At 35.2% G+C, this 144,179-nt stretch overlaps 6 protein-coding genes across 20 annotated transcripts in view; 3 read left to right on the forward strand and 3 right to left on the reverse strand.

The window, feature by feature from the left end:
- Nucleotides 1–2,392: 2,392 nt before the first annotated feature.
- On the reverse strand, nucleotides 2,393–60,330 carry LOC132046179 (lysine-specific demethylase JMJ26-like). 14 transcript variants are annotated; one of them, XM_059436850.1, is made up of 17 exons: nucleotides 60,187–60,330; nucleotides 56,215–57,002; nucleotides 55,954–56,068; nucleotides 45,147–45,246; nucleotides 44,913–45,054; nucleotides 44,487–44,550; nucleotides 43,698–44,409; nucleotides 38,226–38,555; nucleotides 37,680–38,066; nucleotides 36,716–36,788; nucleotides 36,527–36,612; nucleotides 36,126–36,245; nucleotides 35,609–35,670; nucleotides 34,807–34,873; nucleotides 34,548–34,724; nucleotides 34,282–34,446; nucleotides 33,362–34,197 (listed from the first exon to the last, which is right to left on the reverse strand). In XM_059436850.1, coding segments are annotated over exons 3-17 (3,195 nt in total). In that variant the 5' UTR covers nucleotides 55,956–56,068; nucleotides 56,215–57,002; nucleotides 60,187–60,330; the 3' UTR covers nucleotides 33,362–33,489. The 14 variants fall into 14 exon arrangements, 13 of the variants coding, with proteins under 13 accessions (XP_059292833.1, XP_059292840.1, XP_059292868.1 ...); XM_059436857.1 differs by having other exon boundaries at nucleotides 56,215–56,287; nucleotides 60,183–60,330; XR_009412669.1 differs by lacking the exons at nucleotides 55,954–56,068; nucleotides 56,215–57,002; nucleotides 60,187–60,330 and adding exons at nucleotides 2,393–2,510; nucleotides 50,228–50,781 and having other exon boundaries at nucleotides 33,396–34,197.
- Nucleotides 3,090–11,854, reverse strand: LOC132061688 (lysine-specific demethylase JMJ29-like). The gene is made up of 15 exons (XM_059454426.1): nucleotides 11,379–11,854; nucleotides 10,119–10,218; nucleotides 9,886–10,027; nucleotides 9,595–9,658; nucleotides 8,806–9,517; nucleotides 7,348–7,677; nucleotides 7,082–7,201; nucleotides 6,819–7,031; nucleotides 6,015–6,087; nucleotides 5,825–5,910; nucleotides 5,437–5,556; nucleotides 4,905–4,966; nucleotides 3,944–4,007; nucleotides 3,686–3,862; nucleotides 3,090–3,296 (listed from the first exon to the last, which is right to left on the reverse strand). The coding sequence occupies exons 1-15, from the start codon at nucleotides 11,681–11,683 to the stop codon at nucleotides 3,090–3,092; spliced, it is 2,775 nt and encodes a 924-aa protein (XP_059310409.1). The 5' UTR covers nucleotides 11,684–11,854.
- LOC132061704 (uncharacterized) lies at nucleotides 26,261–27,013 on the reverse strand. The gene has a single exon (XM_059454427.1). It carries the CDS (start codon nucleotides 27,011–27,013, stop codon nucleotides 26,261–26,263), a length of 753 nt encoding a protein of 250 aa, XP_059310410.1.
- An 18,490-nt stretch (nucleotides 60,331–78,820) lies between the features above and the next one.
- On the forward strand, nucleotides 78,821–81,633 carry LOC132046307 (chalcone synthase 1B). Its single transcript, XM_059436896.1, has 2 exons — nucleotides 78,821–79,127; nucleotides 80,473–81,633. Exons 1-2 carry the CDS (start codon nucleotides 78,950–78,952, stop codon nucleotides 81,462–81,464), a joined length of 1,170 nt encoding a protein of 389 aa, XP_059292879.1. The 5' UTR covers nucleotides 78,821–78,949; the 3' UTR covers nucleotides 81,465–81,633.
- Nucleotides 81,634–96,252: 14,619 nt separating this feature from the next.
- The window catches only part of LOC132046324 (large ribosomal subunit protein uL10-like), a 69,412-nt gene continuing 21,485 nt past the window's right edge, over nucleotides 96,253–144,179 (forward strand). The window contains exons 1-5 of one of the 2 annotated variants that reach the window (XM_059436929.1): nucleotides 96,253–96,552; nucleotides 97,239–97,307; nucleotides 97,911–98,009; nucleotides 98,355–98,746; nucleotides 99,560–99,876. In XM_059436929.1, coding sequence (XP_059292912.1) covers nucleotides 96,295–96,552; nucleotides 97,239–97,307; nucleotides 97,911–98,009; nucleotides 98,355–98,746; nucleotides 99,560–99,710 — 969 coding nt within the window. In that variant the 5' untranslated portion in view covers nucleotides 96,253–96,294 and the 3' untranslated portion in view covers nucleotides 99,711–99,876. Of the gene's footprint in view, nucleotides 96,553–97,238; nucleotides 97,308–97,910; nucleotides 98,010–98,354; nucleotides 98,748–99,559; nucleotides 99,877–144,179 lie in introns of those variants that run through there. The other variant, XM_059436921.1, reaches the window with a different exon arrangement.
- LOC132046314 (S-adenosyl-L-methionine:benzoic acid/salicylic acid carboxyl methyltransferase 2) overlaps nucleotides 105,169–144,179 on the forward strand; it is an 82,324-nt gene continuing 43,313 nt past the window's right edge. The window contains exons 1-2 of the mRNA XM_059436909.1: nucleotides 105,169–105,328; nucleotides 106,114–106,518. Of these exons, the coding sequence (XP_059292892.1) occupies nucleotides 105,254–105,328; nucleotides 106,114–106,518 (480 nt within the window). The 5' untranslated portion in view covers nucleotides 105,169–105,253. The remainder of the gene's footprint in view (nucleotides 105,329–106,113; nucleotides 106,519–144,179) is intronic.

A 144,179-nucleotide genomic window follows, 5' to 3' on the forward strand; every position in this document is an offset into this window, starting at 1 on the left:
ATTAAAAAGATATAAATAACTTTAGAATATGCGATACATTACGCGAAATTTAAATGCAAAGTTGCAAGTTCAAACTAATGAACGGTGACTCCACCCAACCGATATTTATTGACACTTAATTTATAGAAAAATTAATAGGTTCATTTGAATTACAATATGCATCCATGAAACGTGTGGCAAGATCATTATCTGATTGGACGGGATATGTTAATCGCCCCTGCTCTTTTGATTATTAAGATAACCAATTGTATATGAATATCTAAACCCTGCATAATTCTAACCAGCAAACAAATTAGGAAACACATTATTTTTGTATTAAAACCTACATAATTAGTACTACGATTCGATAGTAGTATATTTTAGTTGCTATGTATAAAATCCATCATACCAAGTACGATATTTGGTAACCAGTTTACAATCTCTCATCATCATCATATATTATATAAAAAGTGGGAACAATCAAAACAAAAAGTTGAATTACTAAAATGTCCATATAAAATTTTATGACATAATTGCCCTTACAATTAAACACTATTCAAATAACATTTGTCTACAGAAAGGTAAATATACATTCAAATGAAAATAACAAAAAAATAAAAAATAAAAAAATAGAAAAATACAAATTGGGGGACCCATTAAGATAATTAGCTTTCCGTGAGGCCTTTTTGGTTTCCAGAAAAGATTTATCTGAACTTGAGCATTCATTTCTTTTACATTTAAGTTTAAATTTTAATGACAATTATAACCTTTTGGTACACATAATGGCAATTATAACTGAAAACCCATTACTACCATAATGAATATCTTAATGAATTCTCTAACCTGCAAAGAAAATCAAAAGACGCACAATTAAATTCCTGATGAATCAATTCATTTGTTGAAGAAGACCATCAGCCACTCAATCAAATTTTGATATCAGATATCAACTTATACAAGTAGACTTTAAAATAAATGAATATCCTATTTTCGTACAAATCTTGTGATTTTAATTAGGCCTCTATCTAGGTTCATCTCTGGCAAAACACAATTTTACTTTGTAAGTATCAATTCAAGTAAGTTCGTTTTCTTTTATGTGACTTTTGATGAGCATTCATGAAATCGTAGTTCCAGTTTATGCAAATTTTATCTAAACAATCATAGTTGGTGCCAAAGAGAAATTTGTTTAAATATCTAGAAACGCAATTACGAATAGAGATCATTTTTTTTTTTAAATCGGGATTGTTTTCTAAGTTTGTACTACATATTTTTCTTTTTGCATCATAGATAAGGTAACGCGCGTGCTCTCTTGTGTTTATCTTACTTTAGCATTCTAGCTACACTTTTACCTAAGTTTGCATGCTTATAATTCGACTTTATCTTCTTTTAGTTCTTGCATTATTTTTTTTATATTAATCTTAACCATAACCAACTGAAATTTGATAATCGCATAGTCATAAAAAGCAAAATCTCTTCCAACTAAAGTTTTTGAATGATTTTATAACATTAAAGCATTTTAATTCTTGTTTTTGCCAAATCTTGAACTTGTATTTTTTTTTTCCCAATTCCATATTAATCGTTACATACACTTCTAAAAAAATTTATAACTTAAAAGAATTATTCTGATTGACATGGGATACACGTACAATGCACGTGCGCAGAAACTAGTAACTATAATATGTATAAGTTATGAGTCAATTTATGTACTATTTTATGTAGGGTACAAGATAAAATAACTAAATGAACAACACTCTGCATGACGAAAACACTACATTAATCTGCATCATTAATATCTACATATAACTCTAATCAACAATCCAACGATCTCTAAATGATATCGATAATTCTAGCAATCAGATTCAAATGATAAATTTTTATTAAGACAATTAAACCTCTTTTTTATTTGACTTTTATCATGGTCTTAGTAAGGAGATATTTCCTTATAAATTTGTGCAACGATTTCACATATTTAGGTGATATTTTCATTTGACTGAAAAAGTACAAGCCAAATAATTATTAAAAAGGGGGAGTTTATGCGCTATTCTAAAGTGAAATTCAATGATATGTACATGAAACAAGGCTTCGAAGGACTTCTGTGAAGTAAAATTGAGTTTGCTAAATAACATCTACATTTCATTATTTTTAGCGAGTTGAATTACCTCTATTTTTTATTTTAAACTCAAAAATATATTTGAAAATATTATTATGTAATTTTGAGGAAAAAAAAAAAAATGTAACCACTGAAAGGCGCATAATCCATTCTACTAAAGGCTTTGGTGCTCCAGTAAAACGAAATGATGAAGCCAAACTTTGGCCTCACGTACTAGATTTGGGGTCAATTAAATCTATATTCGCGCCGGGAAGTCCCACATTGAGGGGTAAAGCGTTCCCTAACAAAGACGACTTCATAACCAACAAGGCTCGAACCCGGGACCTGTGGTTAAGGATGAACGAATACTTACCATTCCACCACAATCCTTGTTAGTTGGCAGCAAGATCTACAATTTATATGTACACATGGACTAAAGCTCCACCTTCCAAAATGCAGCCAGTCCTAGGAACCATAAAGTCAAGTAAGTTAAACAATGGTGATTTGTGACAATACAAAGGACAGACCTGAAAGTAACACCTAGCGGAATTTAGACTGAAAGTTGGACCAATTTTTTCTCAAGCCATCCATCTGCATCTTTGTTGTTACCAATTCAGTTTTAGTGCTTTCTATCTTTCCAGCTTTTTCTTGAGCTAACAGCATGATTTTTTGAGCTGCTTGAGACGCTTCTTGTCTTTCGTCCATGATTTCCTGCTGCTGGACCTTTATAATTTGAAGGGCTGCTTCCAATTTTCTAGCTTGTTCTTCCTTCTTATCATGCTCCGACTTCAACCTTGCTTCTGATCTACTCAAATCATCCAATTTTTTCTTATCCTCTTCGAAACTGGTCAAAAATTCCTGGTAACTTGATTCAGCTTGTGCCAAGTCCCTCCATTTCTTAACCATGACTGGGAATTCATACTTAAGTTTTACCAATTGCTTGGCTTGTTCGTTGCTAAAGAATAATGAGGGATTTTCATCTAAAGCAGCGATTGCACCACTCATTTCTTTTTCATGCATTGGATCATGAGCCAATGCCTCCAAAGACTGTCTGATTGAGTAATTCAAATATTACCTTCGCAGTGTTGCTATGGAGGCCTGATTGTTTGTTGGAGAACTGCTCCGGTAAGGACTTCAAGAATGATCGAACCGTGTGGAAAGTTGATTCCACATCTTCTACATTGATGGACTGCTTCAACTTTTCACTAGGAATTGATGTGCTTTCTTGAGCCTGCCAATAAAAAGCGTATTAATTTCTACATAAAAGATTCATACGGCCGTAACAAGGAAAAGCTAAACCAGAAAAGATGTAAGCCTTGTTTGCTGAAAGAACTGGAAGCGGAGAATATAGATTAACTTCAGCAGTTAGAACTGGAAGTGGAGAATATAGATTAACTTCAGCAGTTCTTGGTTTCTCATTCTCACTTGGAGCAACATATTCTTCTCTTTTGGCAGTCTTGCTACTGGATAGATCTTTCGAAGCGGAGGATGATTTTGGCATATCTGGTCCTGGCATATCCTAGAAAAGAGGAAATGAAAAAAACAAGCCAAGCAATGAAGTTTGGCTTAGAAATGAAAGCTGTTGGGACTGTAGAGATATCACTAACCAATTGAGTAAACCTTGTTTGCTGACGACAAATGATCAGGAACAGGAAGCGGAGAATGTAGATTAGCTTCAGCAATTCTTGGTTTCTCATCCTCACTTGGAGTAACATATTCTTCTCTTTTAGCTATCTTGCTACTGGATAGATCTTCAGAAATTGAGGGAGATTTTGGCAAACTTGGTCCTGGCACAGCCTATAAAAGATGATATGAAAAAAATCAAGCCAAATAATGAAGTTTGACATAGAAATGAAATTTGTTGAGTCTGTGGCTCACATTTATACTTTTCCTGATCGCACTTGATGAGGATAATCCTGTAGTGATGCTTGCTTCAGAGTTCCTACATGCATCCAGAGAAGGAAAAGAGAAAAAGAAAAAAATGTGAAGTGTGCGTAAACAAGGGTACTTAGCATTCTGAAGAGCACTAAAAGCAATGGCATCACAACTGGGGTTTCCTTGGATCAACAAATAATACTCCCTCCGTCCCATTTTATATGGCCTTTTTTGACTGGACACGGAGTTTAATAAAGAAGAAGACTTTTGAAACTCGCGGTGTCAAATAAGTCATTAAGAGTAAAATAGAAATATTAAAGTTAAATTATCTGTAACCATAGAAAGGTGTCATTCTTTTCGGGACAGACTAAAAAGGAAAGTGTGGAACATAAATTGGGACAGAGGTTCTAGGTGTTTATCTTTTGAAATCAGAGGAGAGTTCCCAATTGTTTTTCCCCTCAAATGCGTATTGCTGCAATGACGCAATTAGCATCTTTTACCTTGTCTTTAAATGGTTATGTCTTATGTGTTTCGACATAAGATAGAAGCATGTCCAGAATGAGAACACCATATGATAAAAGCTCCATGGCTGACAATAGTATAAATGAAATTATGCTTTAAGCATATCCAGAATAAGACCTAAACTTAAAAGATTTACGCAGGGCACAGAGAGATGGCAGGAAAACTTTATGAGACAAATAAGGGCATAGCTTTGTGAAAACAAGGAGCAACAATCTTACAACAACAACAACATACCCAGTGTAATCCCACAAGTGGGTCTGGGGAGGGTAGAGTGTCTTGCAAGCCTTACCTCTACCTTGGGAGGTAGAGAGGCTGTTTCCGAAAGACCCTCGGCTCAAGAGAAAACATGATAAAAAAGGTCAGATAAGAGTTGATGAAAGTAAAAAAGTCATGACAGAATACTATAGATAAGCATTGTGAAGAAAAGGAACAGCAATCTTACAATAGTGTCTTCTCTAATTGATCCACTACTTGGCTCATCGCATGAACAATTATTTTCTTTACCTGAAGTGGCACAGGCAGATTCAAGTAATCTTTACACATGCAAATACTGTTTTCGGCTAGATTACTGTTATATTTCAATGACGAAACATAAACAAAATAATAAAAATCATAAATAAACCAATGAATAAACACAAGGTCCGGAAAAAACGTCATCAACAATGAAACAAGAACATGTGACACAAGACGATTATACTTCCAGGCTCTACAATTTTACTTTTCCATAAACTTTTTAATTAGGTGGTGCTCTTTAGATGCTTGTGGTTAAAATCCGCATTTATTGAATTCTCTTGATCATGTGTTTGAGGAAAATAACACAATATCCAAAAGCAAGAACCAGTGACAGATGCTTAAGAGGAGCAGAAGATGTCAAGAGCACTTCTTAACCACACCCCCCACCCCCCACCCCCACCCCAAAACTCAAAAAAAGAAACAAAGGTGAAAAAAGAAGGAAGATATAAGGATCCATATACCTCCAACTTATCTACCCTAGCATCATGATTTCTGGGAAGCTTGCGAAACTCCTCGGTCAGACGGATGCACTCATTCACATTTTCAGGAGATACAAAATCAACAGCAACGTTGATACAGGACTGTAAAAGATGAACACGTCAGAAGTCATCGATCTGAGCTTATAAAAGTACCAGACTTATGGTTCACTAAGCTAAGATCCTACCATTGTAAATCATATCAGCTAAAGCAATATTAAAGACTATGACAGGGATTTAAAAGCAGACGTTTCTGGAAAAGAAAAGAAAATGATGGTTCTATGTGCTACTGGACTTCCCTAATACTACACAAATATGCTATACAAAAGGATGATAGGATGACATGGGATAGAGAGATGAACTAACTGCATACCTTTAAATTTCTGACTTGATGAGGGCATCCAGCAGGAACAAAAACAGCTTCACCTAATTTTTGAACAAAAGTCCATGGTTCAATGCCTGCACAAGGAATTGAAAGCATAGTGAATACAATTGCAGTCTCAGAAACTACCTTTTGCATGAGACATGCAACGAAATGTCAATGAATAAGAGAATAAGATGACCATATTCTTCCTTTAGCCTCCTTTTATGCTCAGTGCTCAAGTAGAAAATTTCATCAAGAATGGGATGAACAACCTGCAATGGAAAAAAATAAATGGGAGTTTAATGAATATGTTTTCGGATCAATCAATGAGGATATTAGGTGAAATATATTGGAGTTTACTGCAGTATCAAATATCCATTGCAACTTTGGCCAGCTAAGAGATGTAATTTCTGAACCATAAACGATAAGAAACCACAGCATAGCTAACATCTATTCAACAAAGCCGGATTACTATAACGTACATTACATGTCTTTACACTAAGCATCAAAGTGACTATTATGAGAATTACCAATATCTAACATCATACCATTATAGCAATTACAATAAAAATCACAAACACGAAAAATATCAGGCCATCACTGCATAGCAAAATATCAGACACTCAGTTAATGGTTCACTATACTAATAAATGGTTAGTTGCTAATTAAACCCGAGTCATGAATTAGCATTTTCATGAGAAAGCTAAGCGAAAAGGTCTCAAAAATCTTTAGTGATGAGTCTAGAGGTCGAGCTTTAACTTTAACTGCCTTTTTCAAGTAAAAGATGATTATAATAAATAGACACTCAAAAGTAAACTCGTCCTATGGAGCTGTGACAAGCCGAGAGACAGCAACATCAAATGACAACATGCACTAATATTCATGGGGGAGGCAACACATGGATAAATATAAAATTACTCTAGAAATTTCAAAATGGAGAAGAAAATGAAAGATTTCCACTCCTTATCAAAAACAAAAATGAAAGTTGCCCAGTTATATTTACCTGCGGCAATGGTGAGCCATATGTGTGCCTAAATTCCCTAAAGTGCTTCCTGAGATATTCCTCCAATTTAGGAACATCTTGCCTCCTAAAGACATCCCATAGAGCACCACCATCTGCTTCTTCAAATCCTTCAGACATATCCTGCCCAAAAAAGAGAAATAATATCTTCTCTGTATTGGTATTCTTCTCCCACTTTATTTGTTTCACACTCAACTTTTACACTTTGCTGGCTATACTTCTTATTCTCAGCTTTACTCTCATGCATCGTGTTCAGCTCCAAATTCCCTTTGATCCTGTGCTTTGTGAATCTGTTTCAAGTTCTCTATGGCTGAGAGTTGTTCAACTGGTGGGACCACTGCTTGAGTGTGCATCAACACACTGACCTAAAACATACATAATTTAAAAGAAAAATAAGACCTTGAGCAGGAACTTGGATATGGCTGTTCTGTAAGTTTCTCTTTTGTAACTTCATCCGAAATGCATCCAAAAGATCAGAGTGCATGTTAATATTTGAAGGAGCCAAACATACCGTATCAGTCACAGCATAGTGTAGTTTGGTGACTGAGTCTCCACGTCCAAGCTCCTCAGGAAAATCATAAGCAATGTATGCCTTAGGCCCCAAATCTGGCTTCGAACAGTTATCAGGAAGTCTTAGAGCGAGATTGAGATAGCCATATTGAGGATGTGTATATTCCATAAAAGGTAAACAACTAGAAAATTCGGCACCATGACGCGGCAGCCGCTCATCAAATAGACCTGATGGCGGCCAGTCATTCAATTTTAAGAGTTGAGGCCACCCATAACTGTCAAAGCGACCCTCCATGTATCCTTTGAAAAACTGGTGTATGTTCATTTCCAACTGCATGGTAGCCAGAATAAATAAAGTAAACTAAGAACATGGAAAATATAATGTACCATACACCTCAATTATTCTAATTTTGACAAAGCATATTTACTAAAACATCCATAAATGAATCTAGATCTTCCATGTGACCAAAAAATATAACAACACCAAACAATTCATTTTCAGCTTCTGAATAGAGTTGTAGTTGTCCTAAGAAAATCTCTGATTCCTATCTTTTCACTGCATACATAGTGTACGTAGTGATCATCAAGATTAGATATAGCATGTAGTTGTAAATTGTGATGTTATCTTTTGACAATATTCTTCCATTACGTATTACTACAAAAATAGGCTGCAGATAACGGTATTGTTAAGTGCAAGCCAAGTCAGACTTTTTGGGTGCTAATTCTGTGGGTTTGTCAACCCGCAAGGGTGGCTCAGTTGGTTGAGCATGGGGCTTCCATAATGGAGGCTCGAAATGCTATGATGGATTCTTTGAGCACCAGGCTGCCCTTATTTTTTCATGTTTACACAATGCAGATAGTCAATTTCATTAAAAAAAATAATGTACATACAATTATTTCTGATTTTGATAGCATGTTTACACAATTCAAATAGTCATTTTTTAATTACATATCATTTAGAATTTGTAAAAACAAACATAATGGAAAGCAACATGTCAAGAAGCAGGAGTTACCCACCATGCAAAGTAATGTAAAATAACATTAATCTGCGGAATAAGTAATCCTGCTTGTTGACATGCTTCTTTTAAACCACAAAGTCATCCAGAAAGTAACCAGAACGTATCTAGTTTGAGTTTTGGAAATAAACATTTGTCCTCTTGGGAATAAAATATTCTCAATCCAGTTTCTAATAATTAGTTGATTTGGGAACTTCACTCCCACATGATGTAATGAACATGTCATCAAGCTGACAGATATAACAATGAGATCAAGTTCTGAACTAGATCAAATAATAGTTACCAAAGAACAAAAAGAGACCATAAATAGCACAATAGATCCCAATCATGACATCTAATAGGCTTGCCTAGTCATGTGGGGCATTAGGATATACAGGCATAGCATAAGATGTAACAACATTAGTTTTATGTTTCACAGTTTAAGAATAGAAGACTGGACAAACCTTACACCAATTTAAGCAATTTAAGACATCAGAAGCCTTCTTGGTTTGTCGACAAGCACGCCACATTACCATAGGTTCCCAGCTCAATCCCAATGCATTATCAAGAACTTTAGTTACAACAACTGGTTCACCCTTAAACAAATGGACCCGAAAATGCCTGTAATTTGCACGCCGAGTATCCACAGCTGCTGGACAGAATACATGGTTATCATCAGAATTTTCTCTAGCAGCTGCTTTATGTAGCTTGCCACCATTTGCACCCTTAGATTTTGAACAGGAGAAGTGCAGTTCTGAATCATTATGCATTTCCTTCAATTTACATTTTTCTGCTATTTCTTTAGCTTTCTGTAACAGCTGTGATATCCAATTCTCAGAAAATATACATCTCAACTTTAAGGTTCCTTTACTGCAACCTCCCATATCTTTGGGTGGGCAAGGAATGGTACCATCTTCCTTGGCTTTCCAGTTAGATGCCATTGCCCCTTTGGTCTTATCCCTTATTTTAACTTCAGTAGTTCCAGCTGAAAAAATTATACTACAACCTTTACCATGCAAATAACCTGGTCCATTGTCAATATATTGCATCTTCACTTCAGATGCATCTGCTTGGAGATTGCCATTCCTTAATTCTTTGCAACAAGTAAGGCAAAGTTCATAGGAACAGCTAGAACAACTCCGGTGAAAATCAACAATAAAAGCACTGCAATAGTTGCTGCAAATAACGGGTGACATTCATTATTCTGTGAATTTATCAACTAATTGCAGTCTAAGGTAAATGTGAATGCTCACCAATAAATGCGCTCATCCTTCTCGTATTTTGCTTTTTGTATATTAACCTTTGAATCTGGAAATGTTGCCCAAAGAAAGAAAATGGTACTCAATGAAACAATCTTTTTGCTCAAAGAATAACAGCCGCAAAACTCAGTCTTCTTAATTGGATATCATTCCATTTAATAAGAATTAATGATATAATCTGTTACCAATAATCTGTGTTACCAACAGTATATGACAACCTATTAAATGACACAACCTGTTTATAAATCTATAACCTTCTTACCATCAAATAGAGAGATTTAATACCTTGACTCTGATACTCAAACTGCTTTTCAATCATTTGCTCTGTATTAAATTGTTCCAAAGCAGGCAAAAGTGCTCGTACGATGTGGTTAGAGTACTCGAGTTTTTCTTCATCACTGAACTTCACTTCTACATTCGTCAAATGCTGTATTGCAAATAAGATTACCACTCAATTTGCAACAATAACGAAATGATTTTAGAGCATTAGACAAAGAGAAGAATTAAAAGAATCCTACTTTAGCTAACCCATCCAACCGCAAGCAAGCTATGCAGTTGCAAAGGTTACGACATACAGGGCAAGCTTTTAAAAAGGCCTCCTCTGGCATCCCAGGGTACCTACATAGACGAGAAATAGAAAACTTGATGATTACCAGTGCTTAAAAACTGTTTTATATTCAAATTTGCTAAAACAATAAAATTAGACAGCTCAATTCATATTAGCTTACAACGTATATCAGCATGGTACCACATTGCTTCAGGTGAAAGTTTTTTCCAAGTGCTACTTCCACGTAATGTTGCTTAATGTCTAATTTGATGAGTAAAAGTTTCTCGAAATCAACTTTGATGGAGTACTAAAGTTATCAAGGTTGTTAGAATAGGTCTTTCAAAACCACCAGAAAAACTATAGTGTCAATATTGATATTTCTCTAAAACATCCACCAAGGTGAGCTCAACTCTAGGAACTTGTTCAATGGGATATATATCACCAAAGAGTTCCCAGGGATATATATCACCAAAGAGTTCCCAGAAACACTATCATATCATATCATTGTCAAAGATCCAAATCTTCAAGAATTGGCAATTATGCTCACAACTTCAAAAAAAAAAGAAGGACAGCTCGGTGCACTAAGTCCCGCCATGCGCGGGGTTTGGGAAAGGACCGGACCATAAGGGTCTATTGTACGCAGCCTTATCTTGCATTTCTACAAGAGGTTGTTTCCACGGCTCAAACCTGTGACCTCCTGATCCCCTGGCAGCAACTTTACCAGTTATGCTTACAACTTCAATGACCAAAAAATTAATACTGCCAAAACACAATCAATACTACCATGATCAATACCACCCGGGGTGGGACCGGGAAGGGCGTGCCTTAAACTTTCTAAAGTTTTAGCCCGCCCTGCCCCAACAACAACATAGCCAGTGTAGTCCCACAAGTGGCGTCTTGGAAGAATAGGACGTACGCAGACCTTACCTCTACCTTTGTGGGGTAGAGAGGCTGTTTCCGTTAGACATACCCTGCTCCATTTAGCTTTTCTCCACAATTTTGCCCTGCCCTGCCCCATTTATGTTTTAACCGTCTCGTATCTACTGTTTGCTCCTGAGACATCTTCCCCAAACCCATTCTCTCTGCCCCTGCCCATCCCCGTTGCCTTTATGCAAATTATATTCTTTCCAAAATCGGCTACATCATCAAAAGTGTCTATCTTTGGCTAAAAAAAATCTCAATCAAGTCTCCTCGTGATGAGGAAGATAAATAAAGAAAAGACTTCACTTACCATCGAGTGATGCAAGGAAGGCAAAATCTTTTAACTTTACATTTAGAACAACACACCATTCTGTCTTTATCACTCATCTTACACTGATGACACCACATTTTGGACTCCCTTTTCCTACCATTCTCTCCACCTGTAGTTTGGTTAGCTCTACATGAAAACCCCATTTTCTTCCTCTTCTTGGAAAAACCACAACTATCTTTATCACCTTCACCATCGTAATCAACATCATCTTCTTCTTCACTGCTGCTGTTTTCTATTATCACAACTGGGATCATATCATCTCCTCTCTTTCGCTTGTTTTGCATTTTTTTTTTTTCCAAGAAACTGCTTAGCTACAGTTAGCTTCTTTTCACTTCTATTACTATAAGGCTCCCAAATGCCAATACAAAGTACAGTAAAAGAGTCAGATACATATATTTTCAAAATAGAGACTGTTCAAGAAATGGACTTTATTCTGCGCGGGCTTTCCCAATTACGAGGTAGTCTATTGTATATTAAAGGGAAAAGGGTCAAAAATATCCCTCTACTTTGGAAAAAGCGCTAAAAATATTTCCAAACTTATTTTGGGGTCAAAAATACCCTCCCATTTAAAGTTTTCAAATATACCCCTGTCTTGACGGAAATTATCCCCCAAAATAACCCGAAATCATTTTTGAAACTTTTCCATCATTTAAACTCGACCCAAGTAAATAATAACCCATAAAATTCTCTTATTCTCCCAATACGTAGGTTTGAAGTTTGAGGGAATTGGGGGAATAAAGGGATCTTATGGGTTATTATTTAGTTGGGTCGTTTAAATGATGGAACAATGCTTAAATAATGATTTCGCTATTTTTGGGGGATAATTTCACAAGACATGAGTATATTTGAAAACTTTAAGGATGAGAGGGGTATTTTTGACCCAAAATAAGTTCGGAGGATATTTTTAGCCATTTTTCCAAAGTAGAGGGGTATTTTTGACCCTTTCCCCTATATTAAAAGTACAAAGATTGATTGAATTTTTATCCTTCTATAATAAATAAAATTATAATTTACTATTTTTTTCAAATTGTTATTTAATTAGAAGTGCTTTATTATTTTCTTCAAATTATTATTTAATTATATATGTATTACTTTAAAATCCTTTTAGGTTTAGGAGTCTTTTTGTTTATATATATTAGGACGAGCACCAAGGGACTCCTGCGCCCAGGAGCATTTTTCTTGGTTATAAAATCTTTACCTCATATCCACTGCAATTCATCATGTAGCAAAGCTAATAATATATTTTGATTGACTTTACGGAGAATCTAACATAATCTATTCTTGAATTTTTTTTTTTTTTTTTTTTGAGGTCCAACATTATTCCGAAAATTCATTTTCTTGAGTATAAAGTAGCACCCCTTGCTAATAGTAAGTATTTAATTTCTTTTTATGTTTTTTTATTTGGAATTTAGATTATTTATTGTTGTATGTTTCTGGCATAATTGTAAAAATTTGTTGTACTACATATTATTATCTTAATATTCAATAGATCATAAAGGTTCCGCACAAATTTTCTCTCACAAATTGATTATATGTAGTTCGAGAATGAATCAAGTTTGTAATTATTTGTAACCTTTCATGCATGAATCCTCCGCACAATTGCAGGGGCGGACACACCTATACCCAAGGGGTGTCATCCGACATCGCTTGGTCGGTAAAAAAATTTACTTATATGTATGTATATGCAGAACAAATCAGTGTGTAAATAAAATTAAATGAAATGGCAGTACGTCTTCATTAGCTCATTGGTGCAGCGCTCACATTAATCCCACTGCAGTCGCGGGATTGAACTTCGAAACCTAGCTTTTTTAATCTAATCCTTTTTTAGTGTCATTAAATTACCGCTGCCAACAAAGTTGTTGAACTCTTGACTCCTTTAAAATAAGAAAATAAGATCTACATTCTACTACTCTTAACTAGTATCTAAATCAAATTGGAATCTGCGGACGTTAAAAAAAAATTAAGTATTTTTTTTCCTATAAGTTGCATTTTTTAGGAGATCATATGTACTACGTGTTACTCTTTCGGTTTTAAGTTGTCTTAATATTTTTTTCATTCTTCTTTTTCTAGTTGAAATTTCTAAAAAAAAAAAAAAAAAAAAAAAAATTGGGCATTTTAACCGTTGTATGGTGTCTAATATAAGGAAAAAAATTATTAATTTTTCTAATTAGTGAATCCATTATCGTCTATCGTACGTTTTAAAAAATGATAATTCATTGACAAGAGGTTTTAAAAAATGATAATTCATTGACAAGAGTTGTAGTAGTGTACTTGAATTTTTTTTTCCTGAAATATGATATCATCATAGTGATTTATTCATTTGTTCACTTCTTTAAATTTCGACACTACTTACAAAAAATCCTGCGTACGCCACTGCACAATTGGTTTCATATTTTTATGTATTTCAAGAATGGATCAAGTTTGTAATTTTATACTTCACAATATATTTTTTGTTATTTGACTGTGTTTCTTTTTCTTTTCTTTTTTTTTAGAGATTGAAGCTGCTATTCGTTTTTTTCATATTGAGTTCAATTCGTCTAAGATATTTCTGGTAAGTCTAAGGTTATTCGTTTATTTGTAGAAGTATTAGTGATGTTGTTTTTCATTCTTTGAATACTAATGATTTTTTCATGTCATGTTATGACTATTTTCCTCAAATTATTATTTAGGACTATTCAATATTTAAGATTTTAAAGTTCAATTAATAACAAAAGAAGTATTTAAGTTAGCAAATCAATTTTACTTGCACGAGGATTCAGGTAATAGCTATTGTTCTGATTTACATAATTGAAGGATTATCCAAATTATCAACTACAAAGGTAAAAAAAAATTAAATGAACCTTATGTGGAAAACTACCATACATCATTTCAATGTTTTAGGATATGTGCCACATTAATGGCGTTACTAAAAGGGTTCAATATGAGGCTCATGGTTGATATACAAAAAGTTAAGTCGCATAATTTTGGAAGTCTTTAATTCTTTCCGAAGTTTTTGCTTATTTCAACATTTCTTTTCCTTCGTAAACCAAAATATACGAAGACCCTACGTTTACCTTTTCATAAATGCATTCTACATTGAATAAAATTATAAATTCGGATTTTTTTTTTAATGAAACTGTTGTATGATAAAAAGAAATGGAAAAGAAGAAGAGAATATGTGAGGAATTCCTTTAGTTAATATCTCTCACAGAGAATGATTATTGTCGGTTAAAAAGAAACAAGAATTAATTGAAGAATAAGTTTGTTTGGCCAATTTTTTGGGAAATTAAAATTTTTTTTTTTTTTTTTAGAAAGAGTGCATATTTTAGAGAGTTAATGTGTTTGATCAAGCTTTTAGTACTAAAATAAGTGTTTTTGAGTGGTAGCAAAAGCTGGAAAAAGTGTAACTTTCCAGAGAAACATGTTAGTACAAAAATAATGGAAAAGAAAAAGAGAATATGTGAGGAATTCCTTTAGTTAATATCTCTTACAAAGAGTGATTATTGTAGGTTAAAAAGAAACAAGAATTAATAGAAGAATAAGTTTGTTTGGCCAAATTTTTTGGAAATTAAAAGTGTCCTTTTTACAGAAAGAGTGCATATTTTGAAGAGTTAACGACCAAGCTTTTAGTACTAAACTAAGTGTTTTTGAGTGATAGCAAAAGTTGAAAAAAGAATTACTTTCCCGAGAAACACTTTAGTACCTTGGTCAAGCATAAATTGTTGCTCTAATATTGAAAAAAATATTTCCGAAATTAATTAGCCAAATACAAACTAAAACTCTCCAAAAAAAATAAAATGAAAAGCATTCATAACACAAAATACTTTTTAAAAATAAGCAGATTTTGAAAATTTCACTAAATAAACTATAAGTAAGAAACTTATTATTTAATATCTCAATTAAGGAGAAGTCAAACCCATTTCATATCTATCGTACCATGCCCACCCTAATTAATTGTGTCAACTCTTGTGAGAGGATATAAGTGAATTTTATAGTCTCATTGTCACCTTCAACATCGAAACAATTGATGGTGTATTCCTTATTAGAATCAGCAAATAAACCTCAAATTTGTTAAAACATGAAAGTTTAGAAGAGGTATCATGAAAATAATTTACGAGCCCCTAAGCGAAAAGTAGTTAGCAAAAAAAATTAGGTGAATAATTTTTTTTCTTATTAAAAGTATGTAATATAGTAGATTTATAAAGAAAAGCAATAATAATATAACTGACGTTGGCAAACTTGCTGAGCACTTTGAGCTCCTTTAGGTTTAGGTTTCTTTTGGGTTTATCATTAAAATTTAACCAATTAATTATTTATAATTATTTTTATTTTAGGTAAAACTTTCAACTACAAGTTGTCACATTAGTTCTAGGATTCAAGACTCAAGAATTAATGTATGCCATTGAATAAAGTAAAAAGGAATATCACGTCCCGAACTATGGTCTGGGCGTAAAACGGCACTCGGTGCCTTACTGCATGTGACCGAGCAAACCACATGGCTTGCTGAATCATCATGAGGCATAACATGAGCGGAATAAGACATAAAACATGATGAGCCTTAATAAACATGAGATTTAAAATATCAAATAAAAATACTTGTTTAAAACATAAATGCGGATTGTCATAAATGCTGAGCCAAAGATAGCTAAACGACTCTGATTTTCTGACATTACATGACTGACGACTGACTAGTCTATGAAACCTCTAACATGAGTCTGAACTGCTAAACATAACTGCTGGGACAAGGCCCCCAGCATACCTTAAATGGATAACTAACGTAAAGTAAATAATGACTAAACCCCAAAAAAGATGGGGCTCATCAACAAGCTGATACATGTAAAGTCCTACTAAGCAGATACGTTGTCCTCTAAATCCGTACCTGCATCATGAATTGTAGGCCCTCGGTTGTCCTTGGAACAAGGTTGTGCTTTGAGAACATTAGCTTATTGTCAGACTTATTGAATAGTAGTGTTATGATTACCATTAGTTGTTCTAAAAGCACTTTGGATAATGTGTATAATGGATGGGGACTCTAATAATAATAATCAAGTGTTAATACAGTGTTAAAATAGCATGAAGTATTTTTATTTATTTTATTTTATTTTATTTAATTATAGCCTTTTTAGGCAACTATTTGATGATTAAGGACCATTACTTGTTCTAAAGCTCTTTGGAATTAGTGTATAATGGATGGGACTCTCATATGATGTATTAAAGTGTTACTACATTGTGTAAATAGCATCAAGTCTTTTTATTTATTTTATTTTATTTAATTATAGCCTTTTTAGGCAAATAGTGGTCCTGGTTTATATATCACTACCAGTAGAGTATAGACCAATTATGTAATCTACAATATACTATACCCTTTGGCTATTGTAAACTGATGGTCTATGATAGACCTATCCACTCTCCCTTAGATTTACGCAGTTTGGGATTTCATTTTATTTTTTCTTTTTGAGTTTGGGGTTTGATATTTTTTTATTTTTAATTAATTTTACGAGCTTTACACTTGTTCCCATTCACCAGGCTTCTCATTCCAAAACAGTCCCCTTTATTTATGTGGTCTATAATCGATCATTAACATGGAGGTCTATAATAGACCATAAATCGTGGTTAATATAGATATGGTATTTGTTTGGTTATTACTCCACTCAACAAACAACATTAAATCAACAGAAAGCAGAAAATATAAAGAACACAAAAATCATAACAAACGCTGATTTCATTAATATAGGCGGATTTACAAAAAAAAAAAAAAATCACCTCCCAAACACCATCCAACAAAAACAAACTACTAAACTAGGGGGATGGTGGGAGGGGGGGGGGGTGATCAGAGCATCGGGGTCAACACCCTCGAGCTCCAGAAGCACACGCAACATGCGTATGATTCTACGGATGACAGCTTCCAACCGTTCACGATCCTCGCCGAGGCCCCTAAAGAGCCTTTGAAAATCGTTCCTCAGAAATAGCACCTCAGGATGTGGTTGTCACGACCCGACTAGGGCCATGACTGGTACCCGGGGCTGACCACCGAGCACCACTCATTCTATTACCCATCCTGCGTTCATTCATATTTCTTATGCTCATAATCATAAAAAACTATTTTTATTTGAAACATATTTACCTTTATATACATAAGCTCTTCGACTATTAAAATAATCATAAAAAACTATTTTCATTTGAAACATATTTACCTTTATATACATAAGCTCTTCGACTATTAAAATAATATATACATACGATGAGGAACTGTGAGACCATACTACCCACACATACGTATCTACGAGCCTCTACTGGAGTACTAGACATATGGATGGGACAGGACCCTGTCATGCCCAAAACATATATAAACACAAAAGAATAATTAATGGCACCTCCGGGACAATGGAGTGCTCTCAAGTCAGCTAATAGCTCCTACGAGTCTGGATCACCTCTCTGTCTACCTGTGGGTATGAACACAGTGTCCAAAGAAAACGGACGTCAGTACGAACATTGTACTGAGTATGTAAGGCATAAACAATAGTAATACGTCAATGAAATAAGGGAGCATCAAATAAGGAGCAACTCAGAATCGACCGTCAATTATAAAAGAAATAATGCACGCCGGCTTACTTCATAATCATCATCATATCATGTATGCATATATGTATAAGTCGCCTCGACCATATACGTACGGTGTGATAATCATTAACTCGCGTCCGAGCCCTCCCACGTTCGGTACCATCTCATGCCGCCCACTAGTGGTGTCCGCCCATGCCATCTAGACATGGTGTATACGCTGCCCGCCTTAGCGGTGTCTGCCCGGCCATATAGGCGCGGTGTAATATCATCATCATAGACTCATCATAATGCATGCATAGAAACTCAAAGACAACTACACTTTATAGGGGTGACATAAGGTCGTAAACCCCCGATTTCATTATGGAGCATTTATAAGCATTCTGCCTCACCTTGAAGGAATTAGCATATAAGGTGAGTGTATACAACAAACAACATCAATGGATCGTAATTAACATCATTAGCTTTGTAGGAACATCATATCATGAACTCTAGAATCTTTAGACTTAAGCTCATCATCATCATCATTATCGCTCATAATGTATCTCTTCTCTTTATCTCATATGGCTATTCATGAACATAGACTCTTAGCTTTCCGGAATATAGGAGATTCATGGAGAAGGAGGGAAAATCAAGCCATAAGATTCATGCCTTAGAAAGAAAGGACTAGCCTCACATACCTCTTTCGTTTAACTATTCTATCGCTTGCTCGTTCTCCTTCAATGCCCACGTTTCTATCTTCAAGAGAATTCGCATTAACATTAGCTAATCGATTACATGAACGTGCTTACTAAAGCTAGAGAAAATTGGGCAGCATTTCTTTTATTTATACAACTTTCCTCATATTACATATCAACTCCCAAACATTCATAACAACATTCACAATATTATAGGCAACAACTATTATTCATCTACATTACCCACATTTCTCAATTTCACTTCAACTTCTCCATAATCATAGTCATAGTTCACTATTGCGTTTTCTCACATATAATACTTATCCCATGTTCTAAATGTCATTCATAACATACTTACAATCACGACATATCAATAATCATGACTCAATCCAAACTACTTCTTTAAATGTCACTATTCTTACATTCATGACCCATTTTCTATATCCTTCTACAATCTAAGTGTTTCAACTTCTCAATACCTTAAACAACATGAAAATACCATAAAACGTACCTTAGATAATGTAGGAATAAGCCTTGAGTGGAAATACTTCTCTTGCACCAAAACCCTAGTTTACTTCCATAGGAATTTCTTGGTTTGGATGAACTTCAATGAGTTTCATACACTTAATTTTGTTGGTTTGATGAATTTGATCATCAATTTCTCTTGAGTTCTTGTGGATGAAGAGTGGAGAGAGTTCTAGAGAGTTCTTGAGTTGTGGAGAGGAAATAAGAAGATGGGAAATGAAATTAATGAACTTGGGTCCCCTTTTTAATAACTTAAAATCTGACTCGCTGGGAAAATATACGGACACCTATACGGTCCGTATAAACTTATACGGTCCGTATAAGTGACCGTGAAATCACCTCTTCATTATCTCGATTCTGTGACCATTATACGGTCCGTATAAGTGACCGTGAAATCACCTCTTCATTATCTCGATTCTGTGACCATTATACGGTCCGTATCATCCAATTATTATACCATAATACCTCCACATCTCGGAGTCTATAAGACCCCAACTCCACAGATTCAGTTTCGGAGGCATGAATAATCTTCAATGTCCTCAACATTTCATCAATAAAAGAGAATGCGCCTCCTCCAGTTTGGCAAGAATTCGTAGATGCCTTCATCCGCCACTATTTGCCACCCGAGGTTCGCCGAGCTAGAGCGGATAGGTTCTTAAATCTAAAGCAAGGAAATATGAGTGCCCGGGAGTATAGCCTTTAATTTAATTCATTGGCTAGATACGCTCCGACTATGGTGGCCGACATGGGAGATCGGGTGCATAGATTTGTGAGTGGTTTGGGACCACATTTGTTTAAGGATTGTTTGATGGCTTTGTTGCAAGATGGGATGGATATTTCCCGCATTCAAGCCCATACCCAGAATTCAGAAGGACAACCGCATCCACAAAGGGGTGATCATGATAACGATAGAGGGCAAAACAAGAGGGCCAGATCTATGGGGGCAGATAGTGATTATAGAGGGGGATCAATAAGGGTCACATTCTAGATAATTAGGCAGGTCGACTAGTGCACCTCCACGATTTACGGGTGGGAGATTTGATTGCTCCTTTCGTTCGGGACTGGGTCGCGAGGAGTTCGAGGGCCCGGTGTTCTCGGTTGGGGGGAGATTATGCCGACAGAGAGACCCCCGCACGCGATGCGGCCCGGTCTGCGGTAGATTACACCCGACGCTGTCGCCGTGTTCGGATGCTTGCTATGCTCGGTGGCCGAGGTCGGGGCACATGATGCGAGATGCCGTCGGTGAGCGGTAAGTTGGGGTCCACCCGCCTGGGATCGGGCCGGCTCGGTTCTTCTTCGAAAGGCGCCCGCAGACGTACTCCCCATATTCCGAAGCGGGCCGAGGTAGAGGCCGAGGGGAGCATCTATTTCAGGTGTCGCTCACCCCCCGCATGTATGCTTTAGCCGGGACGACAGATCTTCGAGTCCTCCCCGGACGTGGTTACGTGTATACTATCCGTACTTTCCCATGATGTATATGCGTACGATGGGTCCGGGTTCTACCCTATATTATATTACTCCATATGTTGTTGATCGTATTGGGTGAAACCCGAGCTAATTAAATCTTTTGAGGTATCTACTCCGGTTGGTGATCCCGTGATAGCTAGATAAGTGTACAAAAATTGTGTAATTGTGATATGCGGCCGCCAGACTAAAGCTGATTTGGTTGAGCTGGAAATGTTAGATTTTGATTTGATTATGGGTATGGATTGGTTGGCCTCATGTTATGCTAATGTTGATTGCCGAATAAAAGTAGTTCGATTTCAATTTCTGGGAGAGCCCGTGCTTGAATGGAAGGGTAATACAGCATCTCCAAGAAGTAGGTTTATTTCCTACCTTAATGCAAGAAAGATGATAGCTACGGGCTATATTTATCACTTAGTCCGAGTTCATGATACCGAAGCAAAGTTGCCAACTTTCCAATCCGTTCTAGTAGTGAATGAATTTCCGGATGTATTTTCGGATGAACTTCCAGGCCTTCCTCCGGAAAGAGAAATTGATTTTGCTATTGACGTGTTGCCGGATACCAAGCCTATTTCTATTCCTCCTTACCGAATGGCCCCTAAAATTCGAAAGAGCTAAAGGCACGCTTGAAAGATTTGCTCGAGAAGTGGGTTTATTAGACTCGCTCATCACCGCGGGGAGCACCCGTCCTATTTGTAAGAAGAAAGAAAGATGGCTCCTTACGAATGTGCATTGATTATAGTGCGCTGAACAAGGTGACAATAAAGAACAAATATCCTCTTCCAAGGATTGATGATTTGTTTGATCAATTACAAGGTGCCAAGTGATTTTTCAAAATAGACTTCGAGGTCAAGTTATCATCACGAGAGGTTAGAGAAAGAAGATATTCCCAAAAAATGCCTTTTAACGAGATATGGCCATTACAAATTCCCGGTGATGTCATTTGGGCTAACTAATGCTCCTACAGTTGTTCATGAATCTGATGAATAATGTATTCGAGGTGCCTCTCTTGGATTTATTCGTAATAGTATTCATTGACGATATTCCGGTATACTCGCAGGTAATCGAACGTGCAGACCATTTATGTATTGTTCTTGGAATTCTTTGAACTCGAGAATTGTATGCAAAATTTTCAAAGTGTGAGTTTTGGTTGAATTCTATGACATTTCTGGGTCATGTTATTTCAGATAGTGGCATTCGAGTTGATACTCAGAAAATCGAAGCTGTGAAGACTTGGCCAAGGCCTACGACGCCTATAGAAATTCATAGTTTTCTGGGGTTGGCAGGTTACTATAGAAGGTTCGTAAAAGGATTTTCCTCTATTTCAGCTCCATTGACGAAGCTAACCCAGAAGTCAGCTAAATTTCAGTGGAATGATGCATGTAAGCGCAGCTTCTAAGAGTTGAAGGATGCATTAACTTCACTCCGGGGCCTTAACACCGTGGTATGGCCGGACGGTTATGTGATATATTGTGATGCTTCCGGTGTTGGGTTAGGATGTGTGTTAATGCAAAGATGGTAAAGTCATCGCTATGCTTCAAGACAATTGCGGAAACATGAAAAGAATTACCCAACTCATGATCTTGAATTAGTCATTATTCATGCATTAAAGATGTGGAGACATTACTTGTATAGTATTCATGTTGATATCTATACATATCACAAGAGTCTTCAATACATTTTCAAACAGAAGGAGTTAAATCTGCGGCAGAGGCGGTGATTAGAATTATTGAAAGATTATGATGTGAGTATTTTATACCACCCCGGAAAGGCAAATATAGTAGTCGACGCGCTTAGCCGCCGATCAATGGGCATTTATGTGAAGTTCCTTCGAGAAGAAAGAATTAATTCATAAGCTCCACCAACTAGCTAGCCTTGGAGTACGTCTAATTGATTCCGGTAGTGCAGGAATTGGTAGTAATAATCCCACAGTTTCGTCTTTGAAGATGGAAGTGAAAGAGCGTCAATATGAAGATCCTCAATTGAGCTATTATAGAGACACATTTCATGAAAAAGAGAAGTCTCCATTTGAAACTTCTATGGATGGAATTCTTAGACACCGAGGCGGGCTATGTGTTCCGAATGTTGTAGAATTGCGTCGTCGAATTCCAAAAGAAACTCACTATCTCGGTATTCTATTCATCCAGGAACGACAAAGATGTATCATGATCTCAAGTTAATTTATTGGTGGGATGGAATGAAGAAAGACATAGCTGAATTTGTAGCTCAATGTCCAAATTGCGCAAGTGTGAAAATCGAACATCAAAAGCCAGGAGGATTATTGCAAGCAATGGAGATTCCTATTTGGAAATGGGAAGTGATCAACAGGGATTTTATTGTGGGGTTACCCCACTCCCGAGGTAAGTATGATTCCATATGGGTGATCGTGGACAGACTCACCATATTGGTAATCGTGGATAGACTCACGAAAGTGTGCGCCATTTTCTTCCAGTCATAACCACATACTCGGCAGAAGATTGTAAGGTTGTATCTCAAGGAGATCATGCGAGGCTTCATGGTGTTCCGATATCCATTATTATAGACTGCAGGAGCACAATTTACGGTAAGTTCGGAAATCCTTCCAAGAAGGTTTTGGTACTCAAGTAAAGCTTAGCACGATATTTCATCCGCAGACTGATGGACAAGCCGAACGTACCATCCAAACCTTGGAAGATATGCTACGAGCATGTGTTCTAGATTTCAGTGGTAATTGGGATGACCACTTACCCCTTATTGAGTTTGCATATAATAATAGCTACCATTCTAGTATCCAAATGGCTCCGTATGAAGCTTTATATGGAAGGAAGTGCAGGTCTCCAATCGGATGGTTTGAAATAGGAGAAGTACAGCTAATAAGCCCTGAGTTGATTCAACAAGCAGTAGAAAAAGTCAAGGTGATCCGAGATCGATTGTTGACAGCCCAAAGTCGCTAGAAATCTTATGCGGACAACCGCCGGCGAGACTTAGAATTTCAAGTTGATGATTGGGTATTTTTGAAGGTGTCGCCAATGAAAGGTGTGATGAGATTTGGCAAGAAAGGAAAATTGAGTCCTCGATATATCGGACCCTATAAGATTATCCGCAAGGTAGGTCAAATAGCGGCATGAATTGGACTTGCCTTTAGAACTTGAATCGGTCCATCCAGTTTTCCATGTCTCCATGCTCCGCAAGTGTGTTGGAGATCCTATGAAGATTGTTCCAATAGATGATGTTCAGGTGACAGAAAAGCTAGTTTATGAAGAAGTGCCTATTGCCATATTAGACAGGCAAGTACGGAGACTTCGAAATAAGGAAGTGGTCTCAGTTAAAGTCTTGTGGCGAAATAACAACAGAGAACAAATGACTTGGGAGGCGGAAGAGAAGATGAAATCCACATACCCGCACTTGTTTCAGCCCCCGGAAGAGATCCATGATGAGACATCGAGATTATGAGGTATGTATGTTTTCTTTTTGTGCATATGGGTCGTGTGTGGCTAACTTATATTGCTATTGTGTTGTCGCCTTGTGAGGCAATGTTATTGTGGACTATTGTGACATGATGGTAGTGCCATATTATAGGGAAAACTCTGGCAAAATTTTCGTAGAATTCCCGAGTGTTTAACATTCGAGGACGAATATTCCAAAAGGGGGGGAGAATGTTACACCTTGGAAATTTTTCGTTAACGTACAGTGAATAGACTAACGAAGGGAACGACGTATATGATGTTTTGATAAGTAAGAAATAGCATTTGATGGTCCTAATTGAGATTTCAAAGATACTCGAAGCGAGAGGAGAAAGTTTGCCAAAAGAAGGCAAGGCATACGATATGTATCGGAAAAGATTTACGAGTAACAAGTTAATGATGAGTTAATGATGCTTTGAAGAAGGGTTATAATGTCCTTTAGATTATTAACGACGTGCTAAACAAGTGTTAAGAAGATTCTATAAGGATCTGAGATCAAACGAAGTGACGAGAACAAGATCAGAGAAAAGATGGGTTATACGGACGATTATACGGTCCGTATAATTGGTCCGCAGAATCTTCACAGTGAAGGTCCCTCACTGTGGTGCTTGATACTAGGGGTGACAGTTTGCATCTCTGTTTCTTATCCTTCTCGGTATTTTTGATCAATTTTTGGGAGTGTTTTTGATGAAGAGTGATGAGATAAACTTTACAAATAGGCTCAGGCGATTTATAGACTCATCGCCTCGGTTTAGTGAACCGTCAGCCAATTGATGAGCGACACGTGTAAATAGGCATGGAGGTGGCGTTTAAATATGGGTTTGATTAGACATAACCGCAGGCTTTTCGAATTTTTATTCGTGACATTTTGCTTGGCGGGGCCGCTGGGCTTTTAAAGCGATTATAGATCATATACATGATCTATTAGAGACTAGCTTCTAAGTTAATTATGTACTATACCTAGTAGATATATAGAACTGATCGTTAGTGGTTTATTATATACTATTATACAGCTTGATTAATATTGAACCGGCATTAATTCTCGAAATACTTATTTGAAGAACCAAAAAGCGCAAAGTACAAGAAAAATACAATGAAATACATTGAAAAATACATCAAGTTCATCCCTCTCTATTTCCGCACGCTGTTCTCTTGTGGTGGCGTCCCTTGCAAAGTGAGAACTTGTTTCTCCTCCCTTTCACACGTCCTTTGGGCTTAAAAGATTCCGCGAGACCAGGGATACACTTTACTCCTTTTTTTCCAAGTTTGGGCTCATAAGGAGGTGGTGCAATGTACATCTTTACATACTCCTCGGGCACAACACATTCAGACTCTGGAGGGACTACATTGATAGTTTCAGCAAATGCAAGGATATAAGATTGAACTTTATACATCGGCGAAGAATACTTGTAGATGCTTGAACCATATCCATTTCCATACTGCAATCTCAAGGCTTCCATGGCGTGAGCGCACGGTAATTTCACCAAATCATACTCTCTACAAGAACATGTTTTGTTCAGTAGATTGACTTTGGCAGTTCTGCCACTGTCGATAATGGTAAACTCGTCGGTATCCCTATTTATATTACTGATAAACAAGGAATCACCCTGAGTCATCTTTTCCCTTAACGTTATTTCAGCCGAAGGCACAAATATATTATTTGAATCACCGATATCTGTACGTCTCTGCCTGAATATTTCAGCAAACCTCCTAGAAATGGAAGTCAATATGGCATACACGAGTTACTCTCTTTCATTCGTCAACATTGAGTTAAGCGACTCGACAATGTTTGGTGAGAACATCGTACCTGTTGGCTGGAAAATATACCCTGCTCCACTTTTCAAATGCAATATCAAACTCAAGGCATTGAGCTGCTTCAGGGATTTTATCCCTGAATTGTGAATTGTTGAAAATGTTCATCGAACTCCTCGTAACCATATGCCTTTGTTGCATTAAAGTATGCATAAAGAGAATCTCCATATTGGAAATTCTTTCGGAGGTTTTCAGAAAGATGCTTCATGCAAAGTCCATGGTGAGCATGCTCATATGTCCTGGAAATACCGTTGGCTATGCTCTTGTGTCAATCAGAGATGACGCACAAGTCTGGTTCAACGGCGATTATAATCTTGAGCTGCTGGAAGAAGTAGGTCCAAGAATCATCACACTCTTTGTCCACAACGCAAAATGCAATAGGATAGACATGGTTCTCAGTATCCTATGCGATGACAGACAACAAGACACCCTCATACTTGCCGTATAAATGTGTGCCATCAACGGCAATAACCTTTCTCGTGGTATATCCTCGAATGCAAGCTGCGTAAGACACGAAGTAATATAAAAACCTGTTGTCACCCGAAAGCCTGATACAAATTCTAGAACCCGGATTTAGACTCTCAACCATGTAAGAATAAACTGGTAAGCAACCATACTCGTGCTCCGCTGTCTCCCTAACCAGCTTCTTAGCAATTATACCAAATTTCTTCCAACACTTCCAAAGAGCTCGGTTTATAATGAAACTCCCGAAAACCGTCCGGATTTCCTTTGTCGATGGCCCTTTGTTTTCAATATAGTCATTCATTAAGACTGACGCAATGACATGTGATGAGGCATGCTTATGAAGGCTCCTAAGATGTTCAACACCAAAAGTGTGCTCCCCAATGTACCTGTAAATGCGAACCCTATCCGAGTTGTCATACTTACTACACCGCAACATCCAGCCACAATTAGGAGATGTGCATTCCACCTTAAAATATTTGATATTACTCTTGATCATTACAAAACCGAACAGTCTCTTTATTGCAGCTTTCTTCAACGAAATTTTTAAATGTTCCTTGCTATCGAATGTTTGCCTGATGTAATAATCAGTTCCATCATTGAAGCTATGGTTGGTTTGTAATCCACTAGGCTGCCCATCACACTCTTCGACATCAATATCATGATCATCCGTATCCATTGAATGATCACCCATGCTCTCATTTTGCATTGAATTTGCATCGACTGGCTGCTGTGAGGGTGGGGTGGGGGTGGTGCTGTTGATGTTGTCGCTGCTTGAGACCTCTCAACAACATTATTCTCAAAACAGGTGCACAACCATCAGCAGCAACATCAAGCATATAAAATACCACATGCCTATCATTCGTTATGAAAGAAGGGTGAGCTTTTCCCCTAGCAGGCAGACCATTAATCATATAACTAATGCGCAAGTCTCTAGGCTCACAATCTAACTCCCCGCTTTCCTTTACGTTCTCAACCAAATCGTTATACGTACTATTGCGACACACGGCGATCGGCACTGCCACCTTGCTCGCAGAATTCCAATTCAAACATTTTGGGGTCTCCACCTATTCATCTATGTAATCACCACCTACTATAACATATTCTCCAATCGACTCCATACTAAAGATATAATAGATTATTGCTATGGTCTATAATTGGTCGAAGACTAGACGAAGAACAATACCAGATCCAGACAACAAAAAAACAGCAGGGATACAGTTCTTTTAATGGAGAATTGACTCCACAAGAGGATTTAAAACACAAAACGAACTCCACTACCAATAGATGTGGACGAAATTTGCACCTGATAATTAAGCTTTGACAACAATGGTGAAAATAATTCGAGCTTCTTTTCAATGATTTCTAAGAGGTTTAAGTTACAGTGACTAAAGTAGGGAAGAAATCCATCGTTTGGGAGTGATTTTCAGATGAAAAACCGAAAATTTGGCTAGAAACGGGATTAGAATAAGTGCAAAACATGGGGAGCTTCGACTTTCGAGTTTTTGGGGGGAACAAAAAAAAATTCTGACTGCTCCAATTGGGGTAATTAAATGTTGGTGGTTGGAGGGCTATTTTGTATTTTTTTAAACTGTGGGTCTAGGGTTGACAACTTGGGAGACTTCATCTGATGATGTCATAAATAGTGACCTTTTAGCCAATTCTTTGAGACTTATGGCATTTTACCTAAATAAATGTTGAGAGGGGCCTTTTAGCAAAACACCCCGCGAAACAACAATAGGAAAAAAAAAGAGTGAAGAGAGATGGGAAAGCTTGGTAGAGATATCCAAAAATGGGAGAGTTAGCAAAAGTTTCAAAAAGAGGTGAAGGGGAGAGTTTTTTTCTTTTTTCTTTTTTTTGGGTAAAGAAGAGAATGGGGATCAGCCCCTTAGGAGGAAAAATGAGAAGGGGACAGAATTAAAAAGGAAGAGAAAAGTTGGAAAACGAAAGAAAGGGGTGAGCATTTTTTTAACCAAATCTGCTCAAGATATCAAAAGAAATCCCGTAAGGTTAGGCAAAAGAAGGAAAAAGTCAAAAAAGTAAAGAATATGTGGACCCCACAGGGAAGAAAAATGATGCCAAAATATTTCTTCCTTATTGGACTTCAATACGTGTGTGTATAAAGAGAAAAGCAATGAAAAATTATTTAGTCAAAAGTAGTTTAAAAAGGAAGCCAAAAAATTAGGAACATGCTTCTCCCATTCTGGGGAGTAAAAGAAAAAATGTGATTTACTCATGGTAATTTGCACAAGATGAATTAAAATACCTGTGGATCAGCTTTATTTGCGATAAACTCTTCCGACTTTTATGTATTGATTGACAATATTAGAATATAACTAATATACATATAAAAAATAATGTAGATATTAATATGTAATTAAAAATAATGTAAATAAAATGTGATTGATCTTTGAAAAATGTACTATGCTACAAAAAGAAAAAAAATTATTATTTATTGAAATAAAATCGTAGTGTTATGCTGTGTATATGCAGATAACAATGAAAAATAATGATTCTTGAAATTAATTCAAATGATAATGAATTGATAGAAAATTCTAATATTTGCAGAAATAAGGATAGTTCTCAATAAATTGCGTTAAATTTAGAAACATGTGTAAAAAGTTGTATTTTGTGCTATTTCATGATTAGGGATCCTCGAGACGTTAATTTCAAGCACGATGAGCCAAAATTGGGTGTCCACACATGCTACTCTCTCCATTTCATAATAAATGACTTTTTAGGCTTATGCACATCCTTTAAGAAAGTGCTCACTCCTAGAAAATTAAGAGTTTTTTTTACTAATTTTTCCCTAATTAAATGCCTAGAAAAAGAAAGCCTTAATGATTCTTGATTATGTAAATAAGAGTCATTTTGAAAGAAGAAGATCAATTTCTTATTGAAATCCTAGAACACCACTTATTTTGAAACAAAATAAAAAACCTAAAAAATCACTTATTATGGAATGGACGGAGTAATAAATAAACTTTTGGGGTGCAACTCACCCTTAAAAAAGTTAATTAATGACAGTAATTAAAAGGTAATTTGTCAATATTATCTTTTTACTTTTCCTAAACTTTTCTTAAAATTAGAGATAGTCAACGTTGAAAGTTGAAAAACCATTAGAGAGAAGGGTAATTTAGGAAAAAATTAATTAATACATCTTTGGACTTTGTAAAATTCATTCATTTGGATCATAGAAAAAATGCTAAAAATTCATTTATCTTGGAATGGAGTATTAAGACTAACCATAGGTCTTAAATCCTGAAGGAGCAGAAGATCTCAGTTTGTATTGCAAGTGATAAAGGCTCGACTAAATTACAAAGGCCTCAGTTTTGAGATTCAATATGGAAAAAGTGTAGAGAAATTGATAACTAATGTTTTGGCGCCTACAAGATTTCTCTAATAAGGATGGTGTCTGAACCAACTTGCACGCGCCTCAACTATTTTACCGAGTAATTGCTACGTAACCAGCACAAATACTGAATAGCTCTTCTGCCCAAGGCTTAGACAGATAAGAAAATATCACCCTAATATTTTTATCTCATAAAGTGCGCACACTATATTTTTCGGCTTTGAGAAGAAAACAAAGAAATCGAAGATCCAATTGATCTTACAATTCTTAAAAAAACTCCATACCGTAAAGCTAACAACTTAGCAACAACAGTGTCAAAGTACCATTTCAATATCACCATAATGTTTTCGAAATAATGCAACTAAAATTATAGTAGAGCCTAGCTGAACACCCTCATAATTTACTAAAACCTAGCCCATGCCGATTCAGTGTAAGCTTGTACAACGAAATAACTGAAAATACATATTGAAAACACCGCTTAACTTTTTGATTTCTCGCTGAGATCTTCAACAACTAGCCTCGGTAAACAGCACAAATTGCATTGCAATTATCACTCATCAGGTGGTAATACACCAGGAACCAGCTGCATAAGGGGAAAAGAAAAGAAAAGGTTTGTTACTGGATTAATTTAGGGGTGTCAAATATGGCCCAAAAGATGATGGCCTGCCCAACCCGCCCAAAATTTTATGGGTTGGGCTCAAGATAATTTTGTATTGGGCTAATTTTAGCCCAACCCAACATAACCCATTTTAAAGTAATCTCCAACTTAGCTCAATACTAGCCCAATTCTAGCTCATTTTTAAAATTTACTTAAATTTAGGTTTATAGCTTGATATTTACTTTATTTTTTTCTATGTATTCACTTTTGTTCTGTCTTGTATCTTATAAGTTTGTGTTGTGTTTGATATGAAGGGAAATATTTTTCACGAAAAATGTTTTTATCGAAAATATTTTTCACGGAAGTATTTTCCTCAAAAATATTTTCCACGAAAAATCCGCGAAGGAAAAATATTTTTTGCAAAAAATGTATTTCTAGAAAATATTTTTCAGGATTTTTTCTTCTTCTAGAAAATAGACCCTTCAAAAAAACTGAGTCAAGTTGCGCGGGTCATGACCCAACCCATTTCGGCCCAAATAACTTTTGGGCTAATGTTATCCCAACCCATTTATTACCTCAGCTCATTTTAATTAGGTCAATGTTAGCCCAACCCGCCCATTTGACACCCCTAGGATCAATATATTTCATGGTCGGACAGGAGAATAACAAAGAGGGCAAATAAGTAAAGAGGGGGACACGAACGAAGAAAGATCATATTCGGAAAGGTTAGATTATACTCACGATAGCAATATTGTTTCCATTAAGCAATATCTAATCGAGTTACGTTATTCGCCGCCCTTCAGAAGGGATCTCACTGCAACATAAATCAAAAATTTGTTGATCAGAGGATTGATTAAAAAGCTCTGATCATACACATGACTAGGAAAATTAAACCTTTCTGCATGCCATGGTGGGGGTGGAGATGATTTTTTTTAGAACATGAACTTCTCAAATTGCAGACAGACTGTGTCCCATTAAAACTTTAGGAGTTACTCAACTTTTATACAGAGCTAACATGGAAAATTGTAGCGGATAACTTTAACCTGATGGAGCTAAACGACTTAGAGAGGCGACATTTTGTACAACTCATCGAATACAGCAGATGAAAGCAGCCTAAAACCTCCATTATCAATTTCTAATTATATTCTTTTTGAGAAATAATGAAATTGGTGCTCCCTAAAAGAATATGTGAATGAACCTGCCTACATATAACGTTGCAAAACAAAAGCTGGAAGGAATGCAAAGATACTGCGCTCAGTAGCATGTTTTAGGTGTCAACTTCTGAAATTCTTACTGTATAATACAATAGTCTCCTTTAGATTCTGTAAGAGAGAATATGCAAATAACATGTAATCTGGTCATTCAATTTCCTTATCCTTCAAACAGGTACCATCATCCACAATTCCAAACCATGGGACAACTAGACAAAACAAGGCAGAACAAAAGTGAGAATTCAGCCCCCCGACCTCTACCCCCACCCAACCAAATCAATTTCTTCTATCCATGTGATTTCAGAGCACAGCTGCTTCCATTCCCTGTGGATAAGATGAGGTAAGAGGGCCTTTTGTGTAAACATTTTGGTTGCACTTGGGAAATATAAAATTAGGCTCCCAAATAATACTACTATTTACTATATCCAATTTCAAAGGTCTAAAAATTACTTCTTCTTTGACCATGAAAGATAACAACATTAAACATCTAATATAGACGGACTGCAAACTTTCGACTCTTGTCATCTTAGTTTGTGTTAAAATAAACTAAATCCTCACTCTAATAGAGATACCAAAGACAAACAGATCTGGCCTTAAATTGCCAAAATGTGATACATATATGGCGGTTAAATAAATATTGGAAAGTTGTTGAGCAGAGGAGTGATCAATAGTCCTTCCAACTAGCTCACAGCAGAGATATGAGAGTGGAGGCAGGACAGTACCTTTTCAAATGGCATAAACTATGTGCAATCAATATTTAGGAATTAACATTTATGCAGAGTTAACATGGTATACTAACTTTCACCTGCTTGACTAAACTACAATCTGGGACTAAATTTTCTACTAAACCGTCAATATACCTGGCAAAAGCATCCTAAACCTCCGATTTCAATAACTATCAATGCTCTCTAAAAGAATGTGAGAATAAACACGTGCAAAACTCGCTGATGAATGAAACAATCTGTGGAGAACTTAGTAGCTACTCCCAAACAAGTGGACGTGAAGAGTAGACGGCAAAATTAGACCCAAGTTCCAAGTAGGAGAAGCTGCATTTTTGGTGTACAGGACTTCATGCACATAACAGATAGATAAAAAGCCAACTATTTATTCAGCATGAAGGAGCCAAAGAATTAGGGAAGCCACAGAAAGATTACTTAGTTCATATAAACCAGTTATAGATCTGTACTATCAATATACTCGTGATATGTCAACTAGCTTGCAATAATGAAGACGTATTGCAACATCAGACTATTGCAGGTATTGACACAAATAACCAACTTATGCACACTTGAGTTCTATAGCAAGAGGAAAATGACCTTTTTTTTTTTTTTTTTTTTGGCTAACTGGAAGAAGATGCTTCAAGTAATGAAACTAAAGTCATAATCCCAATGGGTGATTTTAAGTGCAAAAATATGCCACCACATAATACTTTACTACATTAACATGGTGGTGCCAGTTCCCAGCTCCATGATAATATTCCAATGGTTAGTATGATGTACTAGGATAAGAGGCTAAGAGCATCGAAAAGAACATGCATTACTTACTTAACTCACTAGGAGGACATGGATTTGAGATCAACATTAAAAAAATTCCAATTCCACATTACAAACTGGTATATTTGGTCGAACTTCACCAAAAATTCACTTTATTCTTGAACAATTTTAACTACATAGGACGCTAAACCCCAATTCTCTTATTAGCACAAAGATTGCAATTCTAAACACGACAAATTTGAACAGGCGCCTAAGACTATACAAAACTGGCTTTACTTAACTAATCTCTGCTCCAATGCACACAATTGAAAACACGCTAAAATCCTTTAGCATTCTAAAACCCTAAAGTTAAAATCTTTGACAGAGCAATTTGTAGCAATCTAAAACCCACGTGTATATGTACACATGGACTAAAGCTCCACATTCCAAAATACATCTAGGCCTAGGAAACATAAAGCCAAGGAAGTTAAACAATCGTGATTTGTGACAATAGAAGGAGAGACCTGAAAGTAACATCTAGGGGAATTTAGACTGAAAGTTGGACCAATTTGTTTGCAAGCCATCCATCTGCATCTTTGTTGCTACCAATTCAGTTTTAGTGCTTTCTATCTTGCCAGCTTTTTCTTGAGCTGACAACATGATTTTCTGAGCTGCTAGAGACGCTTCTTGTCTTTCATCCATGATTTCGTTTTGCTGGTTCTTTATAGTTTGAAGGGCTGCTTCCAATTCTCTAGCTTGTTCCTCCTTTTTAACATACTCCGACTTCAACTTTGCTTCTGATCTAATCCAATCATCCAGTTTTTTCCTATCCTCTTCGAAGCTGGTCAAGAATTCCTGGCAACTTGATTCAGCTCGTGCCAAGTCCCTCCATTTCTTGACCATGACAGGGAATTCATATTTAAGTTTTACCAATTGCTTGGCTTGTTCGTCACTAAAGAGAGAGGAGGGATTTTCATTTAAAGCAGCAATTGCACCGTGCATTTCTTTTTCATGCACTGGGTCATGAGCCAATGCCTCCAATGACAATCTGATTGAGCATTCAAATATTACCCTTGCTAGAGTTTGGTATGAAGCAGTGTTGCTCTGGAGTCCTGATTGTTGGCTTGAATCCTGCTCTGGTAAAGACTTCAAGAATGATTTAACCGTGTGGAAAGTTGATTCCACATCTTCTATATTGATGGATTGCTTCAAATTTCCACTAGGAATTGATGTGCTTTCTTGAGCCTGCCAATGCAAAACATATTAATTTCAACATAAAAGATGCATACGGCAGTAACAAGGAAAAGCTAAACCAGAAAAGATGTAAACCTTGTTTGCTGAAAGAACTGGAAGCGGAGAATGTAGATTAACTTCAGCAGTTCTTGGTTTCTTATTCTCAGTTGGAGCAACATATTCTTCTCTTTTGGCAGTCTTGCTGCTGGACAGATCATCCAAAGCGGAGGATGATTTTGGCATACCTGGTCCTGGCATAGCCTAGAAAAGAGGAAATGAAACAAGCAAGCCAAGTAATGAAGTTTGAGTTAGAAATGAAAGCTGTTTCGACTGCAGAGATATCAGTAATCAATTGAGTAAACCTTGTTTGCGGAAGACAAATCAAGAACTGGAAGTGGATAATGTAGATTAACTTCAGTAGTTGTTGGTTTCTCATCCACACTTGGAGCAACATATTCTTCTCTTTTGGCAGTCTTGCTACTGGATATATCTTCCGAAATGGAAGAGGAAGATTTTGGCATACTTGGTCCTGGCATAGCCTAGAAAAGAGGATTTGAAAAAGAAACAAAAACAAGACAAATAATTACTAAGAAATGAAAGCTGTTGAGACTGTGGGCTCACATTTATACTTTTGCTTATCGGACTTGATGAGGATAATCCTGTAGCGATGCCTGCTTCAGAGTTCCTACTTGCATCCAAAGAAGGAAAAGAAATAAAGAAAAAAAATGTGCAGTTTGTATAAACAATGGTACTTAGCATTCTGAAGAGCATTAGAAACAATGGCATCACAACTGGCATTTCCTTGGAGCAACAAATAATACCCCGTCCGTCCCATTTTATATGGCCTTGTTGACTGGACACGGAGTTTAAGAAAGAAGATTTTGAAACTCGCAGCGTCAAATAAATCATTAAGAGTAAAATAGGAATTTTAAAGTTTAATTACTTTTAAATATAAAAAGTAATTACTTTTAAATATAAAAAGGTGTCATTCTTTCATGACAGACTAAAAAGGAAAGTGTGTCACATAAATTGGAACAGGTTCTAGTGTTTATCTTTTGAAATTCACAGAGAAGAGTTGCCAACTGTTATTCCCCTCAAATGCATTATGCTGCAATGACGCAACTAGCATCTTTTACCTTGTCTTTTAAATGGTTATGTCATATGTGTTTCAACATAAGAAAAAAGCATGTCCAGAATGAAAACACCATATCCAAAGGTATAAATGAAATTATTCTTTAAGCATATCCAGAATAAGACCTAAACTCAAAAGATTTACGCAGGGCACAGAGAGATGGCAGGAAAACTTTATGAGACAGGAGAAAAAGAGATAGCTTTATGAGACAGGAGAAAAAGAGGTTATATAAGTTTCGTGTTTAAACAAATAAGGGCATTACTTTGTGAAAACAAGGAGCAGCAATCTTACAATAGTGTCTTCTCTAATTGATCCACTGCTTGGCTCATCGCATGAACAATTATTTTCTTTACCTGAAGTGGTACAGGCAGATTTAAGTAATCTTTACTCATGCAAACACTGTTTTCAGCGAGATTACTGTAATATTTCCATGCCGAAACATAAACAAACTAATAAAATCATAAATAAACCAATAAATAAAACAAGGTCCGGAAAAAGGTGATCAACAATGAAACAAGAACATGTGACACAAGACGATTATACTTCCAAGTTCCAGGCACTAGAATTTTACGTTTCCATAAACTTTTTCGACTAAGTGGCGCTCTTTAGATGCTTATGGTTAAAATCCACATTTATTGATATTCTCTTGACCATCTTTCTGAGGAAAATAACACAATATCCAAAAGCAAGAATCTTTTCTAGTGACAGATGCTTAAGAGGAGCAGAAGCATGTCAAGAGCACTTCTTATCCACCCCAAACAAAAAAAAGTAATAAAGGAGAAAAAAGAAGATATAAGGATCCATATACCTCCAACTTATCTACCCTCGCATCATGATTTCTGGGAAGCTTGCGAAACTCCTCAGTTAAACGGATGCACTCATTCACATTTTCAGGAGATACAAAATCAACAGTGACGTTGACACAGGACTGTCGAAAAAGAACACGTCAGAAGTCATCGAGCTGAGCTTATAAAAGTACCAGACTTTTGGTTCACTAAGCTAAGATCCTACAATTGTAAATCATATCAGCTAAAGCAATATGAAAGATTATGACAGGGATTTAAAAGCAGACGTTACTGGAAAAGAAAAGAAAAGAAAAGAAAGAAAATGATGGTTCTACGTGCTACTGGACTTCCCTAATAGGACACAAATTTGCTATAAAAAAGGGCGATGGATGACATGGGAAAGAGAGATAAACTAACTGCATACCTTTAAATTTCTGACTTGATGAGGGCATCCAGCAGGAACAAAAACAGCTTCACCTAATTTTTGAACAAAAGTCCATGGTTCAATGCCTGCAAAAGGAAATGAAAGCATAGTAAATACAAATGAGTCTCCGAAACTGCTTTTTACACGAGACATGCAAAGAAATGGCAACGAATAAGAGAATAAGATGACCATATTCTTTCTTTAGCCTCCTTTTATGCTCAGTGCTCAAGTAGAAAGTTTGATCATGAATGGGATGAATAACCTGTAATGGAAAAAGTAAGATTAAGACTGGTACCCAAATTCAATAACTGAGACATGGTAGAAAAGAACAAATTGATTTATCTATTTATAGAGGGAGCACAGGGAAACCATAGCAGAACGTACTAAACAAGGATTTTTCAACAGTCATTTGTAGAATCGTAGTGCTGAGCATAATATTATTAAGCAATAATAAGTGTGTTCTTTCTAAAAACTTCAACGATAAATCATTACACTTTAACATGATATCAAAGCAGGCAAAGGTCTTAGGTTCAAATCTCACTGCCACCCTAAAGTGAAAAATGCTTCCACATGTTTGGTCCATGAATAAGAATCACAGTGAGGAGACATGTTTGAGACATAATATACTTCAGTATTAATAGTATGCTCGCTCTAAAAGATTAAATTTTTAGATGGGATTGTCACAAAATTCAACAGTAGGCAAACACTCATAGCAGAACTAGCGCAAGGCTAGGACGCTCAACATCATCTAGGGTGATATTGCCACTTATGGACAAAAAATTGGATTAATAAATGAGGATGTTAGGTGAAATACATAGGAGTTTAATGCAGTACCAAAATTCCATTGTAACTTTGGCTAGCTAGAGATGTAATTTCTGAACCACAAAAGATGAGAAACCACAACGCAGCTAACTTCTATCAACAGAGCCGAAGTACTATAACTTACATTACATGTTTTCACAGTAAGCATGAAAGTGATTATTATGAGCATTACCAATATCTAACATCACACCACTTATAGTAATTACAATGACAATCACCAAGATGAAAAATATCAGGTCGCCACTGCATAGCAAAATATCAGACACTCAGTTATTGGCTCACTATATTAACAACTGGTTGGAGTAAATGAAAGTTTCCCTCTTATATTTACCTGCGGCAACGGTGAGCCATATGTGTGCCTAAATTCCCTAAAGTGCTTCCTGAGATATTCCTCCAATTTAGGAACATCTTGCCTCCTAAAGACATCCCATAGAGCACCGCCATCTGCTTCTTCAAATCCTTCAGACCTATCCTGCCCAAAAAGAGAAATGCTATCTTCTCTGTATTGGTATTCTTCTCCCTCTTTATTGGTTTCACAATCAGCTTTTACACTTTGCTGGCTGTACTTCTTATTCTCAGCTTTACTTTCGTGCATCCTGCTAGCTTCAGCTACAAATTCCCTCTGATCCTGCGCTTTGTGAATTTGTTTCAACTTCTCTATGGCCGAGAGCTGTTCAATTGTTGGGACCACTGCTTGAGTGTGCATCAACACGTTGACCTAACACATACATAATTTAAAAGAAAAATAAGACCTTGACCAGGAACTTGGATATGACTTTTCTGTTTCTCAGTGTAACTTCATCCGAAATGACCCCAAAAGATTAGAGTGCACGTTAATATTTGCTTGTAACACTACATTTGAAGGAGCCAAGCATACCGTATCACTCACAGCATAGTGTAGTTTGGTGACTGAGTCTCCACGTCCAAGCTCCTTAGGAAAACCATAAGCAATGTTTGCCTTAGGCCCCAAATCAGGCTTCGAACAGTTATCAGGAAGTCTTAGAGCGAGATTGAGATAGCCATATTGAGGATGTGTATATTCCATAAAAGGCAAACAACTAGAAAATTCGGCACCATGACGCGGCAACCGCTCATCAAATAGACCTGATGGCGGCCAGTGATTCAACTTTAAGAGTTGAGGCCACCCATAACTGTCAAAGCGACCCTCCATGTATCCTTTGAAAAACTGGTGTATGTTCATTTCCAACTGCACGGTATCCAGGATAAAGTAAAATGAGGTAAGAACATGGAAAATATAATTTACCAGAACCAATGCCTCAATTATTTCTGGTTTTGATAAAGCTTGTTTACACAATTCAAATAAACTATTTCTTAATTACACATCATTTAGAATTTGTAAATGAGACACCGCATTGACCTAAAACAGACTTAATGGAAAGCAAAATGTCGAGAAGCAGGAGCCACCCACCATGCAAAGTAATGTAAAAGACTGAATAAGTAACCCTGCTTGTTAACGTGTCTTTCAAACCACAAATTCATCCAGAAAGTAACCAGAATGTATATTGAGGTTCTTGTAAATTCAGTCGCATCTAGTTCGAGTTTCCTCCTGGATTAAACTATTCTCAATCCAGCTTCTAATAATTCTTTGATTTGGGAACGTCACTCTCAAACGATGCAATGAACAAGTCATAAAGCTGATAAATATAACTGTTGATTTGGTATTAATGATTAAGATTGAGATGTTGATTTGATATTGATGATTAAGATTGATAGCTTAATTTTAGGAATATATTGTATTAATGTAAATGATTAGGGAATTGATTGTGCAATATTGTCTTTCCTTATTTAGTCTTAGAACTCATGTATAAGTACCCATTCTTATGGGTTGTATATTCATTCAGAAATAGAAGAAGCCTTTTCTTCTTGCTAAAAATCTTCATGGTATCGAGCCATTCTTTGCCTTTTTGAGGTGAGTTTTCTCCCTCGCAGCACTAGGGTTCCGTGTTTTATCAAAGAGGCCGAGTTTTTCTCTCTCTTTGTGGTTGTCTGCACAAAAAACTTCTCCCGTTCAGTTCGTTTCTAGATTGTTTTTCTCTGTTGGGGTCGCTGGAACATTCTAAGCCTATCCCTATCAGTTTTGATTTTTTCCGATCACCGGAATTAGGATTCGGACGTGGCAGCCAACTTTTCGGCGATTTTTTTTTGGAATTTTTTGTTCCAGTTCTCGGGTCGTAGGCCTATTCTAACCCTTCCCATCTAGATAATATGGGTGACACTACTTCTGGAGAGACTTTGTCTCAAGATGAAGTTCAACATCTTCGCCGTCTCTCGAACAAACTTCGACTCTTCTAGTGTTGCTAGCCCCAATTATGTGCGCAACATGTATTGCTTTTAATGCTCGCCTTAATTGTTGGATTATTGATTCCGTGCGAATAGACACACGAGGTGCCTCTTCTAAAGGCCTTCAAAATTACTCTCCTAGTCCCAAAGCGGATTATGTCGAATAGCCACGGCTCCCTAACCCCTGTCCCCTCTCGGGAACAGTTCAATCTTTTGTACTCCCGATATTACCTTATCATCCATTCTTCATGTGCCTCGATTTTCCTATTAACCTATTATCGTTAGCGCTATCACCAAAGAACTAACCGTAGTGTCGATTCTTTCCGATTATGTGTTTTTGAAGACCTTCATACAAGGAAGAAGATTGGCGTGGTAGATTACATGATGGCTTATATTTGATCGATGGAACTCGAGACTCGGTTAGGCCTTTTTGTAGGAAATAAGGATGTCAACGGAGAAATAATACGGCGTAGACGGTTGGGACACCCATCTTTTTTTGCTTTAAAAAAGTTATACCCTGGTTTATTTTCTAGAACTGAGTTTGAATCTTTGTCTTGTGATGCATGTTAATATGCCAAGCACACCAAAAACTCTTATCCTCTGAGTGACAATAAAAGCACAATTCCCTTTTCGACTATTCATTCTGATGTCTGGAGTCCTACTCAAACACCTTTTTTTCTTTATGACATGGGAACCCGCGGCCCGCCTGCTGGGTGCGCGCGGGGGTAAACCCGGCTGCAATAGCTCGCAAACCACACGGGGAGAGTAGGTAACCCGCACTAGGCAAGCCCCGCGCGACGAGCTTCGACCCTTAAGGCAAATCCCCTGTCGTCGTTGACAGAGGTTTCGAACTCCGAGACCTCCATTATGAAAGCCCCATGCTCAACCAACTGTCTGGTAGTCGATGGTTTGTTACTTTTATCGATTGTTGCACTAGAATAACATGGGTATATCTATTAAAAGCCAAAAGTGAAGTTTTCTCCTGTTTTAAGTCATTTCATAAGATGATTTGTACTCAGTTTGAGGCAAAGATAAAGATATTTCGAACTGACAATGGCACAGAATACATGAATAAAACTTTTGGATCTTACTTGGAGTCCTTTGGGATAATCCATCAAACTAGTTGTCCTTATACTAGTGCACAAAATAGGGTTGCTGAAAGAAAAAAATAGCCATTTGTTAGAAGTAGCAAGATCCTTTTTGTTTACCATGAATCTGCCGAAGCCTTACTGGAGGGATGCCATTCTAGTAGCTGCCTACCTCATCAATAGAATGCCACTTAAAACTCTTAATTTCTGGAGTCCTTTAGAAGCTTTAAAGGGTAAAAATGACTATACTGTTCCTCCAAAGATATTTGGGTGTGTTTGTTTTGTTCACACTAGGAACTCTGAGAAACTTGAACCTAGAGCTCTTAAATGTGTCTTTATTGGGTATTCTCCAACACGGAAAGGGTACAAATGTTATCACCCTCCCAGGAGATTCTTTGTCAAGTATGGATGTTACCTTTCGGGAATCGAGTTCTATTTCAGGTATTACACCATCACCTCTTCAGGGGGAGAATTATAAGGAAGAAGAGATGGTTTTTCCTAGTTCTATTGTTGAAACTACTGCCACAAGGGAAAGTGAAATTGGAGAAAGAATTCAGGGGGAGACTATTGAAACTACTACCATAAGAGAAAGTGAAATTGAAGAAAGAATTCAGGGGGAGACTGTTGGGCGTTTGGATAGGCCTGATTTGATAACTTACTCAAGGAGAAATAGAGCAGAAGAAGCCATCATGCAACCTGCCGAAGCTGAACCTTCTTCTTCTAGTGAGTTATCTATACTTCCTAACGAGTTAGATTTGCCTATTGCTCACAGGAAAGGAGTCAGATCTTGCACTAAACACCCTTTATCTAACTTTGTTTCCTATAATTCTTTATCGCCTTCCTATAGAGCCTTTGCATTGTTTATTTCTTCTGTGTCTATTCCCCAGAATTGGAGGAAAGCTTTTGCAGATTCTAAGTGGAAGCAAGCTATGATGGAAGAAATGAAGGCCTTATCAAAGAATGAGACTTGGGAACTTGTCGCATCACCACCGTGACAAGAAGTTGGTTGGTTGCAAACGGGTCTTCACCGTAAAACATAAAGCCTGATGGTTCCACGAAAGGTTCAAAGCAAGATTGGTGGCTAAAGGATTCACTCAGACTTATGGAGTGGATTATCAAGAGACATTTGCTCCTGTTATAAAAATGAACACTATTAGAATTCTTCTATCTTGTGCAACTAATCTTGACTGGGACTTGCAAAGGGTTTGATGTGAAGAATGCATTTCTTCATGGAGACTTAGAAGAAGAGGTGTACATGGAGATTCCTCCGGTTTGGTTTTGATGCATCGAACAAAGTCAAGGAAAGGTATGCAGACCGAAGAAAGCCTTGTCGCGTATCAAGCAATCTCTAGAGCTTGGTTTGACAAATTCTATAAAGCAATGATCTCCTTTGGTTACCAACAAATGCGGATCACACCCTCTTTATAAGACATTTAAAAGTGGTAAACTCACTCTTCTCATAGTTTATGTTGATGACATAGTAATGACAGGAGATGACAAAGAGGAGATGACCCGATTGAAGAAGTTGTTGGCACAGGAATTTGAGATCAAGGATCTAGGAAAATTGCAGTACTTCTTGGGAATTGAAGTTGCTAGATCAAAAAGAGGAATCTTTATTTCTCAAAGAAAGTATATTTCGGATCTCTTGAAAGAAACAGGTATGACAGGTTGCAAACCAGTAGAATCACCCATTGAAAGCAATCACAAACACCAAAGCGGAGTTGGAAAGTCGGTTGATAAAGAAAGATATCGAGGGCTCGGTTGGAAGACTCATTTATCTCTCTCACACTAGACCGGACATAGCCTTTATTCAGTCACCTGAGTGAGTCGGTTTATGCATGATCCTCGAGATCCTCCTATGCAAGCCTGTCTTTCACATTTTGCGTATACGAAGTCTGCTCCAGAAAAGGTCTACTTTACTCAGGACATGGTCACCTCAATAGAAGCCTTCTGAGATGCGTGATTTGGCCGGATCTTTAGATGACAGAAGGTCTACATCCGGTTAGATGACAGAAGGTCTACATTCGGTTATTGTACACTCATACGAGGAAACTTGGTCACTTGGAGAAGCAAGAAGCAGAGTGTAGTTGCTAGATCAAGTGCGGAGGCATAATATAGAGCTATGGCCCAGGGTGTTTGCGAACTTTTGTGGTTACAAAAGTTACTAGAAGAATTGAGATTGTCTGAAAAAAGGAAACTTTCCTTGTATTGTGACAACAAGTTGCAATCAGTATAGCTCGAAATCCAGTCCAGCATGACCGAACAAAGCAAGTTGAAATTGATCGACACTTCATCAAAGAAAAAGTCACAGGTGGTGTCTTGAGTTTATTCCATATGTCATCGGAAAAACAACTGGCTGATGTGTTTACTAAAGGCCTCAACAAACGGACTTTTCATACACTGGTTTGCAAGTTGGGCATGTGCGACATCTTTGCACCAACTTGAGGGGGAGTGTTGATTTGGTATTAATGATTAAGATTGAGATGTTGATTTGATATTGATGATTAAGATTGATAGCTTAATTTTAGGAATATATTGTATTAATGTAAATGATTAGGGAATTGATTGTGTAATATTGTCTTTCCTTATTTAGTCTAAGAACTCATGTATAAGCACCCATTCTTATGGGTTGTATATTCATTCAGAAATAGAAGAAGCCTTTTCTTCTTGCTAAAAATCTTCAATAACAACGAGATCAAGTTCTAAACTAGATCGAATAACAATTATCAAAGAACAAAAAAGAGACCATAAATAGCACAACTCATTCATGACTTCTAGTCACATCAAGTTGAAAATTTTAAGCTATATTAGGGACAGGATTGTGTTTAATGAAGACATTGAACTACGTAGCTAAGGCTAGACCAATACCAGAATGGAGAAATTGGGATATTCAGGCATAGAATAAGATGTAACATCATTAGCTTGTGTTTCACAGTTCAAGAATAGATGACTGGACAAACCTTACACCAATTTAAGCAATTTAAAACATCTGCAGCCTTCGTGATTAGTCGAAAAATACGCCACATTACCATAGGTTCCCAGCTCAATCCCAATGCATTATCAAGAACGTTAGTTACAACAACTGGTTCACCCTTACACAAATGGAGCCGAAAATGCCTGAAATTTGCACGCCGAGTATCCACAGCTGCAGGACAGAATACATAGTTATCATCAGAATTTTCTCGAGCAGCTGCCTTACGTAGCTTGCCACCAGAAATATCATTTGCACCCTTAGAAATTGAACAGGAGCAGTGCAGCTCTGAATCATTATCCGTACATTTATGTGCTATTTCTTTAGCTTTCAGTAAAAGCTGTGATATCCAATTCTCAGAAAAACTACGTCTCAAATTTAAGGTTCCTTTACTACAGCCTCCCATATCTTTGGGTGGGCAAGGAATGGTACCATTTTCCTTCGGTTTCCATTTAGATGCCATTGCCACCTTGGTTTGATCCCTTATTTTAACTTCAGTAGTTCCGTTCTTAGTTGAAGTTATGCTACAACATTTACCATGCAAATAACCTGGTCCATTGTCAATAAATTGCATCCGCACTTCGGATGCATCTGCTAGCAGGTTTCCATTCCTTAGTTCTTTGCAACAAGTTAGGCAAAGTTCAAAGGAACAGCTAGAACAACTCCGATGAAAATCAACAATAAAAGCACTGCAATAGTTGCTGCAAATAACGGGTGACATTCAATATTCAGTGAACTTATCAACTAATTGCAGTATAAGGTAAATGTGAATGCTCACCAATAAATGCGCTCATCCTTCTCGTATTTTGCTTTGCGCATTATCACCTCTGAATCTGCTAATGCTGCCCATGGAAAGAAAAATGGTACTCAAAGAAACAATCTTTTTCTTGAAGATTTACAGCTGCAAACACATAGCCTTCTTAATTGTATGTCATTCCATTTAATAAGAACGAAATTTTATGGGTCAGAAGACACCTATTGTGCTTACCAAAAGAATAATTACAATTAGAAACAATTGTCATTGAATAAAATGCACATATGACCAGCCTTTTTATTTTAAAAAGTGTTAACATTTACACTTAGAGATTTTTGGCTTGCCAAATCACATCGAGTCACTCAAATCAATAATCTGTATTACCAACAGTATATGACAACATACTAAATGACACAACCTCTTCATAATTTAAATAGAGAGATGTAATACCTCGAGTCTGATACTCAATCAGCTTTTCAATCATTTGCTCTGTATTAACTTTTTCCAAAGCAGGCAAAAGTGCTCGTACAATGTGCTTAGAATACTCAAGTTTTTCTTCATCACTCAACTTTACTTCAACAAACATCAAATGCTGTATTGCAAACAAGAATACCACGTAATTTGCAATAACTAAATGTTTTAAGAGCATTAGACAAAGAGAAGAATTGAAAAATAAAATCCTACTTTAGCTAACCCATCTAACCGCAAGCATGCTGTGCAGTTGCAAAGGTTACGACATACAGGGCAAGCTTTTAAAATGGCCTCTTCTGGCATCCCAGGGTACCTACATAGATGACAAATAGAAAACTTAATGATGAGTAGGCTTTAGATTGAAATTGATCATATAAATATGCTAATTTATCAAAGCAAGACGCTTCATAAACCCTTCACATCTTTTGAACATATCAAGGATCCTTTTTATGGCTGTTCTGTACAAATAAGTGCATAAACAAATTACGAGGCAGGAGAAAGCAAAACCTATGAAAACTGGAATTTGTTGAGCCCGTTTACCATCTAGAAAGCTCTATTTATTCATATCTAACCAGATTACAGATTTACAGGCACAATTAACAGGATATAACCATATGTTACCGGGAATAGCTTAGAAAATGAGCAGTTATAAAGACAATAGCTTAGAAAATAAGCAACCAGTACTTAAAAACTGTTTTATACTCAAATTTGATCAAACAATAAAATTTGACAGTTCAATTCCTATTAGCTTACAATGTACATCAGCACGGTACCAAAAAATTGCTTTAGGTTAGAAATTTTTTCCGAGTGTTACTTCGGCATAATGTTGCTCAATGTATAATTTGATGAGTAAAAGTTTCTCGAAATCAGCTTTAAGAACTAATTTGGCATAGGCCGCATACAAGACAACAAGCAGCTATCTTCAAAATACCATTTAGATCGCTTAACATATCAAACAGAAAAAAACTATGAGCACATTAAGACGATAACCAAAACATCATTTGCAGATATTAGCTTTTTATCTCTCACTCCCTCTGTGTGTGCTGCAAAGTGTTCATTCTTTGCATACACTTTAGAAGCAAATGAAAATCTCTGATAACACACACACCTACCATTCTTAAACATTGAAAAACTATTCAAACAAGAAAAGCCACTTCTTTAAGATCACTACCAAACTATTCAAACAAGACAAACAAATACATGTTAAGAGATCATTAGAAGAACAAGAAACAGGGTTCTCTTTTTTAACGGGAAAGTTCTACAGGTGGCAGAATATGCGTAATCCAATTTCTATGGAAAATAGATATAAAAAAGGAACCTTTAAAAAATGAAAGCCGCTAGTTCAATGACATATTAAGCCTTACAGAGAGTTAACTAGCATTAAAAGCCCCTACATAAATAAACAATTAGATTTCGAGTTTAAAATTGTATTGGTTTAGCAAGACAGCACTATTACACGATTGTCAAATACTAAAGTTGTCAATAGGTATTTTAATACCACCAGAAAAAGTATAGTGTTAATATCGATATTTGTTTAATACATCCACCAAGTTGAGCTCAACTCTAGGAACTTGTTCAATGTGATATATATCATCGAAGAGTTCCCGGAAACACTATCATATCATATGATTGTCAAAGATCCAAATCTTCAAGAATTGGCAATTAGGCTTACGACCTCAATGACCAGAAAAGAATCACTGCCTACCATTACCAAAACTCAATCAAATACTGCCATGGACAAAAGCACAAAGTATTTAGCAAAACATAGGTATGTAGTAATGTAACTTGTAACTTGCTAAAATTTTAGCCCGCCCTGCCCAATTGCCATTTATGCAAAAGATCATCCCACAATTTGTTATGAGCTGAGCAATTAACAACAAATAAGAGAGCACCTAGAATATTAATACAAGTGTAAGGCCTACATCTATTTCGAATTAATGAGCTGGAATGGTGGAGATAAAAGGTTGTGGAACTCCTATAACTAACCGGCAGAGCTACAGGACAACTAACTAATTGGTATCATTCCTTTTCTCCCTTCTTCAATTCTCTTCTCTCCTCTCTCCTTTCTGTTACGACTTCTGCTTCTTCCTCATTCTCTCACTCTTTTCTCTTCTCCTCTTATCAGGTATCATTACATCAATGGAGCAGTAGAACTAGCCTGTTCAATTCCTTATTTCCATTTAGTTTCATACTTGTACTTCTATTTTCTTCAGTTAATCGAAAATCCCGAAAATTGTCCCAATTTCTCTTATTTTCAATTCTCTATTTCATTAGCTTGTTACAAATTGGTATCAGAGCGGTAATCCTGCGACCAAACGAGCTATGACAGTAAATGAAGGAACTAGACTGAAGGTGCTCGATGAAAGGACTACAAAGAATGAAGAACTTATGGTCAAGCATGGTGAGCTATTGGACCAATTAGCTGCTAAAATAGGTGAAATAGCTACATCTCATGTGACCATGGCACGTGACAATACTGGAATTAAACAAACACTAGAACAGATCTCAATACGACTGGCAGCTATGCAGCAATATCAGAGAGAGGGAAGGCAAGTTGACTTAGGTGATGGGCTGTTACCTGCTCCAGTGATGGGTGGAAGGGTCAATAGGCAGCAAAGACAAGAGGATCCACCAGTTATACCAGCTCAAGAAGGTCGTGGTAATCGACAAACAGGTTGGCAGTTTCCTACACCTAAACTTGAGTTTCCCTTGTTTGATGGAACTGATCCTAAACAGTACGTAAGGAGATCAGAAAAATTCTTTGATGTATTCCACATTAGTGAGGACCAACGGATAGAAATAGCGGCTGTTCATTTGGTTGGTACCAATCTGCTTACTTAGGAGGAGGATTTGACCATTGGAAAGTATTCAAAGAGGAGATCTGTGATAGGTTCAATGAAGAGCCATCTGAAGATGTAGTAGAAAGTTTTAATAGCCTTAGACAAACCGACTCAGTCGATGACTTCCTGAAGGAATTTGAGATAATGCAGGCTCAGATGCTTATCAGAAATCCTACTCTCAGTGACTCATTTTCTCTCTAGCTTTGTGGGATTCCTTAAAGATGAGATTAAGATGACTGTCAAGTTGCTTAAACCACATAATCTGAAGTCTGCTATTGAAAAGACTAGAATGAAGGAGAAAGCTTTAGAAGCGGTAGACAAAATGGGAAAATCCAGTTCCAAGTCTATGACCACTTGGACACCCTCCACGGTTTCCAAATCGAGCATAGCTATGATTCCAGTGAGGAACACTACTACCCGGCCAATCACTTATAGAGTCACTAAGGAAGTGTATGACTACAGAAGGGCAAACCATCTATGTTTTAGGTGTGGGGAGAAGTACACTGCCGGACATCAGTGTAAGTTCAAACAATTGAATGGTATCGTTGGTGAGACTGGTGAGGTTATTGGTGAACAAGATGACACGGTGGTAGAAGAACAGGAATTAAACCAACAAGAGGAAATAGTACAGGTTGCTGATGTTGAAGAGGCTGTATGTTTCAGTGCCTTCTCAGGAAGCAACAAAGGGGTTCATACTATATTGGTTAAGGGGACTAAAAAGAATAAGTGCTTAGCTATACTAGTTGACTCTGGTAGTACACACAGCTTAATAGATGCGCAGACTGCTAAGGAGATTGGGTTCACTGCTACATTTACACCTCCAATAAGAGTTACGGTTGCAGATGGGAATTACATGTATTGTACTTCTCAATGTAAGGGAATTACATGGTCTATGCAGGGAAAGACATTCCAGGATGACTTGGGCATCATCAGCCTAGGGGAATGTGATATAGTTTTGGGCAATGACTGGATGCAAAAGTACAATCCTGTCACCTTTGATCATGAGAAAAATTGTGGTACAATAGGGAAAAAGGGTAATAAGGTAGTGTTAAAGGGGATTCCTAAGGATCGAAAGCCGAATTTGATAAGTGGTACTTCTATGGGGAAACTGTTGAGGAAAGGTCATAGACAGGATTTTTTTGAGCCATTTCTGGCAGGCATTGAAACATATTTGAAGTGTATGACATCCAACAGATCTGTATTATGGAAACAGTGGTTGCCTTTGGCTGAATGGTGGTATAACACCAACTACCATACTAGCCTTCAATGTACCCCTGTTGAGGCCTTATTTGGGTACACATCTCCCACTTGTCTACGGGCCCTATGCTGGAATCCATTACCCCAACAGCAGGTGATTTATTTATGCAGAGACAGCAGTTTCAACAGCTTCTGAAGGACAACTTGCTGCTAGCTCAGCACAGGATGAAACACTAGCATAGGACTGAGAGAGAATTCTCAGTAGGTGATCAGGTTTTCCTTAAACTACAGCCTGATAGACAAAGCTCCTTAGCTTTGAGGCAGTGTTTGAAGTTGAGTTATAAATTTTATGGTCCTTATACTGTTTTGGAGAGGGTTGGTAAGGTGGCTTATAGACTTGACTTGCCCAGTTCTTCAAGAGTGCATCCAGTATTCCATGTCTCACTCTTGAAGAAGAAGGTTGGAACTAGGACCATGGTGCAGACTGAACTTCCAGTCACAAACAATGATGATCAATTCCTGGTGCAGCCTGTTGCAATTCTGCAAAGGCAGATGGTGAAGAAAGAGAATGTAGCAGCAGTGAAGGTGCTTGTGCAATGGTCAAATCTTGCTCCCGAAGATGCCACTTGGGAAGACTATGCTGATTTGAAATCGAAGTTTCCAAATTTTGATCCCAATCCTTGAGGTCAAGGATCGTTTGAAGCAGCTAGTGATGTTATGAGCTGAGCAATTAACAAGAAATAAGAGAGCACCTAGAATATTAATACAAGGGCTAGAACGGTGGAGATTAAATGTTGTGGAACTCCTATAACTAACCGGCAGAGCTACAGGACAACTAACTAATTGGTATCATTCCTTTTCTCCCTTCTTCAATTCTCTTCTCTCTTCTCTCTCCTTTCTGTTACGACTTCTGCTTCTTCCTCATTCTCTCACTCTTTTCTCTTCTCCTCTTATCAGATATCATTACATCAACGGAGCAGTAGAACTAGCTTGTTCAATTCCTTATTTCCATTTAGTTTCATACTTGTACTTCTATTTTCTTCAGTTAATCGAAAACCCCGAAAATTGTCCCACTTTCTCGTATTTTCAATTCTCTATTTCATTAGCTTGTTACACAATTTCATCAAAAACTCTCAGGGAATGATAGTCAAATATTATATTCCCTCCGAAATCGGCTACATCATCAAAAGTGTCTATCTTTGGCTAAAAGAATATCAACGGTGATGAGGAAGATAAATAGAGACAAGGCTTACTTACCATCGAGTGATGCAAGGAAGGCAATATCTTTTAGTTTTACATTTGGAACAACACACCACTTTGTCTTTGTCGTTCCTCTGACACTGATGACAGTTCTTGGACTCCCTTCTGCTGTTTTCTCCTCCTCCTCTAGTTTGGTTACCCGTTTTCTTCCTCTTCTTCGAATTACCACAACTCTCTTCATCACTATCACCATCATAATCAACAACATCCTCTTCCTCACTAGTGCTGCTTTCCATGATCACAAATTTCCTCTTGCTTTGCATTTTGTTTTCTCCTCTTTCTCTAAGAACTTCTTTGAACTTCTATTTTCTTTATTACTCACAAATCCCAATGCAAAGTAGAGTGAAAAGACTCTTATCTCAGACAAGTCTTTTGCGCTGGCTCTTACAATAAAGTAGCATGCCTTACGAGGTAAATTTAATCTTCTTAAGGACGCTTGTGTGACAATCATAATCAGAACTATTCATAATTTTCAAAATAGGGAAAGTTGCCACTCGTAGTATGCATATATATTCTGATCATTTAAAATTGTCTGTCACGTTCTACAATTTGATTTATTCATCGGTTCTTTTTTAATACAATATTCAGCACATGAAAGTTGAAACGTGTGGCAAAACCATATTCCTTTCGTCTCCAATAATTACTCTATTTTTTTTTCACACACGTCTTAAGAAAATATGACTATTTCACCCGTGTCATTTCACCATAATCGAGGTGTTTGTAATCTTAAAAAATAATTACTACTAAGGTTAAAATGAGAAGGAAAAAAAAAAAAAAAATTCTCTTGAACTTCTAAAATGGCAATAATTTGAGACACTCATTTTTTAAAATCACCACAGATAATTTGAGACGGAGGGAGTATTTGATTAGCTTTAAACATCCCTGCTCGTCATAGGTCTTAAATTTCCTAAGGAGCAGAAGATCTCAGTTGTAGAGAAGCAAATGAAGGCTTGGCTATATTACAAGCCTAAGTTTTGAGATTAGATATAGAAAAGGTGTAGAGAAACTGGCAACTGTTTAAAATATCACCTTCCCCCGACTAAAGGTGTCAACCGGTTCCAACCGGAACCGGTTATGGAACCGGTTAAGGAACCGGCCGGTTCCGGTTTACCGGTTTTAAACTCCAAACCGGAACCGGTCCGGTTTGGAGTGTTTAAAATATATTTTTTTTTTGTTTTTTGTATTATATATATATATTATAGTATTTATTTGTATATTGTAGGTATATTTACATATGTTATACAACTTTATAATTAAAGTTTAAATATTTACTGACTAACTAAGACCTAACAAAGAAGTCAAGAATACGTAATAGTGTTTTTCGTATACATATATATGTATAACTTATATATACTTATATATATGTATAACTTAATATATATAGTATATATACTTATATACTATATATACTTATATATATGTATAACTTAATATATATACTATATATATGTATAACTTAATATATATACTAAATATAGGTATAACTTAATATATATACATATATACTATATATACTATATATACTAAATATGTGTATAACTTAATATATATACTATATATATGTACTATATACTATATATACTTATATATAGGTATAACTTAATATATATACTATATATACATATATACTATATGTACTTAATATATATACTAAATATATGTATAACTTAATATATATATTATATATATATTAAGTTATACATATACTTATATATATGTATAACTTAATATATATAGTATATATACTTATATACTATATATACTTATATATATGTATAACTTAATATATATACTATATATATGTATAACTTAATATATATACTAAATATAGGTATAACTTAATATATATACATATATACTATATATACTATATATACTTAATATATATACTAAATATGTGTATAACTTAATATATATACTATATATATGTATATATATGTACTATATACTATATATACTTATATATAGGTATAACTTAATATATATATATATATACATATATATATATATACTATATATACTTAATATATACACTAAATATATGTATAACTTAATATATATACTATATATACTTACTTATATATATAGTATATACTATATATACTTATATATGTTTAAGTATACTATATAACTTAATATACTTATAAGTATATTCTTAGTATATTTTAGGTATATTCCTAACTTAATAAAAGTAAAAATATGAACACAAGTAAATAGAAGTAAGCTCAATGAGCCATATTTTTATTCATTCTTGGATAACATTTATTTGCAAGTTGTATTTTTTTTTAACTTGCAAATAATACATGAGTTGTACAAAAATAGTAGAATAATAAAATCACCAATTTTGAACCATTTCGTTAATTTCCCCCACATCATATTCGGTCATGGAAATATCTTCAAAGTCTTCCATTTGGTCCGGTCCACTAGCTATCAAATCTTCAATTTCTTCCTCTTCGCCTTCCTCCGCTTCGAGTTTTGGTTGCGTCGCTCCGATCTAATCCAATCTCGAATGCACACTAGTACTTGCAAGCTAAAGCCGGATAATGAATGTCTATGGTCTCCAATTTCTTGTCTTCCTTGGCTAAATGCGCTCTCCGAAGCCACGGTTGATACTTGAATCGTAAGGATATCTCGAGTCATTCTTGAAAGTACCGGATAGCTTGCCTTGTACTTCTTCCACCATGCTAAGACGTCCACCTCATCCAGTTGGTTGATATCTACATTTGGGTGCATCAAATAAAAGTTATATTCATCAAAGTTTGCATGTAGAAGAAGAAGTTGGCCGTGAATGTAAAACTTTTAAACCCGACAAGCCCTTTTTGCTACTTTGAGAAGTAGTAGGGCGTGGAGCAACGGGTGTTGCACGTTCTTCCAAACTAGAATAATGAGTAAAAACTTTTCTAAACTCATCATCAATAGCGAGTTCGGCTTCAGCTAAAGATGGTTGAGCTCCCGCTTCAATTTCTAAAAATGTATAAATTTGACTAACCAAATTTTTAGTATAAGACAGTTTTAAACAAGGATTTAAAAGGGAACCCAATATAAATAAAGTTGGGATGGGAAAAAAATACTTCTTAAATTTGATTATCATTTCAAAAATAGCCGCTTGATAACCGGGTTTATGTTTATACTCTTGTAAAACTCTAGCTATTTCCGCTAAGTAGGCTAAAATTCCGGTTACCGTGGGATAAAATTGTCTAGAAAAAGCAAGAGTTGCATTATAAAAAATTTCTAAGAGTTCAATACATTCTTTAACATCTTCCCAATGCATAAAATTTAACCAATCCTGACTATCAGTATTATATTTGTTGTGAACTTGTTGTATGGGAATCTTATACTCATATGCTTGTTGTAGCATAATGTAAGTGTAGTTCCACCTAGTCTCAATTTCTACTTGAATTTTCCTAGGTCTAAGGTTATTTTCCACACAAGCATTCTTAAAATCTCTAATTCTTCCCCTATTAACATTACAAAAAAGAAACGCAACAGCATTTCTAACTTTTTGAACAGAATCATCAAAATGCACAAGACCATCTTTAACAATTAAATTTAAAATGTGACAACTACATCTTACATGAAAAATATTTTTTAGAGGAGGGTTTATTTCTTTTTTTAAAAGACCAACCGCTCTTTGTATTATTAGAAGCATTATCTAAAGCAATACAAAGTGTTTTTCTATAAATGTTAAAAAATCTCATAATAGTAGACATTGAATCGGCTAAAAATTTTCCATCGTGACGACCTTTTCCTTCGTCATATAAAAAAGCTATAATTCTTTTTTGCATAACCCGATTGTCATCAACCCAATGACATGTAATAGCAAAAAAATCTAAATGGTTAATACTAAGACCCAAATCAGCAGTAAGACAAACATTACAATTTAAAGAATTAAATACGTGGCGCAAATAAAATCTATATTTTTTAAACAAATCTATAACATCGGCTCTACAAGTACTTCTAGGAATACCCTCAAATAACGGATTATAACAACGTTGAATGTAAGTAACAAACCCCAAACCCGAGGGAAAGGAAAATGGTAAACAATCATAAGCTACCATTTTAGCTATTTCTACGCGTTCTTTTTTCTTGTCATACTTAAAATTTCTACCGGTTCGTGGGTCTATCGTCATTTGAATCCCCCCCACATTTGAACCCGTTTGCTCTCCCCAAGCATCCATATGTTTGGTTCTCATATGAGAATTTAGTGTACCCGTTCCACCATTCTTACCAGTTCCTTGCTTAAAATTAAATACTTGTCCACTTATGTTACATGTAGCTGATTGGTTTTCCCTATTCTTAGTCATAAATTTCCAAATTTTAGCTGTTGGCTTACGAGTTCTAGGCGGTTTGTCTTGTGTATGTGATTGTGCAGGACATGTATCTCCTATGGGATTTTCAGGGGGTTGTGTTTCATCATCATCATTTAAGTCTTCATTAAAAGTGTCGGTAAAATGTTGTTGCATTGCCTCATGACCTAAAAGTGGATTATTTCCACCAACATCAATACCTAAATTAGGTGTTTCTTCCACAAATGTTTCCTCATTAAGCGCACCCCTAACAATACGACTACTACTACCGGCACCACGTCTTAATCTCTTTGACATTATTAAATAGAATTAATTTAAATCACAATCAAATAAATCACAAGAAAATAAATTAAAACAAATTAAATTGCGTAAATTAAATTGCATAAATTAAATTGCTAGAATTAAATTGCGAAAAATAAAGATAGAGTTGGAACGAAGGTACCAAATTGCCGGATTAATTTCCAACAAAGTCAAGGCGGCTAGAATTGCAAATCCACCAAAGCTACTTCGGATTGTTGCAAAATCACCAACTCCACCAACAATATTATAATTGCAAAATTAATAATTGGAAGTTGAAACTATAATAAGACTTTGTGGCTAGTTATTGCAAAATAATTATAATTGAGAGATTGAGATTTGAGAGAAAGATGAAGAAGAGTGAATTGGTGTGAATTAAAATGAAAATGAAGAAGGGTTTATATAGGGGTGGGGGATGGGTTAAAGTGTTAAAAAAAAAAAAATTGGGGGCCAAAAATTAACAAAATGGCCGTTTGGCAACGGCCATTTTTGCAAATGGACCGTTGCCAACGGTCCATTAACGGACCAGATGGCCCAACGGCTCTTTCCCTTTTTTTTTTTTTTTTTTTAATTTTCACCGGTTAAACCGGTCCGGTTCCGATTCCTAAAATATTGGAACCGGACCGGTAAACAATTACATTTAATTAATCCCGGAAGTTCTACGGTTCGGTTCGTTTAACCGGTCCAGATTCGGTTAAACCGTTAGCCCGAACCGGTTGACACCTTTACCCCCGACAAACAAGTATTTAGAAGGTGAAATTGTATTTGAATATAAATTTAACTTAAGAAGAAAGATGAAAATTTTGTGAGTATTTCACTTGAAATATTCCTCTTAACAAGTTTTCAACTTCAAACTCCCTATATCAAGTTGAAGTTGAAGAAAAATCAAAGATCCAACTAATTTCACCATTCTGTAAAAACTACATATTCAGTTTAAATCTAACAGCTTCGCAACAACAGCGTCAAAGTACCATTGCAATATCACCATAATGTTTTTAATAAAATGCAACTAGAATTAATACTTTAATAGTAGAGCCTAGCTGAACACACTCATAATTTACTAGAACTTAATCAATGCCGATTCATTGTAAGCTTGTAAAGCGAAATAACTGAAAATACATAACATCGCTTGACTTTTTGATTTCTCGCTGAAATCTTCAACAACTAGCCTCAGTAAACAGCACAAGTTGCACAGCAATTATCACTCATCAGGTGGTGATCCACCAGGAACCAGCTGCATTAGGGGAAAGGAAAAAAAAGTTTGTCACTGGATTGATAGATTTCATGCTCAGATAGGAGGAAAAAAAAAATGAGGAAAAAAAACAGCAAGGAGAAGGACACAAATGAAGAAAGATTTTATTCGGAAAGGCTAGATTATACTCATGATAGCAATATTGTTTCCATTAAGCAATATCTGATCAAGTTTTGTTATCCGCCGGCCTTCAGAAGTGATCTCATGCAACACAATAGGAAAGTTGTTGAGCAGAGGATTGATAAAAAGCTCTTCTCAACAATAGCCCAATAAGGAAAAATAAACCTCTGTACATCCCAGGGTGGGGGAGAATGTGAACTTTTCATATTGCACAGACAGATTGTGTTCCGTTAAAAAATTAGGAGTTACTCAACTACTATGCAGAGCTAAGTAGCTAACATGGAAATTATTGCTGACAACTTTAACCTGATGGAGCTAAACGACTTAAAGAAAGACCACATTATACACTAACTCATCAATACAGCAGATGAATGCAGCCTAAAACATCCATTTTCAATATCTAATTATATTCTTTTGGAGAAATAGTTTTCAATATCTAACTATATTTTGGTGCTACCTAAAAGAATGTCAGAATGAATCTGTCTGCATCAAAAGTTGCAAGATAAACAGCGAAGCTGCAAGCAGATGTTATGCTCAGGAGCATATTTTAGGTGTCGACTTCTGAAATTATTACTGTATAATAATGGTCTCTTTTAGATTTGTAAGACAGAATATGCAAATAACATGTAATTGATCATTAAATTTGCTTCGCCTTCGAAAAGGAACCATCCACAGTTCCAAATCATGGGACAACTCGACAAACAAGACAGTGAAGTGATAAATAGTTCTTTCACCTTTAGCTCATAGCAGAGAATGAGGGTGGAGGCTGGATGGGTACCTTTTCAAATGGCATAAACTATGTATACCAGCAATATTCAGGAATTAACATTTATGCACGTGCCTAAAATGGAAAATTATAAGAGTAATTGCTTGAGCTAAACTAGAGCAGCCTAAAACCTCTAATTTCAATAACTAACTATGCTCTCTAAAAGATGAGAATAAATCTGTGCACAGATCAATGAAAGAATCTGTGCAGAACTTAGTAGTTACTACCAAACAAAAATTTCAAACAAGCGGATGTGAAGAGTCTGTTAAGAAAACAAATTTAACTCGAATCAACTAGCTTGCATAAATGAAGATGAGCGAGTTTACATCAGACTATTGCAAGCATTGATATAAAAAAACTAACTTATGTACACTTGAGTTCTACGAATTAAGAAGATGCTTAAAGTAATGAAACTAAAGTCAGAATACCAATAGGTGATTTACTTGCAGAAATATACAAAATTGACCATAAGCATAAATGTAACACCTCAGACCTTTAACTTAAGCTTTGACCATGATTCCAGACTTAGAAAACCAGATAAAGAATGTGAGAATTGGAAATTTCTCTTCAGCTATCAGATGGGGATTTACGCCCCAGAATACGGACCGTAAATTAGTATATGGCCCGTATTTCAAGTCGTAAAGTGACACCCAAAATCACTGTGCATTCTGGAATTTGGCATGTGTAATTTTATATTGTTAAATACGGACCGTATTTCAAAATACGGTCCGTAAAGTGTGATCGTATTTACGAAGGAAACATCAAACAGTGATCTTTGTTTGAAGTATGTTGAAATACGGTCCAAGTTTACAGACCGTAAATCAGTGTACGGACCGTATTTTGGACCGTATTTCCCAACTCCGCAGAACCTATAAATACCCGACTGCAGACTTAGTTATTTCGTTTTTCATAATTCCAAGCCCTAGAAACGAAGTGTTCTTCTCCCAACAATCCAAAACAGCAAGGTAAGTCATTCCAAGCTCTTCCAAATCAATTCTATCATATATGCTCTTAATCTAATCATGAAATCATGTTCTTAACATAAGGTTTTCAAGAAAACCCAATCAAAGAGCTTAAAGAGCAAAACTTTGGAACTCCTTATCCAAGACCAGATTATTATTCAAGTTTGGGAGCAATTCCAGGTATGCTAAGCATACTATCTACATGAGGAACATTGTTTAATCATCCTCATAACTCAATTATCATAATTCCCAGAAATCCAACAAGTTCATGATTTTGCCCTAGTTCTTGATTTTCATAACCTAGGGTTAGAGCTCAGTTTTCTGATTATGTTCATACTTGTTATGCATGCTATGGACCCTAGCTTAATCTAAAAGGCTTGTAATTCAATCGACGAGTCTCAGAATGCAGTCTAAGTCATCAGTCAGGTTACAAAGCCAGTAGTCAATTTTACACCTGTTGCTTCATGTTTGATTGGGCCTAAGGCCATAGTTATGATTCATATGCATATGTAATTTATTTGGGCCTAAGGCCATAGCTTTGAGATCTCATTATTTATTGGGCCTGAGGCCATAGTTAAATGATATTGGCATAGGTGGTTTCTACACAGATCAGCTCATGATATGAGTATTCAGTTTCATTATACTCTATTGTTCATATATCCCTTATCATTGCTTCAGTTGCTTATCATACTGTACAATTCAAATGTACTAACGTCCCTATGCATGGGCCTGCACTTCACGGTGCAAAGTCTGCCTTTCAGGAGGATACAACAGCCGCTTAGCTTCCAGCGCTTGAGTACCAGTGTTATCAAAAGCGAAAAGCGCAAAAAAGCTCTAAGGTCAGCTGGGGCTTTAAGCGCAAAGCGCAAATAAAGCGCGGGCTTTAATGAAAAAAGGCGCAATGGAGCAAAAATACAGCTATATGTATGTTTAGTCCAAGACAAATAATAATAAGCATGAATAACAAATATACGGACAAAGAAGCGTAAAAACATTCCGATAAAGTGAAATATCAATTATCTAGTATCACCTCTTCAAGAGAGACTCATTAGCAAGGAAAAGTATGTCTTAGAGCCTTGATGATGACACTGAAGCGCTCAACATGATTTGAGCCTCGCTTCAGGGCTTAAGCGCGCTTTAAGCGCGCCTTTGACAACACTGTTGAGTACATCAGCTAGTTGGTGAGCCCCTCTCATCCAGGGTTTCCCGTCTATTTCCCAATTTTTCGAGTATTAGTTAGTTCATCAGTATTTGAGGCATGTCAGGGTCTTGTCCTGACCTAGTTATTTCTTATAGCATTTTGATCATAGAGGTTTCATAGACACAGTCTTTAGTCAGTTATGTTGGTTTTGCCTCACAACATTTATTTCCGCATCTTCTATTATATTTGAGTTGAGTATTCTCTTGATTCATTTTATATCTTGCATGCTTTCATGATACAACTGTAGACTCAACATCCATGCGTTCGCTCGGTCATAAACAGTCAGGCACCGAGTGCCGTGTCACGCCCAGACCATGATTCGGGGCGTGACAATAAATTTACTACATTAACATGATGGTGCCCAATTCCCAGCTCAATGATAATAAAATCCAACGGTTCTCGGTTGATATGATATACTAGGATAAAAGCATCCAAAAACACAGGCATTACTTAACTCACTAGAAGGACATGGATTTAAGGTTTATATTAAAAATTTCCCAACTCCACATTACAAACTAGTATATTCGGTCGAACTACACCAAAAATTGACAACTTAATTCTTGAACTTTTTTTAACTACATAGGATGCTAAACCTCAATTCTCTTATTAGACACACAGATTGCAATCCTAAACTCGGCAAATTTGAACGGGCGCCTAAGACTATACATGACTAGTGTACTTAACCAATATCTGCTCCAATGCACACAATTGAAAACATGCTAAAATCCTTTAGCATTCTGAAACCCTAAAGTTAATATCTTTGACAAAACAAATGGCAAAATTAGAGCATCCTAAAACCCTAAAGTTACAACTAACAAAACAATGGCAAAATTATAGCATTCTAAAATCCTAAAGTTACAATCTTTGATAAAACAATGTCAAAATTATAGCATTCCAAAACCCCAAAGTCAAAATCTTTGACAAAATTTTGGCAACACTATAATTCTAAAACCCTAAAGTTATAATCTTTGACAAAACAAATGCAAAATCATCAACAAAAAGAAGTACACAGACCAGTAAAAGTAAAAAAGAAAGAAACAAAGAGACTTACTATTCAGTAACATCTTCAAGAACCATGTTAACATAAACATCAAAGCCTCTAAAGTGTACCAACAAGTTCCTTATCACCTTTCATTATTACCCATATCTTTGAACCAATGCAACGATCAATCAACTTTGCAAAATTAAATCCATAAACTCATCCCAAAAAACTAGGGAAAAGGGCCTGATTTACCCCTCTACTTTAGGAAAATGTTCATATTTACCCCCCGTTATACTATTAGCCCATTTATACCCCTACCGTTACAATAGTTGAAACATTTGCCCCTATTTTTAACCCCCTGTCCCTGATAGTATAACGGGGGTAAATATGAACCTTTTCCCAAAGTAGAGGGGTAAATCAGGCCCTTTTATTTCCGATTCTTCTATTTTTAGATAACGTTGGAGATTTCCTAACTAGTTCTGATTTGCTAAAAGAACAATATACACAATAATTTTATGCAAAAGTAAGACCTTCATCCAAAAGAAGGTTTTACAATGGACATATTATAACAACAATTTATCCAAACGAGGGCATTACATTGCATTCATCCAATTTGAGGAAAGAAGAGCCAAATTGGAGGCTATAAGTCATTCTCAAGTGATTAAAGTGTCAACTTTGGAAGACAAAGTAACAAAGATGTGGATGGTAATTATAGTTTCATCGGCACTTTTCGTGGTTTTCATTACAGCTCCAATGATGAAGTGATTGCCCTTACGAAACTAGTATTTATGTTTTTGGTGTAACTTGAAAAATATTATCATGAAGTACATTCATCCAAACAAAGGCATTTAAAACAACTTCATGATAATATTTTTCAAGTTACACCAAAAACATAAATACTAGTCTCGTAAGGGCAATCACTTCATCATTGTCGTAATGAAAACCACGAAAAGTGCGATTATAAACTATAATTACCATCCACATCTTTGTTACTTTGTCTTCCAAAGTTGACACTTTAATCACTTGAGAATGACTTATAGCCTCCAATTTGGCTCTTCTTTCCTCAAATTCAGATGAATGCAATGTAATGCCCTCGTTTGGATAAATTGTTGTTATAATATGTCCATTGTAAAACCTTCTTTGGATTAAGCAATGTCTTACTTTTGCATAAAATTATTGTGTATATTGTTCTTTTAGCAAATCAGAACTAGTTAGGAAACCTCCAACGTTATCTAAAAATAGAAGAATCGGAAATAAAAGGGCCTGATTTACCCCTCTACTTTGGGAAAAGGTTCATATTTACCCCCGTTATACTATCAGGGACAGGGGGTTAAAAAATAGGGCAAATGTTTCAACTATTGTAACGGTAGGGATATAAATGGCTAATAGTATAACGGGGGGTAAATATGAACATTTTCCTAAAGTGAGAGGGTAAATCAGGCCCTTTTCCCAAAAAACTATCAAGAAACACAAATATTAGATCCCGTACTAAAAACCAAAAGAATAAAAGGACGAAAGTTGTATTTTATAAAGTTAGTTAAAGAAAGTACCAGATGGAGGAAGCTGAGAAGGGTTTTCTCTTTTGCTCACAAAATTGTAGGGGTGGGCATAAACACCAAAAACCGAAAAACCGGACCGAACCGAATTAATTCGGTTTTTCGGTTTCGGTTTTTCGGTTTTTCGGTTCGGTTTTCGGTTTTTTTAAATAACAATTTCGGTGTTCGGTTCCGGTTCACCGGTTTTTCGGTTTTTCGGTTAAACCGAATTTATTTATTTATTTATTTATTTATTTTTTGAAAATTTACTACATGAATACAATTTTTTTTTTGGGAAAAAAACATAAGTAGACAATAATATTATAATATTTACATACTCTTAGCAACTAAATGTTATTAAACATTACATGACAAGTTAAATGTTTTATAGTAAATCAAATTGCTATATATAACGAAACCCTTCGAACGTGAATAACTCCAATACCTATTTGTTGTTCATAGTATAAGCACTTTTATACAATATCATACTTCCTCCTTATTTGAAGATTTTTTCAGCGTTTTTTTCTTACCTTTTCTACTTCCTCCTTATTCTCAACTTCTTTCATTGTTCCATAAAAAATAAAATCTCAGTTTTTCATTTTAACACTATAGGATATTGAATACAAGTATACTAATAATTTGAGTGTTGATTTTTATTATATATAGTATAATAAAAATGTTATACATAGAATAATATTCATATAATTTGTTTCACCTATTATAATAAATTAGATATAACTCACATAATTTAATTATACACTATATAAAATTTTATATACCTCGTATGATTTTATTATACATTGTATAATACATTATATTTTGTATATAGAAGATATTATCTTGTATGTGTGGATGATCACTATGGTTGGATTCTAAAGTCATCAAACCTTCAAACATTTAGTCTAGCGTAAACCTCCGTAACTCGAAGCAATCAAGAACGAAAAATGAAAATAAATGGAGAGATGTGTAATTGCTAAAAAAAACCGAAACCGAACCGAACCGAACTTCAAAAAACCGAACCGAACCGAACTAATTCGGTGCGGTGTTCGGTGTCCACTTTCAAAAAACCGAACCGAACTTTGAAAAAACCGAACCGAAAAACCGAACGCCCACCCCTACAAAATTGTAAGCTTAAAAAGCTTGAACAATTTGACTCTAGGGACTAAACTTATGTTAGGGCGCACTGTTGTGGGGTTGAAATTGGAATCCACCACTTAAGTAGCACAAAAAATAAAAAGTTGAACCAAACTAGTATAAAAAAATACATTATTACTTTTCACGCACAAAATTCGTGCGTGAAAGGACCAAACTGCAAAAATTTAGTTTCGGCCTTTCACGCACAAAATTCGTGCGTAGATATTGTCAGCTGTTTTTTTTTGTGTTACCTTTCCAATCACGTTTTTTTTCATACTTTGGGCAAAGATTAGTCATGTTTCAAAACCCCCAAAATATCAATATTTTATATAAAACTTAATATCTTTTTTTGCGTATAATAATATCGGCTCATTACATCAAGTCCACCTAAACGTTTGGATCGTCGTTTTCGGGGTTCTAAAGTGCCCCGAAGTAAGTTTTGAAACTTGCCATATTTATAGGGTTTTGATTTAAGTGTTTTATTATATTTGAATGTACAAATTTAAATATTTCATTTAATAATAATTCATCCAATACGAGAGGTTTATACTAATTAAAAAATAATTCATTCCATTTAATTACAATACTAATTTAAAGTAATACAATAATAAATTATAATAACAATACAATCTTCAAGTTCTAGAGGCTCTATTGCCGAGACGTGCTTGTACTACCACGGCCTTGTTGCCCACACGAACGCTTGTCATGGCCATATTGCTTACATACAGAGCATTTGCGAGAGTAAGTTCTTCCACTAACATCCATTTGATTGGGTCTACGACTCCGTGAGTTAATGCGATTTTCGATGTAATCCTTGTTAGCAACCATCGAAAATGGCTCGTTTGGCCAATAAGCTTCATTATCAAGTGGGTGGAATTGGCCGGAATATGCTCTAAGGTAGCTGTGGACCTTGTATTCCCCGCCACATAATTTGTTACCGTTTTCTCATTCTCTCGAAGCACTTGACGACGTGAGAACACGGCGTGTGGTATGTTTGCCACTTACCACGAGTGCGTGTTCTTGTTGCCTCATAAACGGTACGCACGTTTCCACCCTTACCGTTGTAATAACCCGTCCTAACTTCATACGCGTGTTGAATTGGGTCATACTCGGTCATTTGGAGGCACGCTCGCATTTTTTCTATAATGCTCCATAGTTTTGAAGGGCTTTGGCATCCGTATCCGCCGTCGGCTAATATCGCTACGCTGCCTTGTCCTAACCACAAATCGCTCCACCTTTGCTTAAAGTTATTCTCACCATTGCGGTGACGGGTAGTCCTCGGCGATTTCGGAAGCCATTGAAAGACTACGAAATTTGTTTGTTGTGAGCATGCCCCATCTGTTGCCTCCATCAGCATGAAGCGTCCATTTTTCAATTTTGAGCTTCATCAACCAAACGTATACGGGTTCACTCACTGCCCTGATCATATCCATTTTTGCAGCCCATTTTCGTTGTTGATGTTCCATCGCAGGCCCCACATCAATTTGTTTAGAGTGCCATTGTGAAACGTTGATTGCAAATTGCCTTCAAGTGCCTTAAACAATAGCGATGGTAAACAAAAGGTTTGCCACCCGGTAAATTATCCATATTGTGCAATATGCCTTTATGACGATGGGCGAAGCACACATATGCGGTATGATCCTTAATAACATGAGTTTTCAAATGGGTCAAAAAGATCCCCCGTGTGTCGTTGCTCTCGTTAGCGGCAATTGCGAAAGCAAGAGGAAATATTGACCCGTTGGCATCCATTCCTATTGCAATTAGGAGCTTTATGTCGTAGGCACCATATACATGCGTACCATCTATGGATATCCTTTGGTCGGCGGATGAGCAAAACCATCGATGCACGGTTTGAATGTCCAAAATACGAAGTTGAAGATTTTACCTCATAAGCCGCCACTACCGACGGTACCCAGGATTAAAATGTTGTAGAGTACGCCATATATCTTAGCGGCGATTGAAAAGAAAGTATGCCGATTTCCAAAGACCATCTCAAAAAGCGGCGTCTACGCCAGAAATCGCTACATTGCTTATAGTTTTACTATATACGGTTTGAACGTTTTGAATACAATCTTTAATGGGGAACCTGCACAAGTTTAAACAAACAATATTTAGTAATGATCTTTTAATTGATATAAGACATATAATGTATTAGGTAGGATAATTTACCTTGGTGTTTCGGCAATGTCTTTAAGTAAACTTGAGCAATCATGTTTGTATCTAAATTATAATGATCTGCTCGATTTTCTTCCATATCACAAGTGTGTCTTTCGCGGAATTTTGTGATAGCCCACATACCATCAGGCTTAACAATTCCACAGCAACCACTCGCGACCTTGATATCGTCGTCTACAAACTAGCCTCCATATCTTTGTGGTTGGTGATCAACCTTAAACTCCCTCATGTCCTTAAAATAATAAATTTTGACAGCCCGTTGCTGGCTTTTTTGGATGCGAACAACATTCCCTTTGCAAGGTAGCATCGATCTTTGTTGAGATTCTTTGGTTCAATCCGGGTTTTTGGCGACTATCATAATCTTCTCTTGTGAAGACAAATGCATCATCACGACCACACAAGAACTTTGTCAAGATAAGGGATATTGTTAGAATGCCTCTTGGTGTGCTTAGAAGTTGGGTTTTCAGCAATCGGTGGTGGTACGTGGTGATGCATTGGTTCTTGTTGGTTTTGGCTTTGAGGAATATTGTTGGTCATACCAACTTGAACATCATCATCATCTTCATCATCGGTTACCGGTCGCCACGTCTCAATCAATGCCGTCACTAGTGACCTATCGTGCTGTACCCGACCAACTTCGACGCACCGATAGATACCGCCCGGGATGTAGTATATCCATGACACGAGGATGTGGGGGGCGAGCAGCTAAGATCTCCCATCTTTAGTCCCCAATCGGGTACGGACACTGAGACTCGGTTTAGTCGGATGTCCATATATGTTGCGACCTATGCTCGGTGAAGATACGGTAACTCTCGGTCGAAGGGCCCGGATCGGGGAGGGTGGTGATCCATCTATTTTACGCATTTTAAATAAATCATTAACAAGTAGTATTAGTATTAGTTATGTAATCTTTTATCGAAAATTTTATTAAAGATTGTGGTGACCCATCTGTTTTACGTATTTTAAATAAATCATTAACAAGTAATATTAGTTATATAATCTTTTATAGAAAATTATATTAAGGGTTTTCAATCCTAAGCTACGTGTTATGAATCCTAAACTAAGTGTTTTCAATCCTAAAATATAAAGATAAGTCAAATAATTAACAATTAGTTAGCATACAATTAGTATAAATAATTAATAAATAAAAAATTAACTAACTAATCAAATAATTAACAAGTTATTATCATATATTTAATAAATAAACAATTAAGTAACTAATCAAAAAATTAATAAATTATTATCGTATATTTAACAAATAAACAATTAATTAACTAATGAAACAATTAAGAAATTATTAACAAATAAACAATTGGCTTAACAAAAACAAAATAAATAATTAGCCAGTCTAACAATTGAAATAGCTAGTCTAACAATTAATAAATACTTAAGTCGCTAATCGAACAATTAACAAATACTAAATAAACAAGCAATAAATAATTAACTAATTAACAATAGATGAACAAATAAAAAAAATGAAAAAATGGGCAGTCCCAACAATGCATACGGACTGCCCAAAAACGCAAAAAAAAAAAAAGCGCAAAACGAGTAATTCACCACAGTTACACAATGACCATGCTTAGGATGATAATATATTTAACAATGTAATAGAAAATTCGTAGTGAAATACCTAGATTGAAGTTTTTTTGAGTTTTTGAAATGTGTTCTGGCAACTCTATTCCGAAATCAACCTTAGAAACTTGCTCCTACACTTCAATATACCAAGAATATTGAGTTTTGGATTGAAAAATAACACGAAATTACCGTTTTAAGGGGGGTGGGACCACTGAAACGGGGCTTTAATGGCGGTGGGGGAGGGAACAAGTCGGGTTTGGTGGGGAAGGAGGGGTCAATTTATGTTGACCCCATTCACACACGAATTTCGTGCGTGAAAAGTAGTAATGTATTTTTTTTTTTTATACTAGTTTGGTTTAACTTTTTATTTTTTGTCCTACTTAAGTCGCGGATTCGTTGAAATTGATATTTTATGGGGGTAAAGTACGTATATGGACATATTAACGAGAAATATTTACGAAATGTGATGATAGTTTTTTATTTACAAAATATAACATTACAAATTCTATACAAAACATGCTTTTAAAAAAAAAATTAAAAAAATTTAAAAATTATTTGTTTTTAATTTTCTTCGCTCAAAAATTTATGTATGAAAGTTATATGAAATATGTATATCTCCATTTCAAGGCTTCAAAAGTTAGCTCAAAATTTAGTGTATGAAATGTGTATATCTCGTTCAAGGCTTAAAAAATCCGCTTAAAATTGTGTGTATGAAAACGGTATGAAATTTGTATCTCGGTCAAGGCTTAAAATTTCGCTCACATTTTCGTGTATAAAGTTCATGTTAGATTTCTATAAAATTAATACAACTACAACAACATTGTATACAACTTTGATACAACATTCAAGACTTAAATAATTGCTCAAATTTTTGTGTATGAAATGTGTGTATCTTGCTTAAGGCTTAAAAAGTTCGCTCAAATTTTGTGTATGAAAAACGTATGAAATGTGTATATATCTCGATCAAGGCTTAAATATTACGCTCGAAATTTTAAATATGAGAATGGTATGAAATGTGTATATCTCGCTCAAGACTTAGGATTTCGTTCACATTTTTCGTATATAAAGTTCATATTAGGTTTCTGAAAAATTAATACAACAACAACATTGTAACAACTTTCATACAATATTCAAAGCTTAACGTTTTCGCTCACAATTTTGTGTATGAAAATTATATTAAAAAATTCACTTACACATACACATTTCATACACAAAAATTTGAGGTAATTTTTTAAGCCTTTGAGTAAAAAAAAAATAATTTTTTAAAAAAATATAAAAAAAATAAAAAGTTTAAAATATTTTTTAACAAAAAATTAAAAAATAATTTTAGATTTTTTAAAAAAATATTTAAAAAAAATATTTTCTGAAAAAAAAAGGAAAAATATATGAAAATCGGTCATGTTTCGTAAAATATCGTTATATTTTGTAATAAAGAGTCTTAAATAGGTACCGTATGTCATTTTCCCTATTTTATATACTTTCTGTTTTTTGTTTATGAGCAAATTGAGCCTTTTGGGCCTGGATTTTGTCAATGGCCAAAATATCGGACTGTTAACAATGGGCTAGGGATATACGAAGAAATTGGGGCCATTTGCACTTTTTTCGTTTTACATTTTCTTTTCAAAATCGAACTTATGCCTAAAATGACATAAGTTACGCATCATAATATCCACAAATTATGCTAGTGTCCTTAGAGAACTTATGCCAGTCTAAGCATAAGTTGGATTTTGAAGGACAAAAATTAAAAACCAGCCCAGTTGAAGAGAAAAAACTAAAGACCAATTCATTTGAAGGGAAAACCGTGTAATTACTTCAAGAAATTGCACGGTTTGTCCTTCAAAAGGGTTGCTCTTCCCTTCAGATGGGATGGTCTTTAATTTATGTCATTCAGAATCGAACTTATGCCTAGTGGGCCATAAGTTCTTTAAGGACATAACTTATGAAACATTATAATGTGAAAATATAAATTTATGTCCCATGAAAAAACTGTTTGCGTTGAAGGACAAATATTAAAGACCAACACAAAATAGGCATAGAAGTGCAAATGACCCCTAGGATACTCCTTTTATTTGGTACATGGGCTTGGTCCATATCCTTTCAGATTTTTCTTTTAAACTTCGGGAAGGGGTATTGGACTATTGGCATATCAAGCAGTCGGGCTTGGGCCAACAAATCTATCCTGGTCAGTATAAAAATTAGCTCGGATGGCCAGTTTTCAGACCGTTTGTTAATATTTAGCCACATTTTCAAAAACTAAGAAATAGCTAATTTTTAAGTCGGAAATAACATCCTCAGGAAAATAACCCTTAGCTAAAAGAAGGGACAACTTCACATATACCGTATTGGAGTTCGAAGCTTTGACAAGTAAAAACATCAATACAGTGATTTGGAGTTTCAAACTTCATGGAATTCAATCCTTTATCAGTTCAAACTCCATTCAAGGTTCAAACTCTCACAACGATTCGCTTGAGTTTCAAATTTCATAAATAATTCATAAATTCAAATTTTTGTGAGTTCAAACTTCAGGAATTCTTTCGTATTTTAACTGTGGATTTTTTTTTAATCAAAAGTTATTTCTGTATTAAAGAGTGATTAAATACTGAATTATTCTAAAATGTTAGCACAATATTAATTAGCTGTGTCCAAAAATGCCCTCTCAAGAATTAGCTTATAAAATGAAATGGGAAAATTTTGTACATAACATACTAAAATGTTTGCAGCAAATATCACCATTTGTCAACTTTTATTTATTAAAAGAATTTAATCTATGCACAATTACTGTTATAAGAAAATAATTTTACATTATTAATATAATTTTACGTGCTAGACTTAATTGTTCATATTTGATGGATTTGCTTTAGGTACTTTGAGTGGAAAGTACAAACCCTAAATCCTTTTTGGATATTTTGGCGGTTACATTTTAAATCTCTTATTATAGAAGTGACAATTGAGAACGAACACATGCATAAAATTTTATACTCTTTGCTACAATTAGGGAACTTTTCAAGTTTTTATTACTTTTATACCCTTATCTTTTCACTAATTCCTTTTGTGTCACATGTCCTTTCTCATATGGACATGTGTATTCCGTCCTCATGCATTTGAACCATTCCACAAAGACACGTGTATTACAGTTTATCTTAGATCTTAGTTGGGAATGATTTGAAATCGTAAGAAACCAATGATTTGATTTTAGTTGTTCAACTTTTGATTTTTAATTCTTTAAGAATTAATAAATGAAATACCCCCCTCATAAATTATTATTTATATTCTTATCTTGATTTTTCACGTTTTTTATGAATTAATATGATGTGCTCCCTTTGTCCCATATTACTTAGCCACATTACTAAAAATTTATGTCTATTTTTCTATTCTATATTTTTCTTATTATATATAAACGCCCAAGGTGGACGAACACGCCCAAGGTGGACGAACACTACAACAATAAATTATACAAAAAAAATAACTGAAATTGTACTCTAAGCAGGGACTAACATGTGTACATTTAAGAAGTTGAACATTAATTCTACCTCTTGTGTGTTTACTTTTTAATTCCCACGGGTCCGCAGTGTCTTAATTGTCCTTTCATTTCCTTCATTTTGGCATATACTCCCTCTGTCTCAATTTAAGTATCTACATTTGACTAGACACGGAATTTAAGAAATAAAGATAGACTTTCAAATCTTATGGTTCTAAATTAAAATGTGTATAATATAATAAAATATCCTTTGAATCTTGTGATTATAAACTTGACATGTAGGATATTTGAATTGTCAACTTACTAAATATAAAAAGAGGCAAACATAACCAAAATAAGACAAATTTTAACAATAATTGAGAAATTAAGGAGAAAAATAAGAGGAAAAAGAAAAAAAAATATGAAGACTCACTAAGAAGAATCGCGATATCGATTTTGCAAAATATCGAATCGTAAAAGTAACTAAATTGAGTGTTAAATTAATCATTTTGAAACATCATCGCGGGCATAGTTTGTTAGTAAAAGATAATTAAAAAAAGGTTGGGTAGGCTCTGAGGTGTGATTTTGGCCACGAACACTGATATTTTGTCTTGTATTTAAAGTTTAGTTAATTCCTTTTCATGTTGCCACTCAAATTAATAAAATGGTCCCTTTCTTATTTTCCTTTTTAAATTAAATTATTTGATATTCAAAATTCATTAGTCCAACTAATTATACTTTGTTCGACCAAGTTTTCAGGAAGTCATTTTTTTTTTAACGTAGTGTTATTCTAGAGATTTGATGTGTTTCCCCAAGCTTTTATGAAAAAAATACATGTTTTGGATAATAGTAAAAATTGTTTTCAGAAACACAAAAATACAATTTCTCTTTAAAAATACTTTTCAAAGCTTGTCCAAACGCAAATTGTTGTAATACTATTAGCAAAAAGTATTTTTCAAATTAATTAATCAAACATATATAATTACTCTCCAAAAGTACGTTTCCGCAAATTACTTCTATCAACATATATATATATATATATATATATATATATATATATATAATTTTAAAAAAATAAATTTAGAGAGTAAAATCTATACAAAGGAAAATGGTCATTTTCGTAAAGCATTGATATTTGATAGGAAATCACTTGTTTGGATCATTTTCTTCGTTTTTATTAATCTTCTTTTGAGGTCCTTCATGCATTTTGAAAAGGAAATAAGTAAAACGTTGTGTGTGTTGTCGACCGTCGAACATTCAATAACAAAAGTATCTCTCTTCTCCTATGTAGATGTACGGTATTAATGCGTCACTACAAGAAAAAATATATTTGGCAATAATTTATTTTTTTGTTGCCATAAATTGATTATCGTTGCAAAAAGTACTTTTGGCAACAAAAACTAATAATTTTGTTGCATAGACTTTTCCCTACGGCTGTCATTGCAACAACGTGCAACAACTTTTTTGTTGTTGGTGCCAAAAGTACTTTTTGCAATAATAATCAATACTATGACAACAAAATTAAATTCTTTGGCAACAAAAAAGTTCATTTGCCAACAATAAATTAAGTTGTTGCCTGTGTAGATGTATCGTATTAATGTACTATGATTCGAATTGAACATATAATCTTCACCTTTAAAAAAAAAAGGGGTTATTACAAGAGAATAGGGGAAGGGGAAATGGAGGAGAGGATTAAAAGGTGGAAAATCAAACCCTCACTAACACGATAAAAGTTCAAGTAGCCCACCAACTGACCTCTTTTAAGATCTCATCTCCGCCTTATATATATATTGAAACAAATATCATTTCCCCGACCTTAAAATATGAAAAGAAAAACAGAAATTTACGTTTACATTTTAGTCCTATTTACTTTTCAAGCGTAAAAAAATAACTTTCTGCTAAAACATTTAAAAATGTAATGTCATTATTCTAATATGAATAGTATATATAGTTTCCATATAGGCTGATCGAAATGTCTAAACTTAACTTTTTAAAAAAAAAAATAAAAAAAAATTAATTGCTTAAAGACCCAAATTCAATCAAATTGACTTTTAAATATTCTTAGTATTGGGGAAGATTTTGCATGTTTTTTTTTTTGGTTAAACAAATATTAATATAAGCTAATCAGCTACCAAGGCAGCTCCATTGTTTGCCGGAGAAAACCTCCGATTTAATACATCCAAAACATTAGTAGAGTCTAAAATTAAATTATCAGTACCAATATTACATTGATTAACAAATCTGGTAAAAGTAGTTCCTTTCCATGTCTACCCAAAAACTTCTATTTGCACACAACGGAGGAACTACCATTCACTTTGTAGCACCAAAAGATTGCCCCTTCACTCCCTCCTTAGCTAGAGCATCCGCCACCTGATTCTGCTCCATGTACACATGCTTGATCTGCCGGTTCCCTAGCCTCGTCATCATAAATCTGCATTCATGAATCAAAGCACTGTAAATATCATGGCCTTTGTCAATCATGAGAATTGCCTCTGTTGAATCACTCTTTACAACAATTGGTGCCAGGTTCATCTGAGCTGCTATGGTTAGCCTTCCAAAATTGCTGCAATTTCAGTGTGCGTGTTTGTGGTAATGGGGAGTCTTTTTATGAACCCAACTATCCAGTCTCCATTGTTGTTTCTAATTACCCCTCCCAGACCCCCAGCCCCTGGTTTTTTATTGCATGCCCCATCAGTGTTAAGCTTGTATTGTCCTCTGTCAGGAGGCATCCATTTTACTTAGATGGTGAGCATGGGTTTTGGAATAAGGTGATTGCTGATGAGTGATGTGTATTGCATGGCTTTTGACCATGTATCTTTGTGATTTATGGGGTCTTTTCTATAGTTGAACTGGTTGCTGTTTCTTGTGAGCCAAATGTGCCAAAAACAAAAAGGGATAATGTCTTTCCAAAGTAAGGTGGAGTCGAAATTTTTGTCTTGATGGATTCTAGAGTGGTGGTCCAATTATTTGAATTGAATATGATCTTGACCCATAGGCTATCAGGCTGACTAAGGTTACACATATTACTCCAAAAGGTTTTGGCATTGGGACAGTTGAAAAAGATGTGTTGGATGGTTTCTGGTGAGTTAGTGCAGAAACTGTAGGTGTCTTATATGTTAGAAACTGCAGGTGTCTTGTATGTTCAATCTAATGGAGGAAAGGTAGTGATTGGTTGGGATTCTCCCATGGTGGAGGATCCACATGAAGTATTTGATTTTGTTGGGAGCGTTCAGTTTCCAAATACAGCTGAAATTCTCATTTTGGTTCTGGTGGTTTCCTCTATTGGTGTTATCAATGAGATGGTAGGCAAACTTAGTAGTGAACTTGCCATTGTTATTCAGTCTCCAAATGATATTGTCAGGTCTATTGGGATTTGATGGAAAAAAAACATCTTTGCTAGCATTAGTTAGGTGGGGAGGGAGTTCAAAGGGTAATTGGTGAAGGTTCCAGTTTCCATTGTTGTGTATGGAGGCTACATTGATGTGTTCAGAGTTTCGGGGAAAAGGTCCATGGATCAGGTATTTAAGTCTACCTAGATTAAAGATCCAGTTGTCTCCCCAAAAATTAGTCCATTTGCCATTGTGAATTACATTGAAAACCCCCTTGCTACAGGTGTCCCACAATTCCAGTATGGCCTTCCAAGTTCTAGTTTTACCCCTGATGTTTTGGGCAGTTCTACAATGATTGTGGATCAGAGTGGAAGCCCAGTTAGCCCCAGGATTTTTGAGCAGTCTCCATGCAAGTCCAGTCAGGAGGGATTTGTTCTTTATCTCTGCCTTTTGGATGCCCAACCCACCCTTGTTTTTTGGTAAGGTGATGGTGTCCTAACCTAGGAGATGTATTTTTTTTTCCATCGATGGTTCCCATATAAAATTCCTTTGGGTTCTGTTAATCTTTTTTTGTGACTGAAACTGATAGAGTTATGTATTGCATCACATGGTTTGGAATGCTACTAAGTGTGGCCTTTGCTAGGGTGATTCTGCCTGCCATATTAAGGAATTTGGTTTTCCATCCAGCCATCCTAGTGTTGAGGCTGTCCATGATAAACTGGAATTCAGAGGTTGTGGGTTTGTTGTTCAAAATAGGGAAACCCAAGTATCTACCAAAGTCATTGCTCAATCTTATTCCTAGCCTTTGTGCTACGTCAGCTTGTTTGTCCAAGAGGGTATTGGCAGAAAAGACAACTTTGGATTTCTGGAAGTTGATTCTTTGGCCAGAGTGGAGACTGAAAAAGCAAGAGTATCTAAGATAGTATTGCAGTTGCTTGGGGTTGCTTTTGCAAACAAGGTAAGGTCATTAGAAAATAATAGATAGGAGATTTTGGGACCTCCTATACTGATTCCCACAGAAGTCCAATTTTTGGTAGACACTTGTTGGTCTATTTGCCTAGAAAGCATTTCCATACAAAGTATGAACAGGTAGGGTGAGAGGGGGTCTCCTTGTCTAATACCTCTAGTGGGAAGGAAAGGAGTTATTTTGCTCCCATTGACAAAGACAGAGATGGTACTAGAACTGATGCAGGAGAGAATAAGCTTGCTTAGGTTTTCAGGAAAGCCACAGAAAATGAGCATGTCTTTGATGAAGGACCATTCTATTCTGTCAAAGGCTTTCTCAAGGTCAATCTTCATAATCATGTTCATGTTTCTTCCTCCCATTTGCTTGAATTGTGAAATGGATTCTTGGACAATGATTGCATTGTTCGAGGCTGATACGCCCAAATTACACCTTTAATAGTAGGAGTAAGTGGTCGTTGTCAAATATGGAACCCAACGAGGTTGGAGTCGAATCCCACAGAGAATACAATGAAGAAATATACTTGTTAAGTGTAACGCTTGACTTTTAATCTATATTCCGAGGGAAGGGGAATATAATAATGTTTGATTGTGGTCTTTGACCATTATGTCTACGAGTTGCGGGTATGAGATTTAACTATTTGGAAATTGAACTAAGGTTGTGGTCCCAATGGAAAGTAATGCGCTTGGGTATCACTTCAACTCATTCATATGCCTAGTATATTAAACCAAGGGTCACGTGATTCTTGCCAAAAGTTTTCCAACCAAATTAGCAAATTTCATTCCAGGCTTTTCCAAGCGCTTTTAACCATCCTAATTATCTATATGATGCAAGTTTAACACTTTCTTTAACCAAATAAAGAAGATGAATTTATTAGATGCCAAAAACGCATGAATTGTCATTGGCTCCAAAATGTTAAAGAAATTAATTGGGAATACACTCTTTTTATTATTTTGGTTAAAGCATCAACCCCCACTTTTCTTTCAAAACTTTTGGGGTAATTTGAAGAAAAAGTGCAGCTTCTGGCATGAAAAAGACACCTAGACCTAGCCTTAAATTTTTGTGCAAAGAGGGAAATTTCTATATTCATAACGACTTGGCAATTTGAGTATATCTTTTATTCATATCTTGGCAAAAGCTCATAGTAGTCACGGAACACAACTAACATTATATTGTAGCATTGGTAGTAGAAAAAGAAACTGTTTTAATGACATTGCTACAAGAAATTTCCAAGACTTTCTTGGAGTATAATTTAATTACTTTTATGCTGATAGTCAACCTACTATGACTACCTACTATGACTATTCTCCCTTACAAGGGCGGATGTATCATTGTCGGGTGCGGGTTCAATTGAACTCATAACTTTCGACGTGAAATGTAAATTTATGTGCAAAAATTTTCTGAATTACAATAAATAATAGACACGAACTCATAACTTTGAACTATAAAGTGTTGATCAATATTAAAAATCTCAAAAGATTAGTCCACAAGTTTAAATCACGGATCTGCCTCCACTCCCTTATACATGCATAGGTCACTGGCTCACATACGTGTACTTAACAAAGTTACCTAAAATGCTACTTATAACTAACAATTAATGAATTTAGGCAAATGTGAAGACCTTACAAGTTGGAAATATCACATGTATATATGGTGCATTATTTATTTCAGTGTCTGTCCGGACGAAGGGAAAAGTTCTAAAATTAAAGAGCTAGCAATAGGAACAACGTTATGGTCTTGTTATCCACACGTTAAGGCCGATCTTCCAACACCACACAACTTACCTACTTAACAATCAAAACATACAAACCATTCTCCTAAAAGAACTAGGCCAGAATGTTTATATTTATATCACATTAGTTGTTTGCCTACGTTGTGTAAATTTAACTACCTTTCCTTTTACCAAACATCCGATCCACTTTCATCAATTTCCAAAAAAAAAAAAAAAAAAAAAAAAAAAAAAAAAAAGAAAGAAAGAATATGGAACCCATGGGCCCCGACTGATCCAAATTCGCATCGTAGAAATTTCAGGATGGGGGAGTTTGTCAGCGGCGAAGTCAGTAATTTCGCTAAGAGTATTAAAAAATTAATATGTATGTATAAAAGTCATATTTGGCCTATATAAGATAATTTTTGGGCAATTCGCAGAATTGCCCTTCTTTTGGGGTGGTCTTTAAATTTTGCCCCTCATATTTGAAATCTTTAAATTTTGCCCTTTGGCTAAAATTCATGGGTTCCAAGTTCGAACCCCCCACTCAGTCAAAACTTTTTAAAAAAATCGCAAGGCAGAGTTTAAATTTCGCTATGCCCCCACCGACATACACTTGTTAAGGAATTACCAAAGTTATGCGGACCGTATCTTATGCCTTATGGGCGGACTTGGCATAAGTATGCGGATCCGTAACTTTGGTAATTCCTTCACAAGTTTATGCCGTCCAGAGGCATACTTGTGGGCAAACTTTTAATGGGCAAACTTTTAGTTAAGCCTTAAAAAAGTCTTTTCTAGTTATGACTTATGGGGCGGACTTTTAGTTAAGACATAAATAAAAGTATACTTACATAAGGGCATAACTTTTCCTTAAGACATAGACTTTGTTTTATAAGCCAAATTTGGTTAGTTCAAACTCCGCGTATTGGCAACCAAATTGAACTTAACATCGAGCGAAAACGATATATTTGGGAAAGAAACGGATCATACATTGGAGAAACAAAGCATGCTCGCCAAAAGGTTGATATTGTTTTAATATTTTATCTGCGGGTGCATCGTAGGATGTGTCAATTTGTACAACTTGATAAGTGCAAATACTAACGGAGAATACATTTGCAACATTTTAAGACAATATGCATTAAGATACATTTAGTTAGAACAGAACATCCATTCTTTATTGGTTTGTTATGATTTACGGTGCAGTCCCGTTAAAGTTTTTCCATAAATATGGCTGACCCGGCATAAACTTGTTAAGGAATTATCAAAGTTATGCCGGACCTGACATAAACTTGTTAATGAATTACCAAAGTTATGCCGGACTCGGCATATTTATGCCAAGTCTGCCCATAAAGGCGAGTATCGGGCCGCATAACTTTAGTAATTTCTTAACAAGTATATGCCGAATTCGGCATACACGCGATTCAAATCTTGCCTTGTAATTTTTTTTTAATTTATGCTTGAGCGGGAGTTCGAACCCGAACCTCGCGGTTTTGCATTGTGAATGCTCGGGGTTGCAACGCAAAGGGCAAATTAAAGACCGGCAATATGAGGGCGTAATTTAAAGACGCGAAATATGAGAGAAAATTTAAAGACCACTCCAAAAGAAGGGCAATCCGCCCAAAAAAATGATAATTTTTTGACGAAGAGTGTTTGATTGACCACCCTTTAACATGCGGAACTATACAGCCTTGTCTAGCACTCCATACGACCGAAGAAACTTTCATTTCAATCTGGTTCAAACTTGAAATCTCTAATTAAAGGAGAATGAATCTTTAATTACTGTTCCACACCCGTACATTCATCAAATTATATTTCATTCATGCATCTAACTAACGCTGCTGCTATTAATAGACCTTTTTGTGTTCACCGCCCTCATCAGACCAAAAGCTCAAAAAAAGTAAAATAAAGAAGTTATCCGGTTTGTGTTGAAAAAATTATGACCAAAAATGTTAAAACACATAATATGACACTCCTGTTGCATTCATTGTCTTGACATTTTAATTAAAACACATAATATGACACTCGTGTTGCATTCATTGTCTTGACATTTTAATTTGTGTCACTGTAGATATTTCGGTCCTTGAAATGATGAGTTTGAAATACAAAATTCAAAACATCTAATTAAATAATAGTATAAATACAAATATTGTCTACTTAATTTGGTAAATATAAATTTACATATTCAAGAATTGCTTTAAAATGTACTGTAAAATGTTAAATTCCTCAAAATAATTTAAATAAAGTTTTAAAATATCAAAAATAGAAAAGATATGCATTTGATTTTACAAAGAGTATATATTACAGTTCAATGTTACAGGGGGTTAATCCGAGCTTCCTTTACCGAAAAAGTATATTGTATATATAAGGTTGAAATTATTCTTTATGTAATATATTAATTATTAAATTCCATTAGCTTCTTCACGTATTTATTTTCTTATAGTATATACTTTGAATACTTTTAGTGAACTGCAACTAATTTTACCCTAAAGTCTTTTCTTTTTCTGAATTTTTTTTACCCTGAACTCTTAAGAGAGTGTTACGTGTCAAACTCTTGTCCAAAGGCCAAAGCTGTCAAGCTGATGTTAGAAGTAACAGAAATCTTATGTAAGAATGATCAAGACCATTCATTTGGTTTCACCAAAATTGACTAAAATCTATGACCATAGATCTTCAGAAGTAGGTACTACCAACATTTGCGTAGAAAGTTTGCTAAGCTCTTGTAAAGGAAAATAAAAATAAATGTCACGTGCCCTAGTTGTTGACGTACGTGATCTCAATCTACCATTCTCCTTTTGGGATTCGCATATAAATAAATGATACAAACCCCCATGCAAAAACCACAGACAGTTATATCACTCTTCTTCACGTACTACTACAACTACAATAGCCTTAGAGAATATCACTAGACACCTAAAAGAATCCTAGCTAGCATATCAACCATTTTTTCCAGCGAAAATGGTCACCGTGGAGGAGTATCGTAAGGCGCAACGTGCCGAGGGTCCAGCCACTGTCATGGCCATTGGAACAGCCACACCTTCCAACTGTGTTGATCAAAGCACTTACCCTGATTATTATTTCCGTATCACTGATAGCGAGCACAAGACTGAGCTGAAGGAGAAATTTAAGCGCATGTGTAAGATAAACCTCTTTCCTCGTTATTTTGCTTTCTCTGTCGCATTTTATGTTACACTATTACTATTTGGGGTTGAATAATTTCTCGTTAGACTATGATTATCTCGAACTTTTAAATATTTTCAAAATTATTATGCGTTGAAGTATATTAGGCCCCGTTTGTCCATAGAAATAAAAAAAAATCACTTTTTTTTTTGGAATTTTGGAGTTGGAGTTGAAGCTGGAGTTGTGTTTGGCCATAGTTTTTGAAATTGTAGTTTTTGGTGAAATGTAGTTGTAAAAAAGTGAAATTTTTTGAAAAACAAGTTTTTGGAGTTTTAGATATTCCGCAATACAACTTCAAGTTGTATTCGGAATTCTTATGGCCAAATGCTGAAAAGTGAAAAAAGTGAAAAAAATTTCCAGAATAAAGTGAATAATTCTTATGGCCAAACACCTACTTATGTGGCTTTTCAAATATTTTTTTATGTGATTTTTCAAATATGAAGTTTTATTTAAAAAACTTGAAGAGTTTATGCCTGAATTCATACTGAAAATTATGTGTTTTGACCCTCGTACTCCGAGCCTTTTATAGCATGGCCTATGAATAGTAATGCATGTTGGAGTTGTAGATTAATTGTTGCAACTCAAATCAAATTGAATTTCCATAAGCGGAGGTGTTTTTAGATAATGTTCAGCTAATAACTAAGATTAATCAACTTTGTTTTTCTTTCTTTTTAATTAATATAATGATTTATTAATTAGTAGGTTAATTCCTTAAATAGCATCCATGTGAGATGCTTCTGGTGATATTGACTACATCCTTTGTTACTTTTCCTTAATAAGTTGAACACAACATGTCAACACATGTTAACCTTGCCTAGCATTGCGATTAGACAATTTTAAAAATCAATTGCCCAAATGGTCTGGAAATTTCTGATTTATTTATGGCTAAATTCAGATTGATTTCCTTTTTTCCCTCCAACAAAAGAGAAACTCATGACTGTAAAACTAGAAAGTTCATGATTTTGATAAATTAATTTATTTCGTTCATGATTTTGATAAATTTATTTATTTCGTTTTCTTCTTTTCTTTCTCTTTATTGAGTTTTTACATGCTATGCTTGCTTTGATAAAAACAAGGTTTCACGATAATTGTGTGTTTTTTGGTTCTCTAAAGTATTAATTACCACAATTAATTATTAAATAAAGGGATGAGTATCCAACTTTGTACTTCAGTTTGCATTTATTAAAGGAGAAAGATAGTATTCAGTTTGAGTACTTTTAAGTAATTTTTGTTTCCTAATTCTTAAGTTTTGATTATATGATTTAGTGACTTCTTAACATTTTTTATTGGTATACTTGCAGGTGAAAAGTCAATGATTAAGAAGAGGTACATGCACTTAACAGAGGAAATATTGAAAGAGAATCCTAATATGTGTGCATACATGGCGCCTTCCCTTGATGCTAGGCAAGACATAGTGGTTGTTGAAGTGCCTAAACTTGGTAAAGAGGCAGCCCAAAAGGCCATCAAGGAATGGGGTCAGCCCAAGTCCAAAATTACTCATTTGGTCTTTTGTACAACTAGTGGTGTGGACATGCCCGGGTGTGACTACCAGCTAGCTAAGCTTCTTGGGCTTCGCCCGTCAGTCAAGCGGCTCATGATGTACCAACAAGGTTGCTTTGCCGGAGGGACAGTACTCCGGCTAGCCAAGGACTTGGCTGAGAACAACAAGGGCGCTCGAGTCCTTGTTGTTTGCTCTGAGATCACTGCGGTCACGTTCCGTGGCCCCAGTGAATCTCACTTGGATAGTTTGGTTGGTCAGGCCCTTTTTGGTGATGGGGCAGCCGCAATCATTATGGGCTCAGACCCAATTCCAGGGGTCGAAAGGCCTTTGTTTGAGCTTGTCTCTGCAGCCCAAACTCTACTCCCTGATAGTGAAGGTGCTATCGATGGTCACCTTCGTGAGGTTGGGCTTACATTTCACTTACTCAAGGATGTTCCTGGGCTGATCTCGAAAAACATCGAGAAGAGCCTTGTGGAAGCATTCCAGCCTCTGGGCATTTCTGATTGGAACTCTTTATTTTGGATCGCTCACCCAGGTGGGCCTGCGATTTTGGACCAAGTTGAATTAAAGTTGGCCCTAAAACCAGAGAAACTTAGGGCTACAAGGGATGTGTTGAGTAACTATGGAAATATGTCAAGTGCATGTGTGTTGTTTATTTTGGATGAAATGAGAAAGGCCTCTGCAAAAGAAGGCTTAGGAACTACTGGTGAAGGGCTTGAATGGGGTGTGCTTTTTGGATTTGGGCCTGGGCTTACAGTTGAGACTGTTGTCCTCCACAGTGTTGCTGCTTAGTGTGTTGGGCTTCTACTGTGGGTCTGAAGTACTAAATTGGTTATATGTTTGTTGGGGTTGAATTTAATTTGTTTGCTATGAATGTATTTGCTCTATTTGTTGTTTTATCTTTGCCAATAATGATATTTGTAATGAGAACTATGTAATCAAAGAACTGAAATTCTTTCTATCGACTTCTATTTCTTGTGATGATTATTCTTTATCTAACTTTAATTCTTCGATTGCATAACTATTACTTTAATTTCAGCTTCCTCACAAGTCACAACAGTAAAACTGTAAGCTCATATTCTCCAAAGTAAACACAATTTTCTTTTTTTTGGAAAGGAGATCTAATTTTCTAAGAATTTGGCCATACAGATTCTAATATATAAACTGAAATTTTTGTCTTGCGTATCAATTTTATTTTATTATTTCCTATATAATATGTGTGAAGAAACAAGGAATCCTTTGCTTTTAGGCCTCATTTACGCCTTCTCAAATTATTAGAGTTCTATTTGATATGGGAAAGGTGTTAAATGATTACCATAAATTTTATAATCAAATCCTTTTGCAATAAGAAAATATCTTTTTGTTATCGTTATATTAAATTAAGACCATTTATGCTGCAAGCATAAAATATACTGTTCATTTTAACCAATCACTAATCAGTCTTGAAAGGAAACAATTAAGGAACGAAAACTAAAAGCAAAGACAAAGAAGGTAAGAGAAAGAAACGCTCCATAATATGTGGAAACATTATGTAAGCGTTTCATAATTAATGGTGGCGTTGAAAAAACTAAAAAGTGAAGTTTGCACAATAATAGTACTTAAATTCTACGTAGTAAAATTTTACTCGTTTATCCTATTTTGAGTGATACACTTTTTGGTTTTTTTTTTGGACAATATAACGAAATTTTAAAGTAATTTAATTTTTTATTTTTTATTTTACGCTTAAAGATATGATTTTTATAGTCATAAAAATGACGCTTGAAGATATGATTTTTATAGTCATAAAAATGTTTGTGGCATATTTTATACGGAAAAGGGCCAAAATTACCCCTGAACTTTGAAAAATAGTTCATTCATACCCTTCGTTATATCTTTGCGCTCAATTATACCCTACGCTTATCTATGGGTCAATTATACCCTTCGTGTAACTATTGCCACGTGGCATCATCCCATTTCTTCAAAATTATTTTACCCTCAAATAATTTTTTACCCACTAATACGAAATTATTATTTTTTCCAGCCCAAACTAATACGAAATTATTATTATTTTTTTTGCTGAAAAAATTATCCATATTATTTTTGCTGAAAAAAAAAATTTGGGTCGGATTGAGTTATTTTAGTGGGTAAAAAAATTATTTGAGGGTAAAATAATTTGAGGCTATCGATGATGCCACGTGGCAATAGTCATAATGTAAGGGTATAACTGACCCCACAAGATAATCAGTAAGAGATAATTGGCCCTAAAGTATAACGAAGGGTATGGATGAACTATTTTTCAAAGTTCAGGGGTAATTTTGACCCTTTTCCGTATTTTATATCAGTAAGTTTCAAAAATATATTTGTTAAACTTTATGCTCATGTTTTGAATACTAGTCGAGTGAAGCCCGTGCTGAGCCCGGGCCCAAGATCAAAATAATAATGCACTTCATAATGTTTTTAATTAAAAAAAAATTGCGTGTGTTTCTTAGGCACAACTCTTTTAAAATGATCGCTTCTTAATCATGTATTATTGATTAGTGAAATTTTTTGATCATATAATTAGATAATTTACTAAAAGAATTGTTATAAGAAAGCAAGTTTGCTTGGGATAAACAGATATCAAAGAGACAAAGATAACTTGATGTTTAGTAACATAATTTAAAGTATGCAGAATTATTTCAAATTGACTATACTTATAAATTGAAAAGGAATTTTTTATATTTTATGGATTTGTGAGCATATAATTTCTAGTTAGAGGTAAGAATAGCATGTTTTGTTATTCATTGATTAACTACTCATAATTTCATGTGACGATGGTTTATGCGAAAACAAATATGGTGATTAAAGTCTAGGTTTAGATGAAATTCAAAATAAATTGAATTCTTTGAAACAAAGTTTAAGAATAGATTTAGTTTGTCATTAACTCATTCATGCTTTATTCTTAAAAGAAAATTTCCTTACTCAACCAACTAAGGATTACATGATTTTTGACAAATTAAATTGTTTGCAAGAAAAGAAAGATGCGATTATCAATATTTAATAATTATGGGATTGAGGAGTTGATCACTTGGTAAGCATCTTTTCTCTTTTGTATCCCACTTAATTAAGCAAATTGAATTAAATTTAAAGGTTATTTTTCTTTTATTTTCTAAGATTTTAATCTATTAATTGTTAAAACATTTTAAAATTTATTTTCTATTGTATAGTTATGTTAAATCATTAAATCTAATTTTATATTTTCAGAATAACTTTTTTTTTTATACTAAAAATAAGATCAAGAGAAATTTAATGATAATTTAAGAATTACTAAAGAAAATTTGATCGATAGAGTACTCTTCGGGTACCAAATGAGTTCTTCAAAGTTATTATCATCACCATTTTAGATTATCTTTCTGCATAGTTATTTTTAGTAGATGACATCATCACTATTAACAATTTTTTAGCATTTTTAAAGTGCTCAAAAATGATTATATTGACAAAATTGATTGTGTCAACCTAAGTAAAAATGACACGATCCAACCCACGGGTCGTGCGGGCACCTACCATATAATTACCCTAGTGGGCGAACCCTTACCAACTAAACCCAACCTTTAAACAGTTGCGACCACAATCTTTGAAAAATCACAAATTTAAAGTAAAAGCTTTGTACAGACTCTGTTTTTAATTACAATAAAACTAAAAAGAATTCCCCGGAATCTAGTCCAGACAGGTACAAGAGCTCCTACAGTACAGGAAGACAAAATAAATGACACCAGCCTCTGCCTGGAGTGAGATGAGCGAGGCTGTAGGAGAATGCCTGATAAATCCACACGCCGAAACTTCAACTAAACCATGCAACATATCTACACCCCAAAAAGGGCGTAGCAAGAGTAGTATCAGTACACCACACGTACTGGTAAGAATCATAGGTTGATAAGATTCGTTCACGCAACACAGTATAAAGTCAATAAGATAAACATATAAGTCAATGAACCTCAAGGTCCTCAATAAAGATTATTACACCCTCACCACTTACCTTTCCATTCTCAACTGTTCACTCCTTTTATTTTCAAGAATTACGGGTATTCTACTTAACCACCACCATTCCCTTCCTCTCATTCAACCTATTAGCTCTCGTCTCCACGCTTATCATACCCTCTAATTCTTACCCTTAATTGTTCGTAAAGTTCAACTACTTAATTTTACTCACTACCATACGATACCCTAGGGAAGGGTTCGCTATTTGAAAGTCCGCCACTACATTTATCTTATATTAAACACCCCTCCATACACAATCTCACGTAAATCATAAAGCTAAATAAACAATACCAACGACAGTAGTCCACACGTGCATAACATAGAAATATGAGATGTAGTGCAATGCAGAATGCGATGCAAGGGCCCAAACACACTGTACATACATGCTAACTGATGTCATAGCTCAGTAGTCATGACCTGCAGGGGACCCATGGTGTCCATGTATCACTCGTTCTGGATCCACTCCTCGGACCCGAGCTATAAATCCTCCGCTCCGAAAAGAACCTCGGACGCGGATCCATATCACATAGAATACTTGTATCCAACTCAACCGCCAAAAGACCAGATAACGCAATTTCCCATACTCAGCCTTTCCTGCTACCTGTATTTCCTCAGAACCGGTGCAATGCAATGCTATGATGCAATAAATCAACAAGTCATAAATCATGCCCTTGATGGGCGTTGCGCTAGTCCGACTTACTCGGACCTCTCAATACAATTTCTTATTTTCAAGAAAGATAACCATATGAATAATTCAATACAATCGAAAATAAAGACGAAAATCACCCACTCCTAGGGATGCATAAATTAAACATGAGATACCCCTTAGTGATGATAGTACCCTCATTAATAGCCTTTGATTGTTACCCTAGCTACCATTTACACAAGATTTTAGTTACGTTATAGGATATGTCTACCCCAACTCCGTGTTCGAAGACCTAATCATTCAATCTCCCGTCAACTCTAAAAGTATATACGATTCACTAATCAAAGTCTAACTCAAGTAAACCATAACCTACCTCGTTGACGAACAGCTAATTGAATCTCCATGAATTGCTCGTCTTCCCAGCTTTCATCTGAATCCATGAGAGGTACTAGTCGTAGGGAATGGTGGGGAGGAAATTAGAAGGGTCTTTTTTTTCTTGGTACAAGGGTTTTCTTTCATATGTGTCATGACCCAACCGAAGGGCCATGACGGGTACCCGGTACTAACCCACCCGGGCACCTCTTAACGTGCATACACATTTACATCTAGGTGAGCCACATAGCTAAATCATACTTTTATCCATCATTCATACTATTTCCATTGGGCAACAATACATTTATATCACCATCAACAACTATGCCCACAACAATGCACATAAGCCGACGAGGCTAACAAAATGATGTCCAAAATATAGGCCGACAAGGCCAAATACATCTAACCATATATACATGTCTACGAGCCATGAGAGCGTGTCATATCATATAAGGCGGGACGGGGACCCCGCCATGCCCATAAGTATGTACACAAAAGAATAGATACCAAAAGCGTAGCTCCGAATGAAATAGAGCTCCGCTACGTAGTCCTCGAGTAATAAAGCTATGGATCAAGCTCGTCTGCCCCGGCCACACAGGCATGACGCAGCGTCCACAAACAAAAGGACGTCAGTACGAAGAATGTACTGAGTATGTAAAGCATGATCAACATCATTATAAAAGCATAATAGACAACATAAGAAATAGCATAAGAAGGGAGGTAGTAGAACCATCGTCATAAACACTTACTTGCTTTTCATAGGCATCTTCCATTTCTAATGCGTGATTGTGTACATACATTCATATCCATATCCGTATTCATATCCGCACTCATTTACATTTTCATACCCATATTCATATTCATAATCGTATTCATATTCATTTACATATTCATATTCATAGCATACCCGACCATGAAGGATCGGTGTTTCATATACCCGGCCATGACAAGGCTCGGTGATTATACATACCTGGACCTACCAAGGCTCAAGGTTATCCGTACCCAACTGCAGTGGTGCACGCGCAATACATATCATACCCGACCATATAAGCTCGGTGTTACATAATAGCCATACATAGAAACATATACATGAGAGCCCATAAGCATCTTTGACATCATTACTATCATCGTTTCATTACATCTATCCTTAGAGGATCACTCATTATATAAGGAATTTCATAGAATCGTAACACAACGAGAATCGTGAGATTTAGTAGCTTTAGAGATAGAATCATTTGGAGGACATCATAGGCTCATGAAAGAATAGATATATGGCCAAAGAACTATGCCTTATCGAAAGAAGGGTTAGCCTTACATACCTTTTTGTTCGACTATTCTATCGCTTGAACATTCTCCTTCAATGTTCACGTTTCCACCTTCATTAGAGTTATACTAACATTAGAAAATCGATAGCTTAGCATACTTGACTAAAGCTAGAGAAAATTAGACAGCATCTCCTTTATTTATAGGACTTCCTCCATATCATATAGCAACTCCCAAACATCAATAATAACCTTCAGAACATCATAATAATAGTCTTTATTCACCTACATTATCCATATTTTCCAATTCACTTCAAATCATCCATATCCATGGTCATAGCACACTATTACGTTCAATCATATACAATGTCTATCCCATGTTCTAAATGTCATTTATAACATAATCATAATCACAACATATCAAGAATCATGACTCAATCCAAGCTACTACTCAAAAATTTCACTATTCTCAACATTCATGACCCATTTTCTATTTCCTTCTACAATCCAAGTCTTTCAACCTCTCAATACCTCAAACAACATGGAAAGACCATAAAACTTACCTTAGATGGTGTAGAAATGGACCTTGGTTGGAAACACTTCACTTGAGCAAAACCCTAGTTCCACCTTCACTTGGATTTCTTGTCTTGGATGAGCTTTGATGAGTTTCTTACACTTGATTCTCTTGGTTTGAAGGAGTTGATCATTATTATCTCTTGAATTCTTGTAGGAGAGGTATGGAGAATGTTCTAGAGAGTTCTAGAGAGAAGGCGAGTGAAGAGGAAATGAAATGAAATGAACTTGGTCTCTTATTAATAATACACAATCTGTCCCGACCAAATTCTACGGACCAACATACGGTCCGTATAATTTATACTGACCGTACGTCTGGCCGTAGATTTGGTCCAGTGAGGCTGGAAATCTGGCCTGAATATACGGCCTAACATACGGCCAGTATATTTTATACGGCCAGTATATTTTATACAGCCAGTATGTTGGGCCGTATAATGCCTAGTTTCTCCGAATTCGATCTCGTCGACTCGTTTGATCTCCAATCCTTATGGAACCTTCTTAACACTTGTTTAGAACCTCATTAACAATCTAAGGGATGTTATAACTCTTCTCCAAAATATCATTAAGTCATCATTAATTCGGTACTCGTAAATCCTTTTTGATACATAACGTATACCTTGCCTTCCTTGGCAACTTTCTTCTCTTACCTTGAATGTCTTTGAAATCTCAATTAGGGTCATCAAATGCTATTTCTTACTTATTGAAATATTGAATATTTCGTGTCCTTCGTTAGTCTACTCACTGTGCATCAACGGAGAGTTTTTCAAGGTGTAACAATATGGAACCCTAGGAGCAGTCCTTGGGAGTCTTTTATTGAAAAATGAGAGAAAAATAAACTAATTGACCAAAAACGTGATCACTATTCCCCGTGGACTGCTGCGGCAGTCGAAATGCCGCTATAGCGGTACCGCTATGGCGGTCCCTTGATTGATTTTTCCTTCTCTTAACCCTTAAATCACACCATAGAGCTTATTATTCACAACCCTAACCTAGATTGGGCACGGGTTTGCGAAATATTAAATAATGACCGGACGGGTCATTACATCAGATATCAATTAAACTATCGTTCATCCCCGAACGAGGTGGGGTGAGGTAAGGGTCACTTTCCTGGGCCCTACACCATAGGAGATGGGATTTTGAGCTATCGACATAGGGGCAAGGAAATTCTTTGACACAGAACAAAAGAAAATAAAAATTTCCAAGGCCACCGCTATAGCGGTCGAATCGTCGCCCGCAGCGGTCATCGGCTAGAAACAAAATAAATGGGGTGAACTAAGTTCACCCCTCCCACTTCCCACTTATCCCCCATACACGAAAACTTCCCTTCTCCCTACTAAAATTCTTCCCCCTTATAGATTACTCAACCCCCTCATCTCCCTCCCCACTCCCTTATAACCACCATAACCCCTTCTATTTCCCAAAACACTACCCAAAACAGATAAGAAAATAAGGGTTTCCCCTACACCCTAAAGTTCACTTTTCTTGCCAAGTCTGCAGATCTCTCGCCATTTCAAGGTATGTGCTCTCTCTCACTATCCTATAACTTGTCTATGGCTTTCTGTTTTGAAATTTTCACTCTTAACTTGCTAGATTAGGAAGAAATTCGATTTTCTAGACAAAAATGGGTTTTTGGTTCTTGGGGAGGGCAGTTTCTTGGATCATGGAGGGTTATTTCACGTTTATAATATTTTAGCAACACTTTACACTGAAGATCTGCTAAATATGGGGTAGTTTTATGTTGGGGTGGAATGTTTTGTAGTGGTGCAATTTTTTTATGTTTTTGCTCAAAATTTGGTAACCATGGTAGTTGAAATAGGGTAGAAAAAGTTGTAAAAGTCATGCATGCTATCATACTAATTGATCCTTGACAAAAATGGGAAAATCATGATGAAAATTTTGGGTTTGCAAAAGGTTGGGGTAGGAATTTTTGGACTGGAGAAGACGGGCCCGCTATGGCGGTCCTTCAACCGTTACAGCTGTACCGTTGTAGCGATGGAACCATCGCTGGGAGCGGCCCTTCTAATTTGGGAGGTGGCTGCTATAGCGATGACCTGCTCGCTATAGCGAGGCCGCTACAACGACGAGGCTCCGCTTTGGTGATGCCTTGCCCTCTGTAGCGGCCCTCTTACCGCTATAGCGGCTTCGCTGCAGCGGCCCTACCGCTGCCGCACGGAGCTGCTTTAGGCAGAAATGAATTTTAAGATTTTTCTACTATTTCATGCATGGGATATCACCACTAACTCTTTGTACCACACTATTCTAACCTTGTTTTTTTACCTTTTCAGGCTAACTCTCTCGATTTACTATGGCGGGTCAAGGACAACAAGGATAACAACCCCCAGTTCCTCCAGCATATGTCAAATTCCCCAACAATGCTTGTAAGAGGCGTTTCATGGAACAGCGGACCAAGGGTCTGCTTCATGAGCGGGCTTTTATTATAGACCGGATTAAGAAGCTGGCCTCGAAATTCTATCAGACTCTACACCACATTCGTTGGGGTCCGTTAGTCGAGGAGCCCGGGGATGTTAACTGTAACTGGGTCAGGGAGTTGTATTCTATGCTCCCTACTGTGGATTGGACTATTCCGGAGCAGCAGATTACTATCCGAGAGGTCGTCATAAAAGTGGGTGCTGAGGCCATAAATGTCGTTCATGGGCTGCCCAACCCTCCACGGGATGAGCTTCGAGCCAAGAACGTTGAAGGAAATGGGGAGTGGTTGGTAAGGATACTGGTGAGAGAATCAAAAAGGAAGAAGGCTAAATGGGTTGCCTCCCGTTTGGCCATTAAAAGTAGACACTTTACTCCTGAGGGCCGGAGGTGGTTAAACCTCGTTGCCCGGCGGGTTCGCCCTTCAAGCAATACTACTGACGTCACTTACCCACGGGCCCTTGTGTGGCTTGCATCCTGGATGGTGTGCCCGTGAATGTAGGTATGCAGGTGATCGAGGAGTGGCGGGGTTTTGTAGCCAAGGCTAGCCCGAGCTTGATGTTTCCCGCCCTGATTACCCATCTTTGCCGTAATGCTAGGGTGCCTTTGGAGGCTGGGGACTGCTATGTGGAGTACGATGTCATCTTTGACCCATTGAAGGTCAAGGGATCACAGAGCAGGGGCAAAAGAAAGAGGACTGGCTCGGATGACGACGAGGACAGCGGTGGACCTCAAGGCGGGAGTGGTCAGTCACAGATCCCGGGTACCCTGGAGCGCATAGAGGCTGATATGGCTGCGATGAAGGCGGCCATGATGGGTTTTGCGCGGCTTTTCATGGAGGCCGGGTCGTCTAGTAGTGCTGCGGGTGCTGGTTATTTTACCACAAAACAGATGAAGAGTTACATAGAGACCCAGACCAAGATGGGAGAGGCTGTGGATGCCTTGCAGGGCGCCTATGGATCCTTGTCTCAAGCCCATGTGGATCTCCGGGATGACCTAAACGAGGAGAAGAAGAAGAGACGGACTAGGGACAAGCTATTTGTGAAGATGTGGAAAGGCATCAAGAGTCTCTTGAAGGCCCTAGTCCCGAAGGTGAAGCCTCCCAAGGTGACTACTAGAGATGCCTCCCAGTTCTCCTTCCTCAGCAAGTCCAAACTTGGCAGCGAGGACTCTAGTGACTCGGAGGATGGTGGCGACGAGGCGACTAGCCGAGGAGTGGCTTAGAGCTCCCCCCTCCCCCCTTTTATTTTTCAGCTTTGGTTAGTACTTGCCCTTGTAGGGCTTTGATGTTCAGACAATTTGCTTGCTTTTGGTTGTTTTTGGCATGTTTGGATAATTTCTATTTTGTTGTTTTGGTGCGGGTGCCCCGGTTTAAGGGTGCTCGTAAGACAATTGCCCTAGTTGGGCGGATGCTTTTATGAAATTATTTTCTTTGGAAATTGGTTTCTTCTTGGTCTGTTGATGAATTATACGTGTTGGCAAAATAGGGTAGGAAGGAAAGGCTACTGGTGCGGTGAGTATGTAGCTATAGCGGACCCTTGAGGAAATGTTGGGTCTACTATAGCGGTCCGATGCCCGCTATAGCGAGGCCGCTGTAGCGGTCCCCGTACCGCTACAGCGGTGCTACAGTGCCAGTGGGCGGAACTTTTGCCCTCTAGGTGGGGTCGCGTAGGGGTTTAATTAACTGATTAGCGCATAAAAACATGGTCTTCACCTACTAGTACGAATGCGCTATTAACTTGCTAAAATTCCCAGAATCAGTACCCAGTCTATAACACTAACATTATCACTGAAGTTTCTTTTGTTCACACAAATACTACGCACCTGCTACGAAAAATCTTCCTTGCGTCAAAATAGAGAGACACCAATTGGAATCGACAGATACCAATTAGCCCGTCAAGATACCAATTGGGATCATCCAGATACCAATTGGATCCAACTAGGAGACGGCAGATTTGAGGCGGCATGATGGAATGAATGAAAGGAAACTTCTAGATGCCCTATAGCCTCTTGTGGACGGGTACGAACGTCATCGTACCATTCCATAAGACTCTACTAGACATTTGCTCTTGTACTTGTGAGACCGGTAACCTAGGCTCTGATACCAACTGTCATGACCTAACCCACTGGTCGTGCGGGCACCTACCTATATTATTACCCTAGTAAGCGAACCCTTACCAACTAAAACCAACCTTTAGACAGTTGCGACCACAATTTTTGAAAAATCAAATGTTTAAAGTAAAAGCTTTGTACAGACTCTATTTTTAACTATATTAAAACTGAAAAGAATTCCCCGGAATCTAGTCTAGACAGGTATAAAAGCTCCTCTGTCAAGAAAAAGACAAAATAAAAAGACACCGACCTACGCACAGGCGAGATGACAAGGCTGCAGGAGAGTGCCTGATAAATCCACACGCCGAAATTCAACTAAACCTTGCAACATATCTACACCCCAAAAAGGGCGTAGCAAGAGTAGTATCAGTACACCACACGTACTGGTAAGCATCATAGGTCAATAATATTAGTTCACGCAACACAGTATAAAGTCAATAATATAAACAGATAAGTCAATGAACCTCAATAAATATTATTACACCCTCACCACTTACTTTTCCATTCTCAATGCGTTCACTCCTTTTATTTTCAAGAATTACGGGTATTCTACTTAACCACCACCGTTCCCTTCCTCTCATTCAACCTATTAGCTCTCGTCTCCACGCTTATCATACCCTCTAATTCCAACCCTTAATTGTCCGTAAAGTTCACATACTTAATTTTACTCACTACCATACGATACCCTAGGGAAGGGTTCGCTATTTGAAAGTCCGCCACTACATTTATCTTATATTAAACACCCTTCCACACACAATCTCACGTAAATCATAAAGCTAAATAAACAATACCAATGGCAGTAGTCCACACGTGCATAACATAAAATAGTGTGGTGGAATGCGATGCAAGGGCCCAAACACACTGTACATACATGCTAATTGATGTCATAGCTCAATAGTCATGACCTCCAGGGGACCTATGGTGTCCATGTACCACTCGTTCCAGATCCACTCATAGGACCCGAGCCATAAATCCTCCACTCCGAAAAGAACCTCGGACGCGGATCCATATCACATAGAATACTCGTATCCAACTCAACCGCCAAAGGACCAAATAACGCAATTTCCCATACTCAGTCTTTCCGGCTACCTGTATTTCTTCAGAACCTGTGCAATGTGATATGATGATGCAATAAATCAAACAAGTCATAAATCATGCCCTTGATGGGCGTCATGCCAGTCCGACTTACTTGGACCTCTCAATAAAAATTTCTTATTTACAAGAAAGATATCCATGAGAATAATTCAATATATGGGAAATAAAGACGATTTAATCACCCACTTCTAGGGATGCATAAATTAAACACGAAGATACCCGCTGTGATGATAGTACCCTCATTAATAACCATTCGTTGTTACCACTAGCTACCATTTACATAAAATTTTAGTTATGTTATAGGATATGTTCACCCCAACTCCGTGTCCGAAGACCTAATCATGCAGTCTCCCGTCAACTCTAACAGTATATACGATTCACTAATCAAAGTCTAACTCAAGTAAACCATAACCTACCTCGTTGACGAACAGCTAATTGAATCTCCATAAATTGCTCGTCTTCCTAGCTTTCATCCGAATCCATGAGAGGTACTAGTCGTAGAGAGTGGTGGGGAGGAAATTAGAAGGGTCTTTTTTTCTTAGTACAAGGGTTTTCTTTCATATGAAACCCTCAGAGCAGCCCTTGGGAGTCTTTTATTGAAAAAGGAGAGAAAAATAAACTAAGTGACCAAAAACGCGGTCACTATTCCGCGTGGACCGCTACGGCGGTCGAAATGCCGCTATGGCGGTACCTTGACCGCTATAGAGGTCCGTGTCCTTCCCTGGCCCACTGTTTTCTAATTCATCCCGAAATTGGTTATTCCCACTCTTAACCCTTAAATCACACCATAGAGCTTATTATTCACGACCCTAGACCTAGATTGGGCACGGGTTCGTGGAATATTAAATAACGACCAGACGGCTCGTTACAAAAAATGAACTAAAGTGTTAGGGTTTTGCCCTGATTTTCTTACCATATTTGGATTTTACCTTTTCTTGAAGGAAGGGCAAAGAGTTTACCATAATTGATTTTACTTTTTCCAAAAGGAAAATACAAATCTTCCATATTTGAGTAACCCTTTTCTGGGAGGAAAAGTCTTGTTCATCTATAAATTGAAGACCTCCTTCTCACAACTAGAGAACACAACAGCATCCACAATGTACTCCTTTAGAGAGTTTTGCTTGAGGGAAGATTTATTCTCTCAATAGTTTTAGAATATTTTTTTATATTAGTATTATCATGTGTAGGTCAATTGACCAAACTCATATCACATAACAATGTCCTTTTTATAGTTTTCCTTGTCGTCTGATTTATCGTCGAATCGTTTGAGGTTTGTAATTATAAGCTTCCGCATGACGCCCTGATTATTTCGATCCCAACAAGTGGTATCAGAGCCAATGGTTCAGCCAATGATTCGGCGATGTTCAGGACATATTCAAGGCGATTTCAAATCAAGAGCAAACAATTTCACGATAATGAAGATTTTATCTAGGAGTACTATATGTGGAGATGAATTTCAACCATAATTTCAACATCCCTGCTGCTGCATCTTTAAAAATAAAGTAAAATAATTTTAAACCAATCTTTAACCCATAATATTTTTAACCTTATTTTTAACAATGGCAAGCAGCGGTGATAGATTCGTGCAGAAGGCAGATCAAGTTTTGTCAAGAAAATCCAGGCAAAAAGGGGAGATTTGTTAGGGTTTTGCCCTGATTTTCTTACCATATTTGGATTTTACCTTTTCTTGAAGGAAGGACAAGGAGTTTACCATAATTGATTTTACTTTTTCCAAAAGAAAAATACAAATCTTCCATATGTGAGTAACCCATTTCTTGGAGGAAAAGTCTTGGACATCTATAAATTGAAGACCTCCTTCTCACAACTAGAGAATACAATAGCTTCCACAATGTAGTCCTTTATAGAGTTTTGCTTAGGGGGAGATTTATTCTCTCAATAGGTTTAGAATATGTTTTATATTAATTTTATAATATGTAGGTCAATTGACCAAATCATATCATAATATTATGCCTTTTTAGTATAGTTTTATTTGTCATCTGATTTATCGCCGTTCAAGGTTTGCAATTATTAGCTTCCGCATGACGCCCTGATTATTTCGATCCCAACATAAAGTAGGGGCAAAAATAAGAGATAGAAAAAAGATATGCTATCAAAAAGAGTTTCAAAGTATCTTGATTTATTGGAATATACTTTGATACATGAAGTAATAAATAACAACTCTAAGGACAATTTAAACGAGCAAACTAATTTAATTGGGCCAACTAAATAGTTACAATGTAACTAAGTACTACAAAACGCATTACATTGCCCTTTATATATAGTAATTATATGTGTAAAATCCAACACACTTCACATAAGTTAAGTCGGTAGGTATGTATGTGATAAATATAAAATCTCAAGGATTCCTTTTCTTTTTGGTTCGAGAATCTCAAGGAGTTTGATTCGTGTGTACTTACTACTTACACATAGCCTATTTGGTCAAATTTATTTTTCTCCAAAAGTAATTATTTTTTTCAATAAGTGCTTATTTTAAAAAAAAGTGAGGTGTTTGGCTAAGTTTTTGGGAAAAAATAAGTGCTTATGAGGAGGAGCAGAAGCAGAATCAGTTTTCATAAGCTAAAAAAATAGTTTTTGCCAAAAAACACTTTTTTGAAAAGCACTTTTGAGAAAATACACTTAGAAGCACTTTTTAAAAGTTTGGCCAAACACTAATTACTGTTGAAAAGTGCTTTTAAAATTAATTGGCCTAACACAAACTGTTTTTTTGTCAAAAGTATTTTCTTGAAAAGCACTTTTAAAAAAAAAAAACTTTTCAAAATAAGCTGATTTTAAAAGCTGAAACATGCTAATAGTCTTTTTTTTTTTTTTAAATAAAAAAAAGATTTGTTGAAGGAGAGGAGTATACCGAGTAAAAGAGGAAAATGGATTTTATTTGTTTTGACTTCTTGATTGTGTTTGTAACTGTAACGACTTCTCCAAATTTCCAAAAATAAAATAAAAATATTTTTGCACTCCCACCTCAAAGGCGGTTACGTCACCCACTCCCACGTCTACCAAAATTAAAAAAATTATATAAACCTGACATTTAGTTCTAGGGTTTTACTTTTTGTACTTCCACTACTTTATTAGGGTTTCCTCCTCAAGAAACCCCATATATTTTCTCTAAGAGTTATTAGCAATGGCAGTGAAACTAACAAAAACACAAAAGAAAGTTGCATACGACCAAAAATTGTGCAAATATCTTGATTTGTACAACCAAATTTTGATAGTCAATGCTGATAATGTTGGTTCAACACAGTTGCAAAATGTTCGAAAAGGGTTACGTGGAGAATCTGTTGTTCTTATGGGCAAAAATACAATGATGAAAAGATCCGTAAGGATTCATGCAGAAAATACTGGCAACGATGGATTTCTGAGTCTCATTCCTCTCCTTGTGGTGAGTTCCTTAAAATTCAGAATAAATTTCGTGATTCGTTTTTTTAGAGTTGTTGTTAATATTACTAGCTAATGTTATTATAAGGTATTGTTGTGGTTTAAAAATATGCGGAGACAAGTACTTTGTCCTTGCATCTGTTATTATACTGTTTTATGATCGATTCAGCCTTAATTTTTCGTCGTTCCATGTTTAATGGTTAATTTTCTGTTCAATTCAATTCAAATTGAAGTATGATATTTTTTTTATATATGATATTAACCTGTTCCGGTGCAATTGGCAAGATTTTACTACTAACATTATCGAAGAACATAACATGTTACTAAGTCTCGAAAAAAAAAAATTGTAGTGGTAGATTTTATGTTTTATGCTAGTTTTAGTTCACCTTTTTAGAAAAAAGTAATTTACATAGGGGATTCGTTTCTAGTTGTGGATTTTTCTAAAATCATCAAGAGATATGAAAATACTTTTTTCTTAAAGGAATTTTGGTAATACTTCAATATTCATGCAAATTGCAAACCTATTGAGAAAAGTTCCACACTTCAGGGATTTTTCTTTTTCTGTTTGAAATTTACATGAAACTATGCGGTCTCTGCTTTTGATTTTTTTTTTTCCTGCAAATTTAGTAGTCAAATGAGTATGATTTATTTTTAAGTTTCTAAATATCTTTTTTGTCATTTACATATTAGGGAAACGTTGGTTTGATCTTCACAAAGGGTGATCTAAAGGAAATAAAGGAAGAAGTCGCAAAATACAAGGTAAAACATTCCCCAATTGTTGATATTTATCTCTTATTATACTATATTGTTTAGTTTGTAGGTTTCTGCATCTTTAAAGTTAATATAAGGTTACATTATTTTCCCCTAGAAATCCCTCATGTGTATTCCTTATATCATTTGTATCGCAAATACCTTCACAATCTCATACTGTGTGTTTTTTGCTGTACCTTGATATGTATTAGATTTCATAAAAATTCTGCCTTGATCTGTTTTCCCCCTAATTTTCATGTAGTCATGAGCAGATCTAAACTGTTTAGTTTTGGTTCAGTTGCACCCATCATTTTTTGCTTGTACCATAGATGTAATATGCATGTGTAAAATTTCTAAAAGGTATTATAAATATCTTCAAGGAATTCATTAAATTTAAATGACATCTTAAGATTTTGTCTTCCTGCTAAAAAATATTTCACACGCCTAATCGTAACATTTGGTAGCTATCACTATAAATACGTAGTGTATAATTAAGTTTATTGAAATTATACACGTTATATAATAATTAGATGCTTGATTACTCACTGTATACTAACTTAAATTTGTAAAACTCACTTTTTTATTATTTAAATGTTTTGTCATTGCAAACAGATTGGAGCTCCTGCACGTGTTGGCTTAGTTGCTCCAGTTGATGTGATTGTCCCTCCTGGCAACACTGGCCTTGATCCTTCTCAAACTTCCTTCTTTCAGGTTCTTAACAGTATATTTTCCTTATACGCACTGATATATTGGTGTACGTTAACCCGCTGTAACATGCTTTACTTTCAGGTTATTAATCTAACATTTTTATTCAGATGCTTTGATAGTTTTAAAAAATTGTTTCACTCTTAATCTATACAAGTTAAATTATTTTACGTAAATGTACCTTCGGTCAAACTAAATTACCGGCAGTAGTTTAGATATATAAAGTCTATACACTAATTTGCATATTACACGTATAGTATATGTATATTTAAGTATAAATATTAAAAATCTATACATTTGCTTGCTATTTTATAAACTATATCACCCAAGGTATTATTTTATGATATGTAGGTACTAAACATTCCCACAAAGATCAACAGGGGAACAGTCGAAATCGTAACACCGGTGGAACTCATCAAGAAAGGTGAAAAAGTGGGCTCATCAGAAGCAGCCCTATTAGCCAAGCTTGGAATAAGGCCATTCTCTTATGGGCTTATAGTTGTTTCTGTATATGATAATGGTTCAGTATTCAGCCCAGCAGTTTTGGACCTTACAGAAGATGATCTTGTTGAGAAATTTGCTACTGGAGTTTCAATGGTTACTACTTTGTCTTTGGCTGCTTCTTACCCTACACTTGCAGCTGCACCTCACATGTTCATCAATGCTTACAAGAATGTTTTGGCTGTTGCTGTTGAGAGTGAGTATTCATATCCACAAGCTGAACAAGTCAAGGAGTATCTCAAGGTAATTCACTCCTTTGTTCGAATTTAAGTAGTATACACTGTCAGTACGAATAAATTTTAACTCACTACTAAAATACGCGAAATGTCGACCTATGTTTCCATTGTGATCAACAGTATTGTTTGTTATCATTTTTATCAGATCACTAGTTACTTAGTTAGTGCTTAGATTTACTGATAAGTGACTTGATTAGGTTGTTGGCTTAGTACTTCAACGCCTTTTATCGTGATACACCTGTTAAAAAAGATGGTGCTACGTAGTATATTTATACAGATTCAATCCTTTCTAATTTTGGCACGAATCTTAAACTGGTAATGTATACTACTATATTTCTTTTTCTCTATTTTTGTCTCCAAATAGGTGGGTTTGCTAACTTACTGCCAATAAATTAATTTGCTCTCCAAAATGCCTTATGATTACATAATTAAGGTATTATTTCCACTCCAGTTTTTTCTAGTTCTTGTGTATAAGATACCACCTAGATATACGCTAACAGTATAATCAAATTTTAACATGACTTCCCTTGACATTTTACCAGATTATTAACTACAAATGTTTAAATTCTATGTTATTTTGCTAAGAATGTGATGCAACATTAAATAAATCTTTTTATTTTTCTTGTTAGTATTTGTTCTATTAAAGCTGAATCTTTTTTACATGACCTCCCTTACCATTTTTACCAGATTATTAACTATAAATGCTCAAAGTCTATGTTAGTTTGCTGAGAATGTAATGCAACATTAAGTAAATCTTTTTCTTGTTAGTATTTTGTCTATTAACGCTGAATCTTTTTTCTTCGTTGCTAAATTACTGTGGGATCCTAGCAAGTTCGCAGTTGCAACTGCGACAGCCGCTGAATCTGCTGCTTCTCAAGGTGATGTTGTTGACACAAATCAAGATAAGAAGGAAGAAGCAGCTGAAGAATCTGAGGAAGAAGAAGCCTTGTTCGGTCTATTTGACGATTAGATCAATTAATTTCTTATAGTTTAGCATCAACAAACTTAATTACTACATTTTGTGGTCTGTTTAATTATATCACTTGTTTTGATGACAATGCTTTTTAAGTTTAATGACCTTCCAGAGATTTAACTATTTTTACGAGATAGATTTCTAAAGTATTTAGATTTCTGGTTATCAAATGTCCGTGTTGTGCTAAATTTTGGTAGGTTGAAAGCGTTGCGTCAATAAGCTGTCAAAAATTTGCTTGAGCCAAGATGGATACATTAATTTGGGTTTGAGTAATGTGTCATGATCCAATTCGCCTAACTCAATTGTCATTTTTCATTGATATATTTATTCTTCTGAATCTTTTAATTACCAACTTAAACTGACACAAGCATTTTTTTAATATTATGACAATATCTAACCAACCAAACCCAAAATTTTTAAAACCGTGTCACATTTTAAAACCCAAGTTCAAGTTTGTTGTTTGCTTGGCGAATTGCAGGGCATGCATGTATCTTGTGATCTTTGTTTGCGTGGATTATCCTTTTTTTGGTGGTCTTTAATTTTTGCCCTTCAAATTGGTGGTCTTTAATTTTTGTCCTTCGCTTAACAACCCGAGGTTCTGGGTTCGAACCTAACTTAGTTAAAAAAAAAAAAAAAAAAATTGCAAGGCAGATGTCTAGATTCGCAAGACAGAGTTTTACCTTCAAAACTATACCTTAAAGCAGAATTTTGCATGTAAAACTCTACTGTAAGGCAGGGTTTTGGCCTGAAGGTACAGGCATAAATTGACTGGTGAAAATTCAAATTATTGTTTGGAACACTACGGAACTGCATCTTAGTGTTTCAACTTAGTGAAGTTGATAGTTAGAAGTGTGAGTCAATGTGTATGCTGTTCTCTAGGGGCATCCGCAGAGTAAAAGAAATCTAGTAGTATAGGCATTATTGTCGGAGCACCATTTGGTGGTGCTGTCTTTGCAATTTTAGCACTAATTGTTGGTATTAAGGTAGAATTTTGCATGCAAAACTCTGCCTCAAAATTCTGCCTTGGCCTGAAGCTAAAATTCTGCCTTGCGAATCCAAACTCTACCTTGCGAATTTTTCTTAAAATTGTTTTGACTGAGCGGGGGTTCAAATCCGAAAACAAGAAATTTTTAGCAAAGGGCAAAAGTTAAAGATTTCAAATTTGAGGGGCAAAAATTAAAGACCACCCCAAAATAAGGGCAGTCGTATGAATTGCCCTCTCGTGATAAGTGGCGAATTTAGATGATAACGTAATAGTTTACATGAATTTAGTAATTTGATTGAATGGATTTAGTAATTTTTGCTTAGATCTTATAATATATTAAAAATTATTAAATATTTGATAATTGTAAACCTAATTATTATTGTATATTAGCTTTAGGTTATTATCGAAATGTTCTATCAACTCCAAATCTTGAATTTGACTCTAGTTGTAACAAAGATAAACTGTTAATCAATTGCACAACGTTATATTCAGAAAATTATGAAGATATCAATGACAATTTCAAATTTAAAATTCTCTCGTGAGTCTCGTGTCTGTTTAAGTTAATGTGCTGTCTCTCAAAATTTGGTTAGGTGATTGCTCAATTACAAAAGTTAACTTTAGGTTATTATCGAAATGTTCCATCAACTACAAGTCTTGAATTTGACTCAAGTTATAAAAAAGATAAAGTATTAATCAATTGCACAACGTTATATTCAAAAAATTATGAAGATATCAATAACAATTTCAAATTTAAAATTCTCTCGTGAGTCTTGTATCTGTTTAAGTTAATGAGCTATCTCTCAAAATTTAGTTAGGTGATTGCTCAATTACAAAAGTTAACTTTAGGTTATTGTCGAAATGTTTTATCAACTCCAAATCTTGAATTTGACTCTAGTTATAACAAAGAAAAACTGTTAATCAATTGCACAACGTTATATTCAAAAAATTATGAAGATATCGATAATAATTTCAAATTTAAAATTCTTTTGTGAGTCTCGTGTGTGTTTAAGTTAATGAGTTGTCTCTCAAAAGTTGGGTGATTGCTTAATTACAAAAGCGGCTGACTAAAGATCTTTTATTTTATATATAATGCCGACTAATGATCTACTTTGGTCTTTTTGTCTCCATCAGGTTAATAATTAACAAAAAACAATGATAACAATAATAATGAGTACATCTTGCTGACATAATTTTACTGTAAAAATAAGTGCACTATATTGACATCACTTCAGAGTACGTATGATACATTATCTAAAGATGATGCATAAAGTGAAAGTCAAGGTAATAAATTATAAGGTTTATATAATTAAAGGAAAAAAAAAAAAAAGACTACAGCAAATAATGATGAAATCAAATTGCCGTAATTTATGTTTTTTATACCTACCAAGTCCGTCGTTAATGTTTTAAAATCAAGATTCAACCCTCTTAACGTTGTCAATATAATTACTATCTTTTTATTTTGGTTCAATAGATAGAATAGAATATATATTACGTTGTGTGCTTACATCACATACAGTTTTTGTTAAGTGAATACTTAATAAAAGACAAAAAAAGTAATTAAAAGCTAGTGGGAGCTTTTAGAGCTCTGTGATAGTTCAGTAGTTTTTCATATATATATATATCAGATTACTAGTACATCGCATTATTTAACGTTTAAAAATAGTTCCTAACATGTTTGGTTATAAGTCCCAAAAGTATTTCTTCCGAGCTCCCTCCTTGGCAAGGAGATTCGCAAATTTTATTTTGTTTCCCGTAGTTATGCTTTAGCATCGGTTGAGTTTTTGTAATGAATCTCCATCAGGTTATATTAACAATGACAACGATAATGGAGTGATTACATTGATGATGTCATCATACTGTTTACTTATAATGACTTTAGTTCACACAGCACACGTATGATATACTATCTAAAGTGACTTAATTGAATGATATATATAGAGCCAAAAGTGGAGGCACTACAATAAATAAATAAGAAGTCATAGTCGTACCAATAACAAAAGTTATAAAACCTAGAGCAAATCATGCTGGAATTAATAAACTATCGGAATTTATGCTTGTTCTTACATAGAGACAAACTTACGTTCGTTATATCTTTGTCTTGTAAATCAAATAAAAATATTTTGTCAAATACGTAAAAATTCTTATCATCTTATTAAGTTATTTAATTCTTAATTATTTCTTATTTAAGAGTTTTAAAAGATACATATTCTATCAAAGACGTGAATAAAGATTTTTCAACTAAAATATTTATCATCTTTTCTGAATTTCATAAAAATAAATAAAATCTTTTCATGTATAATTTAATTGCCTATTTTAATATACGTGGTGACAAATATATCTCATAGGAGGTGTAAGCGTAGAATTTTCATAGTATATGGGATATACGTTTTTTATTTTGAAATACAAAATATATTTAGAGTTGAATCATATTACAAGAATGTTTAGTGTGAATTCCCAACAGTTAGTGTGAATTCCCAACAGAAAATAGAGAAAATAAATATCTTTACAATTTTTTATTTGGAAGAGGGGAGAGCATCGTTGTAAATCGACTGGTCATTTCATGTACCACATCAGATGAAGGCTATAAGGTGTTGGCATTTATAAGGAGTAGTTACCGTGTTGTACTACTAAAGTGGTTCTTCCGGTAGTTTAAAGGGTGAGTGTGGGATTGACTGTTAGGATGTAGTTAGGGGTTAGGGTAGGGCTTTTTAGTTGTTCTGGTCTGTCTGTTCAAATTTCGGGGGTTGAGGTTGTGTGTGGGTGTAAGTTTCAATATAACTGTGGTCAATTCTACACTCACCCTTTAAACTACCAGGGTTTGAGGTTGTGTGTGGGTGTAAGTTTCAATATTAGGGTTTGTGGTGTTGTCAACAAAAACTGTGGATGTAAGTTTCAATATTGGGGAGTTGTGGTGAAAGTTTCAATACTGGAGGGTTGTGGTGTAAGTTTCAATATTGGGGGTTTGTGGTGTTGTCAACAAAAACAATAGTTATTAGTATGAAGTGATTAAATAAAAGATTAAATAAACAGTGTATAATTCAATTAAAAAAATACGTATGGAGAAATTAAAAATAACAAAAAGAATTAATGATTAAATTTTATTTCCACAAATTTCTTTTTCCAAAATATCTCTGGATTTTTTCATGCGGACTTGCGAAAAAATCCGCATGAGAATTCCTTCTTTCACGAATTTTTATCAAATTTTTAGTATTTTCCGCAAGCAACTTACCTGCAGAATCAAAATCCCCAGGTAAATTATCTGAAGAATTTATAATTCGCAAGTAATAATTACCCACGAAGGTTTTTTCTTTGAATTTTTTTGGTAGAAAAATCCGCAGGAAACTAAGTTACTTGCGAATTTTCATATATAATCCTAATAAAAATTCCCATGTAATTCGCGCTTTTCTAGTAGTGTATGTTTGAGGTTTTAATTTCTCATAAATATTTTTGGGACAATGGACGCCAGAGAATCTAATAGCACACATAATGTCCGCCAGATAGTGTATGAAGGACCTGCAACTCTGCAAGGGAAGCTCACCCATAGTGTTAGTCATGGGATAAGGATAATAATCCCGAGATATTTTATGGGATTATTTTATTCTGTATTTAAATAATGGGTATTTCGTCTGGTTTAAAATATGTGTCAATTTTGTCTTTAGCACACCCCTTAAGAAAATATTAGTTCTTAGAAAAAAATTGGTATTTTAACTAAACTACCCTTCATTAAATACTACATAGTTAATATAGTTTTTTTATTAGATAAAAACTCACTTATCTAAATAGGGGTAAATTTAGAAGAAAATAATTAATTCCTTCTTGATTATGTGAGTGGATGCTAATTTTAATTTGAACCAACATAAAAAGGCTAAGTGGACACTTATTATGAATCGGATCGGAGGGGTTATTATTTAGTCACAATATTATTTTACCCCACTATTTTAGTATAAATGATGGGACAAGTTATCCCATATAGAAGGTGGGATAAAATAATTTCTGGGATGTCATTGTATGTCTCATCCCACAAAATTACTCCTATTTATATATAATTTATTACTAAGTATTAACTAGAAGTAAATCTTTTCGACCAAATGTAGTTACTGAGTTGTAGGTTAACTGATCAAAGAATTTTTGGAAATTAAAATTAGTAAAATTAATTTTTACATGAGATCAATAATGTATCAAGAAAAAAGTAAATGAATTGGTATTGTTGACTGAAAAATAAACATCAAAAGAATAAAACAAACAGTTAACAACTTTGCATATCATAGAATAATAAATACAAATAAAAATATATAAGAACTTTTTAAATAAGTTAAAGCCTTCTGCATGTCCAAAAATCAAAATATAGTTTTGGACCCACTTATTTCATAGAGCCATCTCTGTCAGGGACAATATTGGAAGTTCACTGGACAAACTTCAGTAGCAGCCTCCTATAAATGGATGAACATTATCTAGACTCTATCAAGCAAAGAGTGATATATATCCCACATTATAAATAAAAAAAAAAAAAAAAAAAAAAAAAACAGACAGAAAGATCAATCAAGAAAAAAAGAAAATGAAGGTTGTTGAAGTTCTTCACATGAATGGAGGGATTGGAGACAGTAGCTATGCCAACAATTCTTTGGTTCAGGTAATTATTAACGTGGATTATCAATGCATGGAATCATTACTAGGAACTAATATGTTCAGATATAAAATCACGTACACAGTTGCCTTTTAAGTTACTCGATAGTAGTATAAATCTTGTTTACACCGCGAATCATCACTATAAAGCTTATATTCTTACTTATCATGGTTAGTTACTCATAGGCTATGTTGCTCGGACCGTAAAAAAATTATTTGTATAGACCTATGTCGGATCCTTAAAAAATATATGGTTTTTGGAGGATCCGACATACACCGACAATATTCTTTAAGAATTCGAGCAACATAACTTGTAATTATCTTTTTGGTGATCTAATAGTATAAAATAATCATAGACATGTTAATGTACAATAGTTATTAAACTCTGAATTTTAATACATAGAGCCCGTTTGGATTGGCTTATAAGTTAGTCAAACCAGCTTTTAAATTAAGTTAAAAAGTGCTTAAAATAAGCCAAAATCAAGAAGTTGCTCAACCCCAACTTATTATTTTTTTTTTTTTGGCTTAAAAGCCATTTTGGTTTGACCAACTATTTTACCCTTTTATCCCTTATATTTTCTATTAATTTCAATATTACCCTTACTTCTAAAAACCCTTTAAGCACTTTTATCCAAACACGTAACTGCTTATTTATAAAATAACTTTCAGCACTTAAAAAATACTTTAAGCACTTATACTTAAAAGCCACTTTTTTCAGCTAATCCAAACGGGCACATAGTTCCTTAAAATATTTTGGAATTAACCTTCTTTCTGATTCTTTTTTATGAACAGAGAAAGGTGATTCTCATGACAAAGCCAATACTGGAGCAAGCCATGAGTGATCTCTATTGTAGCCTCTTCCCGGAAGCCTTATGCATTGCGGATTTGGGTTGTTCCTCTGGAGCAAACACTTTTTTGGTGGTATCAGATTTTGTTAAAATCGTCGAAAAAGAACGAAAAAAACACAATCTTCAAACACCAGAGTTTTATTTTCACTTCAATGATCTTCCTGGCAATGATTTTAACACAATTTTCCAGTCATTGGGGGAATTTCAACAAGATTTGAGAAAGGAAGTTGGAGAAGGATTTGGTCCATGTTTTTTTAGTGGAGTAGCTGGTTCATTTTATACTAGACTTTTCCCTTCAAAGAGTTTGCATTTTGTTCACTCCAGTTACAGTCTCATGTGGCTATCTCAAGTATGCTGATTTTCTACATTCCATTACTAACTAATTAAGCTGTTATACAAGTTACCTAATTAAAGAACAAAAAGAGTTTTTTTTTTTTTCTCGAAAACTTGTGTTTGTTTAAGAACTCAAGAAGCTTTTTTTTTTTTTTTTTTTCTTATTTTTTTTTTTTCAAAGAAAAGTTCTTGCTGACACTCACACTAACATTCTTTAAAATTCTTCTGACAGTCACAGAATTTTTTAAGAATACTTTTTCAAAAGTTGCCAATCATATATTGACTGGTCTGTGGATAATGGGATAGTTTAACTTGTATATATCGACATGTTAAAATAAAATTACACTGTCACATTATTTTCACCAGTTATAGAGGAGTAACTAATAAGTTATTTTTCTTATTTTTAAAATTATAAATCACATTTTTATGAAAAGTTACATATTAATATCTTTTAAGACTTGATAAAATAAGAATTTTTTACTATGTAAGTTAAAGTTTTGAATAAAATCATCTTACAGATTAGTACTTAATAACATAACAATTGCATGACGTTATAATCCCATATGCCATGCAAAACCAAAGAACAAAAAAACTTGGAAAAAAGGTTGCAATCTCTCTTTACTAAATACTAAGATTAAGCACTTAAGGATATCTTTTTCTGTTTTTTGTCTTTTATTTATCAGGTTCCTGATCTAATTGAGAAGAACAAAGGGAACATTTACATGGCAAGTACAAGTCCACCAAGTGTTATAAAAGCATATTACAAGCAATATGAAAAAGATTTTTCAAATTTTCTCAATTACCGTTCGGAGGAATTGATGAAAGGTGGTAAAATGGTTTTAACCTTTTTAGGAAGAGAAAGTGAATATCCTTCTAGCAAAGAATGTTGCTATACTTGGGAGCTTCTATCCACGGCCCTTTATTAATTGGTTGTTGAGGTAAACTTTTTGTCTCACACATAATAAGTTAATTAACTTTGGTTAGTTAGGTTAAATATACTTTTACCTCAACTTGCAATATTTACTAAGTATACATCTTTTTCTTCTTAGAAGAATAGTTAGTAGTCTATGTCCTGACAAAATTTGAGCAAACCAAGAGTAGGTAATCTTAAAATATATTAGCTCATATTCATCTCTATATATTCAATTAAAAGAAAGAAAAAAGCACAAACCAAAACAAAAATATTACTTAATCCCTCCCCTCCTAAACTTTAATTCGTTTTGGCAAACAAAAAAACGCACAAACCCAAGCCCACAGTTGTTGTACCTATAGTACCGTTAATTAGGTGAATTATTTAAGGAGAGATAAATGATAATTTAGACAAAAGCTCTAATACTTAAGTTCAAATGTTTCTTTGCAAGAACCATAAAAGATAATTTAATGATATAGATGGTTGGATATAATACTAAGTTTCATGCCCCCTAAACCTGTCAACCGGTTCGAACCGGACCGGACTGCATTCACGGAACCGGCGGTTTCCGGTTAAAAAATCGGAACCGCCTTTGGTTTTCGAGTTTTACCGTTTCAAATCCAAAACCGGAACTGTCCCGGTTCAAACAAATCCAAAACCCTTTTTTAATTTTATTTTTTGTATAGTATATATATATTATAGTATTTATTAGTATATTGTAGGTATATTTACATATGTTATATAAGTTTATAAGTAAAGTTTAAATATTTACTGACTAACAAGGCTAAAAAGTCGACAAAGAATACGTGTATATATATATATATATATATATATATATATATATATATATTAGTTATATGCTTAAGCCTTAAGTTATACTACATATACCTAAAATATAGTAAGAATATACTTATTATATATATCAATATACTTAGGTTATATAAGTTATATATATATATATATATATATATATATATATATTAGTTATATGTTAAGCCTTATTATACTATATATACCTAAAATATAGTAATAATACTACATAAGTATATTCTTACTATATTTTAGGTATATATAGTATAACTTAAGGCTTAATTATAACTAATATATATATATATATATATATATATATATATATATATATATATATATATATATATATACACGTATATATTGTATTATATATACTGTTTCGTTATATGTTAGTCGATAAATATTTAAACTTTACTTATAAACTTATATAACATATGTAAATATACCTACAATATATATATACTATACAAAAAATAAAATTAAAAAGGGGTTTAACGTTTGAACCGGACCGGTTCCGGTTTTGATTTGAAACAACAACAACAACGGAACCAGGGCGTCTCGATTTTTTAACCTAAACCGGCCGGTTCCATAACCGGTTATTCGGTCCGGTCCGGTTCGAATATTTGACAGGTTTCATTTTGATGAAACTTAGTATTATATCCAACTATCTATATCATTAAATTATCTTTTATGGTTCTTGCAAAGAAACATTTGAACTTAAGTATTAGAGCTTTTGTCTAAATTATCATTTATCTCTCCTTAAATAATTCACCTAATTAACGGTACTATAGGTACAACAACTGTGGGCTTGGGTTTGTGCGTTTTTTTGTTTGCCAAAACGAATTAAAGTTTAAGATTACCTACTCTTGGTTTGCTCAAATTTTGTCAGGACATAGACTACTAACTATTCTTCTAAGAAGAAAAAGATGTATACTTAGTAAATATTGCAAGTTGAGGTAAAAGTATATTTAACCTAACTAACCAAAGTTAATTAACTTATTATGTGTGAGACAAAAAGTTTACCTCAACAACCAATTCATAAAGGGCCGTGGATAGAAGCTCCCAAATATAGCAACATTCTTTGCTAGAAGGATATTCACTTTCTCTTCCTAAAAAGGTTAAAACCATTTTACCACCTTTCATCAATTCCTCCGAACGGTAATTGAGAAAATTTGAAAAATCTTTTTCATATTGCTTGTAATATGCTTTTATAACACTTGGTGGACTTGTACTTGCCATGTAAATGTTCCCTTTGTTCTTCTCAATTATATAGGAATGATAAATATATATATATATATATGAAAAAAGATATCCTTAAGTGCTTAATCTTAGTATTTAGTAAAGAGAGATTGCAACCTTTTTTCCAAGTTTTTTTGTTCTTTGGTTTTGCATGGCATATGGGATTATAACGTCATGCAATTGTTATGTTATTAAGTACTAATCTATATATATGATTTTATTCAAAACTTTAACTTACATAGTAAAAAATTCTTATTTTATCAAGTCTTAAAAGATATTAATATGTATATTTTCATAAAAATATGATTTATAATTTTAAAAATAATAAAAATAACTTATTAGTTACTCCTCTATAACTGGTGAAAATAATGTGACAGTAATTTTATTTTAATATATATATATACAAGTTAAACTATCCCATTATCCACAGACCAGTCAATATATGATTGGCAACTTTTGAAAAAAGTATTCTTAAAAATATATATATATGACTGTCAGAAGAATTTTAAAGAATGTTAGTGTGAGTGTCAGCAAGAACTTTTCTTTGAAAAAAAAAAAAAAAGCTTCTTGAGTTCTTAAACAAACACAAGTTTTCAAAAAGGGCAAAAAAAAAAAAAACTCTTTTTGTTCTTTATTTAGGTAACTTGTATAACAGCTTAATTAGTTAGTAATGGAATGTAGAAAATCAGCATACTTGAGATAGCCACATGAGACTGTAATATAATAAAATGCAAACTCTTTGAAGGGAAAAGTCTAGTATAAAATGAACAAGCCACGCCACTAAAAAAACATGGACCAAATCCTTCTCCAACTTCCTTTAAGTATACTATATATACTTAACCTTATATATATATAACTGTGCTATTTATAGCTTGTGTTTTTTTTAAGTTTATAAATTATATATACGTATATATATATATATATATATATATATATATATATATATATATATATATTTTATAAGTATATTCTTAATATATTTTAATTATTTTTCAAGTATATAACTTTCTAGTTTTTAATTTAAGTAGATGTATATTATAAGTATATTCTTAGTATATTTTAGGTATATTCCTAACTTAATATGAGTAAAAATATGAACACAAGTAAATAGAAGAAAGCTCAATGAGCCATATATTTTATTCATTCTTGGATAACATTTATTTGCAAGTTGTAATTTTTTTTTAACTTGCAAATAATACATGAGTTGTAAAGAAATAGTAGAATAATAAAATCACCAATTATGAATCATTTCGTTAATTTCCCCCATATCATATTCGGTCATGGAGATATCTTCAAAGTCTTCCATTTGGTCCAGTCCACTTGCTATCAAATCTTCAATTTCTTCCTCTTCGCCTTCCTCCGCTTCTAAGTTTTGATTGCGTCGCTCCGATCTAATCCAATCGCGAATACACACTAGTACTTGCAAGCTAAAGCCGGATAATGAGTGTCTATGGTCTCCAATTTGCTTTCTTCCTTGGCTAAATGCGCTCTCCGAAGCCACGGTTGATACTTGAACCGTAAGGATATCTCGAGCCATTCTTGAGAGTATCGGATGACTTGCCTTGTACTTCTTCCACCATGCTAAGACGTCCAATTCATCCGGTTCCTTGATATCCACATTTTGCCGCATCAAATAAAAGTTATATTCATCAAAGTTTGCACTAGAAGAAGGAGTTGGTTTGTGAATGTAAAACTTTTAAATGCGATAAACCCGACAAGCCCTTTTTGCTACTTTGAGAAGTAGTAGGGCGTGGAGTAACGGGTGTAGCACGTTCTTCCAAATTAGAATAATGAGTAAAAACTTTTCTAAACTTATCATCAATAGCGAGTTCGGCTTCAGCTAAAGATGGTCGAACTCCCTCTTCAATTTCTAAAAATGTATAAATTTGACTAACCAATGCTTTAGTATAAGACACTTTTAAACAAGGATTTAACAGAGAACCTAATATAAATAAAGTTGGGATGGGAAAAAAAATACTTCTTAAATTTGATTATCATTTCAAAAATAGCCGCTTGATAACCGGGTTTATATTTATACTCTTGTAAAACTCTAGCTATTTCCGCTAAGTAGGCTAAAATTCCGGTTACCGTGGGATATAATTGTTTAGAAAAAGCAAGAGTTGCATTATAAAAATTTTCTAAGAGTTCAATACATTATTTAACATCTTCCCAATGCGAAAAATTTAACCAATCATCACTATTAATATTATATTTGTTGTGAACTTGTTGTATGGGAATCCTACACTCATATGCTTGTTGTAGCATAATGTAAGTATAGTTTCACCTATTCTCAATTTCTACTTGAATTTTCCTAGGTCTAAGGTTATTTTCCACACAAGCATTCTTAAAATCTCTAAGTCATCCCCTATTAGCATTACAAAAAAGAAACGCAACCGCATCTCTAACTTTTTGAATAGAATCGTCAAAACACTCAAGACCATCTTTAACAATTAAATTTAAAATGTGACAACTACATCTCACATGAAAAATATTTTTTAGCGGAGGGTTTAATTCTCTTTTTAAAAGATCAATCGCCTTTGTATTATTAGAAGCATTATCTAAAGCAATACAAAGTGTTTTTCTATAAATATTAAAAAATCTCATAATAGTAAACATTGAATCCGCTAAAAATTTTCCATCGTGACGACCTTTTCCTTCATCATATAAAAAGCTATAATTCTTTTTTGCATAATCCAATTGTCATCAACCCAATGGTAATAGCAAAAAAAATCTAATTTGTTAAGACTAAGACCTAAATCAGCGGTAAGAGAAACATTACAATTTAAAGAATTAAATACATGGCGCAAATAAAATATATATTTTTTATACAAATCTATAACATCCGCTCTACAAGTACTTCTAGGAATATCCTCAAATAACGGATTATAACAACGTTGAATGTAAGTAACAAACCCCAAACCCGAAGGAAAGGAAAATGGTAAACAATCATAAGCTACCATTTTAGCTATTTCTACACGCTCTTTTTTTTGTCATACTTAAAATTTCTACCGGTTCGTAGATCTATCGTCATTTGAATACCTCCCACATTTGAACCCGTTTGCTCTCCCCAAACATCCATATATTTCTTTCTCATATGACCATTTAGTGTACCCGTTCCACCATCCTTACTAGTTTTTTGCCTAAAAGCAAATATTTATCCATATAGGGTACATAATTAGCTGTTTGGCTTTCCCTATCCTTAGTCATAAATTTCCAAATTTTAGCGGTTGGCTTTCGAGTTCTAGGCGGTTTGTCTTGTGTATGTGATTGTGCAGGACATGTATCTTCTATGAGATTTTCGGGGGCTTGTGTTTCATCATCATCATCGTCATCAATTTCATTAAAAGTGTCGATAAAATGTTGTTGCATTGCCTCATGACCTAAAAGTGAATTATTTCCACCAACATCAATAACTAAATTAGGCGTTTCTTCCACAAATGTTTCCTCATTAAGCCCACCCCTAACAATACCACTACTACTAAGGCACCACGTCTAAATCTCTTTGCCATTATTAAATAGAATTAATTTAAATAACACTCAAATAAATCACAAGAAAATAAATTGCAACAAATTAAATTGCTAGAATTAAATTGCGAAAAATAAAGATAGAGTTGGAACGAAGGTACCAAATTGCCGGATTAATTTCCAACAAAGTGAAGGCGGCTAGAATTGCAAATCTACCAAAGGTACTTCGGATTGTTGCAAAATCACTAACTCCACCAACAATATTATAATTGCAAAATTAATAATTGAAACTATAATAAGACTTTATAATATTTATTTGAGAGAAATTTAAAGTGGCTAATTGTTGCAAAGTAACTATAATTTGAGAGATTGAGATTTGAGAGAAGAGAAGAGTGAATTGGTATGGATTAAAATGAAAATGAAGAAGGGTTTATATAGGGTGAGGGATGGGTTAAAGTGTTAAAAAAAAAAGTTTGGGGGGAAAAAAAAAAAGAGTAAATGGCCGTTTCGCAACGGCCATTTTGCAAATGGACCGTTGCCAACGGTCCAATAACGTCCACTCGTCCAGCCCAACGGCTATATTAAAAAAAAAAAATTAATTTCACCGGTTTAACCGGTTCCGGTTTCAAAAAAATTGAAACCGGACCGGTAAAAAATATACGGTTAACCGGTTCAACCGGTTCCGGTTCCCATTTTACCGGTCCGGTTACCAATTTGAACCGGTTAAACCGGACCGGTTGACGGGTTTAATGCCCCCTATAAAACTTTGAATTTAAGTTTTTTGTGCACTGACAGGGTAGTAAGTGTACAACCTTTTTACATCATCAAATTAAGTTCATCTCTTCTCTAGAGAGAATACATAAATACCCCTTGGAGATGATACCTTTTTTCAATAAGATACCTAAACTTTGCGGGTGTTCTATTACCCCCTTAAACATCACCAAACTTATATTAATATGCCCTTTTTAACTCAGTCTCAGTTTGAAGCAAGAAAGTAGCTTCACGCACCAATTACTGACTGCCACGTGTCAAAGTGCCAAAAAAAATATAAGAGAAAAGAAGAAAATGACCATTTTTCATTAATTATTAAAAAAAAAAAAAGTCCACCCCCCAATTTTTCCTCCCTGCCACCTTAAATATTTTCCCCAACCTTCTCCCAAACAAAAAATGGCCGCTTCAATTCCCCTCCACATAGAGATTTTATACCAACACACACTTATATATGACACACTCACACACAAAACGGGAGGAAAATTTTTATTTTCCATTCTTTTGCTCCGTTTTTTTTTTTTTTTTTAAATCTGCACTGCATCACCGGAAAAAGAGATCGCCGGAGTTGTGCTCATCGGAAAGTTTCTTAGGCCCGCTCTCTTCAAACTCTTGTACACTCTCAACCATAGTCATTGTCTTCAGCACACCCATTTCATCCCCTACTAATTTACTCCATCAAAGTTGACTATTAAAAAGAGAAAAAACATTTAAGAACCTTCACCAATGAAGGTATAAAGACTCAATGAAGGATAATAGAGAAGAAGACAAAGGCTAAACCAAAAAAAAAAAAAAAAGAATCAGACGAAGGAAAGAAGACAAAAGGAAAAAAAATGGATACAGAACATAAGAAAGAGGAAGATAAAGGAAAAAAGAAAAGAAAAAAGGAAAAAAGTTTTTAAAAAGTTAAAAAATCAATTTAATAAAAAAAGTCGTGCAAAAAGATCTTTTAATTTGATTTGCTGAGCTCTCACTCTCTTAAAGATAGTGTATATCACTCTCTCTGTCACGTCAGCAAAAAGGTGATATTAATTTCATTTAAAATCGGTTCGGGAGGTGTTAGGATCCCCACAAAATTTAGATGTCTTATTGGAAAAAAAAATCATCTCCAGAGGTATTTATGTGTTCTCTCCTCTTCTCTACTAACGTACAACAACTCATAGAAAATCTGAAATGATAGAACAGTAGAAACTTCCATCATGATAATGTTTAGTATCGTACTCCCTCCGTCTCAATTTATATAAAGAATTTTGATTTTCTTCAATAGTTTAGAAAAGAAAGAATGTTTTTTGAAATTGTTTGATTAGAATCAAAATAAATCTTATATAAATGTGTGGTTGTAAATCATTCTATAAAGTTAAATTGTTTCTAAATATATAAAGTGACATTCTTTTTTAAACAGACCAAAAAGAAAATGGTGCCAAATAAATTGGGACTGAGGGAATATAAGAGGTCCGGAACCAAAATGACTCAATAAAAAACCAAGTGAATCAAAAATACCCCAACAAAAAAAAAATTACGTTTTAGTTAAGTAAATACCTTAAAAAATGAGATATTGAATCGCTTTAGCGCAATATTTTATCGCGCTAAAGATTTTTTTTTTTTTTTTTTTTTTTGTATCAGCGCAATATTTTCAAAATACGTATTTATAGCTAGCACTAAAAAATAAAAAATTGGTAAACTTTTTTTTTTTTTTTTTTTTTTTTGCAACACTTAAGTGTTTTTTCATACTTTGACCAACGATTAATCGTGTGTCAAGACTCCGAAACTTCAATATTTTATAGAACACGATATTTTTTCGGTACAATAATGTAGGCTCAATACATCAAGGATACTAGGACGTTCGGATCGTCATTTTAGGGTTGAAAAGGCTTGAAGTAAGTTTTGTTTGAAAAAACTTAGTCTTTTTTTCTATACTTTGACCAACGATTAGTCGTGTTCAAGATTCCGAAATGTCAATATTTTATATAAAACTCGATATTTTTTTCGCGTACAATAATGTAGGCCCAATACATCAAGGATAAAGACGTCGGATCGTCATTTTAGAGGTTGAAAAAAGCCGAGTAAGTTTTGTTTGAAAAAACTTAGTTTTTTTTTTCATACTTTGACCAACGATTAGTCATGTGTCAAGACTTCCGAAACGTCAATATTTTATATAGAACTCATATATTTTTTTTCGCGTATATATAGGCCCAATATATCAAGGATACGTAGACGTTCGGATAGTCATTTAGGGGTTGAAAAGGTGCGAAGTAAGTTTTGTTTGACAAAACTTAGTGTTTTTTTTCCATACTTTGACCAACGATTAGTCGTGTGTCAAGACTCCGAAACGTCAATATTTTATATAGAATTCGATATTTTTTCTCGTACAATAATGTGAATAATACATAAGAAATGATACTAGACGTTCGAATAGTCATTTTGGGGTTGAAAAATCACCAAGTTTTGTTTGGAAACTTTAGGTGCTTTATTTTTTAAGATTTTAATTTAAGCGTGTTATTTTTTAATCAAGATATAACTTTATTTTGAATATAAATATAATTCTAAAAAATATATGGAGAAAACTAGGGTTGTAAAGTGGTCAAACTTTAGATGGTCATAACTTTGCGCTCGGACGTCCGTTTTACGCGTTTTTTTTTTTTTGAACTTGCATATTTTTCCGAGATCTATGCGGACAAACCGCCATGAGACGGTTTGGCCGAGCCGATTTTTTAAAAAAATACCTTTTATCCCATTCAATTTCAATTTTTCCCCAAATTGACGTGAAATTTTCAGTTTTATTTACTTATAAGATGATGATACGCAATAGATTTCAACGTAAAAATACCGAGGTAATGTAGCTGTGAATGTCAATTTATTTATCGCGGTTTCAATTTTTGAAAATAAATCGACTAATTTTCTCAACATATAAAGTTGACTAAAATAACCTTACACCAAACAAAATATGAGTACCTTTTTTCAACCCTAAAAATGACGATCCGATTTTCTACGTATCCTTGATTTATAACGAGCCTACATTATTGTACGGAAAAAAAAGTTCTATATAATATATTTTCTTTTTTTTCCAATCTTGACACACGACACAATCGTTAGTCAAATCCTATGAAAAAAACACTATGTTGCAAAAAAAAAAGTTTACCAAATTTTTTTTTAATTTTGGAGACATCAGTGTATTTTCTCAAAGAATACAAAAAGTTGGACCAGAGAAGTAATCTTATAAAAAATCGTATTTTATTTATTTATTTCCGTCTATTATTTGCTTTACGATATATTATAAAATAGGTTATTGTAATTTTTTTTTTTTTTTTGTTGGGATATTTCAAATCTTCTTTTTTTTGGTCGAAATACATTTGACACGAGTAATATAAGTTAAAACCTGAAATTAAATATGAATTAATGCAGGGGTTGATAGAAGGAGAGAAAGTGGATTCATTCAATATTCCTCAATATACACCATCACCAGCAGAAGTGAAGTACCTTGTTGAGAAGGAAGGTTCATTCACCATTAATCGTTTGGAATCTACAAGAGTCCATTGGAATGCTTCTGATAATGAGAATAATGGTGGCTACAGTGTGTCAAGGTGCATGAGAACTGTGGCTGAGCCTTTACTTGTGAGCCAATTTAGTCCAAAACTGATGGATTTAGTGTTCAAAAAAATATGAAGAAATTCTTTCTGACTCCATGGCCAAAGAGAAAACCGAGTTTACAAATGTCACCGTCTCCTTGACCAAAATAAATTGACAGTGTTGACTGTGGCGAATCTAGAGCAAGTTCAGTAAATTCATAATGTCACTTTTATTTCAAATTCACTCTGCTTGATGCACGGCCACCACCCCCCCCCCCCCCCCCCTTTTTTTTTTTTTTTTTTTTTTGGGCACTCCATGTGTGGTTGAGGTGCTCATTTATGTAGTCATTGTCTTGTGTACTAGGAGTGATTTAAGATGTGTCTGTCGAAAAGGTTCTGTACCAAATAAAATATGTGGTCTGTGTTAGTCAATGGAAAAGTGTTGGTTGTTGCGTTGTGGCCTTGTTTTTATTAGATTGAGAAACATGGCTAATGTAACGTACAGAAAAGTTGTCAATTTTATGCACTTATAATTCGGTAAGCTTACATAAAGAAGCTTTAGTAAACATGGATAGGTTCCAAAATCCTAGGTTATCACAAGAATTTAATTTATGCACACGGCTGGGAGCGGAGCTAAGGGATGTATTGGGTTCATCCGAACTTTCTTTTTCGAAAAAAGTGCACTGTATATATAAAATTAAAATAATATTTTATATATATATATAGTATATGTTAGAATTATGAATCCTATTGACTTCATTGCATATGTACTTCTTTAGATTTTAAATTCAGATAGTAAAGATTATGTTCCTATCCTGAACAGCGGAAGAGTGGAGTGTCAAAAACTTTAGAAACACGAAGAATACATGCATGCCATAGGATTTTCTGCTTCATCAACACTAATTTTTCTAAGTATATGTACTCGTTTTCTAGACCTTAATTAGGGACATATTTTGAGCCTAGAAAAATACAAAACGAACTGCAAACGCTGACCATCAAGCAAAATTATAACGGCCCATACGATATGGACCACGATACTGATTTTATATTATTAATCAATGTGATAGTGACATCTTTTAAGTCCTCCTAAATTCTACTATGTTGAATGGCACCAATAATAAAGGGCAAAAGTAAATTCAAAATTTAAAATTTATAAATTTTATAACGGTTTAAAATTTATAATGCCTCAAAATTTAAAATTTAAGAATTCAAGTGAACTGCAAATGACAGACACTTTAATTGGCTCCTGAGCACCAATAAGTTAGAAGTATAATATTCACCCTGGTATTAGCATTATTAGTCTCACACTCTCACCATTTTTACTTTTACTACTATTAATAAGGAGTCCGCAACTTTTTTAATCCAAAGAGTGTTAAAAGGCACTAAAAAACCCACTAAAAAAAAAAAAACGTAACCAAACTGCCTTTTACGCACTTAATTAGTGCACAATAGGACCATAGTGTAAATTTACACTTTTTACACGCGCACTGAAATTAGGGGTTTACTAATTTTTCTTTTATTCTTTTGAATAGTTTTGAAATTCACATTTTTTCGTACTTTGACCAAAGATACTAGCGTTTAAAAAAGCCGAATATCAATATTATATATAGAACCTAATATCTTTTTCTGCGAACAATAATGTAGGCTCAACGCATCAAGTATATCTATACGTTTGGATCGTCGTTTAAGGGGTTTTTAAAGTGCCCCAAAATAAGTTTTGTTTGTTTGTAAACTTATTATCTTTAGATTTAAGTGTTTTATTTTATAGGGTTTTGATTAATTTAGGACATCGCATGAGTTATTATTAAATGACAATAAAAACTAAGATAACTAATTATCATTAAGAAAACGGAAAAGGGCCTAAAATACCCTCGAACTATTGAAAATGGTGCAAAAATACCCTCCATCCACCTTTTATTTCCCTCCAAATACTTACCATCCACCTATGTGCATTTCTAAAATACCCTTATTTTCTGTGCTTTTCATTAAACACGTGGCAATTTTTTATTAGTTGGCTTATAAAATTAACTAAACTAATTACCTTTTATTAATGTTTTCCGTGATGACCCAAGTGCCCCCCCCCCAACCCCCAACCCGACCCGCTCCCTTTCCATTTAATAGAAAACAAAACCCTTCAATCCATTTAATAGAAAACGAATTGAACCCATTTCATTAATAGAAAAAAATTCAGCGCTGCTACTTCGAAAACCCTGGAAAATTTAAACTAATTTCTGGTCAAAATGTCCCTATTTTCTGCGTGAATAAGTTTAATTTGGGTGAAGATTTGGATTGTACAAGTTCACGTTCCACCTTTTAAAGTAAGATTTTGTCGCCTTTATTACTTATTTATTTTCGCTAAGGTTTAAAAAAAAAGTATTTTGTGTGAGATTTGATGTATGTTGTCATTTTTGCTGAGCTTCCATGTGTTATATGTTTTTTTAGTCAATTTTTTTGTTACTGTTACTCCATTACACTATATGAAGTGTCACAAGTTAAGGTTTTTTTAATTTTTTTTTCAAGTTGGAATATTTTGTTGATTGTTGTGTCAAGTTGGAATCTTTTGTTGGTCAGACCACTTTATATGCTTTTTCCTCTTCATTCGTTTTTTTTCCTGTTTTTGTATTGTGTATATGTGTATCTGTTGGGTGTATTTATGAATGTTAGGTGTAGTTATTTTTTTTTTTTTTTAATTTTTTTTTTTTGTTGTAATGCACAACTCAATATTTATATTGTATATATATTATTCAATGCTTTTGTCTGTGTATGCTATATTTTTTAAATATGTGGTATATTCCTTATATATATTCACATAAATATTGGTAGATTCCCTATTCAGCTTTCATTTCCCTTTTCTTTAATGTTTCTAATGGTCCCTTTTCCTTTATTTTATGTTTGCCATGTGCTTTTTCTTGAAGGATGTTTTACAAGGTTGATTTAGTATTTAATTTGGAGGCAAATGGGTCCGCATCCTCAAGTTGCCTACATAAAAAAACAGATCCATGTGTGGGAGGGATATGATCCAGACTTGTTGTCTTACATAGATATATGTAATGAATACACTGAAAAATTAGGTTTTAGAGTGGTAAAACAGCTGCTGGTCACAGGGCCCTCTGGGAGATATTTTTTGGTTGAGAGTGATGCAGGCATTAGAACACTTCAATCTTCTCTCTGTCTAAAAGTTTTGTGTTGCAATTCTTTTTGCAGATGAAAGTGAAGATAATGTTTCAGCTCCCAACATCATTTATCATAAAGAACCATGCTTTGTATTTGTAGACGAGAACCGATTTTAAAAATCGAGGAAGAGGATGATGATAATGAACCAATTTTTTTGACTATGACAGTGAAGAATTGGAACTTTTTAGAAAGGAAAAGAATACAAATATGGAGAAACTAGACAGGTTTTTAGTGTTGGAAATTGGTATGAGCTTTAAGGATCTTGATGAAGCTAAAAGAGTTGTGAGCTATTACGCAGCTTTCTAATAAGAAAGGACTTAAAGTTGATCATAGTGACTCATAGTAGTTAGATATAAGTGTGATTTGGCTGTCCTCGTGTGTTTGATTTCTGAAGATAACAAAAATGGATATAAGATTAAGACCTTGCATTTTAACATAATTGTCAAGGGTTGATTTAAGAATAGAAAGCTACTCAACAAGCTTTAGCACATTACTTCAAGAACAAAGTGCAATAATCCTAAGTACAAGTTTGAAAGAATGAGGCAGATTTGGATGATCAATTTTCACTTAATATTAGTGCTTTAAAGACGAAAAGGGCGAAGAGGCTTATTTAGAGAAATGAGGGTGCTACCTTGATGATTTCAATAGGTTGGAGGCTTATGCTCAAGAATTGAGGGATAGCAATCCCGGTACCGACGTGGTGATAAATATATCTAAAGAGGCTCTGAACAAGGTAAAAGAAGATTCGAGAATGTACGTGTGCTTCCAAGCTTTGAAAAGTGGTTGGAGAGAGGTTTCGAGGCCATTTATATGGCCGGATGGCACATTTTTTAAAGGGAAGTGTACTGGGAATTTTATTGGTTGCCCTTGGTCAAGATTCACAAAAGCACTTTTATCCTCTAGCTTGGGCATGTAAGAGTGGATAGAGAAACATCCCGTAACTTGAAACGGTTCATTTATTTTTTTGTTGAGAAATTCTTTAAGTCGGTTAGACGGTGAAGGATCGACACTAATGTCCGATATGCAAAAGGTATTTGTTTTCCGTATTATTATTTTTCGTTTTTCTATTTTGTATAGTTTGATGTACTTTAACTTGTTGCGCTAATGATTCTTACAGGGATTGATTGATGTTGTTACTTGCGTGTTTCCCAAAGCACACCTAAATATATGTAAGGCACAAAGCCAATTGGAGCAAGATGTGGAGGGGTATAGAAATGAAGAAGTTAATGTATATATGGTCGCCGGAGCACGTATGAAGAAGAATTCCATGATCAATTGAATTCCATGGGTGTTGTGTCCGAACAAGTTATGTCAATCCATTCGTGGTACCCATGTGGATCACAAAAGTGGCCTATTTTGACACGGCCTCGCAAGAACTTAAGAAATGAAAACAATTTTACTGAGTCTTTCAACAAATGGATTCTAGAAGCAAGGAACAAACCAATAATCAAGATGTTGGAAGATATTAGAATAAAGGTATATCTCTTTGAATATAAAGGCTTTGGTAATCTTTATGCTATTTCCTGATTCTAGGTAGTTCTACTAAAGGTATCATTGTAATAGTTCATACATATTGGAAACTTCTAAGCATCTGGTTCTTTCTTCTTCTTCTTCTTTTTTTTTTTTTTTTTTTTTTTTTTTTTTGGTGCTTGCTTCAGTTGTGCTTAGTTTCAATGGCTTGCTATAGACATTAGAGAACTATAGACATGTTACTGGTTAGTTACTGCTTTTAGTCAATGTGTCTCATTTATTTTGAATGTTATAAATAGGTGATGACTAGATTGAAAGATCTTGAAGATGAGGCAAGAACTTGGACTGGAGATTTCAACCCATATGCCATGGATTTGTATAATGATTTCAGAATCATTGCACAAGGCTGTCAAGTTCAAGGTAATGGAGACTTAGGGTATGAGGTGGTTGAGGGTGTTGACACCCGATTTTGTGGCACCCTCTCTTCCAAAATATTATTTATGAATAATGTTGTATACTTTACCACAATTATTTGCCTTCTATTAATATAGTCATTTATTATTATTATTATTATTATTATTATTATTATTATTATTATCATTATTGTTATTAATATTATTGTTATTATTATTATTATTATTATTATTATTATTTTTATTGTTATCAATATTATATTTATTAGTATTATTATTTCATTATGCTACGAGCACTTAATATTATAATTATTAATATTATTATAATCGTCGTCTTAATATCATTATTATTGTTATTATTATTATTGTTATTATTGCTATTATTTTTCATCATACTGCAAGTACTTAATATTACGATCGCGATAGTCGCTTTTAACATTTTGTTTACCGTCTTATGTAAAACGCATCGCATTTATTTTATACAATTAAACAATAGCATTTACTTACTTTCAAACCTTTAAATATTATCGCGCAACTATTATGATATTGTATAGTTTTCACTGCCATGTGGCTACTGGTAATTATACTTTGCATTGCATAATTTATTCACTTAAGCATATATTAATGTATGATTTATTAAAAGATGTTTAATCAAAATTTAAAGGCCAAAGGGATTATGGAAGAAAGAATGCTAAGTCCAAATTTAAGAATTTAAGTGCAAGAAAAGCATTTTTTTGCGCGGAGTGCCCTTCTTTTGGGCTGGTCTTTATATTTTGCCCCTCATTTATGCCTTCTTTAATTTTTGCCTGTTGCTTTGTTTAATGAAAGTTTTTGTGAAATTACCCTTACCCCATTAAAACCCTTTCTATTTCGTCATTTGCCCTTTTCTTTTCTTTTTTTGCTTGCTTCTTCGTTCCTCCTTTGTTTTGTGTGTTGTCTTATCCGTTCCAAAATTTAGGTACGAATTTGGATCTTTTGCTCGTTTCAATATTTGTTTTTATGTTAAATTGTTGTTTGTTGAATTGATATCTTTGTCTTCGTCGTTTTTTATATTTAAGTGATCCTTTTTGATTTAAAATTATAGTGTTTTGTTAAAGTGTACGTATGATTTTTTGAACTTTAGTTTTCGTTGCCCATGTATATATTTTGGTTTTTTGAATGTCGTATTATGAATGTCGTAATATGTTTTAGTTGATTTTGATATGCGTTTTGGTTTTCTCTTCGTTGAATCTTTGAAGTTTTACATTGAACATTTGTTTTATGTTGTTCCCTTTGTTGTTTTTGTTTAATAATGCGGTTTTTGTGAAGAATGTGTTTGTGCGAGGCGGCATATGCCTGTTCCGGCAGAATTTTTGTTTTTTGAGATGTAACGACCCATTTGGTCGTTTAGCACTTTTAGGCATAATATTCCTAAAACACCCTTTTCGTGGTCAAATCTTGCTGTCTATAGTCTGCGATAACGGGTGATTCGGTTATTTAATTGACGAGTTTTAGTCCTCATTTGACATGCGAGGACGAATGTTCTAAAGGAGGGGAGAATGTCACACTCCATAATAATCCTTGCTACTTGTATTAAAACAAGAAAGAATGAGTTAAGAAGGTTCAAGGAAAGTTAATCGAGTTAGTAAGAATATCGTTATAAATATGGTTGTCTTAAGTATCTCGAGGTGACCTGGTAACCTAAAGGATTTGAAATCGCGTTATGAGTATGTATATGAGGTAATGTGAGTGACCTTTTAAAGTATTTGAGATTATTAGTAATGATATAGAAGATGGACAAAAGATAGGAATATACTTTTTCGATTGGAGTTTCGTCGAAGCTTTGTGAGTTCTACTTATGGTTATTGTGATTCTACGGACCCTTCGAGACATGCATATGAATTGTTATGGAGGTAAATGACTGTGTATATGTATGTATAAGAGGTTACATGAGGTTGGAAGAGGATTAGAAGTTAAACGAAATGAATCGGAACAATTTCGGTAAAATCTCGGACCCGATTTTAGCCTATATTGTAGGAGGCATATCTCCTAGTATATGAGGAGTTTTAAGGTGTTTCAAAAGCCTAAAATTAAGTTCATCGAGTCTAGTTTGCAACGCAACAAACAGCTCGTCAAAATGATATCGGGGTAAGGAGATATGGATGATTCAAGTCGGGCTGAGTATTAAGACTATCTCAAGATACAAAGTAGAGACTTTAACTTCCGATTTCGTTTGAAGTCACAATTTATCTACAAATTTTGTTTGGTATAGAAGCATTAATGGAAATTAGGAACTACTTAATCATGGTGTTAAGTTAAAATTAGTGGCAACAATGAGCCAATATGAACATTAACATGACATGTCCAAAAGATGACTCAAAGTCATCTTAAATAAGACTACTATGGGAGACATACAAATATACATTTAAATGTGATTCATCCACTACACTTACATTATATTGTGGACAACCAAATTGAAAGAAAGGAGTATGGAATTCAGCCAAGTGACTGAAAATAAGGCATCCATGTGAGGCATGCATTTGAATATTTAAGCATCTACTACTTTATGAAAGTATACATTGTTTTAGGAGGACATAACATGGTGGAGGGATCATTTCACATTAAATATTGCTCATTCATCTTGGCATAATTACAATGGACAAAGGGTGGTGTATGAATCATTCACCACACATACAATTGTCTTGTAAACAATTGAAAAGAAAGAAGAAAGGAGAAACAAGAAGGTGAGGTTGGCCAAAAGTTGTAGAAAACAAATTAGAAAATTTAAAGTGTAAAGTTAATGGAATGAATCATGCCATAAGTGGAGCATGTGACCAACTTGTAGGCATCAAAGTTGAACCAAATAATGACCAAGAAATCAGCCATCACAATTCATTTCAACTACACAACACAAAGAAAGAAAACTTAAGCCTAGAGAGAGAGAGCTCACGGCCAAGGGGCTGATTTTTGAGCCCTTTGAGTCTTGATCCAAAAATTATTTTCCAAGGTGTTTCAACCCTTTAGAAGGTCCCTAAAACGTGAAGATAGTCTTTGGAGCAACAAGAACCATTTCCATCTCAAGTCACCAACTCTAGCCAAGTAGAGAAGTCAAGTTGTCAAGGTAAGATCTAACTTTCTTTTCATGTATTAAGGGTGATGTAGATGTGTGAATATAAGTTGTATGCATGAAATAAGGTGTGTTGATGTTGGAACATGATGGTAGTTATGGGGTTATAGGTGTTGATGTTGAAGTATGATTGTAACTTGACGAACATGAATCGCATGCATAAAATCATGAAAGTTGGTGTTGGAATGTTAGTTGGCCGTAGGAATTTGTTTTGGTGGAATTAATGGACTGATTTTCTTTAATAAATATGGTTGTTACTATCATAGATCTCATGGTAAAAAGAATGAAAAGAATTGGAAGGTTAAAGGTGAAGTTATGTTAGTATGAAAATGGTTGAATCTATGATTTTATGTGAGCGATGTTGAAGCATGGTGTAGCCGTGTGTGGACTGTTTTGTGAAGAAGTTAGTGAACTGTTTTTACTTGATATTTTAATTGTTATTATCATGAATTTTATGATGGAAAGGAAGGTGTTTAATGGTTGGAGTTGAAACTAAAGTCATTTGTGAGTTGTTTTAAGGATTATAAAAATGACGATATAGCGTAGTTGCGTATGAATTGATGTTGTACTTGTCGTGTGGATAGCTGGTCATAACTTACTAAAATTATATGAAAAGAAGACATGAAATGATGTATAAAAATCGCATGTGGTTGGCTTAGTATGTTTGTAAACGTTTGCAAGAATTCCGAACATCGTTATGTTGTCGGTTAGAGACTGTTTTGGACATGTGGTAGTAGTGGACTGTTTTGGACTTGTGTTTTCATTAAGTTGGAAAGAATAATTATAAGTTAAGAGTATACATCATATTTTATGTTGGATGGGCTGTTATAAGTTGTTACATACAAACGTTAAGGCTACAAACTATTAGAAGTAACTTGAGAATGTCGTAGCCGTATGTGAATCGTTATTGCATGTTATGAATGTGGGCTGTTTAGAATATTGTGTGGGCTGTCCGGATTGGTATTGAACACATAATTATTGATGTTGTATTGGTAGTATGTGGTTGGTTTAGATACAAGAGAAAACATCGCCTAAACATCTAGAAAGGAGTTACTAACGTTAGAATACGTTTGAATCTCCCCGTAGCTTAACCATAGTTGTTGGCGTCTTAATATAGGTTGAAGTATTATTGGGTAGCGTACATATTGTGTGACGAATAAGCACTAAAGACCTTGTCCGATCGGAAGCACTTCGAAGGAAAAAGCTTTGGCATGGGAGTTCGTGACACCGTTCGGCATTGAGGTAGGTTACGGTTTACCTTATGGTGAGACTTTGATTAGCGAAGCGTATGTTTAGATGATATTGTCGGAGAATGCATATAAACTGCGGGTATCAAGTTGGGTTAGATATTTTCTTAGGTTGGACCTTGTTGTATGATTTGGGGGATACACATCCGTTGTGTTGTGACTTATCTTGATCTATTTTGTTTTGTTGTGCTCGTTGCCACTTGAGACATTGAGTATCTGTGACAAATGATATATCATGACTATGATATTGCGGTGCTTTACTTGATTGATATGGAGATGAGAATGGTGATCCCATCGTGGCTTTTTGTGTAGCCTTATTGCTGATATTACTTGTATTCCATGTGCGGTACCGTTTCAAATTGAATTGGTTTTTAACATTACATTTCATCATACTCATATGCATTTCCATGATACATTGATATATGCATGGTTATGGCACTAATGATGATATGTGAGAGAGTGTAGCCTCCGAGGTCTTTGCCGGAGAGTGTAAAAGAGAGATGAGTGTTTGTTGCCCGAGGTTTCTTGCCGGGAACGATGGAGTGTCCGATGCCCGAGGTCTTTAGGGATCGTGAGAGTGTGCTCGTGATCCGAGGTTATATTCCGGAGCGAGTGGTACATGGACTTCGCGGGTCCCCCATGGGTCATGATCGCCGAGACGTGGAGTTAAGCTCCGTCGGGACATGTTGTACAAAGCTGCATATGCATTGCATTCATCCTACATACATTATTGCATTGCATTATATCTTGGTTCCGTTGATTGTTGTGATACTACCGTGATGTCTCGATTCGGATTGATTATACTAAGACTTATATGGGTTTAGATGCTATAACATAAAAGATGACTTGTTCGTGGATATGGATTCATATTGACTTGTACTTGTTGGTTTATATGTTTTTCTTGCTTGTTGTCTTTATATACGTTATCTAGTCTTAGTCGGCCTATGATACCTACCGCACTGTTGTTTGTCTTGACCTACACTGTGCATTCTTTTATGAATGCGAGCACACCGAGATCGATTTCTACTCTTCGTGGCTAATATTCGAGGATTTCGATTTGAGTCCTTCGGGATGAGCATGAGGACGATCGATGCCGATGACTCTTTTTATCCTTATGTCTTGTTTCATTAAGGACATGATCTTTTAGGCTACTATGTATTATTATGATTCGGACTTATAGTATTTAGTTAGATGCTCTTGTATGACCCGACCGTAGATCGGGGTTGGATTCTCATTATTTCTATATTTCTTTATATTATTATCGTGAGACTTACGTTATTTTATCTTCTTCCGCTTTATTTATATATTTTTGATTGTTGGAATAAGGGTTCGCCTACCGAGGTGGGAAAGGTAGGTGCCCGCACGACTTAGTGAAAATAGGTCGTGACATGAAACTACATTTATGCCTATTCCGGCATAATTTCGTGATTTAAGTTACTTTGTATGTGTTATGATTTTTTGGTTTTTATGATAGTTTATATGTTTTCCGATTATAAGCTTTAGTTTAAGATTTTTGGTGTTTTTTTTGTTTAGTAACTGTGTTTTCATGAAGATCGTGTTTGTCCGAGGCAACATATCTTAGGTCCCAGGAGAGTTATTGGTTTTTTTGCGAAGTTATGCGGTTACGGCATAAAGTTATGCTCGTTTGCATAACTTCATGAATTAAGTTAATTTATGTGTGTCTTTGTTTTTTGGTGTTTTCTTGTTAATAATTTTTGTTTTTATGCAATCTTATGTGTTTTGGTTCTTTCTTCTATTATGCGGTATTTGTGAGTATGACATGAAAAAGAGAGCAAGATCGTGAAGAAAGCAAAAAAATAGATTGTTTTAGTTGAGCAAGATCGTGAAGAAAGGAAAAAATAGTTTGTCTTAGTTATTTTTGCACTATGTAATTTTGTTTTTTTTGGTGCGCCCTTGTGTTTTTTGTAAATGTTATAAGATTGTACAGTTTGTTTTGTGTTATAAATTTCAACTTTAACCACCTTTGTAATTTGATGGTGTTCATTTTTAATCTCAACTTCTCTGTTCATAAAAGCTGCTATTTTGTTGAAAATCCAAGTTATACCGTTTCCATCACAACTTCATGGTTGTTATATAATAGAAGTTTTAGGGGTCGGCATAGTTTCTCATTATGTAAATAGAAGTTCCGCCCATTCCGTGAGAATTTAAGTTAAGAAAACTTGCCATAACCAACAACAAAGACAAACCATTTGAAGTTATTTGACCAGCCAAAATGCATTTATTGGGGATTATTTGTGACGGAAAGCTATTTTTTTGTTGAAAACCAAATTTATGGTGGTTATTTAATAGGAGTTTGCCGGGGTCGGCATAGTTTCTCATTTTATGAACAGAAGTTCCACCCTTTCTGGCAGAAATCAGCAACAAAGATAAAACGTTTTTAACTTTTCTGAACAGTCAGAACGCATTTTATTGGGATTAGTTGAGACGCCATAATGGTTGTTTTAGTATGAATGAATTTTTGCTATGAATGAATGAAATATTTTACTTAGTGTTAATTGTATTGTGCTGAATGTTTTATCCAATTTTCCAAAGATTTTAAAATGTTATATAAGCAACAAAGCCCATAAGTATGCCGCTAACGGCATACTTATTTATTTTGTAAGCGAAAGACTGCCGGTCGGCATAAATGTGAAACATGAAAACAACAAGAGAGAATAATATTGTTATGTCCCAAGGCATACATCTATTAAACTTACCGGGATGTAGTATTTGAGATACCAATTTTGTTTCCCCTAAAAACCGTTATACACCTTACAGGAGGCATAAATTATAAAACTGGATAATTAAATTTGATGATTTTTTTTTTTCTTTTTCCTCAATGTTTTATGGTAGAGAATTGTAGATTTCATGTAGGGACATTTATCTCTTTCTCTTATATAGTTTTTTATTATCAACAACAAGAAGATAACAACTTAGTAAAAGAAAATAATAAAAGAAAGAATGGACGGAGAAGAATAAATGTGTGATTGATGCTTGAAGTCTCGATCTTAGTACTACCAAAGTTTTGCCATTTCTTTCGAGGCGAGTGCGCATTATGCGTCAAGAATCATAAGATCAATTCATATAAACCATGTATAAGAGTGTGATGTTAGGATGACAATTTCCTCTTCGTATCGTCTTGAATATGGATTGAGAGCCGGACTTTGTGGTTACGGGTTGCCCTAGTGTGTCCAAAGAACTTGCATCTACCACATACGTATGTGTACTTTATCGATTCTCTTCTTGGGCGATATCTTTTTGTTTGTTTTCTTCCAGGTCTTATTTTAACATCGGGCGGCATTATTTTAATATCCATAATGTTTTGTGGAATAATCCATGAGTCTTGATTTCCAACCGATAGTATTTCACCTTTGTATGTCTCTTGGCGAGGCTTGTTTCTTGAACCGGTCGCACAAGTATGTAGATTTTGGCAAACTTCTTTTGTCTATAAGCGCCATGGCATGTGTGCACGGTAACTCGTCGGTTGGAACTCCAAGCACTCACAAGTCATATTCTTCAGTCTACATTGTATTGATATCCTTCATCTTTCACAACAAATTTGACGGGAGTTATGTTTTCGTGGAAATTGACAATATAAATGAGTGATATTTTTTTCGGGCAATTTTCAGATTATGTGAGAGTTATGCCCTTTAGGCATACTTCTGTCAAATGAAAATAAGAGTCCGCCCTTCCTAAGTGAACTATTTATAAAATAGGGTCACGAGTTGTTCCTTTGTCAAGATAACTTTTGTGTTTGTTTGATTTTAAACTATACATTGCTCATAAAACTAAGATTTGAAGTGTATGTTGGTAAAATCTACTTACTTTCATTGTGAGTATAAAAACGATTGTCATAATTATGCCCTTACCGCATAATTCCATGCTAGTTAAAATAAGAATGCCCTTCCTTCCGAGAACGAAGTATAAAAATAGGGTCATAGTTCTTCCTTTATCCAGCATAACTTTTGTGTTTGGTTAAAATTAAACTATGCATTGCTCACCAAACTAATATTGAAGTGTATGTTGGGAAAATGTACTTACTTTCATTGTGAAGCCTCTACTTATCTTTTCAAGAGAATCTTTTCGGCCCAACATGTCGTGTCATGGGACGGTCTGTTGCATCCAATTTTCTGCGGTAAAACCAATTTTGCGACTTGTTCTGGATGTAATCAATACATGCCATTATTGGCAACTCCCTTGCTTTCCTCAATACGAGAATTCATTGTCTCGACATTGTTCGTTGTGAGCATATTGTAACGCTTTGTTGGTGTGGAATGAACGTGCCCATCTTTACGGTGGTTCTTCTTCTATGTATTCTGCCTTTTGGGTCGATTTGTTGTATCCGTGACATATAGGTACGAAACTCGCCTACTTTGTTTGTAGGTAGTTCTTGCATTGTAGAACGATGATAGGATCGCTTCGAGACGGGAAATATTTTTGCAAGTTCTTCTCCATGTGGTAGATGCATATTCCATGCTTGGGTATCCGGATACAGTTCTTTGATTGCGTTGCAATTGATGCGTGGCGATCGGAAAGAATTGATAGGTCTTTGCGCGTGCCAAACACCTTTTCACGTGTCGAAGAACCACCGTAGGATTCATTATTCTCGAGTACGCAATACCAAATGCTAGAGGAAATATGCTGTTGTTTCCATCTTTTGCTACGGCTATCATGAGCACACCGCGGTATTTTGATTTCGAGAAGGTTGCATCCACCATTATTACCGATACCGGTGTTTCCAACCCTCGATTGATGCTCCATAAGCGAAAAAAGCATACTTAAACTTATTGTCGAGTCCATTTGATGTTAGCCCGTCCCAGATTTCTTAATTTCATCATGTGAAGATATTGCGGTAGAAGTGTGTAGTTATTTTTACGGCGTTCCTCTTATGACATTATAAGCGTGTTGGAGGGAACGCCATGCTTTGTGGTAACCAATGTGCAAGCCATATCGCTTCTCATTTCTTCAATGACAAATTTGGGTGTTATCTCTTGTAGTGTATGGCGTACTAGGTACGTAATGTATTCGCTATGACTTTTGAAGTTGCATTCCTCATGTCGAGGTGATGAAATTTATTGAACAACTATGTCTCTTTTCAAAGTTAACTACTTTGAAAAGTTCGATCCTACGAACCTTGAAGCGTGGAAACGCCAAATGCGAGTTGGTTCAACACATCGATGTAATACCGTTGCGTGCATGACTTTTCTACCTTGTACCGTTGATGACGAGTAATTGCAATGTTATTCATGCACTTTTTCACGGTATCTTTGTCTTTGAATAAAATGCCAACTTCTATTTGATCAATCGATGCACTAGGTGTCAAAATTTGTGTATCATTTTGTATCCTCTTCCTCTTGAGTGTCTTTCTTTTGTTGCATGGCTGTGTTTCTGCCTCTTCAACTGTCATGCTCGGAGTAAGTGATACAACATTCATTGAAGTTGGATGCTGAGAAAGGTCATTGTTTACAACTTGCTCAATGTTTGGCGATTGCCATTGTATTTCTTGAGGTGTACGGTTAGGAGTTACTATCTCGCTCTGCTCATGTGGAATCCCAAGGTTATGTCCAATAGGGCCGTGTTGTTCATCATCCAAGCCAATTTCAGACATGTCTTCTTCATAAGCAATGCAAAGTTGTTTGTCAATTTCCTCTATGGTTTGTCCTTCTGTCATTAGGATAGAGTCATTATGATGTTCTTGTAATGGGTTGTTCTCCGCATCAGCTGAATTGAACTCTAATATGAAACGGGAATTTCTGAAGTTGTCATTGTTGTTGAGCAGGTACAAGCAAGTGTGAAGATCAATGTCGTTTGTTACACGCATCCCTTTGGATGTTTTCTCACTGGTGTCAAACCATATGTTGGCCTCTTTTTGCTTGAGTATCTTGTGTATGCCCCTGCAAATATCGTTGAGTGAATTGTTGAAAATTTACACCATCATTGACAAGTATTAGCTTGGTTTCATGATTAACATAATTGTAGGTGGCGTCCCATTTGCCGTTGAAGGCTACGTAGATGCATCTTGGTGTCATTTTTTTGTTAAACTTCCTGCATAAAGAAAGATTCACTTGAGAAAAAACCAAAATGAAATGTATTTAAGTTGTTAGTTTTGAAAATTTAAGTTACGCCTTCCCGGCGGACTTTGCATGTAAAGTCATGATGTATGCCAGACACGGCATACTCTACCATTTTGTAAACAGAAGTTCTGCCGCTACCAGCATTCTTCAAAAACGGAGTAACTGTTTCTGCAACAGTTATTCCAATGAGATTGCAACAGTTATTTTCATGAAACTGAAAAACCTCTCTGTCTTTATCCAATTTAAATCAAATCCATCAACAGTTGCGTTGGTTTATACTTCTATATAAACCAACACAACTTTTGGAAGAAGTAAAAAAAAAAACACTTTACTTCGAAAATCGTATATAATCACATACAAAATGAACCAAAATCAACATATTGTACATGTTAATGGTGGCCACGGGCAAGCACATGAACATGCCCATCTTCATAACCAAATTCATCCTAATATTGCAAATTTGCAAATTACTCATGAAATTGCTGATATCAAAAGAGACATAGATTTTTCGAGGGCTCTTTATGGTGCTCTAAGCAGAGAAAATGATGATCGCGAAGAGAATTACGATTTGTAAGGCGAGAGGTTATTCCGGCACAATCGGCCAAATTGACGATGGGGTAATTTGGAATGGGTACACGTGAAATTAGAACTGATGTACTTATGAAGTTAGGATTTTATGTTTTGTGGACATATATATATATTTAAATGTATGTGTAATGAAGTGTAAGTATCTGTAGGTTTGTAGAATTTTACTTTAATGGCTTCTAAATAGAAGTATTGCCTTCTCCGGCATACTTGTTCAGAAGTTTGTTCACAACATTGCCGATAACGGCATACTATACTCTTTTGTAAATTTAACTTTTGCCTCCTCCGGCATGAGCACTTTTTGTTTCTTGATGATAATGCACTAACTGTTTTTGATTTTTTTCCTCCTCTACCTTCATCCAATTTAAATCAAATGCACCGCACGATTATTGCAATTAGAGATGATGACGATTTAACCGGACTAATTTATACTTCTATATAAACCGTAACTTTTGCCTTCTCCGCATACTTGTTATGAAATTAGTTCAAAACATTGCCGATAACGGCATACTATTCTCTTTTGTAAATTGAACTTTTGCCTCCTCCGGCATGAGCACTTTTGTTTTCTTCGATGATAATGCAATAAGCGTTTTTGGTTTAAAAAAATAAAAAAATTGAAAACCTCTCTCTACCTTCATCCAATTTAAATCAAATGCCCGCAACGATTGTTGCAATTAGAGTGATGATGCAACCGGACTAATTTATACTTCTATATAAACCGTAAATTTTGCCTTCTCTGCATACTTGTTATGAAATTGGTTCATAACATTGCCGATAACGGCATACTATTCTCTTTTGTAAATTGAACTTTTGCCTCCTCCGGCATGAGCACTTTTTGTTTTGCTGATGATAATGCAATAAATCGTTTTTGGTTTAAAAAAATAAAAAAATTGAAAACCTCCTCTACCTTCATCAATTTAAATCAAATGCACGCAATGATTATTGCAATTAGAGGATTGAATTTGGACTAATTTATACTTCTATATAAACCGAAATTTTGCCTTCTCCGGCATACTTGTTATGAAATTGGTTCATAACATTGCTCGATAACGGACATACTATTCTCTTTTGTAAATTGAACTTTTGCCTCTCCGCACGAGCACTTTTGTTTCTTTGCCGATGATAATGCAATAAGCGTTTTTGGTTTAAAAAAATAAAAAAAAATTGAAAACCTCCTCTACCTTCATCCAATTTAAATCAAATGCTGCAACGATTATTGCAATTAGAGGATTGACGAATTTGGACTAATTTATACTTCTATATAAACCGAAATTTTGCCTTCTCCGCATACTTGTTATGAAATTGGTTCGGAAAGTTGCCGGTAACGCGGACATCGTACGCTTTTGTAAATTGACCTTTTGCCTCCGTACACAGTTTGCCTTAATTCAAGTTTAAATCGATAAGCATTGCCTGATTTAAATTGAATTTATTATTATTACAATTTCAAGTAAATAAGCATTGTATACTAATTTAATTAAGGTATAAAGTAATTAAAATCAGAACAAAGCAACAAATCCATCAATTCTATTTTTGTTGATTAATTTTATCATGCGCGATTTTCAATCGAAATTTGTATGTCATCGTTTCTTAATAATCGAATTCGTAGAAGATGATTTTTTCAAATATTAACAATCTAAACTCAATAAAATCGTTAAATTGAGTTGAATTAAGATTTGTACCTTTACGGATGTTGTAGCGACAAAATCAATTGAGAAATACGCTTGGAACAACGATTTGAATAATGTGAAAAATTGGGAACGAAGTTGGCACAGGTTAACGATATGAAAGAAGCAAGGATTTGAGAATAACGATATTTGTTTTTATATGTAACGGTCAGGGGTAATAATGTCTTTTTCTTATGTTCTTTTCTTTCGGAAGAGCAATAATTAAAGACCACCATTTTGAGGGGCAAAATCTAAAGACCAGCCCAAAAGAGGGGCATTCGCGCCAATTGCCCCAAGAAAAGCTTTGCAAAACTACAGCCCATTTTTTTTAAGCCCAAACGAAATCAGCAGCCCACTCCAAATAATCCCTAGCCCTAATGTTTCAACGCCTCTTCTTCCTTTTGTCTCTATAGCAGAACCCCCTTTGTTTTCTTGCCCATTTTCGGCTAGATTTCAACCCCTATCAGCCATGGCAGAGCGTTGCTGTTTCCATTTCCAAGTAAGAATCTGGGTTCACAACCTCCTCTCATCTCTCCTATTTAATTTAGTCAACACAAGAAACCAAAATACTTTTAAAATCTCTGAAAAAAATCAATCTGCTCAGATCAAATTTGACTCCAAACGGCTCGTGATTTTTCATTTTGGAGCCAAAAAATTTGAAATCGAAACCCTAGTTTACAGCTATAAATAGGAGTGAGTAGCATTCATTTTGGAGAGGTTTTTTTTGGGGACGGCGACATTTGATCCTTAAAAAAAAAGTATAGTTATAGTTTTAAAAAAAAAAAAAAAAAAAAAAAAAGAGAAAGAAAAGAGGGCAGAAAAATCAGTTAAGAAATCGCTCCATTTTCATTTTTTGATCTGAAACTGGGTTAAGTTAAGTAGATTCGGGTTCATCGCGTTCGAGTATAGATCCGAGACCCGAAGCCTCAGTTCGCTGCACTCGAAAGAGGTAAACAATCCTTCTTTTAGTTAGTTTTAATTTCGGTTTAGGTAGCTTGACAGCATTTATGTGTTCATGTATGTTTTGTCGACTTAGTTGATCTAGTTTCAGTTAGTGGCTCAATAGCATCTGTGTATGTTCGTGTTTTAGTTGGTTTAGTTCCCGTTTAGTAGTTAACAGTATTTATGTGTTTATGTCTTAATTTAGTTTAGCTTAGTTTCAGTTTTAGTGGTATTGACATATTCATATAAGCTCATGATGAATGATTTGTGAAGGGTTAATCAAGCTCACACTAGTTGCAAATCTGCGATAAATATGTCTCTTTAATCATGGTTCATAGATTGCCTAAGAACTAAAGAAGTAGTCGTCATTTTCTTTTTAGGTTTGTTGCAGGATTTGTCATCTACAAAAGTTAATATATGTTTTCTCAAAGTTTTATTTTGGTTAAGTTCCTACATCTGCTAGCCTTAAGAATCCATGCTGCCAAAACAGTCATGAGCCTAAAAGGTTTAATCCATATGTGTTTTCATTCATGTCCAGTATGTGTTGTGCGTGCATTATTATCTCAGCTAAAATGCCTAGAGGATGTTATTGAGCTTGCTTTTCTTTGTAAAACGAGTGTTAGTTTAGTTCTTATCTATCATCTACTCGAAGTGTGATTTTGTTGATTGCAAATGGTTTCGCGCTTGGTAGTCGACTTTGTAAGGGGTTGTTGAGTCTAATTATGTCTAACCTTGTCATCCCTACCTTGTGACAGCCCCTATTTGGTTTGAAATGTCCTGTTTGATCCTTGTTCTATTGAGCACAATACATGTTTACTGCCTTCGACTCAAACTGCTTGCATATCACCATTAGCAGAAGTAAAAGTTAGAAAATGCATATAAGTTTTGTTTAAGGGTCTATCTGAACTAAGTGGCATTTTTAAAACTAAAATGGCATGATTAATAAGACATAACTCTGCCTAGGCCATGAGGTTTAGATTCTTTGGTTCACTGATTGGTTCCACAATAAGGATGCCAAAAATGTGTTTAAGTATTTGAGTCCAGTCTCGGTACCTGTGAAATTTATAATGGTTATTCAAGGTATTTTGCTGACAAGATGTCCTGAAAGGGATAATATATAATCCCTTCGTCTGGAAATACTACCCCCTTTTTGTGTGAAAATATGTTATAATGAACGTCTTTACTTGTAGAAACTCTTATGTATTGCTCGTTTAGAACGACTTTAAGGCCTACTGTTAATTTCATGTGTTGGATATTTTGATAATTAGTAAAAATCAGTGCTATGACCATTTATGCCTACCCCTATACACACTAAGGATCCTATTAGTTAACATACTATCTAAATGTGATAAGTGAAAGCCAATGTTATGAGCTAATCTAAGCATGTACTAGTATATTGTTTATACTTGTCTTGAATGCCTTGTTTTGGTACGGTTTATATGTGGTTTCCAGGTATTGATTCCCTCTTAGCATGATTCATATGGCTGTTACTGCCCCTTACTGTTTGATATTCTCTGAGGTTTTATCCCTTATAAGCATCAATCAAAACCATTTTTTTGTAGTAGTTCTCTCGACTGAACACCAATTTTAGCACTAGCCCTTTGATTTAAAGTATGATTTCTAAGCTGTGTTAACAAACCCATGATGATGAATCCTAAGGCTTATTTCTCAAAATATTCGAATAAGTGGCTGCCTAAGTGCTTTTCGCCTTTCGCCGGGCTTGAGAGCATCTGCTACTTTATCCATCCTTGGCTGGTTCAGTACTTTCAATTATTACAGTTTTACCTTTAAACTTAAGACCATATTGTACTCTCCAATTTCTATCAACTTACGTGTTAAAATTGTTACTTGTGCCTTGCCCTGCTTTGCCTTGTTTCCTACTTATAGTCGATTCAAGATCTTATTCACTTGTTCTGTTGTGAAGTTAATACGATACAATAGCATGCTTAAAGATTATTTAAGTTAGCTTTTGTAGGAACCAATAGCATGCTTCGTTCATTATTTTCTTTATAAAATCTGTTTCATTTCCTAATCCTTTTCATCCTTTTCTTTTGCATGTACACCTGGGAGCAAATGGAGTCCTAATTCGGGACTCTCGCAAAATTGAAAGTCTCAAGACGAGACTCGACATACCCTCGACATATCTATGCATGGAGTCGTCATCCATCATTTTCCCTAGAATGCCGGAATAGCGGGAAAGCTTGCAAAATATTTGGGGTCGCCTAAGGCGTCTTTTCTTCTTTATTCGTTACACCTCTTTAGAGATTATTGGTTAAATGTGTTTGATTTGATTTTATCTCAAGTTGAGATTATCTTTTATGACTCCTTTTTCTTAGGTTAGATTAGTAACTAAGTTCATTTAATTATTCAGGATCATTAATCTAGCGGATTAATCGGCTTAATCAAATTTCAGCATCTTTAAGACACTTGAATTATTTCAAAATATAAGGCCCATTTTTACAACGTCTAAGATAAGTTTAGACCCGGGTTTTAATAAGAGTCATTGAACATTTTCTTTAAGAGTCATTGAACATTTTCTTTAGGATATATTAATTTCTAATTTTAAGTCAAAGTAGTATCCCAATAGAATCTGTTACTAACCATTTCTCCTAAATAACGTAGTCTCCATTCTCGCCAAGTGCGTAGTTTCACAAAGAAAGGATTTTGCTTATAAAGTTACTTTTTAAATTTACAATAGCTAATTCACACATCTAATCGCTTTATATATTTAAGCAGTTAAAATCAATTGATACTTAGTCATTAAATTATTTCAAACGCATATTAGTATATTGGCTGATCCAGCACTTTTTAGTTTAATATGACTAAAGTCTTTTCTACAAACTATTGTCCTTTTAATTTAAATAGTATTCTTATATATTTCCTATTTGTAACCTTGATAATACTTGCAAAGCTATTTTGTAAATATTTAAAAATGCTATACGTGTATTTTCTTAGTCTTAATTAATTAACCTAAGTTTGGTCGGTAACCGTATTTAGTGGATCTTAAAGGATGCCTAACCCCTTCCCTTTAGGATAATTAGAGCCCTTACCTAGAATTTATTAGCTTCGTAAGACCTTAAAATGGAGTTATTTTTAGCATTAGTTAGTTAATAATTAGTGTCCTAATTCACCCTTAAAATAAATTAAGTGGCGACTCCTTAAATAAAACAATTTAGGAATCACCAATATGTTGTACTCCGCTTTGACCCGGTCTAAATGGGGTATAACAAAGGGTTCTGATAAGCATGTTGTGGATCTACTTAGGAAGAAGTGTACATGTAGGACATGGGACTTGACAGGAATTCCATGTCCTCATGCCATTAAAGCTTTACTTCATGACAAACAAGAACCACTTAATGAGATGCACTGGTGGTATTCAAAAGAGGCTTACATGTTGGTGTACATGCATAAGATACAACCTGTTAGAGGTTACAAATTCTAGAAAGTTGATCCATCTCATGCTATGGAGCCACCACAAATACATAAAATGGTTGGCAGACCAAAGATTAAGAGAGCAAGGGAAAAAAATGAGGCAAGGATGAGGGAGGGGCTGTGGAAGAATTCAAGAAAAGGTCTGAAAATGACATGCGGGCATTGTGGTGCAACAGACCACAACAAAAGAAGATGTCCTCTGGTAAAAAAAAAAAATTCCCTTAATTATTAAATGTTTACAGTATCCTATTTAAATGTCTAACTTGATAATATTTGTAGCTTCAAAGAGGTGCAAAAACAGTCCAAGATGTGCCGTTGTCAGCACCCCCAACGATCAAGATTCGAAATCGGTTTCATGCCCAACTCTAGCTTTGATGCCTCTTAGGTCCAACATAACTGCCAACCAATCTCTGAAGGTGTTGGACCTTTAAAATCAAAGAGAAAATCCAAAGCCAAAGCTACTGTGCCTTCAAAGAGGTCTGTCAAAAACAATGATACACCTTCAGCTTCAAACAACGCACCTTTAAGAGCACTTGTTGATGAAGATGATGATGCCGAAATTGATGATGAAGATGAGCAGCCAATTCTTAGGCCTAAGGTGATATCTGAAGCTAAAACTAGGCTTCAACGCAAAAAGATGCATCAGCCACCAACTGGTTCAAGGAAAATTGGCTTCAGGGGAGATGAGAATGGTATGAGTAGGCCTACTAATCTGCCATACTCACCAAGAAAGTTGGGTTGGAGAGGTGAACCATGTGTGACATCAAATCAGTTAGAAGTAGCAAAAGAGAAGAAAATTGGGAAGTTGAAGGCAAAGAGGGGCAAGCATTAGGGCATAAGTGACTTGGTTCAAGTAGTTGTTTGTTTTTAAGTTTTTCAATGTTATGTAATGGCACAATTAAACGTCATATTTTGCTATTTTTTGTTGTGAATCAGTCTTAGAAGTGGCTGTATTGATTCACTTCAAAAGTTTTTGGGTGCTTAGTTTTTGTGGGTTTCCATATATGTCAATGTAGTAGTCTTGTTGAACATTTTGCAAAATATATGACAATGCCATTGTTAGTTATTTGGGAGAGAGGTGGTTTCAGATCTCTGTTTGGATGTAATTCTAGTAAAATTTAGATGATAATTTTCAAGGTAAAGTAAACTTAGTTATTTTCTTTTTGTTACTCTTGCAATTGATTTGTTGCTTATTGTACTAAAGGAAGAAAACAAAAAAAAAGATGTTTGGTGCAACTCAATGATGTTTTTGGGGCAGTTTTTTGTGCAACTTGGTGCGTTTACGTGCAGTTTTTTTGTGCAATTTGTGTCTTGTTGGTGATATTTTGGGTGCGTCTTTTGTGCAACTTGGAGCGCTTTTGGTGCGGCTTTTTTTAGCAGATTTGGTGCGCTTTTTGTAATTTGGTGCGGTTTAGTGCGATTATTTTGAGAAGTTTGGTGCGGTTTGGTCTTTGGTTTTTGGTGGTCGGGCTTCGATATTTTGTGCGCTTTAGTGCGGTTTTGTGCGCTTTTTGTGGCAATTGCACAATATAGTTGTTGTTTTTTGCAGTTTGGTTGCTGAAATATATGGGATTGCACTGCGTTTGTTGTTGTGTTCTTTACTTTCCGCTACAACTCAAATAGAGAAGCAGACTATTTATGGCTTTTTCTCGGTTAAAAGCACATAATGAGTCCCCTGAGTTGCAAATGCAAGTTGAATGGTAATAAGTCATGAAAAAAAGCAATGTAAATCATATAAATGATTTGCATTTTCTTGGCAACTAAACATTAATGTGGTCGTTTTACGTAGCTAATGCTACAATGTAACTTTAATCGTAGCATTGACAATTATATCATCTCTAGCCACGTTTTTGTACACATTGTAATAAGATTATTAAAAGGCATAGCAACAAGTTATGCGTTTAAAAAAGACCCTGCTACAATTGTTCTCTCAGCAGAAATCAAATTTAGTTAAGGACAAGTTATGAGCAAATGCAAAAATTCTTCATTAGTCACCAAAATACCAACACAACAGCAATTGATGTCCACAACAAATTTAGTGGACATTAACACCAACTCACAAAAACTAACCTAACCAACCCAAACCAAAAACAAAGAAAGACACTACAATTCTGCATTTTGTTGGCTGTTAGAACAACATACAATTATACTACATTATCTTGGCAATTACAAAACCAACAATAACAGCCCAAGACATTAGAAGCAAGCTTATCAATTTGTGAACTTTCAACTCCAAGGTTTCCACTTTCTTCAAATTTGAACTTTCGAGACCACTCTTCAACTTCAACATTGACACTTTATCCTCCAACGTAGAAACTTTCTTCAAATCAGAAATTTCAGTAGCATCCATATTCTTCAACTCTGAATCAACGTTGGATACTTTGTCGGATTCTTGGCTTTCAATACCACCCATACCCTCCACAATCTTCTTCAAATGATTTCTTTCCTTCCGAATTAAATCCAATTCAACTTTTTGTTATGGATCATCGTAGACACATGAGGTGGCAGTTTATCATTAATCCAATCCCAATAACCGCAAGAGTTTGATCTTTGGAAGACGACATTTGTAGAATCGACGTCCACCATTCTCAGGAGTCGTAGCAGTAAAATATCTTGCAATCAATCCACACTTACAAGTTCGAGACTGAACTTGTTGAGGAGAAGAAACAGACGAGGATGTGCTTGACATTTTAACAGAGAGAACTTGTTCGAGACTGGACTTGTGTAGTCTTGTGAGTAAAGATTGAACTGCTTCTATGGCATACAATCCTAAAAAGGGAAACAAAATTAAGTTTTCAAGAATCACATTTAACATGAAAATTTAAAACTTTTAACCAAATACAGAGATTTCAAAAGATAATAATTTTTTTTTCATCACACAAATTAACTACACCACGTCATGAAGCTCACGGCCAGAAATTAAATGAAACATGAAAATTTAAAACTTTTAACCAAATACAAAGATTTCAAAAGATAATAATTTTTTTTCATCACACAAATTAACGACACCACGTCATGAAGCTCACGGCCAGAAATTAAATGAAAGAAGAGGGTATATATTTGAGAAGGGTTTTAAATAAATACCTGGCACTTGTAAAATTTTCTTGACTTTCCCTTTTGCAATCTTCACAGTGAATGGAAATTTAAAACACCAAACGTCCGTAGAAACTAACAAGAAAATTATAAAAACCTTAACAAGAACACAAAGAAGAAGGTGGCAGCTGTTCTTTTAATGAAATGGGTTGAAGGATAATTTGTTCTTTTAATGAAATGAAATGGGTTGAAGGGTTTTGTTTTCTATTAAATGGAAAGGGGGCGGGTCGGGTTGGGGGGGGGGGGCACTTGGGTCATCCGGTCAACATTAATAAAAGGTAATTAGTTTAGTTAATTTTATAAGCCAACCAATAAAAAATTGCCACGTGTTTAATGAAAAGCTTCTGTTAGCAATAAGGGTATTTTAGACCCAATAGGTGGATGGTAAGGGTATTTGGAGGCTGAAAGGTGGATGGAGGGTATTTTTGCACCATTTTCAATAGTTCAAGGGTATTGTAGGCCCTTTTCCGTTAAGAAAATAATACCAAAAATAAAATATAACATTAACATAAAATGTACATTTTATTTACAAATATACAATCTCCATCCCCCTAGGTCCCACATGTGGGAGGCTTTAGAATAACCTTAGGCCTAAGGCGAACCCCACCACTCTCACCATCATCTCCATTCCCCCTCTTCCTCTTAATCTATACATGCTGTATGGCGTGATCATCCTGCGTTCCCTTTCTAAGGGGCTTGTTCAAAACATGCTTCCTATGGGAGACGATGGTGGCCGAAATGTGATCTTCAGGAGATGCCTCTATCAGAGCAGGAGATGGGTCCACAGGCGCAAAAGAATGTACCTGAAATAATATATAATCAATATAGTTTAGTTTTATGCTAAACTAAACATAAAATAACATATAAACAATTAATTTAATACATTACTTAACAAACCTGTGTGTCGACGGGCTCCTGAGATGGCTGGTGAGAGGGCTCATGAGCTAGCTCCTCAGTGGTCTCCTGAGTGGTCCCCGAAGCCGGAGATGTAGATGGTGCCGGAGCTGGAGAAGGGTCCACGAGCGTAAAAGAATGAACCTAAAATAACATATAAACAATATAGTTTAGTTTTATGCTAAACTAAACATAAAATGACATATAAACAATTAATTTAATACATTATTTAATTGTAAAAAATCAAACCTGTATGTCGACGGGCTCTTGAGATGGCTGGCTAGCGGGCTTTGGAGATGGCTCCTCCGCGGTCCCCTGAGCAGGCTCCGGAGCCAGAGACCTGTCGAACTCCTCGAATAAGAAATCAAAGTTCAGCACTAGGCCACCTTGTAGATCACGAGCTGGCCGCTCACCCTGTGGATAACGAACTGGCGGCTGTGCAGGCGATGGCCAGAACATGTGATTTGAAAATAAATCTGGTGTATATACAGGTGTCGACGGACGCTATGAAGTCGACGGCAGGCAAGAATTCGACGGGATCTCTTAAGTCGACGGAGGCTGCTGGGCTGGAGCTGGAACTGGTATATGGTCGTCAGGATCATCTACTAGACCATGACCCCCTCTGGCCGCACCCCCCTCTATGACCAGCCTCTCTGGCCCTACCACCTCGGCCACCAGCCCCTCTGCCCCTACCCACTCGGCCACCAGCTCCTCTGGCACGACCACGACCACCCACTGCCTGATGCGGGACCTTTGGAACAGGCTCATCGACATGGCCGAGCTTCTACACCTGCTGCATACCACTCTCGACTAGCTGAACTACCC

This window comes from Lycium ferocissimum, chromosome 1, assembly GCF_029784015.1.
Source record: "Lycium ferocissimum isolate CSIRO_LF1 chromosome 1, AGI_CSIRO_Lferr_CH_V1, whole genome shotgun sequence".
NCBI lineage: Eukaryota > Viridiplantae > Streptophyta > Magnoliopsida > Solanales > Solanaceae > Lycium > Lycium ferocissimum.

What these genes read in the sequence shown, in the direction of transcription:
- LOC132061688 (XM_059454426.1), bottom strand. Translation starts at nt 11,683, where the DNA reads ATGCAAAACAAGCGAAAGAGAGGAGATGATATGATCCCAGTTGTGATA. An exon ending in ATTGCTTAAATTGGTGTAAG is followed by an intron (nt 7,678 to 8,805) that starts GTTTGTCCAGTC and finishes GCTACCATGCAG; the next exon opens with TTGGAAATGAACATACACCA. An exon ending in CTAGGGTAGATAAGTTGGAG is followed by an intron (nt 4,967 to 5,436) that starts GTATATGGATCC and finishes GTGCCACTTCAG; the next exon opens with GTAAAGAAAATAATTGTTCA.
- LOC132061704 (XM_059454427.1), bottom strand. Translation starts at nt 27,013, where the DNA reads ATGGGTGATCATTCAATGGATACGGATGATCATGATATTGATGTCGAA.
- LOC132046179 (XM_059436768.1), bottom strand. Translation starts at nt 50,493, where the DNA reads ATGCAAAGCAAGAGGAAATTTGTGATCATGGAAAGCAGCACTAGTGAG. An exon ending in ATCAAGTCAGAAATTTAAAG is followed by an intron (nt 36,246 to 36,526) that starts GTATGCAGTTAG and finishes CTTTTTCGACAG; the next exon opens with TCCTGTGTCAACGTCACTGT. An exon ending in CGAGGGTAGATAAGTTGGAG is followed by an intron (nt 35,671 to 36,125) that starts GTATATGGATCC and finishes GTACCACTTCAG; the next exon opens with GTAAAGAAAATAATTGTTCA.
- LOC132046307 (XM_059436896.1), top strand. Translation starts at nt 78,950, where the DNA reads ATGGTCACCGTGGAGGAGTATCGTAAGGCGCAACGTGCCGAGGGTCCA. An exon ending in GGAGAAATTTAAGCGCATGT is followed by an intron (nt 79,128 to 80,472) that starts GTAAGATAAACC and finishes GTATACTTGCAG; the next exon opens with GTGAAAAGTCAATGATTAAG.